The sequence below is a fragment of the Nipponia nippon genome, unplaced genomic scaffold (genome assembly GCF_047370975.1).
Source record: "Nipponia nippon isolate SJK-2023a ecotype South Korea unplaced genomic scaffold, ASM4737097v1 scaffold_5, whole genome shotgun sequence".
NCBI classification, from domain to species: domain Eukaryota; kingdom Metazoa; phylum Chordata; class Aves; order Pelecaniformes; family Threskiornithidae; genus Nipponia; species Nipponia nippon.
This window is the reverse complement of record NW_028262369.1, coordinates 11,589,673-11,733,851: the sequence shown is the minus strand read 5'-3', so window position 1 is coordinate 11,733,851 and position 144,179 is coordinate 11,589,673. Positions and strand designations below refer to the sequence as shown.

General features: G+C 42.3%; 2 protein-coding genes and 1 long non-coding RNA gene across 6 annotated transcripts in view; 1 reads left to right on the top strand and 2 right to left on the bottom strand.

Annotated features, from left to right (window-relative positions):
• FOXL3 (forkhead box L3) overlaps positions 1-665 on the bottom strand; it is a 4,387-nt gene extending 3,722 nt beyond the window's left edge. The window contains exons 1-2 of one of the 3 annotated variants that reach the window (XM_087732700.1): positions 530-665; positions 271-399 (exon numbers count right to left, since the gene is read on the bottom strand). In XM_087732700.1, coding sequence (XP_087588826.1) covers positions 271-377 — 107 coding nt within the window. In that variant the 5' untranslated portion in view covers positions 378-399; positions 530-665. Of the gene's footprint in view, positions 1-270; positions 449-529 lie in introns of those variants that run through there. The other 2 variants (XM_087732701.1, XM_009467909.2) reach the window with 2 other exon arrangements.
• Positions 666-31,852: 31,187 nt separating this feature from the next.
• On the bottom strand, positions 31,853-92,968 carry FAM20C (FAM20C golgi associated secretory pathway kinase). The gene is made up of 10 exons (XM_009467908.2): positions 91,310-92,968; positions 89,284-89,456; positions 80,113-80,191; positions 46,649-46,741; positions 44,738-44,853; positions 36,369-36,549; positions 35,632-35,741; positions 33,980-34,061; positions 33,830-33,889; positions 31,853-33,006 (listed from the first exon to the last, which is right to left on the bottom strand). Exons 1-10 carry the CDS (start codon positions 91,825-91,827, stop codon positions 32,754-32,756), a joined length of 1,665 nt encoding a protein of 554 aa, XP_009466183.2. The 5' UTR covers positions 91,828-92,968; the 3' UTR covers positions 31,853-32,753.
• Positions 92,969-94,613: 1,645 nt separating this feature from the next.
• LOC148052031 (uncharacterized) lies at positions 94,614-124,249 on the top strand. Of its 2 annotated transcripts, none has more exons than XR_015699211.1 (3): positions 94,614-94,911; positions 122,965-123,066; positions 123,680-124,249. It is a non-coding gene; the product is annotated as an uncharacterized LOC148052031 (long non-coding RNA). The 2 variants fall into 2 exon arrangements; XR_015699212.1 differs by having other exon boundaries at positions 94,614-94,922.
• Positions 124,250-144,179: the final 19,930 nt, after the last annotated feature.

Below are 144,179 nucleotides of genomic sequence, written 5' to 3'. Positions count from 1 at the left end.
GGCTCCTGGAGGTCAGAGGAGACCATCTGAGGTCTGGTGGCTCAACGGCATGCCAGAGTTGCTGTGACCCCACACAGGAGCAAACAAATCGTGAACACTTCAAACATGAAGACGGGGGGAAATCTGCCCGCTGCCGTGCCTGCGCCGGGGCCAGACCCACTATGCACACCTGGGGACAGGTCCCACGCTCCCCCGAGAGCTGTGATCCCACCATCCCAGAGCTCAGAAACCTTCCCAGAGATAGGGGGACTTGGAAAAACTTCAGCTTACCTGTATGCTGGTCTGGTGAATTTTTTCTCTTCGTCAGAACTACAGGTAGGATAATCGTCCCCATCATAATTAAAGCAGTTATAGGGGTACTGCGTGTTGTCAAACATCGTCCTGCTCCTTGCTCAGCTCCTGTGGAGTGAGAGAGATGGAGTGATGTTTCTCAGAGCTTGGACTCCCTCCTCCCTTCTTCCCTCCCCTCTGTCTGTCTCGTTCCCTCTCTCCCCCCTCCTCACGCTCCCTCTCCTCCGTGCACACATACTCTCCGTGATGGGGTGGGGATTGTTTTTGCAATTCTCGCGTCCCAGACAGCCCGTCTGTTAGGATATTATTTTTCTGGGGGGCTTGTTATTGTTGTTATTGCTGTTGCCTCCAATGGGGTGGCGGAGCCAGGCGGCTGGTGACTGATGGAGCTGGTGAATTGGGGGTGAACCTTTGAACCGGGGTGTGCACCGCCGGTAGCTCTGCGCAGCTCGCTGGGTGGTCTGGGCTGGAGAGAGGCCAGCACTCCCCCCGCCACATCCACAACGTGACAAAAGCAAACAGCATGATGTTAATAAATCATGCTTCAAGGTCTCTACTTGGAAATTAAACTTTGAGAACAGAGTGCAGCTCCCCCCAGCCCCCGAGTCCTCCCCCTTCGTATTTTTCTCTCCCCAGCAAAGCAGGGTGGCTTTCTTATTTATTTATTTTTAGAAACCCGACGTACAATAAACAGACGTTCCAGGCAGTAATGCACGCTTGTCCTGATCTGCAATCTATAATACAGTATAATAGACATACATTATATTTCCATGACTAAAGGAAAATGTCTGTGTTCAAAGAAAGTAGAACAGAGGGATATGAGGGACTACTGTCAAGCAGGAAAGTAAAAGGAAAATAGCTGTAGGCAGGAGAGCTGCCTGTGTGGGCTTTGATCTGAAGGATGAATTAGACTAATAGCCCTGTGTGTTGGCATCCAATACTGTAACAATTTAATAGTTTTTCAATGCTTTGGAGTGTTTTCCAACAAGTGATGTAAACCAAAGGCATCACGCACCATTTCAGGGGGGACTAAAAAGGTGTATGCCACATGACAATTAAATTATTTGAAGACAGCTCTGTCCCAGGAACTAGCCCCAGGAGGAAATGGGTATTGGAAAAGAGAAAGCAAATTGGTGTGCGGAGAGTTACCTGGATGGAAATATAAAAGCAGAACCACTAGCAATGCAACTTTTGTTTTCTATAGCATCTTTCATACAAAGTATGTCCCCAAACCCCTTTTGGAGTTAAAGGATACAATTAGGGGAAAATTCATCCAAGTGATAAAGAACCCTTTAAAGTGATGCTTAAATGGTTCTTAGAGTTTTGACAAGATGGACATAAGAAAGCTTTTTCTGTGGAATATAACAATACATTATAGCGGGGAGTAGGGGAAATACATGGCATGAAAAAGTAGATACAAGAGGTGTTTTCTTGGGAATATAAAGTCAGGGCAGATACCCAAAATAAAAAATTATCTCCACTCTGAAATACATCAATAGGCATATGCATGAGGCATCCACTGCAGAGGAGGTCTTAATACAAAGGGTCGGCTACTGCTGCCTAAGGCGTTAGCAGGGCTTTAATATTGAGTAAGATAGAGCAGATTCAGTGGTGGAGAATGAAATATATGATGTCTGTCTTCATTCATACTCTGTCCAGCTGGACTGAGAAGGTTTAAAGTAAAGAAGAAGCTGGGCCACAGACTTGGGAAGACTTTCCCTCACTAAAAACAGAGATCCTTGAGGCACAAGTAAATGTCCACTTTGATTTTTAGCAGTGGTTCTTCTCTTTGGAGGTGTTTTACCTCACTGAAATTCCAGTAATTCAGTCTTGCTTCTGATTTATAACAGTTTTTAAAAAGCAGAACTGGGTTAGTTGACTCTGATTTTACACAACCAGTTAGCTCCCTTTTTTCAGTTCTTCATACTCTGTTTATGAAAATTCCCTTGCTAAGAAAGTCAGACAATAGACTTTGACCAAAATCCTCACATATTTACTGACAGTATATAATAGGTAAAGTTTTCTGTAATGGGAATTAGAGCAAGTGATTGTCATGTCATACATTTAGTAATGTTATTTGCCTCAATTCCTGTATTTTCTTGCTGTGGTGAGTGTAATCAGCTCACCCATGTCCAGCACATCTATAACATGCATTTTGGCTGGTAGTTAGCTCTACTTTCTGTGCAAGAGCTCATGGCCACCATATTCCTCACCCATTTCAGTGGAAAATAACACTTAGATTAAATTTTCATCTCAGCAGCCGGTTTGTGAGTCTAAATTCAGCAAATGGAGGTGGGTCGTAACAACCAGCACTGGTGTCCTTCAGCAGCATCTCAGGAGTGAGTGGGACCATGGGTGGATGGTGCAGGGGCAGCTTGGCAAGATACATAGGAAACTCCTGCCATTGCCATTTGTGTAATACTTAATCTGTGGATAAATATTATTATTTCCTGATAGCCAGCAGTGGGCTGGAGGATTGAGTTTCTGGCTCTGTAAATATCACTAAATTCATCTGCTACAAATTCATATAGGCCATATGAAGAATGCGGACTGTTTCTGAGTCCTACAAGATCAGAAACAAATCATGTATTGTCTCTCATAAACCTCTCTCCGAAATCCAGATATGCAAAACCGGCTGAGTATTCCTCAAGGTATTTCTTAAAGCCTGCGTACCGATATTTTATCCCCAAGTGAATGTTTATGGTCCAATTATAATCCTTGAAAATAATATTCATAAGGAAATGCTAACATGCTCTTATATGTACCGTGGTGGAGCTAGCAGGTGCCATGCTTATGGTGGCAAAACATGTTGTACAATAGCTTTTCCCTAGCATCTGTGCAGCCATTATAGTTTAACTAGAGTAACTATAAATCATCCTTGTCATTATCATAAAAGCATAATTTTGCCAGGCTAGTGTTTTCTTATGTTGTATATTTTCAGAACACAAAGTTGTAAACCACTTCATTTGAGATTGTAAATAGGCAATAAAAATGCTGTGAAAGATTTGCCTATTTTTTTTAACATTGATATTAAAAAGTTATTTGCAATTTTTGTAATTATGATGCAGATTATGAAAATTGTACATGAAATTCAGACTGGTCATAAATCCAAACAGGGCTGAATTACTAATCATTATAGCTCCTCAGAATAACAGTGGGTACCTCAGTGTGTAGGACTGCATGCTGACATCCCAGTCCTCTTACTGGTGTAGACTGGCATTTCCCAGTAGCACGGCTTCTCCTGCTCTCTCACTGACTTGGAAGCCAGAGCTGGTTGCAGTTTAGGACTTTATCCCAAACTTTTAAAATTTATCATAGAATCATAGAATTAGTTAGGTTGGAGGGGATCTTTTAAAGATCATCTAGTCCAACCCCCCTGCCATGGGCAGGGACATCTTTCACTAGATAAGGTTGGTCAAAGCCCCATCCAACCTGGGCTTGAACATTTCCAGGAATGGGGCATCCACAACTTCTGGGCAACCTATTCCAGTGTCTCACCACCCTCACAGTAAAGAATTTCTTCCTTATATTCAATCTAAATCTACTCTCTTTCGGTTTAAATCAGTGGAAACAGGTGGTGGCCTTCAGCAGGCTTTGGATCACTCAAAGGTAGTGTATACCACCAGTAAACTGTTTTTTATTACAAAAGGTCTGTAGCTCTTGCAAACAAAGAAGAAGATGGAGAAATGAAGGTGGTAGTACTTACTCTCCCAGTTGCTCTGATATGGGATAAGGAGAAGGAGAGTTCCCCAGACTTGGCTGGGTATTTGGCTGCAATGGCACCCAATAACCCATATAAGGGATCTTCTGACATTCAACTCAGTGACCCTCATTTCTGGGAAAGTGATGAGTCTTGCCACACTGTCCACCTGCATTTCATCCTAAATTGCTCTCTGCTTTACCCACATCCATCGGTTGAATTGCTTTCCCTTCTGCTTCTCTTCCGTGTTCATACTTAGAACTTCATGGAAATACAATTTGCACCACAATTTGTGATTTTCTGCTGGAGCTCAGTGAGAATTGTTTATATTTCCTAGCTAGGGGATTATTTTGGAGAGGCATTCCTCATCTGCATGCCTTCTAGCTGCAGCAGTGTAAACCTCATGCATAAAACACAGCATGGGTTTCTACCGAAACAGGAACGTGGATAAGAAACCTTCAATAACAATTCATCACATTAGAGGTGGTAAATAAGAGAGCAACTATATAAACTAGTTCAGACATATTATTCCTGCCCTAGGTAGATATGAAGATTCACAAGGCATATGTGAAAATCCATTTCTGGAGATGCTCAGTGTGTTTTGGTAGTGAAAAATAGGGAAAGAAGGGTTTTCAGGGTGAGAAGCCATTTCTCCTACCTGCTCCTGGGTTGTGACTATTGGTCAAAAAATGTTTTTTTCAGAAATTCCAGCCAGCCAAGCTGAGGGCTTTCCACAGTCTGGTGAAGCCCTGTGACCACGTTGTCACCAGGATGGACTGTATTCCCCTTTGGGCCAGGGCGGAGTTTAGAGTACTTTCTTATCTGCTTCATGTGCAGACCTGGTACTCCACTCCATTACTCTCCAATGCAACAGACTGTTCTTTTTTCTAACATTATTTCCCTTTCCCAGAGCATTGCAAATCCTTTTCTAGTGAGAAGCTCTCAAACAGGTGAAGTGACAACCACCAACTGGGCAAGAAGCCAGGAGCTGTGGAGAAAGCCTGCAGGTCTTGAGACCAGCGCTTGGGAGTGCTGCGTTTCCTGGTGGAGCTGTTCACACTGACGTTTGAGGGTTGACTGCGAGTAATATCACATGAATTAGCCACCACAATATATTATTTCTCCTTTGTTCCCGCAGGGTCATGGCTTCAAAGACAGTGGAGCGAGAACATAGGGAGGTCACTAGCTTTTAGACATTTATTAAGTAAAATTCTTGACTTTTTTAAACACATTTTCTACTTAAAAACAAAAATGATGGAAAGAGAATTAAAAAGTTTTACAAAGAATTAAAAAAAAAAATCAGTTTAGGTTGGACAAAATGTTCTGGGTTCACCTAAAAGGATTTTCAAAATTTTACATTCTGTCCTTGGTTTGCCCAGCACCTTTCTGCAGGAGGCATGCTAGCAGTTAAAAGGCCACATCCCAGTTTCTCTATTTGATATGAATACATGAGGCAGAGGTTCAGAGCTTGCATGCTGGTGATTTGGTATTCTTCTCCTCCTCAGTGGCACAAAATTAAATTCTCCTCTTTGACTTCGCAGACAAATGGGATAAAACACAGTAGGGATGTGCAAGGTTGCACAGGAGACCTGGCCTTTATGTTGGGGGGATTATTCTTCCCCGGCTGTGAAAGTCTGGAATCACTGGTCTGTGAGGCTTTTGGAGACAAGTAGGAAGAGCTGGAGGGTTTGAAGAGGGGATATATTGAGAGGTGATGCCTATTCTTTGCTCTTACAGTGCACCTCTTGGACCGGCAGCAGTCATGCCTTGAATCTGTCTACACTTGTTTACCAAAAACGGACATTATCTTGGCGCAGCTGCCATACCTCATCCATCTTTGGTCATTTCTCATTCCAGCTATGTACAAAACCATTTGGCTATAGGCCTCACTTCGTACATTGTTTGAATTCTGCACCAGACACAGCTAACAGCTCGGGCCAGGAAACTTGTTCCAGATGTTAATTAACTCCCTCTGCATTAACTGGAATCACACAATTAAGGCCTGATTATTTATAAAACCATTTTGTTGAGAGAATTACGAGAATGAACACAAACATCCTGGCTCACACTTTCACACAAATGTCCATGTGCTGTTAAATTGTGGAAACTGGCACAAGTTGTCCCACACATTTATTTTCAGCCATCATAATTATTCCAGAGGAGAAAGGACAACAGTCAGCCAGGCATTGAGGGGCAACGCTGAAGCAAAGAAGCTAATTCCCAGCTGAGCTAAGGTCTACTGTTGTGGCACCAACAGGCCTCAGAGATGCCTATCAAATATCCCATAGGCAATGTAGCTCTCCTACTGCTGTAAATCTAAATGACAGAGCAGCCTCATTTTATCCAGTCACAAATTGCAATATTTAGGAGTTTGGTAGCTACTCAGGGGCTGGAGGGCCTGGCCAGTGTCTAGGGTACTTTGTCTGCTCTGTACCACATGTCCCTTGGTTTAAGAGATTTTTGGGAGGTCACACAAACACTTGACAGACTCATGACACAGTGAATTTGAACTAGTTCAAACCTGTCTCTCCCATCTGCCTTGCACACACCTCAGAGTCAGTGAATCAGGGACTTTTTATTATCTGATATTGCAAAATGGACAAGTAGAAGGCAAGCAAATACAAGGTGCAAGCAAGCTTTGCCCAAGCTGAGTGAATGCACGTCGTCCTGTAAGTGCAAAGGTAATCACCCCATGGTGATGCAGGTCACCAGCTTCTTGATGCAGGAGGTGGTGGGCTCTGAGCTGCTGGAGAACATGCACACCTTGTCCATGTCGTCTGTGACTCCAACCACCAGAGACAGTCACTGTGAGAAGCTGTGACCCTCCAGGGATTGTTTGAATCAAGTCTGAATCAAGGGGCCATTTGAATCAAGAGTCCCCCAACTCCTGATTCCTCCCTTGGACAAGCCTGTGAGGTTTAGTGGTGTGTGTCAAGCTAGGACCCACAGCTGTAGGACGCAGGCAGGCTGAGCAGCTGGTGTTCATTTACTGCCTCTTTCTGCACCCTGTTGGCACCTTTAGCATTACAAATCCTGCACCTTGTGGGAACAGAAGGGATAGGGAGAGGCAGCACTGTTATGTTTTGCTGATTTTATTTTCATTTGAAAGTAATAATTCATTCCAGTTCACTTACTCATAATTCTCACCCACGCAGTTTTCTGGGAGCTGCATGAACAATCCCAAAACAATGTAGATCAAACTGGCAGGACAAAAGCAACTGGAAACTGGGCCCTAAGTGAGTGCTGTTACTGAAGAAGGGGATGGTTCATTCGTAACTGAGCTGCAGGATTGCCTCTCAGCAGGTCCTCCATCTACCGGTTTCCCTTCAGGCATAATCCCTTCTAATTTCTCCATAAGGTGCAATTTGTGGCTGCATAAACCTCCTAGGATATTCCAGTTTTCCACAATACCCATCTTTAAAATGGGATCACGCTTTGTAAGATGTTTCCTACCTCTTAGTTACCGAGTGGTAATAATATTTCCCCATTACCAGTATGATTTCTTTTTCCCACAACCCACCCCTCCTAACTCATAGGTCTAATTTGATGTATTTCTCCACATAAGCAAGTTCAGTTGTCAAGGCTTCTCTTCATTCTGAAAAAAAATCATGTTTTGATAATACCAGTTAAACTACTAGACTTCATTCCAGGATAAACACTTGATGGTTAATGTGTCAGGGACATCGGATTACATTTTCCTCAATACCAGATATAAGCCTTCTTCTCTTCCTCTGAATTAGAATAATCATTCACAGTTCATCATTTATCATCCTTCAAGTATTTGGCTATCTATCACATGAAAGCAGCTCTCAGCAGAGAACCGTCAGCTAACATTGTATTTTGAGGTTTCTGCTGATAGCTCCTTAAAGAGGTGTAAGCTCCCTTCTTGCTTTTTCCGTCCTTTTCATCTTATGAGAGGTTTTCTGATGCACACAGCAGCATCTAAAGAGAAATAAGCTTTGATCTCTGCCACCTGAAGTATTCTCACCATTAGTAGTTTCAGGTGAAAATATTTGTAGTGTAATGCTAGTCCTCAATTCTGCTGTCTTTAGAAAGGTTGGGAGCTTTGCTGTGTGTCTATTTGTGAAGTCATATTTTATGTTTGAACTGGGTAAGTGTGATAAAAAGAATATATATATATAAATATAAACCAGCTTTGTTACTGCTCCTTTTCATTAAGTTTTGACCTTAGATTACTTTTCTTCATCAGCATTTCAGTTTGATCAGTTTGAAATGTCTTTGGGATTTAAAAGTGTTTGAAGCCAACTTGTAGTGCTAAAAGTTTCTCACTTTCCTTATGCTTAGTGTGTAGCTGCTTTCTTTTAGACAGCTGAATTTAGGAAAATGAAACCTTTAAGAAGCTGAGTATGGAACCTCAGCTTCTCCCTATTCGTTTGGTGTGTGGTGCTTTCAGATATATATAGGTAAGTTCTCAGTAAACCGCGTATCTTGATTAAGAGTTGAAGATTTCTTTATTTGAGAGTCAAATCCTGTGTATTTTCTGACTAACCTATTTTTGCAGTAGCATGTTAGACTAGGTGTGTAAGCAAAGGGGTGGTTATTTACAAGCATACCTCTGTTAATGAGTATTTGTGAGAGTGGTTTATTTTTCTTTAGTATCTTCCTTATTTTCCAAGTTGTTCATCAGTTCCTACAAATAATTCTCAGAACTTTAGGACCAATATTTATAAATTCTGATTCTTGAGCTCTGGATAAAACACTTCAGGGGAAATGATAGAACGTGACTTACACGTATTTAACTGCTGGTGTGAATTTCTAGGTAAACAGCAATTTATGAAACTTCAAGGATTCAATGACTTTGTATTTGGCTGTATGCTCAAAAGCTAATAAATAGGATCTCAGAAATCACAGGGGAGCAGAGTCAGCACTTTTACCATGCAGGTGATATTCCTAAATCCAACTGCTTATGTGCTCACCTGCTCTAATACTGGTGAATAGTTCCCAAAGTGAACAAAGCACAACACCTCTCCTTAGAGCTGCAACCCAGCCATAGGGTGAAAATGGTATTGTATGAAGTATTTTGCAGTGTGAAGCTTCCCAAGCAGCAGAGCTGGGTTTGTGCTCTGTTTGCTGCCCACGCAACAGTCTGTAGCCATAACTCCAAGGGCACCCAAATAGCCCAACACTGTACTTGTAAAATAGAGCCACAAGCAAAGGACTTGTATCAGTTGACACCACAGCAGCTGCTTGGGGTGAATGGGAGCAGAGAAGGAGTTATGTGGGTGATGACAAAGGCAGTGACATGACCCAGGAAACAACAAGAAATGTATCTATATTTAATAGCAGCTCCTGTTGTTAACAATAGTCTTAAGTAGGAACTTCAGTGTTACCATTTGCAGAGTGGTCCATAAGGGGGTGATCAGTGGGTAGAGGTGAGACACAGGGATGACTTCAACTGTTCTTTATAGCTGCCTGGGAGTCTTGACAAATTGCTTTTTTTTTTTTTTTTTTGCTTCGATACCAGTCATTTTGGAAAAAAGATAGGCGCAATCACAAAAAGGCATTTTAAATGCTCTGAGACTAATGAGGGCTGTGCTGACCCTCCAAAACATGTACTGCCACTGCCCAACACACAGCATTGATCTGAAAGGAAGCAACGATACAAGACAGTCCTGGATATTTTGTTTCATGTCTCTAGTGTTATCCCAACCAAACAACACTGGCACATGTGTGCTGGTTTTGGCTGGGGTAGAGTTAATTTTCTTCATAGTAGCTAGTATGGGGCTATGCTTTGGATTTGTACTGAAAACAGTGTTGATGACACAGGGATGTTTTAGTTACTGCTGAGCAGGGCTTACACAGAGTCAAGGCCTTTTCTGCTTCTCACCCCACCCCACCAGCGAGTGGGCTGGGGGTGTACAAGAAGCTGGGAGGGGACGCAGCTGGGACAGCTGACCCCAACTGACCAAAGGGATATTCCGTACCGTATGACATCATGCTCAGCATATGAAGCTGGGGGAAGAAGGAGGAAGGGGGGGATGTTCAGAGTGATGGCATTTCGTCTTCCCAAGTAACTGCTATGCGTGATGGAGCCCTGCTTTCCTGGAGATGGCTGAACACCTGCCTGCTGATGGGCAGTAGTGAATGAATTCCTTGCTTTGCTTTGCTTGTGTGCGCGGCTTTTGCTTTACTTATTAACCTGTCTTTATCTCAACCCATGAATTTTCTCACTTTTACCCTTCTGATTCTCTCCCCCATCCCACTGGAGGGGAGTGAGCGAGTGGCTGTGTGGTGCTTAGTTGCCGGCTGGGGTTAAACCATGACACTGTGCTAAAATGAGAAGCAGCCATCTGCACTAGAAGTAACCCTGCTACGCGAGCTGCCTTTTCCAATGCAATGTCCAACAGCAGGAGAATAAGTTCAGCTCTTTGCTGGCTTAGTTGGGCTTGGTGTTATTTATTCAGGATACTTGGGAAAGACTTGAAGCAGCTTCTTACTTGACATTGGGCTCTGGGCTGCTAAAGGCAATTCATACTGCAGAAGCAGCCTATAAACAGAAACAATCTTGAAAACTGCTCAGATGTGGAGAGACGCATCGGTACTGACGGAGGACGTTGGGGTAGAATTATTCTAGGAAGTGAGATGCAAAGCAGCCAAATTATCACTTAAAACAAGCAGAGAATCCTATTCTGGCACATACTGCAGAGATATCTGCTGGCAGTGCATCACTGTGTGCTGATAGTTGAGAAAACTGGAGCATGGGAGTTTTACAGGTCATACAATGTACTTTTGAGCTATTCTGCAATAACTAAGCTTGGGAGAGAACACTTCTTTTTGTTCATTTTATTTAATAAGTAAAAATCAGGCACTAGGATGAGAAGATCATGGAAGGGCTGTCTGAATCATGAATCATTTGCATTTTGAAATAGAACTCAATAGAAATCTTGGATCCCAATAACTCTAAATTTGGAGCATGCAGAATTCATCTCAGTCTTTTTGTGGTTAAGGGCTTATGTATCTCTTGCTAGCTTTTGTGGGGAAAACTTCTAAAAAAAGGCATCACAACTATTTATGTTTGTTTGTTTGGTACGGGGTTGAACAGCATCAAGCAGAGAGCCAGAGATGTATTTAGATTCATTCCCCTGGAATATGTGTGTGGATGGACATGTTCTTGATTAAAACTTGGAGTTTAGAAAATTGTTTCCCAAGGTTATTTTTGGTTGCTAGAGTCTGGATCTGAAGCTTGTCGCCTGGCTCCAACCCCAATGCATTCATATCTGATTTTGACAATTTAGAACTTAATTTTTACTTGGAAGCAAAGGAGAGCAACTGTTCACTTCACAGATTTCAAGGGATGTCCCCAGTTTTCCTTAGGACAGCATAGATTTGAGCAATCTGAGTCTTACAAATGTATCTGTCTAGCAGCTTGTCAATATATTTTGTTAAGAGATGAGGGGTAGATTGGGAAACTTCTGAGTTTCCTTGGGGTGTCTAGGGAAAGGACAACAGCTTCGTGTAAGAGTACCCATCTGAAAAGTTTTCACGTCCTGTTGCCCTGCTCTGGCATCAGCTTCCCCCATGCAGTGGTGCTCAACGGCATGAGCTGTGATATGACAGGAGGGGAAATGGTGACATGTTGGAACGGGAACAAGGGGTCGCAGGGATAGATCTGGCAGCTTCACATCAAGAAGCTCCTGTTCCCCTCCATCTGCAATGGGAAAGGCAATCCACAGGTCCTGCAGAAGGCAATGACATTTATGAGTGATTATCAATTCAGGGGTTATTTAACATGATTCAGAGGGGCTGAACTGCTGAAAATGCTCAATATTCAGAAGAAAAATGATTTGTCCGTTCTGAGGAAACTAATCCAGTGGAGCTAATGAAATAATCGTAAGACCTGCATTACATAAGGTTGTTGACAGCAATTTGGTTTCAAGTTGTGATGTCAAAGTGCATTTAGAAACTGGCAGTACTGCAATGTGGGAGCAGGTTGTCACCACAAAAATGTCCCAGAAAGGATTTGACTGTGACCTGGGGCCACAGCGTCAGGATGCTCCCAGTGGAGCACTGGGATCAGGCAGGATGCAGGCACGTGGCAAGGGAGTGCAGAGCCCACTGTACTGCTGCTCCCCTCTGCCTCATGCAGGGCAGGGTCCTCTGCCAGCTTTGCCCCCTCTGTGCTTATCTGGGTGACCTGAACAAGCTCTTGCAAGTTTGGCTAAGGGGAGAGCACAGGGTATATGCCAGGCTGAGCAAGAGCGGAGGCTCCCTTGTTGTATTCTCTTCAGGGTCAGCTTCTGTTCACTGCTTGGGATCAAATCCCGCTTAAGCCCTTGGAGGGAAAGACCCCAGATGCTGCCTGTTTGGTTTCATTACACAGGAGCAGAGCTGAAACCATTAGAGAGACCATTTCCAAACACAGCTGCCTAAAAATCTTCATGGTGCCTCTTCCCCTGCTAGCTGGATGGTGGAGCGGCAAGGACTCCTTGTGCAAAACCCATTTAAAGATTTAACTCAGCTTCTGTGCTGTGCTCCCTGAGGAGAGGAGGAGGGCCAAGGTCCTACAAAGATGAGGATGATGCTAGAAATCATTAAACTTTAAAATGAGGGTGACCATTACTGTCCCCGCTGTTTAGTTTGCACATTTTCTTCCTACTCACCCGACCTCTTGCTGTTAGGCTGGTTGCATTACAAATGAGAATTACAGGAAGACATTGTCTATGCGCAGATATTTGTGCATCAGCCAGTTTCTTGCCTCAATCTGTAGTCCTGTTTCAAACAATTTTTGTAGCAGTTCAGAATGTTATTTAATTTTATTAATGATTTATTTATTATCTGATGGGAAAGCTGAGCCTGGACTCATCTCCTGCTGGATATCTGAGGCATCACATGGTCCTGCACTTTGGAGGCAGAAACTGGTAGCTCTGCCAAGCTTTATGGCTCCCTAAATCATCCCCTGTCATTTGTAGCAGCATCCCAGTCCTCCCCCAGCTGTGTAGCACCTAATGGCCATCAACCGGTAATGCAACAAGTCAGTAAGAAGTCGGAAGATGTCAGTAAGAAGTCAGTCATTTTCCCACTGCACCACTAGATGCCAACCTTTCTAGCTAAGCAGTTCAGGGACTGGAAACAGGTTTTTCCTCTTTTGAAAAATAAATATTCTCCAGCTGTCACAGTATTTAACAGTGGGTTTTGCTTCACAGATGACCTCAGTTCTAGCTAAGATTTCATGGATCACTATGTACCCTGGCAAAAAAATTCACCCTCTTCTGAACAGTGCATTCATTAATACAGTAGTATGTGCTAATAACCTAATAATAATCTGATTAATGGTCTGATAAATCAGTTGTCACACAGCAAACCAGGAAATACTTGCCCTGCTGAATAAGAGGTCGCTATCAAGCTTAATGTGAATTTAACAAGAGCACACATGCAACCGCTGGCTCCAGATGATGGTCTGCTCAACTACAGGACTTGCTTGATCACAGTCAACTTTCATGCAGAGATGCTGAGGATCTGTATTTTAAAAAAGTGTAAGAAGAAGAAATGAGAGATGTCTGTATACCTAATATTGTATAAGGCTTCTTACTGATTAGAGGCTGATCATAATAACAAAGGGTCAAAGGAAGAGCCTAATGCTGACGAGAGCAGGGAAGAGTTAACGCTGTCAGGGTCACATCCCTGGGAGTACGCACAGCCCCTTGCCTTTGTGCACCTTGGCAGCAATCCGCACAGAGCCAGGAAAGTCTTTTCAAGAGCATACGTTCCTGCAGAGCCGTGCCGACTATAGAAAGGAGGCAGTGAGGATATAGAAATATTTTCTATACAGAGAGATAAAGAAATACCTTTGCAGCACCGGTACCCCTCCAGGAGGGGTTCGGAGCTGGAGCTGGGTGATGCTGCTGCTGCCCTCTAGATGGTGCAGTCTGATAAAAAATTTGAGGAAAGAGTGCAATTTGCTTTGCCTGGGCTCTCTCCCTCTTTTTCTGGGCAGAGATTTTTTAATTGCGTTTGCAGGAGGGCATATTGCCAATGGTTGGGAACTGGAACACCGCACTGCTGGTAATTCCCTTAAGTGTTGGGATGAGTGCCAGATCCATATGGTATATGCATGTTTCCTAAAACCTGGTGCACTGTACTGTATTGTACCTCGAGATATTTTGCACATTAAGTTTCTACCTAAACTATTCTATTTGATTTTTTTTTTTTTTTTTAAATCCAGGAGTCTGTGTCAGGAAATGCACAGCGTTTCGGAGGTCAGACAGGGAAATATCACAGAGTTGAGTAACAGACCTGGTTTAATGGTTTTGAGTATTTATAACTCGGAACCACAGGTTCCTGACCGCAAATTTTTAGTGAACAAAACCAGTAGTGTATATGCCGGGCTGCAAAGGAGATATTTCACAAAGCTGATCACTGTCTAGTGGAACTGATTGGGGGGGGGAAGGAAAGAAAATGGGAATAAAAATATGCCAACTCTTAAAATGCAAAAACTCCACTTGAGACAGAGGACAGCAATTTGAGGTGAAAGCTCACTTTCAATTCACTGATGAAATAAATGCAGCAGCCAGAGTGAAAAAAGCAACAAGCAACATACACCACATGAGAAAGAGTGTGTGTACGAATGGGCAGCAGCCAACACAAACTGGAGATCATTTGGTGCAGAAAATCAATGTGAGGGGGAGACGTGTATCTGAAAATCCAGAGCAGGAAGGTTAAGGAAAATAAAAAGGAGATTCTTCTTAAGCAAAAACATATCCTAGCAACATCAGAGGCCTAATATTAGGTGGAGATACTGAAGCTGACACAGCCATGGGAAAGGTATATCAATAGATACCAAATACAGAATGTATTTGGAAAGCAGCTCTCTTCTCACATGAGCTTGGCTGGTACCTCCTGGTTGATCCAGCTAGGAAAATGTTAGGCATCATCTGCTAGTGAAAAAAAATCAGATTTAATTATTCTCGCCACTAAGCATCCCAGAAGAATTGGCCAAGGAAGTCTCTGGCCCATGAGAATTCATTTTTGGGTAGCTTGAATGCTGTAAAGTCCAGAACTAGAAGGATGCTACTGCTACGTCGGTACTTGAATTGCGCCAGCCATTCCCGCTAGTGGGACATCTTGTCATCCAAGAGGTGGATAGTGAATCCTATGAAGATAAAATGCATGGACAGGACTATAATTAATGCTAAACAAATAGAAAACAGATTTTCTAGATAAGGCCCAAGTTTACAAAGTTGATAATTGCCTAAATGTCATCTGATTGCTGTACTGGAGAGTAGGTAGATAGGAGAAGGACATTTTGCTTCTGATCAACCACCTGTGATGCCAGTGACATGACTTCACGTGTTGAAGGTTTTGGCAGTGTTGATGGGAGCTCAGAAGAGACTGGCAATGCCAAACTGAAAGAGCTTAGCTGACTGCACGATAGATATAACGTGGTGAAAAAAGACATAGCAAAAAAGGGACACATTCAGACTGGAGAGAAGGCACCCATTTTAAATGGAGGGTGTCAGGATAAGCTGCTAAGGGAAACAGGTCGCTTTGCTATTTCCTCGTGGCTTGAAATCAACTGTAGTTGCCTTTCAGGTAACTGCTTTGGTCAGATAGTTATTGGGCTCAGTTCAGAGATACCTGGTGAAACGCTGGCATAAGGAAGATCAGGTTTAGATCAGGTCTAAGGTCCCCTCCTGGCCTTTAACTCCAAAGTAATGAAAATTGTCTTTGAAGAAAGATTGATAGAGACAGTGTGTGAGAGGAAAGGATAAGCTGGGGATTTTCTTCTCCCACCTTGTTCATGTAACTTGAATTTAGTTGCTTCTTATCTCAAGCTTGGTAGGTCTCTTACTCTGCAGAAGAAAATAACAATGTTTGCAAATGAGAGCCTTGAGATGTTTTTAAGGATGTTCAGCACCTGTGAGTATTTGAGGACATCCAGCACTGTCTCTGACCCAGCTGCCATCCAGGTGCGATACAGCTGTGTTGGTATAATGTTACACCTGAGCTCAGAAGCAGCACTGAAAGGCTCGTTCCCACACATTTCAGCAACTCACTGTGTCCTCCAAGGTAACACGTCCCCTCCAACACCTGGCAGGTCAATGTGCCACTGCTGGGAATGGAGACATCAAATCTGAGTCTGTGCCCAGGTCTGGGGAGCTGGTCAAGCCACTTGCCCATGGATGTCCCTTAGTGGGGTTGGGCACGTCCACACCAACAACCATCCTGCCCAGCAAAGCATCAAAATAAGAGCTCTGGTGCTGGAAATTTGTCTGAATGAATTTTTGTGGGCTTCTATTTTTTTAATTTTTTAATCTTTACATTTTCTTCTTGGTATATAATTGCTATTTACAATTCATTCTTCCTCTCCTGCCCTTTGAAGTGACCTTTGCTCAGACCTGCTGGCCTCTTCTCCAGGTTGCAAGGGAGACAGCATGACTGGAGCAGCTGGGACTTCTTCAGATCGGGGAACATGGTGGCAAAGAATATGGCTGTTTTTTTTGCAATAGACTGTAAGCTCTAGTCCAGTGGGTTTTTAAAAGTATTATCAGAAGTGAAAGGCTACACTTAAAAATGTATAAGCAGGGACTTTCAGCACTACATGCCTTCATTCATAATTCACCAGTGCTCATTTCTAAAGAAGATTTGATATTTTTACAAGTAAATGTACTTTAAAACCTTTCTTTACTTTGCAGTGAATGTGCAATTAAGTGAACTTATTGAAAAGGAAGAGAGGGAAGCAAGGTTTAGAATAGGGTTGCCCAGATAGCCATGAATTGACTGTAATTTTCATGTATTTCAGCTGTGATTGGGAAATGCTGCTGCATTCCTCTTCATAGTATAGCCATGGGTTTGGTGCTGGTAAAGTGACTTTTCTGAAAAGATCTCCATATTCTTGGCTGGTGACTATTATTATCTGCACCTTTCTGCCCAAAGCAAAGAAGCTGCTTGGTGGAAAGAGCAACATCATTCTCATCTCTCCCTGACGTGCCAGAGCCCCACATTGCTGAAACCAGTTCACCAGACTGGTCTGGCCTGAAAGTTGCACCAGCATGTCCTAATACCTAAACCAACCCCAAAGACCTGTTGATATGTAGGTACAAGACAGCGCTCTGTAGATGCTAAACTAGACTTGGCACTAGGGCAAATTATCCGCTGAGTATAAGACCATTTTCTCAGCAGACCAAACAAAAAGGTGACTCTAAGTCCTTGCCTCCTGCCCACAAGCACGAGGTCTCACTTTGCTCAGCTTTGGTGGTGTGCTGAGCCTGGGCTTGCCTATTCCTGCAGGTTAAGAGAGATTCACTTGTGGTACTCGCTTTCCTCCCGTGGAGCAAGGATGTAGGCTGAAGTTGTCTAAGTTTTCAATGATCTTCCAATGCATTCCCTTGGAAGTAGAGACAAGGTTTTCCTATAACTCACTGGGAAAGAGTTATAGCACATTGCAGGTCACTGTAAGTCAGAAGCTGAGTGGACAAGCCCTTGAGAAGTTGGGGCAGACATTGAGTTGCAGCAGTTTAGGTCCAGTTGTGCAATATGGCTGTTCACACTTCAGCTAAGCTACCTCAAGACACAAGTATGTGCATAACTGATTTAGCTCTGTTGCAAAGACACAATAAATTAATTTGTCCAAAGTCATTCTCTATGGTAGAATAGGGAATGGGACTACAGTTCAGGCACAAGCTGGGTCTGAAGTGTGATGTTGTAGGTGCTAATGCATTACACCAACATGTAGCAGCTTTCTGGCTCTGGGAAGGCTTGTGCTTGGCACGACAAATGGGTGCTGTTGTACCTTGAGGATCAGCTCCAAAAAAGCTGGACTCTGGTCCATGAAGACAGAGAGACTCTGGTGCAGGGCATGAAGTCCCCTGAAGTGAGGATGCTTAGTGCTGAACGGAAGCACATAACTTTTCCCAAGTCTATCATACTGAGGCTCCTGCTGGCACTAGCCAGCTGGTACCTGCTATGCTCCCACCTGTATGTGGTCTGCTCGCCCAGGTCCCGCATTGGCACTTGCACAGATCTGAGCTGGGGGAAGAAGAGAGAAGATGTTTACTCTAACAAGAGATACCCACCGTTTCAGTCTCCACAGTAATTAGGAGCAAAGCACTTTTAAAGCACCTTCCCTCCACCTATTATATAGGCACAGTGTGAGGTGCAGCCATTAATCAGACAAACTGCTGGAGATAACTGCTAATTGAGAGCAGTCTGACTCCCTGAAGTTTCCCTCCCTCTTTCTACCCATGCTGAAATATATAATTTGTTCTGTACACTGGTGTTTGAGAGCAGGTTGTGGCAGGCTGTGGTTTTACACTTCTACTGTGCAGGGGATTGGAGGAGGGGATAAGCAGTGTTTATACAATAATAAAGCATGTGTGTGTGTATTACATGGCCCTGTCCACATCTGTGCAATGGTGTGGATGCTGTGTGTTCATATTCTGGTTCTGCAGGAAGAGGTAAGAGTGGGTGGCTGATAGGAAGCAATTGGAGAATTTCCATAGACATCTGACTTTGAATGTCCAAATCAGTGGCCACCAGCTCACCAAAGCAGCACCGGTATAAAGAGTGTTTCCAGCTGGTGCTGGAAAACTCAGCATGCTCAACTTGTTCACTTAAGGCAAGATTGTGTTGCAATATCTAGTACGTCAACATAAGGAAGACTTTCTTTGCACTAATAGTCCTCTTAAAGTCGGAGAGCCACTTGCGGATGAAAGTGCTGCTCACTAGCAAAGCTCTAGAGCACGACTAGCTGAGACTACATAGAGAAATTAAGAAAAAATTGTAATCTTGTGTATGGCTGGATAAATCAGGTGGAAAATTCATGAAAAGCACTGGAGTTGCAGCACAGTGAATCCAGAGTAAGAGGAATCAGTCAGGCCCCATGTCCCAAATGTGCTACACCACACTCAGCAACCTCCAGACAAGGTCGCTACTACCTCAAACGCTGTGAATCAGCACCTGCTGCTTTATTCTCTAGCCAAAAATCTGCATTTTCATCCTCATTTTCATTTTCTGCAGATGGATGCATTCTCCCCCCCCCCGCCATCACGATCAAAGGGTGCTATCAACAACTGCACTAACTCAGAATAAACTGTGAAAGACACTTGACATGGCATACCCCTCTTAGGCACTCTTATTCCTTCTCTTTGCTGCTGGCTCAGGTGGGTGAAGAGAGGCATTAGCAACTTGGGCTCCTTTGTGCAAAAGGGATGAGATAGTGACAGTCCCCCGTGTTGCATCTGGAAGGGGGTGAGGAACCATCGCTGGTTGAACCCAAGACAACTCTCTGTGTGGGGTGTTCCTGCTTGGTTTTGCCCCCAGCATGGTTTTACTATCCAAAGGGAAGTCTTTCTGGGGGAACTGTAAGGAAAAAAGCCTCCCTTCCTAACAAGGCTGTTTGGGGACAGTATCTGCCTAAGCTCGTTCCCGTGTAATTGTCAACTCGATCTGGCTTTTTTTTCCTTCTCTATTCGGTTCTTCATCCTTTAGGAGTTGCCTAGGACGTAGTGATGAAAGCTTGCCTCCTTCCCTCAAAGGATCAAATTCATTTGGCCTGTTTTCCAGCCTGATTGATGTTAATATCTATTAATTGTTTTCCCTCTCATTTTCTGATTACCTACTGATATCACAGAAAGCCCTGAAGAAAACAATCTTTGATGGAGAATAACGTGTTTCAGAAGACAACTTCCCACCTGCAATGTTTGTGGATAATTAGAAGATTGAGTAGAAATGGTTTGCAAAGCTGGTTATTAATGTATTTTTCCTTCCATTACCTAAAATAGTTCATTTTTCCGGGTATTTTAGACATCCCAGGCTCTTTTCCATGAAAAAGACAGAGAGGACCCCTCTACTCCTGTTGTCCATGTCCTGCCAACTCTGATTTTAAACAATATCAGATTTTTAGCATGTACTGCGACATGACTCCTGGAGATTACATACTGCTTTATCTTCCACATGCATTAGCAAGTGAGAACAGATTAACCCACGCGCTTCCCAAGGCAGACAGGTCCTGTGAGTTTCCATAGATTCATGGACAAATTGAGGCGAAAAAATGCAGTGATGTCGTAAGATCACAGGAGGAATTGAGATGAATTCTGGAACTGAAGATTCTCCTACCCAGTAACTTTTGGCTCCAGATGAAGGTACACATTAATCATGGGATGTGACCTTATCTGAGTCAGGTTAAGTTTTTTGGCTTTTAACAAAGCCAGAGCCGGGAATTCAGTGGAAAAAAGCCTTTTGAGTCACAATATATGGCAAACTTCTATTCAGGACAGATGGTATTTTCTAAAAGTAGCTGTTTACTCCTAGAATTACTCTTCTTCCTTCCTGTGGCATTTCTTCCTCATTCTGTGGTGCTTCTGCCCACAAACTTGGCTTTTTCAGCATATTTCTGGTGGCAATTTTAACAATCCTAAAAAAATCCCCAGCTATAAAAAAACGTCTCTCCCTGTCTTTGTCTTCTTACCTTCATGTTCCTCTCTGGCAATATCCTGTCCTAATTATGGATAAATGTACAATATTTAGTTATTTTGGAAAATGTCTTTTGTCTTCATATAGGGGGTATAATTAGCAGCTTAGTTCCTCTTGCTTTTTGTTCAGCTAAATGTCACACTCTCTATTTGTGTTGTTGCCTTTGTTTCTGTCTAAGTAAGGAAATCAAGAATAGATTGCAAAAAGAAATATATCTTTTTCATTTTCTTTCAGAAAACTAGCTTTTGGCTGCGCTCTCCTCTCCTTTCACTTTTTGTGAAGGACGGCAGTCTGTCTCAGATGCCTGCCACCATGACCTCTCCCTTCTGACAAATCCTATCTGTTTTTATGCCAGTGTGCAAATCAAGAGAGATCAGGATTTGGCCCAGCAGACCCTACAGAAACTGTACTCAGGGCTTGACCCAAGTTGTTAGACACCTTATAGAGCAGAACTAGACCCAATTAAATACCTTGAAGTGCTGTTTGGTGTCAACCTCGTCGTCCTGTGACAAGACTCAGCTTTTGTATTCCTCAGTCACAATCTTGAACATTAGATTTTCTGTTATTTAAGCCATATTCTCTTTCAGTGTGGACAACGACGACTTTCCACTGGCACCATATTCATTAAACTGCCTCTAAGTCCATAGCAGTATTCAAAAGTGTTGCTCGTTAAATCTTGGAAGGCAGACAACCTTTCCTCTTGCATGTTGGAGAGGATGAAAGCACTTGCAAAATTCTTCCTTATAGAAATAAAAATAGTCCCAGAAGCACAGCATTTTTTTTTTCTTCCTGTTCCACACAGGTTGCTCTGCTAATGATTGCAACTAATATTCTCTTATGTTATTTCTGGATATATTTACAATAGCCCCAGAATAATTTAACAGGGATTCTTCTCTTCATGTAATTAACCAGCATTCTTGCTCTAGTGTCTTATTGGTATCCATCACCCTGGTTTCAACAGTCATTTCAGAACTAAAATTAGAGTCACAGATGCTGAATTTTGCACTCTTCACAATGCTGAATTTTGTTGTGTCTGCTTTTACCTTTTAACTGTACACTTGTTATAAAATTAAAGATATCCCAACTCTCAAATTATGGAGTTGCACTTATTTTAGGGATAATGGAATTGCAAATGTAGTTATTAACTTGTTTGCTTGAGAGAGATGAAAAAAGTAAGAGAATTATTGTTGGTACTGCAAAAGAAATATGGAAAAAGTGCTGGCTTCAGATTACACATAGTATGTGTCTGAAAAAATGGAGCCAAGTGGGAAACTGCAGTGCCAAACTGTTTGCAATTAATCCTGGCTCACCAAAGCTTGAAAAGCAGATTTTCAGCTGATATATATTACATAGCACCCTGGAATAGGCAGGCAGCAGCTCCATTCCTCTGGCAAAATAGTTGTCTGTAAAAGAAGAGTTCATCTGTGCAGGAGACAGAGCTTTCTCTGAGGTTACACACTGTGCTCCTGCAGAAGAAAGGGGCTGTGGGAAACCCTGCTGCTTTCTGCTTTGATCCTGACATGGAAGTGCTACTTCTTAGGCTTTGCCTTCTCAAGTGGAATCAGGGTAACAGGATCAGTTAAAGGGGGAAAAAAAATCCACCGACAAAATACATACTTTGCTATGTGCATACTGCATTGGCTGAGTAAAACCACCTGTGACAGACGTCAGTCATGCAGAGCAGTACTGGAAAGTGCCCAAACACTCTAATGGTGACAGCAGTATCATTACTACAGCCTCACAGCCAAGCAGGAGTAAGCAAGAACAGAAGAATAACAGTTTTCAGTTAAAATGTTGTAAGGCTACTTTTTAGGAAATAGTTATGTCTGTGGACATTTTCAGCATTTTCTTCTTGTCCTTGTTAATTTTTCCCCTGTGAAGGAAAAAATCTTTTTCTTACTATTCATTTAACTTTAGATCTTTGGAGTGCTATTTTTCATAACCATTTTGTTTAATTTTTCAAAAAATGATTACACTTTCCCAGATGGTGCAGGGATTGGGATTTCAGGAGAATACAAATCTCACTTTTACTGTTAATTAAAAAGAATTTTGAATATATTGTAAGACACTCCTGCTGCTGAATTTCCAGTGGAAGACTTTGTCCATCTTCCCTGTCTGGGTGGGACGATTCTCTAGGTCTCTTCCCAATGTCCCTGTTCTTGTTTGGGTTTAGTCTTTTATCTCCACCTCTATTTTATCTGTTGCTGAAGGGAAAGCAAAAAAATTCTCCATTGAAGTAGTTGTCTTAGACCCAGTCAGGTTTTCACCATCGCAGTCTTTTAATAAACCTGGGCATGTAGAACTTCAACAGTCTTTAATGCTACTTTAAGGGTAGGAAAGAGCAGCTTCTCTCAGTCACAAACACCAAGCATATTACTGCAATCCGGCACAGACCAATGGTCTCATGAGCAACACTTATTTCTGCTATTCATGCTCATGCCAAAGATTAATCTCTTTGCCCACAGCAGACCACTTGTCTGATTTATTTCTGTGTATGAAAGGGACCCTACCCAGGGCTCTGGCTCTGTGCAGTCGTTGCAAGGACATCCAATTATCAGTTCATCATTTTAGTTTGATTAAATGATGGTTATGATGAACAGCCCTATTTGTGTTGTGTCCTCTGCTCTTTTGTGTTGCTGTTAACACAATACTTAGCACTGGCTGCACAAGAGACCAGCCCTTGCCTGAATGCAAAGCCAGCTGAACTCAAAAAGGGCCTTTTTAGTGACTTCAGGGGACCTTGGATCCAGCCTCTGATATGAAGTATCATAGGCTGGTAGTTGTAATAATTTGCTTTTTGAGTCACAGGAAACTCCATGCTTCTAGATACAGCCAGCTCAAACAAATACATATTCAAATGAGAGCACACCATAGGTGGGCAGATAAGTATAATTGCACCCAATTTTGCACTTGCACTTGTCCTCTAGGAGCTAAAATGAGATTTTTTTAATATACTTATTATGAATATGTGCATCTGCTCTGCCATTTTTGCATAATGAGCACATTCCTGATACTTAAAGAATTAGCTTCCTCTCTCTCTAAGAGACAGGCAAAATGAGGCATGCTGTTATTAATGTATTTATTTATTCATTCATTATTTTTTGCCTGAAGCATACTGGGCAATCCATCTTGTTCCCAGGAAAACCCCAGGGGATATGGAGAAGGCTCAGCATTCAGATCTGAACTCAATTATCACAAATCTCATCCTATAAATTAGAACATGTTGCAGAGAAAGAAGAAAATGCAGCTCCCCATAGTACATTCCCTGAAAGAGAGAGAGAAAAAAATGCTTTTGGACAGTTGCCTTGAGAACTGCAGAGGGGGGACGTTATCCAGTCTCCTCCAGATCCATGGTGCAGGAAGACAAGGGGCTGCTAGCTGTACTTCCAAATACGTTTTGCCACATCATGGTTTCATACACTGAGCAAAGTCCAAAGCAGCAGTGATAAACACGGACAACATACATCAGCCTCGACTCAAGTATCTGGAACTCCCTGAAAGGAAAAAACTTTTCTTGCTCAAGCGAACCAAATCATGAGCTTTTACTTCCCCCTTCAATGACTCTGAGGGTAGTTCTAAAAATATATTATTTTCCAAAGTAATTCAGATGCTAGAAAGCCATCAGGAGAGCACCTATAGGGTGTATCCCTGCGGAATGACTTACGTCCATTGTAAGTGACACATATCCCTTCCACAGTCTGCCAAAACCTGCTCCACAACTGCGCGATGTGCACCAACACCTCTGAATGCTGCAGTGAGGCCAGTTTTCCAGGAAAATATCACCAGCTCATAGGTTTTGAAATGTTTGGTAGCACCAAACTCCCCACTTGCTAACAGATTGATAGAGCCAATATTTTCCTTCAAGTGATGTTCACAAGCAGATGTGGTTTGTAACCAGGGTGATTGTTGCAGTCCTCTTAATGATTTCATTTACAGCAAAAGCTAGACACCCACTTGTGCCTGGTAATAGGGGAACAGGGTGTGCAGATTGTGCCAATGCAGCACGAAAGCTGTGGTACTAGGACCTGCTCTTTAAAACTAGCTGATATTGGTGCATTGCTGACCTTTTAATTCCTTTGCTTTATTTAAATAGTGGTCCAATTTAAACATGCTTCTTTGTTTTATATCACTTTGCAAACTTATTTGAGTTCTGACTTAATCTGGACTATTGCAATGGTCCTTGCTGCAGTAAGAGACACTATTCCTGGTATCTCTGCAGCTTTGCACTGAAGGCTGAAAACTGATGGGCCCAAATAGCACGGGTAACCTACCCCTCTGTGTTCGGTGAATCGCTGCAAAGGGGTTTGAAGGCTGATGAATGAACAAGAAGCTTGTTGCCTGGCTGAAGTGGTGCCTAACCAGTCAGTGCACCAAAACTTCTAGCAACACAGGGGAATGCGTAAGGAATGGGCTCTCAGGCTGCTGTGGGATGCTGTTAGACAGGCAACATACCTGTGAGTCGCCAGCACTCAATGTCTGAATCATTCAGACTGGGGTGCAAAGTCTGGAGACCTGGTAAGTAAGTGTCTGAACCTGTTAAAATGCTAAGGAAGCATGACAGGCGTGAGGTAGGATGCTCTAGTAAGAGTGAGGATGTGTGAGATGCTCTCATAAACATGAAGCAGTCTGCCAGCTGGTTTGTATCTTCTTTGCAGACTACACAGGACTGTATAGTCCATATATTTTTCTTCTGATTTTTTAGCCTCTGTCCTTGGTAGGTAACATTTATTTTCACCTGTTGCAAAACTGAGCCCCATGTAAATAGGTAAGGGGTTACTCTTTAACCAGGAACCATGTATACCACCACCAGGTCAAATACAACGCTGGTACAACCATTAAGGTCTTTTAATTTTTAACATCCTTATTTCCAGGGTGTTTCTCAGAAGCTCAGGCAAGCAGCTCTGTACCACTGGCCCTCTGCAGCTGCTCTGGGCTGGATCCAAAGAAACTTGAAACCACTGGGAAGGTTTCCATTAACATCACTAGATTAGGTCCTGTAACAGGAAAATACTGATCATTTCTGGTAAGTGTGGAGGCTTCGTGGGATGGCTCTGCCATTACCTATTTAAGAGGTGAAAAAATCCACTGTGGGGACCACACAGCCTGAACACTACAAAAACTGTTTTTCCACTAGAGCTATCATTAAACACCCGAGTCATGACAGGTTTTCTAACTTTATTTTGGCTTCTTCAGAGAGAAGAGTTTCCTTCCACTTCTTGCATCAAACCTGAATATAGCCAACAGGCTCCTCTTGCTTACCCTGCTCTTAACAGCTGTTAAGAGCCTTTAGGACAGCAAGGAATCAGGGGGACTCAGACAGCTGAATTTCTAGTTACTTTTTTTACTTCATCTGTTGCCAACACATGGAGGAAAAAAGGCATAGCAGCTACCATGGCAGAACCATCCCCTCCAAACACTTTGGTGTTAGAGCAATGCTGAAGGACCAGAACACCAGTTTCAGCGCAACTTTCAGGATAACAGCTGAAGCCAGGAGGATCTGTAGGTACTGAATCAATAAGAATTGTTTTTTTCTTACACCAGACAAATGGGTTGCTTGTGCCAACACCACTTGCAGTTCCTCCTCATGAAGAAAAGGAGGGGTTTGCTATACTGAATTTAAGGAACAAAGTTCAGCAAGGCCTTTCTACACATACAGAGGCAGGGTCTTCATCTGTGTAGGTACAGATAGCATAGATGTCCTCAGATATAACTCTCAGATGAACAATGAGGGTAAAGCACTTGGTCAGGCTCTTATGAATGGGCTCTGGAGGAATAAGTGATTTCACAGGAATTATCACACAAGCTCCTATAGAAGTCTACTAGATGTGTCACAAAGTGTGGGCTCTGTAGGCATTACCAACGTCAGGGAACTTGCTGCAAACAGTTGAGTCTAAAGGCCACTGCCAGCATTTAAATGAAGCTCCAAATACAATGCAAAGACTTGGCTATAGATGCCTCAATTTATAAATAATGAATTTTGGAGTTTATTCAGGCTAGAAAAGCATTCATTAAAAATGGAAATCCAGTGCAAATCAGTGAAGCAAACATCTAGAAATATAGAGAAAAGATAAACAATAATAATAAATTATTTAAGCTTGTAGCTAAGAAAGCCACGAGGAAGTCAGAGAGACTATTCATCTGTAAATGGGGCAGTGAAAGAAAATAATGGACCTAAATTCTGCTCCTGTAAAACTCTCACTGACTTCACTGATTAGGAAGGAGTTGCTTAAAAATCAGCAGAAAGGGTTCTGATTTGGTCTAGAAAACGATCTGAACTTCACTCAGCGGACTAACCAGAAAAGCCTTTTATTGTCACTATTTATAAAGTGCTGCCTGTGGCAAAGATTCATGGTGCTACTCTAAGAGGTTACAAAAATTGTTATGGTGAAGGGCTAAGGAGGATACACTAGAAGAAAAGCTGCTTGCAATTTTGGATAGCCTGATTTGCTTAGTTTACAAATCAGAAGAAGATTTGTCCTCCATTTCCAAAGCTCAGCCTGAGATCAGAGCAATAAGTGCTGCTCCTGGCTTATGTGTCAGTGTCTGCAAGAAAGGATTTGACCATCAATTTGCCTTTGTCATTTTGGTTTTGGTTTTTTCCCCCAACTTGGGCTTCCTCAGCTGCATTGCTTACATTTTGCTGACAACTTTAACTTTCATTTGTCATTTAGCTGTGCATGAGGATTCAGAAGATGCACGCAGATTGTAGTCCTCACTTGATTTATGGCACCTTCTGCAGGTATCCAGGTGCTTCAGCAAGCAACTGACGTACAGAGATCACTGTATTTCAGCAGACTCCAGCAACCACCTCTGGAGTGACACATGGCTGGCGTTAGTACAGCACCAGCGGTTGGAGGGATGAGATTTTAAATTGTCTGTCTTTTGGGTAGGATCTATCTTAAGCCACCCTGGGATGTGTTTTGAAGTTATGTCAGGGTCAACTAAAGCACGTAGGTGGTTTTGTACATATGTCTATCAATCAGGTAGCACCTTTCTAGAAGAAGCAGCAGAGGAATTTAAGTAGGGATCCTAATGTCATTCATTACTGTGGCCAGGGCACAACGTGACCCAGATTCCCACATTCATAGAAGTGGAGAGTGCTCTGATCTGACACCTCCAATTTCGAGATACTCTGCTTTAGCTCAAGCTGCCAATTCCATCTGCAAGCTGCTGGGTTTGGGCCCATATCTGAGCAAGATTCAAGGCATAACACATGCTACTTCTGACAGGGAACAGGAGCTGACTGTGTATGAAGGTCATTCGAAAGAGAGGAGCTAATTTCCCAGCACATAACTCTTCATATAGTGGATTGGATACAAATGCGAGCACTCCCCTCATCCTGCTCAAAATCCCCTTACTTCATGTTAACTACATCAAAGTTGCGTGAATGGAAAACCTTGGAAAGTATTTAATATCTCTAAAAAGATAGAGCAGCAGATAGCATGTATTCCAGCAGCTCTTGAAGACAATCTCCAGACACAAACTTTTGCTCTGACCTTGCATTAGAGGAAGAGGTGCTGGTACTGCCAAATCAATAGCGTCCTTTTTGCTTATGCTTCATTTTCACCCATGACCAGAACTGGTCCAACCTCAGTTCTCAGGTCTTTTGACCCACCAAATTGAATTGCTTTTAATTTTTTTCTAGACAGCCCCCAAAAGCATTGGATTGGTACTTTACCGATGCAAATGTAGAAGCATGCAGATAATTCAGTTTGATCTGGTCACAGACTGAGTTATGGCTGGAGGCTGCCTATGAATCACTTTTAGCATAAAAAAGTATTCTCAAGAAATCCAGCAGCTTCTAACTGGTAATAACTTGAAATTCCATGTGAAAACTTGTCACAGGCAACTCAACATTTCCCTCAAACACTCATTTTACAGTTTAAAAGGAATCTTCCTTGTGCACGTTCATTTCTGCTTGTTGAGCCTCAAATATTTTAGTAAACAACCACTGGCAAGAAAGTCCACAGAAACAACCGATACCTGGAATAATTTCTGGAAAATTAATTTTGTGGTCATACATTCAGTACTAGAAGAAAGTTTGCTCCATCAGGATGCAAATTATCAAGGCTCTAGTATACATCCAGCTCCCAGCTGGAAACTCAATATGCTTAGGCTGGGGCCACAAAAAAATTGACGCAGGGACAGTCTTCAAGCGGAGTTTGGATGCGTTAAGGGGATGATGCAGTTGCTGCAATAGAAGAGAGCAGGATATCCCTCTTGGCCCTATAGGTACCAGGTACAGAACCACTAGCAGGAATCAGAACACCCTTTGGACACTTCTCCCTTTAATACCCACATAAGACAAGTTCATTTTCAGTTCAGCGCTTGAAGGCAACAGTCAGGCTGAAATCCCAGGTTCCCTCCTCCTACGCAATGCTTCTTGCTGTTGCTTACATTGCAATCTCCTTCAGGCTTACAGCTTGTATATACACCACAGGCTCTCTCCGGTACTGCTGATCACAACAGTGATTCGAACAATGAGGGTTTTTTTGTTTTTTTTTTTTAATTTCTGTGAATTTTCTTTGATGCTTAAATAACAGAAAAACAGCAAAACAAAATGAGGCACTCATTTGAATTACTCAGGAGAATACAGTAAGCTGTTCTAGGCTGTCAGATACAGTTGTAATTAGGTGCTTTTAGAAGTATAATATCTATTTTTATCTGGTATTTATTGCACATACTATATTTATTGTGCTGAGCACGTTATGCCCCTGATAGACTATTGCAGATTTCTTGGTACGTTATTGCCTAGGTGCTGTTGCTACACCCATTTTTGAGATTTGGAGACAAATCAATTGGATTCTGACATTTATTTATCTTCTTAGAGCAAATCTTTTTGTCTGGTAATGTAGGACTCCTAAAGAGATGTTACACCATGTCATGCTAATCCTCCTTAGTTCATGGATTACTGACCTAACGTACGACGACAGCCCTTTCAGAGCCACCATCTCGCACTGTGGTAATCTGCTGTCACACACACGTGCTGAAGCATGCGACCTCTGCACATCAAACCCATGGTGTCCTCCCTACAAGAACTCCCAAGAACAAGCCAGCTCCGCGCAAAGGCACCCTCAAATTGTACCTGCTGCTGAGATAGCTCAGAAAGCCCTCATTGCCTGTAGAAGGATGCATTTCACCCCAGAAGAGCAACACCCTGTCCCTAGAGGCTCTCAAAAACCCATGAGGTTTTCAGAAGAAATTCAAGCCAGCTGCTAGCTCTGTCTTGGGGCAATGCAGATGTACCCCAAAAGCAGAGGTTTGCCCCTCCCCAGGCTGTACAGAGCTATTCTCAAGGCTGCGTTAGCCCTAAGAGCTGAAAGGCAGAGCCACAAGTTCACTTCCCCGCTCCAGTTTCCTGTCTATCATGCCCACTCACCCCTGCCCACGTAGAAAAGAAATATCAGAACAAAGCAATAATTCTTTTCCCTTCCCAAACACCTAGAAAATTTGCATGACTCAAAGCTCTAGCTACCTGGCAGCATGAATGCAAACACACCAGAGCTTCCTGGTAGATACCAAGAAGCCACTCCACAGCTTGTTTAATTGATCAGCCCTTCCACTTCTTGAAATAACCCCCAGATCAATCCCGTGTCCTCAGCTCCCCCAGCCACAGAAAGGGCCTGAACTTAGCTGTTGCCATTTATTGCCTGAGCACCCTGTGGTGTATTTAGGCTTGCACTGCTCAGGTGTCATTAATTCACCCCGACTTCTCAGAGAGCACAAAAGAAAGGAAACCTCTCCCAGCCTCTTAGCTAATATCTCCCTTCTTCCAAATGCTCACATGTCTCATCCCAAAGAAAAGCCTCCCCTTCAGCTTTTCTGTATGTCTAATTTAGGACTGGAAACAAGAATAATTTTGATAGGTCTAGAAAGCTGTAGCACAGAGCTTTCAAGGGGAAGCATCAAAGTTCAGGAAAGGAAAGACACTGGAGACCCTACAGAGCTGGTTACAATATGGCAAGGATGAGTGACCTTTAGTTAATTATTCTGTAGAAACACTACTAATTCTGCTTATAGAAATACAGCATCGGGTTCATAACAGTAAGTTGATATCCCTGACAGCACCAGGCAGCCTTCTGCAGAGACCTTCAGCTTGAACCACCCTGCCAGAAGCTCCTGACCTACAACCCAGCTTCTAAAGAACAAAGACCTTTGCTATATCTGCTCCTCTATGAGCCAAGAGGCTGCCAAGTGCTGCTTTCCAAAAGAAAACCAGGTTTGCAGACCCAGAGCCTCTGGCTGACCTGACCCCAGAAACAGAAAGCAGAGCTGTGCCAGGGAGGGTTTTTTATAGCTCCTGTCTGCTGTCCTGGCACAATCTCATAGTGAGAAAAAGCTGCACCTGCAGGGAAACCACAGCCAGGCACTGAGGATAAAGCAAGGGTAATATCACTCATTTCACCTTTTTACAATCCCATGCTTTGGGTTTTTTGGCTAATGGGGAGAGAGAACTGCAGTGCAAGCACTGTGTTAGAGAACATCCTTGCTACCACAGGTCGGTCTTGGAAAGTGAAAAAAAGCCATGGGGTAACACAGAAATTTTACAAGTTCATGAACAGTTGTATAATCTGAGATGTTCTGTTGTCTTTGTATGCCATGTATGTGAGAGTCATGGGAATTTGAAATGGGCAGTAAAATAGTAAAAGACGTATTTTTTTAGTGATAATATATCAACCTGAGAAGTGAATGAGACTATATAGCAGCTCTTTATCTCATTCATAATCTTAATATGTTGAAATGCCTACATTTTAGTCTATCTGGCTACAAGCTTTTAAAGTATATGTTTATAAATCCCCGAGAAGAAAGACATAAAATGAAACAAATGACAGCTTTGAATTATAGTTGTGATGAATATTGTCATAATAAATTCACTCCTCACCCAAACGAGCGATGAGGGATTCCTTTTGTACCACACCATGTTTTCACAAGTCACATACAGTGACTCGTTCAATTTATAGCTTGCTTTTGGGCTGAAAGTCTACACACATATTACATGAACTCAGCTGTACATGATTCAAAATTATTTGGTTAGGAATATCATGTTTCTAGATAATTTAGGCTGAGATTTTCTGGGTTGTGCAAGGGCTTTTGTTACCCAAGTCAGAGGAACTGATGTATCTAAATCCTCTGGGCAGTGTGTCAAGCCATGATCTTTTAGAGGTGTTCAGCTATAATTGCAAGAGGAAGGGATGCTGAAATGACAGTCAAAACAATGCTTTCATATGGAAGATTAGCCACTTTCAACACCATGGTCCTTATCGGAGTTGTAACGTATATTAATCACCAGTTCCCTACTTTAACTTGACTTGCTGTTGCTACAAAAGGGGATGGCAATTCAAACAACTACTTCTGGAACACTTGGCTATTGTGCACAGCTTTGCTCTGAAAGAGATTTCCAGTGAAAAATGAATCCATTTAGACATGATGGCTACACATTTTGCCATATCTTTATTGCACTTTTACCACGTTGCAAACAATTCCACAAAAATGCTGCAAAAGTAAGCCTAGAGCTGCTGAAAGCAGCTTTTTACCCATATATGTATATATTTACACAAAACTATCAAAAGCAAAGTTGAAAAGTAGCAGCTCAGCTATGATAGTCTAGAAAGATAAGAGCTGCCAGCTCCTTATGGACAAATAGTACAACTTGTCATTTTACATCACTTTGTAAAACCAACATTCAAGTATTCCTGTCAATGCACAATTAGTGAAATTCCCTTCCGGTAACCATTGTATTTATTATTATTATAATAATTATTATTTTTTGCATTTTAAAGTTCATAATGCCTTAACCCTTTAAATGCTGAGTAGCTGGGAAGAAAAAGCATTCAATTTAAATAAGATACAGTGGATTAGAGCACTTAAAGGGTTAACACAAAATACTACGTGGACTGTCACCACAAATAAAGTGTGAGTCACAAAATTATGCCGTCCCTCTTAGTTAAATTTGGTAGGTAGGTCTGGGTTTTCATAGATATACCATATATAAATACAAAATATTAAGTAAAGGCCTCCTTTCTATACAAAAAGGACAGGAGGTGTTTTGCTACCAGACTGTTGTGTGTTAATGATCTCAGTATTTTCTGAGTCTTTTCATAATCTCTCTTTAGGACCTAATGAAAAGCATCACATTAGACTTATTTTCCTTAGTGAACTGAGCCTTTTCAGAGTCTACACTTTACCTACTTTGGGAACAATTATATCTCATTTCTGAATTCACTGAATTCACAAAGTGGCATATACAGTCTTTTGCAAGACTTTTTGTTTTTCCCCCCCCCTCTTTGAATCTTCTTTACTTGGCTGGTAAAAACGTAGTCTTGTGATTTCACTACCTCTCGGTCGTAACAGTGTTAACATCAGTGTTAAAGTCATTTTCAACCACATTGTCATAACCATCCTTTTCTACACAGTCACTAACAGCCTTGAGGACAATCCGCAGCCGCCTGTCCATCGCCTCCAAGTGAGGCTGGTAGAGAATGGGAGCTATTTTATCCTTTAGTAAAGATTCCTTCATCAAGAGACTGAGTTTGTATTCCTCCTTGGCTAACAACTGTAATCGCAGATAGGTAGACTTCCTTATTCTAAGAGAAAAAGGAGAAAAAAAATGCAAATCAGTATTTTCATCACTATTGATCTTGACAGGGCTAAAAGGCTTATAGTCAGCATAGCGGTAACAGCATAAAAACCTTATTATGTGATCTGAAATGAAGAGAAGCAGGCACTGTCACAGTCCTAATGAGCAGCTGGCATTGTCACCTGCCCAGTGATCTTTGGGAGCCCTTAAAGGTGGAGAGGTTTTGGAGCACAGCTCTACAGTCAAGTGCAGAGAGCCTTCATGTTCCTCGGCTGGGCAAGGCACCGACTGGATGTCGTGCAGCATTCATGGGGTCACATCCATCTCGGCACCAACATTCATGATGCATGTGGTATTGAGCTGCAGTGCGGGTGGTGGCAGCAGGGGCTCCCACTAGCTCACGCTGCAGGTATGCCCAGAACCTCCGCAGATGCAGAGCTCACCTTGTGTCCCAGTCGCAAAAAGCTGAAACTCTAAATATCACCTGTCCTCTCTGAAAATCATGGCCGTGGGCACTGTGGAAAGCCATTGTAAAGCACTTGAACAAGCTGGGGAAAGTTTTGCCACTTGACTTCAATGGGACATGTATTTTGTCTTAATAAAGCCTCTCTCAACAGCTCACAGCCACGCTCCTGCAAGGTCCTGATCTCAGCCAAGCGCTTAACGTGTTAGTGCCAACGCTCAGGGCTAGCTTGGGTCAGACTCACTGGGAAGGATCATAACATCTCCTCCTCTCCATGGTATGGAATAAAAGATTCACTTGAACATTTCAGTCTTATTAGCGGCAACAACTGTGTAAAATGGGAAACAACTCCGGAGATGAAATGTACCTGCAGCACTGGTTTAAAGGCACCAATATGGAAAGTTCGTCATGGGAATATTTTCCAAACCTGTTTAAAGATAAGAGCAAGAACATGATAAAGGCTGTTTTAAAGACTTTTTTCTTTTTCTTCCCCAGAAAGATTATTAAAGGTATTTACCCTCTTCCATTATCTAAGTGGATAATGAATGTTTCGTTTCCAAACTTTTCAAAGGTTTCGTAGTGATGTCGATCCATGTTACCTACGGAATAAAGAGAAAAAAAGACCGTTATCTCTCTGGCTTGCTGCTGAGCCTGCAGGTCAGGGCAATACAAAAGCTATGGTTCGGTGAGAAGCCAGCGCTCCCCAAACTTGATGGCTGTGTAGGGCAGAGAAAGCAACAGGTCGACTGAGCTCATTTGCTTCTACTGTGGGAAGCCCAGAGTGTGTGGTACTGGAAGATGGGCAGTTATGCCTCTGCGAGCTTTTCAAGCTCTCTGTAGCTTTTATACTTAAGCTCTAGAGGACCATCAGGAGACAAAACCAAACTTCCCACACTCCAGCAACCCCTCCTGGCGTGTGCCAAGGAAATCTCTCTCAGGTACAATGGCATCTCAACTGCTTGGGGAGCCTGGTCATCTGTGAGGTAGCTATGTCCTAAGCCAGCAGAGCTTCACTGGCGAAAACAAGCCCTGCTGCTCCAGCCCTGGGTCAGTACGGCCTGCAAAGCAGCCATGGTATGCGTGCCAGGTGTGAGGCTTAGCTTAGGGAGGGGAAAATGCATCCTTCAAGCATGGATGTTAATCCATATGACTTTGCTAATACTGTGTTAAACTTTTTGAACCATGACCAAACATCCTGTTTTTCCTCTAATAAGAACTTTGTCCAAATTTCTGGCTGCCTGGAAAGCCAAAACGATATTATGACTCTAAACATATGGATCAGGATGCTACTGCAGTGGTACAGCTGAACAGCTCTTTTTGGGCACCCATGGCAGGCAGACGCATGATCTGATTTTTAAGGTCAATGTGCAGAGTACTGGTGCCAAGTTATGAATTTTGTCTTCATGGTGGGGGTCTTGAACCACTTATAGATGCCACATATGGCTCCTGAGCTGTGATTTGGCCTCTCCTGCTGCACCCTATTGCAGAAATCTCAGTAGTGGCAATGGCAGAGGATATGTCCATGCTGGCATCTGTCCAAGGATCAAGTATGTATGTTGGCAGCTTGCAGGTATATTAGCTGCAGTAGAACAGGTTTCACATGAGAATGTCTCAGTGTTAACCACTAAGTAGGCTTGGAATAGGTCACTATTACCTGCTTGTTAATAATTATTTTATTCCAATCAGGTTACATAAACAGAAAAAAACTTCCTGATACATATCACAGTTGCCTTTGTGACACAGCAACACCTCTTTTTTTCCCCCCCTCTGACAGTTTATAGAGCAAGCAGCAGTGAATACTACCGCAGGTTGAAAACGTGACAATAATGAACAGTCCTTGCATGTGCATCCAGGAGCCATACATTACAATGGTAAAGCACTCACTAAAGCAAACTGTGAAGCCCTTAACTGTTGTGAAGGAGACTAGCTTGACCTGCGTTCATCATCACTCTGCATTTCTGAACATCTTTGTTCCTTTAATCTGCACTGATGGGAATACATAACCATGTAAATCTGCATTTTCTCATAATCATCTAGAACGACACATACGGTAAATGCAGCTTCAACCATGCTTTAGCAAACTGCTGAGCTATGCAGAGTGGTGTAGAAAGAAATGGTTCTTATTCTAATTAAATGTTGCATTTAATTTTTGAAAGAGATGAAACATACCCATTAGGAAATCAAAAACTGTCATATCCATTATATCCAGAATTCTGGTCCCACTGTCATACGGGGGTGTTTGTTTAACCTCTTCACAATAATCTGGATCAACTTCCCATCTGGAAAAGCCAATATTTTGATATTTTATGTGACATACGAAGCTTACTGAGTATTACAAAAAAAAAATTATTTTGCAAAGATCTAGTTGTATCATGTTCGATTGAGGGCAGGGTCAGGTAGAGGCAGCAAATTCTTCAGGCTGCTTCCAGTAATGCAGGGAACCGATAAAGATTGTGACTGATGAAAAAGGAAGAAAATCCCAAGATTGAATACTATCTGGCTAATAGCTTCAAGATTTAGGAGACCAGCTGCACCATCAGTCATATGATGAAAATATCTGAGACTTGTTTAGGGCTGCTGATAGCAGTGAATCTTTCTGCCTCTGATAGGACTTAGACAGATCCCACTGCATCCTGTCAAAGCCACTGGAGGTATCTGTCCCACAAGGGAATTATGCCATTGAAGGTCCTTTCAGGTTCAGGACCATAAGCTGGAGCTCCTTGCAAGTACTCTGTCCCTTCCCAGGACCTGTACCCACTGAAGAAAAGCAGATGCTCTCCTAAGCCTCAATGCTTTAGATCAGTCAAGGGCAGTAACTGCACCACTGTTTTATTTTCCCTTTATTTTTCCCTTTGCAGCTGGTGAACCCTTTGCAGCTGGCGAACCCTTTGCTCACCACTACTCACTCTGCTTTCTTGCGCTTGTGGTAGGAACGTCTCCAAGGGTTTCTCCAGGTTTTCCTTTTAGCTAAAGACAAATCAGGTAGGAAAGCAGCCAGAGACCCTTCGATCTGATCTGGTTTTCCACACAGGGCGTGCTCAGTTGAGCAGTAGTAGGAGCATTCCCCATAGAAGCAGATGTTGTTGGCTGGCAAATAAAGGAAAAGAGGTTTAAAACCTACCCTTAAATTAGTGTTCAAGAATTCATAAAAACACTGATGTATGTCAAGGAACATGAGCAGAAATAAATCTCAGACCCAAAACCCCATTACTGCACATAGTTTTCTTCCACTGAAACCACTAGAAAGACATTTATTTCCGTGGCTGGGATCACACCCTATGCTGAGCTCTCTGTGACTATTTCCAGTCTATTTATATTCCAAAACCACCTTTTTTTTTAATCTTTTCCATTCTCCTTTCCTTTTCCCAGACTGATACATCCTTTGGGATATATTTGTTACCTCAGGCTGGAACCCCAAATCCCCCAGCTGAACAAGTGGCATGTGCCCCAAATTAAGTCACCTTTCAAAATCTTGGCTCATTTCTTTAAGAAAAGACAACAACATTTCATTCATTTACTTGCTGGTATGAGAAGAACTGGCAGTTTTACTAAGGAGAATTATTTACCATGAAGACTCATGTGGGGGTGTATGTGGAAGGTGGAGCTAGCACAGATGTAACTCTGTCAGCACACATCCCAAACACAAATTTCTTCCTCCACACACCACGTTACTCCAACAACCACAGAAAAAGAACCTGCAGCAGGTTTTGGAGCGTGTGTTGCCTTAAAATCTCCCCAAAGCTGCCCCCACATACTTCTGTACCAACAGGAACATCCACCTCTTTACAAGAACCCCCTTCCCACATGAATTCACTGGAGGTGGGAGAGAGCAGCTCATCCCCAAACCCCACCAACGTTGGGCTATGAACAAGAACAGGAGCACAATGCTGATCTTCTTGTCGGTGTGCTACAACACTTTTGACATTGCTTTATGCACATAAAATGTCATTAGAGGAAGACTGTGCCCTTTCCTTATGGTAACACATGAAGCTGAGAAGTCGCATTGCTTCCTAATTCCCCACAAGGCCTCTAAATTTAAATATTGCTTCTGAGCTACTCTCCCTTTGGGCAGGATCAGTATAAATAAGGCAGGAAGAGCTGGTGAATAGCGGGAGGTGATTTTCTGTCTGCCACAGATGACCCCATGGCTTGGATAGGTAAGCTGGTGGGTTTTCATTGCAGTGATGCCCTGCAGCATGCCACCCTGCACATTGGTATGACATCGCTCTGGTCCAGATTCAACCTACGGCTGGCAAAGCGCCTGGCGGAGATGGTACACTGATGGTGGGTGATGCAAGGGCGACGATGAGTCAAGAGGGCAGGCAGCAATACCAGCCTCAGTGCGACAGAGATAACAGCAGGGAGGGAGAAACAGGGCAAGGAGCTGTGATTGCAGAAGGAGGAGAAGGAGAATGTGGAAGAGCAAAAAGGCCTCGTGATGTTTTTGATTGTATTAATTAACCGTATTATCTAGGACCGACTGCTAACCATGAAATTACACCAAATAATTGTACTACAAGGCTGATGTGTACTACTTGACAGTTTGTCTCAGCTCTTCACTTCCAAGCCTCTATTGATGGTCATCAGATTTGTCCATTAAGTTGTGATTACTTTACTCTGGACACAGCCTTTTTGAATCCCTCTGCTGTGACTGACTCACAAGGACCACCCATCCACCTATGCTCAGGAACAACTCCAACACGAACTGTATATTTACATTCACAGGGTTGACTCATACCAGTTAAATATATCCTGACTCAGTCCAGAAATATTTACCCTGTGGTCAAAAACCTTGTTGACAGTTACTGAAAGAAAAGTACTTCAGGGAAGAGAAAATGAAGAACAGAAATTATAAAAGGAAGGAAGGGAGCACTCAGCATGTCTACACTTTTAATTTTGTAATTTAAAGTGTTTTACCATGCAGAATATCCTTTCTTAAAAATTATTTTTAAAGCTTTTTCTTACTTATAAAGCATACTTAGTCCCTTAACATTTTAATTAAAGGAACAGTAGTTTGAGACTTCCCATGAGCTAAGAAGTGACCATGTCCTTGACCAATAAGCCACTCGGCTTGGCTATTTCCTATGAACTCCAGCACAAGTCTTGGCACTGCTCATCACACGATATGCCTATTAACTTCTAAACAGAAACCCCACTCATTTTTCCGTTTAAGCAACTCAGTAATATAACTCAAATCTCTGAGAGTGAAGTTTTGAAAACCTTTTTACAAATTGCATGAGCAAAGAGCAATCACAGTTAGGGAAACTGGGGTTGGAAGGGACTCTGGAGGCCTCTGGTCTAAGCTACAGCTTCAGGCCAGCTTCTCCAGGTTAAAAAAATTTGAAGCCCTCAGCTTCTCCTTCTATACCAGATGCACCAGCTCCTGGACCATCTCAGTGGCCCTCCTTCGGACTCACTCATCTTGTTAGTCAAAAATCAAGTGTAAAGTCAACATCTAGACAAACCCACCCTAACGCAAGCCCTGGGCGTGCTGCCCTGCAGTCTATAACCTCTCATGGTTTTTTTTCAAAAATGCTATCACAGCATGGACTTGGCATAGCTTTTGCAGGGCTAACACAGGTGCCTCAACTTTGCCTTTGATCATCCTGGCAAAACCAGAAGGGCTTCATGCCTCCCTGTGAACCTCTTCCATAATTCAGGATGAAAGTAAAGAGTTGTCCAAGCACCTGTGGGCAGCACTGCCAGCTGCAGATGGCCTGCAAATGGGAAGATCATACTGGGCCATTAGGAAGGTTGGAATATTCTCAGCCAATAAAACCTGGGGGAAAACATCTGTGATTTATACCCTTAAAAGACATTTTTGCAGACAAAATATTTCAAGGGGTTCCAGGCTGCCACAAGGGATGATTTACAAAAAATCACATACAGATGCTGCTTTGCTGCTTGCTGCAGGCTAGTACAGAAGAGTTAGGAGATATAAAGAGATCTCATATTTTCCGGGTGCCTGCTGCCTCGGTGGGAAGGTAGGGTTCTCCCCTGCACTGCAGCGAGGGTTTATGTTTCCACCGATTTGAAGCTGCAGTGGGGCTTGTGCTTCAATTCAGCTGTGTCAGCATCACCCGCTCATCTGTGGAGGGAGGGAACCCACGCAGATTTATCTTGATCGCCTGAGACAATTTATCTTCCAGGGTTTCTATGACCTGACTTCCACCTGGCAGCAGGAAGCCGATGCTTGCTTATCTGCTGCCGTAACCGTTTTGTAAAGAGCAAAAGGCCCAGCAATGCCCCTCCTGCGCTATCACAGCCTCTGCTGCTCACTATGTAAATCTGACCTTTCAAAAACAGAATTATATTAAACACAGCATTTTGCACAGTGGGAAGATAAATACTGTGTTTAATAGTTTGCTTCTGAATTTAACTTTGGGAACAATGAAACCCTGCTCCATATTGTCAACGAAAGCAACTGGGACTAATCATTTGACAGTAATCACACATTCGTATCCAGATAAATCTTCAGGAAAGCTCGGGGGCTATGGCAGCGATGGCATTCACTGCTGCAGAGTGACACAGCTAGCACGTGTGCTGCCTGCACCACGCCAGGCCGTTCATCCCCGCTCCTGCTGGGCTCTTCCAGGTACTGATTTTCCCACAGAACCCCCATCACCTGCAACGGGAGTCCAGTCCTCCCAGCAATGGTAGGATGCATCCTGCCATTAAGACAGCAAACTTGCAGTAAAACCACAAGTGTATTTCTTGGTGAGAAGTTACTTTCAATGGCAAAGCTTTTTCTGCCAGCTGTTATTCTCCCTGTAGGCTCAGACCTGGTGATGCTTACTCTCCATGGCTCCTGTCCGATTTCTGGGGGTAGTGGAGGTTAAGGGATGCTGTATCTCAAGTTAGTATTAAAGAAATTAACTGCTTTGATTGATACAGAATAGACATCTTGGTATGTCTACCCTAGTTCTTACATACAGGCAGTGAGATGAAGCAGCCTGAATTATCTGGGGAAACATTCATTTTTAAGGTTTCTTAAAAATGTAGAAAAAAAAGAGGTACCAAATATAGAAAGCCACAGTTCTCATTTAAGACTTCAAGGTGGAGTAGCAAGCCTCTTTGAAACCTAAGTAGGTGACCCACATTCTGCACAGCAGGCTGAGGGTGAAATTCCAGCTAGAGACACAAGCCCAGCGCTTTGCTGGCAATCCTATACCAAGAGCAGGGTTTGGCTTTTCGAAGGCAAAAGGCAGAGGGAAAGGGGAGATGAGGTCTAACTGGAGTGTGGTCCTTCTCCTCCCATTAAAACTGCCCAGCCCCTCTCTCATACAACACACATGCTTCTGTACAGACCCCCGTCCCTAAGTACATCTGCAAAAGAAGCGACCACCAGGAATTTGTGCTCCTGCAGAGTGGGTAGAAATGGAAACAGCAGCAGTGCTGGCAAACCAGAAAGGGAGGGATGTTTACACATGCTGAAATGTTCAAATGCTGGGAATTTGCAACATGCAAACTTCTTCTCCATTAAAAAACAAAATTGTTTCCCCAAAGCACTAGAGAGGCAAGAAAATCCCGAGTAGTGCTGCAAATGTCTGATTTTCATTATCTGAGGTTGAATGGATACAATTCGTAATGAAATCCACGCAAAAATCATGGTGTGGTGATCAAAACTCCCAATTAATTACAACAATTAAGAACCAGAGTGTCTGTGTACTCATCTGCATGTTTTCTGTGCATCATCCTGATAGCTGAACAATAATTCTGCCCAGGAAGAAAAGGAACAAGTGGAGATACCTTAAAGCAAATTGCTTGGCAGAGCAATTCTTTTATTGAGATTTGCATGACTGTTAATAGAGGACATTTAGCAAGCCTGCGGAACTGGAGTACTGGAAAGAACCCTGAATATTTACTAAAGCAATGCATGAAAAGATCTTTCTTTTACCTGCTCAAAATAATAGCTAATTCAGAATTACTATTGTTTGCTGACAAGGGAAAAAAAAATCCATAATCCCTTGGAATTGGTTAATATGAACAAAAACATAGCGCTTACTAGCTGTGTAACATTGATTTCTTTAAGCTGCTGCCTCAATTACTTCCAAAATGAAGGCTGACATCATTAATGTCTCTTTTTTCCTAGCAAATTACCATTCATTTGTAAGAGTAGCAGGGCTACTGCAGTTTGCCCTACTGCTAAGGATGTAAAATTAATTTAAATAATTACTGACCTAATTCCATTTCTCATGTTTAGTCCAAACTGCCTGAAAGTGCACTTTTCTGCAATCTGCTTTCTCTCTGAATGCAGCCTAATGCATTGACTGACCTGTCTGCTTGCAGCCATTTCCACTTTCCAGTGGAAGAAGGGATGCCGCTCTGCAGCGTGCTCTGAAGCTGCAACTGCCTGCAGCTTCCTGGCGGCAGGAGACCCTGATTTCCATGCCTGATGGGACAAGTGAGATGGCCCAGGTGTGGAAATGCAGTGAGTTTTCATTCAACACATCCCCACACCGTTCCAGGGAACAATACGGTGTATTAATGAGCATCATCAGTATTTACCCTCTGAGGGTTTCCACTGCAAACAGTGGTCTCCCAGCCCAAGGGGAAGAGGTTCATATAAAATCATTTACATTTAGTGCTCATTTAATTTTAAGAGATGGATATGGGTGCATGGAGAGAGATACATTGCCAGCAGACACAATGTGTCCCCATGACCATTAATTGTTGCTGAGCACTGCTGGGGATGGAGATGCAGAGACACAGCCACCTGAAAGGGAGTCCTAGAGGGGCCTCAATAGCTTAATGTGGGTGCACAGACTGATTCTTGCAAGTACCTACATGTCACACCACAATTTCTCAGCTTTGTAATCAGTTCTCCCTCAAAACTAGCTGAATTTGCTGCCCCTCATCTGCCAGAGGGGACAAGTCAGCCTCTTCCAGTCTTCCCTGGGGTTCCGGTCCCTCTCCTTCCTCACCTCTCCAGGCCATGGGGCTCATCCCAGAACCCTCCTCTTTTCCCTTTTCTGCCCTCAATCGGCTGCTTGAGCTGCCTGCTATGTTTGTGAATTTGTTTCTAAATGCTTAATTTAGGACTTTTATTACTTTTTCATTAAGCATTAATTAATGCCTGCCTTTTAAGGTCAGTTTGAAATACAAGATGGAGGTTGGGCATATGTTAATGAGAATCCGACTAATTAAACTGGGGACTTGTAGGGAAGAACTCTGACAAGTAACCAACATGATTTAAGCAAAGTATATTGATTTAGGAAATGTAAAATTGAAAGAAAAATTAATTGCTTAAGCATTTTATTCTCCAGAAAAGCCTGATTCATAGTTAATCAAATATTTTAATTGAATTTATCTGAGGCCTCTAAAAAAATTTGAATAAAGGATTATGCTTGGATCATCCCTTGGATGTCTGGAATTTCATAATGACAAGATCAAAATCTTCATCCAAACTGGCAGCCTTAACTCTGCATTGCCATGCTCTGGCTGCTGTTAAGCTGCTCAGTACCTGAGTACAGTTTTGTAATTCTCAGAAATCACTCAAGTTCACCCCTAAGCCTTGATATACAACCTGGAAAGACTAAAAAGCAAGCAAACCTACTAATCCATGTCTTACTTGCTAACACGGGAATAAAATGGCTTATATTTCAAATGAGCCAAAGTACCTTGTGCACATAAACAATCACAAGATTTTTTGCCATCTTTTGTGTGTGATTGCCTACAAAAAAAAGAAAAAATCAAGCAAAAAAAAATGTAGAGAGACAGAGAGGGAGAGACAGAGAGGGAGAGACAGAGAGAGAAAGAAATAGAGAGTCGTATTGGTTCCTGGGGTCAGCCCTCAAAGATACACAAGTGCCTAGCACACAAAAATGTCTGCACATCAGGTTTGGCGAACACTGTCACCATGTACTCTTGCCATGTACTGTCACCACTGTCATGACGACTGTACATGTAAAATTGGAGCACTTATAACACAGGGTAAGATGAAACCTTTTGTAATTATGTAATGTATTTTACAAGTGAAGCTACTAGAATAAACAACTGTCTGCTCAACTGTGTGTCTTGCAGAGCTGAACGTAAATATTAAGCTAAAAATAACGGCCATAATAATGACTTTATTGGTGATCATAAAAGTGTGATGAACATTTTAAGAGAGAAAGCTCTGCAATGACAGGGCTCTGGTTTTCAGCTAACAGCAATAAATTACAGTTACATCAGAAAAAAATGTAATTAAGTCTTTGGATCTTGACTTTAGGGATCTAGGATAAACAGCTTCTGGCCAATCACACTCAGAGCAAGGGAGAGATCTCCAGAGATTTCTGCTCCAGATTGCCTGTTACACAAGTCACAGCCTGAGTTCAGCAAAGTACATTTGCACACAGCTGAAATAATATGAGTTAAGCTTACTGGAACATAGCTACGTGCTTTAAATTGAGTACTTCCCTATATATTATTTCTCTAAGAACATACTTAAGCATGTATTTTTGTGCCTTAACTCAGAGCCTTAACTTCTCCATGACAGCATCCCAGATGCTAAACAGAGATGATACCACTTTCTCCCACCCTTTGCCCATCCTTACGCATTCTATATGTATATTTTGGTGAGCAGGGCATGGTTTTACCCTGTGTTTGTAAAATTCCCACCTTTGGAGCTCCATCCTTGGCTGGGGCCACCAGATGTTGTGAAAGAGTGAAGAGTAATAGAAATAGAGAGTCGTATTGGTTCCTGGGGTCAGCCCTCAAAGCAAGAACGAGGACTGGGAACAATTCAGATCACTTCTACTCTGGCATCTACCAGTGGAGAATTTGAGCTGGAAGCAGGATATGTTACACATCTACTTTCTTGATTTTTTTTGAACTCCTGCTGTAACAAAAACTGAGGTTCATGACTCTGAGAAAATTAGGTTTTGGTCCTCCAGTCAAAACTGAGAAATAAATGCATCTGAGCAACAGAAGTGACGGATCACATTGCAGTAGGAAAAAAAGTCTAAATAACTAATGGGCTAAGTAATAACACTTTGAGTAAACTGAGAGCAACAGAAGAAATTGCTTTAGAATTTACTCTACATAAAACATTTGTTGAATACATTGCATTTGTGAACATAAAAGCCTGTCTCTGTGGATAATTTGTCAAGAGGAAAAGGCTCAATTCAAAACAATAAAGTCTTCTTTGTAGGCTATGCCTCCACATTTATTTTTATTCAAAGGTCTAGAAGACAGTTCTATTAGAAATAGCTTAGCAATTAAGCAATCTACACATCGTTCCCTTAAGTACGTGTTCGGTGGGATAGAAAGAATATAGTGTTATTTCCAAGACTACCTGGTGAGATGAAAAACGTTCTCCACAGTTTCTTGTCACGAGTAACATCTCGTATTTCTCTTGTCATGTTAACCAGTCTACCTGCAACTGGTGGCACGCGACGGAAATCCAGGATCCTGGAAGAGAAAGAAAAGAGATAGTTTATGTAAAGGATTAAAATATAATGATAGTGATAGGTTTTAGGAAGGTTCATTACACTCTGAAGGCACATTTATCTGTGGTCTTTAAGGAGTAAAAAGCCCATCAACTTTAAACTGGATAATCCTTTGTATAATATATTACAAAATACGTCCTGAATATGATCAGCTCTGACTTGCCTACATAGTATGGAGCAGATGCAAAATACAGAAGACTATGGGGACACATTGTTCCATGACAAAAATCAAGAATTCCAGAAATAAGAGACAGCAGAAACTTATTTTTGACTTTGTGCTACTTCAGGATTGTTATAACATGCATTTTGCTCACCAATTTTTTAAGTGACTTGAGGAATGGGATTTCAGCCTCTTTCTTACATAAACACCATCTAATAGATCTAAAACGAGTATTTTTTTTTTCCTGACAGTCTTAGTATTGTTTGATTTATTTGCTTCTGCTCCTCTCTGTTTTAATACCCTTACACCAACCTAAACAATCTCCCTGAGACTAAAAATTTTCCCATGGGCAAAGACTGGCTGAAGAGCCTTTTTCTACCCCAAGCTCCCCCACCTTGGTAGATCATTAAAAACTCTTTACGAAGCATTGCTATTAGATACAGTAAAAGAGCAAAGTCCCCATACAAAGCCTCCCCATAAGTGGGATTTTTATGTCCACTCTCTGCTGGTAAGGTTTTCTACATTGGCTAGTGTCTGCTTTTTCTGCTTAGTGTGTGGATATTTAACATACCTCCTTGCAGGAACTCCATTAATGTTTTTTCCTACAGCACCATCTGCTTAAAACGGCAATATAAAATATAAAGCAGAAGGGATCAACACCAAGGTTAACAACAATAAAATATAGAAGATCCTTGAAGGATCTGACCAGGATGGCTCTTAATGGCAAATCTACCCTGTACCACCCACTGATAGGTTCCCTCATCCTAACCATCAACCCAGAAGGCAGCCATATTACACATACCCCCAAATAATTTGTGGCCACAAAGCTTCAAGCTTTTGAAGGATGTTTCTTGGCACTTCAGGGTGTGAAAGATGTTTCAGTTCTAACTCAGCCTGTGAAATGCCATGGTTTCTAGCCAGATTGTTAATAACTCCTCACTAATTATTAACTCCTGCTCCTAATCTGGGCAGGCTGAAGGGCTGCAGTCCATTCCAAGCCTTGGAGTATCCACCACACCCTGTACTAACTCTGCCTGTGGGAATATTTTCAGCTAACAGGAGCATGGGATGATCATCAGCATCCTCTCCTTCCTACTAACTTGTGGCCTAAATATGCTCCTGATATGGGACGGTCCCAGCTTTTTGCTGTGAAACCAGAACTCCCTTCCCATCTCAATTATTCCTCCCTGAATACTTGCACAATTCCTCATGTCTTGCTCGGATTTGCATGCCCTGGAGCTAATTGGGGTGAGCCAGACTCCCATCACACTTATGCTACATATTCCCCGGGAGATGGGTCTTCTCCATATGCACTTCAAGATCACAGGGGAAATTCATTTCTCGGCTTCTCTTCAGTATCATTTCTCTTTCTTTTTGAGAATTACTTATTGCCAGGTTTCTTATCCCCAGAGCAAGTCGCATTTCCTAATTATTAATCTACCCTTTCATCATCTGCCATTTCATTTATTCATGGTGCTTGCCCACCTTTGTTCCATTTTCCCTTTTTTTAAAAGTAATTCAGTTATAGGGCTGGCCAAGTGCAGAAACTTATCACAATATTTCTACTTTTCTTTTAATGCAAATCTGTTTTACTTGCCTGTCCAAATGAAATGCTGCTATTTCTGCATTATGTCTTTCATAGTCTGAGAAATAAAAAAAGTCAGGTGGGGTTTCTTGTTCTCTGGTTTGTCTGCAAAGAAAAACAAGGAAAGTGTTTTAATGAAGGGTTAGCATTTCTAAGGAGCAGTACTCAGTCATCAGCATGTTATTCAGGAGTTCAGTATTGTTTGCTTAATGGAAGGCCTTTAAGTACTTCATGTGTGCATTATTTGCCAGGTAGCCTTCATTTTGTCTTCTTTTTTAAATTACTCTAACAAAAAATAGGAATTCAAGAGTTGTGCATACAGGCTGCTGTCACAAAGCTATTCCACTCAAGACTCTTGCTCTATTTAACCAGATCTGTTTTATCACTCTCAAACATTTCATTAGTGATAGTGGTGAAGACAATGTTATTTCATTAAATTATCATTAACTGTAATTATGAAATTTCCAAAAGTAATAACATTTTTCTTTCATCTTTGGCAGTCATGCAGTTGCTATCTAAAACACGACTCTCCCTTTGTATTACTTAGAGCCAAAAGTGACATGTTTTTCTCATTTCAGAAGAAATGGGATCATTGCAGTTTGACGGCCACGACACATGTCACATTTCAAAGAACATTAACAAGACTGTGCTCCAGAGAGGATGCAGAATTTGTTGTTTCTTCAGCTTGAGAACCAATAAAAAATGTCATTCTGATGGAAATAGAAAGGCTAAAGCTTCAACATCGAGCTCCATGGAAAATAGAAAGCTCTATATAACAGCGGAGCAAATCTCTCTCTCGCTTTAGGCAATTTCCAGTCCTGATGGCTTTTGGATGGAGCACAACTCAGGCAGTTGACCTGTACAATGTCTGGGCCCCACCTCAAACTGCATCATGCCCTATTTTGAAGACTTAAATGGGCAATAAGCACTGCAAAGCTGTTCTGCAGAGCATCTGCAAGGGAGGACGGTTCCCCAGAACAGAAAAACAAAGCTCTTTCTCATTCCCTGCTGTCACAGGTGGCCAGCTGACAGCTCATGCGTCACCCATGCTACACATTGGCAATTAAAATACAGCTTCTATGCCGGGACCTTGTCACGTGAAAGGCTTTGGGGTGGTGCAGGTGCAGAGCTCAAACCTCCAGAGAATTGGCAGCAAGTCCTAATTATGGGACTTGTTGGGAATCCAAAGCTGTGTCCACCCATACTCATTCCCACAAAGACCACCATGACTATCGGGACTGGTATATGCCTATGAGCCCTCCCATATCTGTCGCTGAAGAAACCAGATGAGTCTCGTGGTTTTCAGCTATATGAAGATTTTGCTGTGCAACCAGCAGGGTCTGAAAGGCTGATATCCTTTCTCAGACATTCTTCTTTATATTAACATCTTGGCAAGGAACTCTTATCTTGCCCTAAATGATGAACAATTGCCATCATAGAGGCAACATCAAGATATTTGACTTGTGTCCAGTATAACTCAAGGTCGGAGGGTCCTCCAACACCCCAGTGATGCTCTGGCCAAAACAGCATTGATCACTGTAATAGTAGTGGTCATGGAGGTGGCCAACACTTGGCATAAGTCCTGCTAGGGTGCTGCTGTGGCTGCCAAGGTTTCACAAGGAGACAAGCTAAAAGTGAGCCTGGCATAAAATAAAAAATAATATTTTGCTTTGTCTCCACAATAAATGCAAAAGGAGCAGAAGCACATCCACAAAGAGGAATATGGGAGAGCCAGAAACCTGTGGTATGTTACACACTACACCATGCAATCAAGACAAGAGCTAGGAGAGCTGCAACCTCATTGTGCATATTCCCCTCAAAAACAAAGAAATGAGCTCTGACTATGAACTCAAAGGAAAAGATTAACCTATTTCTGTTGGGCAGAAAATTACACATTTGTATATAACTTTCCCTCCCCTCCAGATTTTAAAATACTCAATTTCTTCAACAAATCAAAGAGAGAAAGATTCATCCCAAGCTTTTGCAAACTCTACACATATCAGCACAGCTGATAAGTTGTAGAAAATATTACTAATTAGCTAATCAATGCCATCTGCTTTTTATCTCCTGAAGACTTTAAACAAATCATGGCTGTTCCTTTACAAGAAAATCTTGCTCCAGAAAATCAGACTTAAATAAATAAAGGGTAGATCTCAATCTTGCAAACACAGCTAGACCCACAGCCTGGCTCCTTTGCGCTGCCTGCTCGACACGCTGGGCAGTCAGTACATCACCGCCAGGATAGTCCGGTCTCTCTAATTTCACTTTTCTATTTGCTCCCTGCCACCCCTGGCAATGGCTGGCGATATTATTCATTTGGGAGTAAGTATAGCTGTCCTGCAGGCTTAGACTTGTTTGTACATATTTCTCTCCTGTCATAATGTATTATTAAGTGGTAGTGCACCCTCTTCAAAAATCATGAACTTGGTTATCCTAAAACTTTCAAAAATGGACACCAAATCCACAGCGCAATCTAGACAATGGAAATATTGCTATTTTTTAAACCTGACTATACATCATGAAATAAACTCCCAAGTTTCTTTGGTGCTTCAGGTGCTTCCCTCTACTTATCTACAAAAAAACCACCCTCCAGCCACAGTCCCCATGGTCCATGCCCATGTAAAACAGTTATGGCTCCCACTTTCCTGTCTCTTGGAAATACTGGGTTATTCTGAACATAGACTGGAAGGAGTATTTATCAAATCCTCAATCTGCTTTACATGCCTTATGTTCTTTTGCAAAGCTCTGCAGAACTAAGATGTAGCAAATCCAACATGAAACTCTCTCCTGAAGTAACCTGGAAAAATCCTTTCTGCTGACTTATTCCAGTATCCCATAGAGAGAACTGGAACCTTGTTCTTTGTATCTGACTTCAGCTGGCAAGAGTTTTATTTAAACATACATTTATTGTTAATTTGATGTCTGAAGCAGCACCTCAAGAGATTCGTTGATAGTTCCTTAGCCACAGTAAGCTGCCATACCACCAGCAAAAGCTAACACGTCTGACGATCATAGCCTAAGGTACACAACTGAATTTAAAAAGTGACATGACCCTCAAAAGGCTTTGAATCAATGGAATCAATGGATTATTATGAGAATGGCTTTAACAGTGTTAAAAGGGCACCTACACAGTAATCGGTATCTTTTGCTTTATCCAAATGTATTTATACATGATTTTATTTTATCCACATTAGAAAACTTGCTATTTTTTAGTGTGCACAATCTAATCAATGCATTGCCTGGTTTGGTGCTAATTCTTTCAATGATGTATTCTGACATATATGTATAGAGATGCAGAAGATCAAACTCTGCTCTCAGCAACACAGGCATACAGTCAGCAAGTCCTACTAGTTACTCCAGCTTTAGATCATGGTAACTGGCCCTCAGTCTCTAAGTGACAGGCTGGGAAAGGGGCATGCACTCTGAGACCCTTCCACGTCAAGTAAAGTACCTTATAAAACAACACTGGAACCGATCCATCCCACAGAATGTTTTAAATCAGAATTGTGTTTTAAAGGGGAAAAAAACCCCAACCCTCAAGTTATTTTGGTTTTATTACCTTATGGCTATTGAAGGTTATTTTCTAATAAAATGATACACATAATGAGATATTTGAGCAAACAGACCAATATGCTGAACCCTCTGCAGAAGTGTATGCTTCTGAGGGACAATAAATTAAAGCAATGGTCAGAGCTCCTCAGTGCCAGCAGTAACACCTCACAACATGCAGGACACAGGTTCTGCACAGGTTGCAGACGGTGGAAGAGGATTTCTGGCAGCAGCTCTTATTTTGCAAACAGTTGGAATCTGGTGATCCTCTCTTTGGAGAAGGATTTGGCAGATATTTATAACAGCAGGCTGGGAAGCTCTGGAGGAGAGACAGATGGAGGTCTGTTGATACTGCACACAGTTAAAAATTACACAGTGGCACCAGACCAATTACAGCATGAGGAAAAGACAAATCAGCACGGTAGTACTAGTAAAGGAGAAATAAGAACTAAGGGGAAATCAAAGCCCATGAAAATTTCCCCACCATGGCACAACTCAGAGAAAACACAGGAAGTAAAGAATGATTTTAAACAGGACAGGGACATGTTTGCATTGACACAAGATGAGATGCAACTGTGATCTGATCTTGTGGCTAGAAGAGCAAGTCATGCTTACAAATAGACGAAATAAAGCTACTCTGATAAATGAACAGTCATGAATAAATCTGGTAAGTTAGCTCCATTCTAGCTATGGCTGGCACCTGTTTTGGTGTTCAGTAGTATTTGGATAAACCAATATAGTGATTTGCATGCAGAAATAATTGCAAAGCCTCAAGATTTTCTTAAATGTTTCAGTAAACATTTTTTGGCCAATTACTTGGTCCCCAAAACCCAACATTAATAATTTCTTGGTTGGTTGGTTGTTTTTTTTTCTGCCATTGATGAACCTCATCACCACAGTGAGACTGCAGGCTCTGCAGACTCTCTGGCATTTCAGAAAATGCCGTTATAGAAACTAAACCTTTAACATGGAAATCTATATTTAGTTTCCAGTATCACTCGTATACACCTGCCTAAATTACCAGGATTAATACCCACCAGGGCCATGTATTACTCGAAAGAATCCTGCCTCGATGCCAGACTTCCTCTACTCTGGAGGGGTCCTATTGTACGTACAGCAGCCAAAAAGCTAGAAAATAGGGCAAACAGCCCATTCTGAGTCAAGTGTTATCCTGACAGACGCATGCTGTCTTCCTATGCTGCAGTCCAGAGACATTTCAGAGACACCTTTTGTGTCAAACCCGCGTACCTTAACTAATGAAAGGACATGCCGCTGATTTGAAAACAGCTCCTTTTAAATAGGTTGCACTCCTGTTCTGACACATAATCAGGGGAATCAACCACAGGGATTAGGGATGATTATGGATCACAACAATGAGCTTTGCTGCAGCGGGGAGCGGGTTTGCTTGGGTTAGACCATTTTGCAGATGGAGAACCTGACCCTCTCTGGCCAGGGAAATTCAGCAACAGCAAAATCACTAAGAGACGTAACAACCCAACGAGGTGTGGTAATTGCATGGGCAGGGACACGACTAACATTGATAAGAGAGTAATTTGGCTATCGGAACAGATAACTGGAGATTATCTGCGTCTACCCACAGCTATAGGTCGATATTCTTCTTTGGAAAGCAGCTTTCCTCTCTTCCTGTGGAGTATTTAAGGTGTTTAAATACTTGTCCTGGAGCCAAGTTGCAGGCTCAACAGTCAATACACAGTGTTACCTAAATGATAAAATATAGTTAATACAAGACTAAAAGGCTGCCACTCAGCAGTTTGCTGCTGTTTCAATTACTTTGTGGCCTGGGAGGGACTTGGGGACTTCTTGCATTTGGAAGCACCACAGCAGGGCTTTGTAGGCAGACCTTTGCTCTGGCAAGCAACCGAAGCACAGATGCTCCATCAAGCCCGGAGAGCCTTTCCTCCGACACAGACAGGCGTGAAATCTCCCCAGCCCTCACCTATGAACTTCTTTGTACTAGTGAAAAACTCAGACTGAAAGTCCAGTGCCTGCTTGCAAGATTTTCTCCCCCCAGTCCGCCTGCAACCCTTATGTCAAATTGGATTGTGCAGCAGTGGGATCTAGAGTGCCCTGAGATAATCTAAAGCTTATTATTCTAAGTGAAGGAGGCAGCCTGTGGAAAAGAAAAGATGTCTCTGAGGCAGCTGCAGTCCTTAGGAGGGTACTTAGATTTTGCATGCAGAGTCATATCATCCGGGAGGGGTTTCTATGTCTTTGGCACCAGTTAGAACAGGTGGAAAAAATGCCACTTAATTTTATAATACATTTCAGTGGCTTAGTAAGTCCTTAGGAAGAAAAATGATATTGTTAATGCAGCTATATCTACAGTAGCAAAGATATCTCGTGCCTGTTTCTGAGTCCTTATGGAGTCTTGGCAGCTGAAGGCTTTGGCTATCAAAGCGTTCTGCTACAAAGAGGACTCCCAGGAATGATACGAGCTGTTTACAAGAGCAGAATATGGTCCAGAAAATGAGTGGCTAATCCAGGAATGCAAAGACATGCAATTTAAGTGGTACAGAAAGGATGTTTGGCCCGTTTCATTGCTATCGTCCAAATGACAGTATGGGCCTCTGCAGGATATTCAGGCTTCTCCCGTTTAACTAGCAGTTCTGCAGCTAGAAAAAATGAGAGAATATTTACTGTGGCAGAAAGACAGAAATTCACACAGGGATGTGATAGCAATAGGAATAATTAGCAAACCGCCGAAAGGATAAATACCGAGATCATGCTATTGCATGCCAGCCCCGGAGTGCTTTTCTCCCGAGCAGACGACGAGAGCTTGACAACAGCACATGCTCAAGGACCAGTTAGCTTAATACAAATCATAAACTTCTGATGCAGAGAATGACAATAAGCTTCTGAAAGAGCATTTGTATATATAAATATCTTGTTACCTGGCACAGGAGGATAGTGGGGGGAAGAGGGAGAGAAAATCCTCAGGGAAACAGTATACTAAGGTGGGTTTTCTTTCCATTTCCAGTTGCAGAGTCAAAGAAAAAAAGGCTCAGGAGGTCACCGTCCCCTGGCCCCAAGGCAAGATCAGCTAGACCCAAACCACTCTTGACAGACGTTGCTGTAACATGATCTTCAAAATGTCCTTTCACAATCCCATGGCTACAGCTCTCTCCTCCTTGTCACCATGTGCTGGCCTTACTCTTCTGAGTCTTTTATGTTTTAGGTTGGACATTAGGAAAACATTCTTCACCCAAAGGGTAGTGGAGCATTGGAACAAGGTCCCCCAGGAGGTAGTCATGGCATCAAGCCTGACAACATTCAAGAAGCAACTGGACAACGCCCTCAGGCACATGGTATGATTTTTGGGGTTGCCCTATGCAGGGACAGGAGTTGGACTCGATGATCCTTGTGGGTCCCTTCCAAATCAGGATATTCTATGACTCTATGATTCTGCTAATTTCCAGTCTCCCTTTTCCTCCTCACTCCAGTCTGAAAGACATGCTGGAACAACTGGCTCCCATTCCTGAAAAGAGCATCCCCAAGCCAAGACCTGGGAATTAAGCCTTAATGCCTTTAGACTGCAGATTCCTCAGCTCAGAGGCCCTGTCTTTACTGAGCACAATTGATTTATTTTTAATTCATTAAAAACCCAACCAACCCAAAGCCTTGAAAGCCTGTTTCAGGTTTTCCCCTTAAAACCAGCACTGTTTCTAGAACACAATGAAGCAACCTCTGATTCCTCTACATAGATCGGGGTGTTTGTGAAAAGGTTGTGCAAAACCAATCCCTTGCTCAGAGCAGCACCAGTGAAAGGTTCCTGCCATCCCATGCACAAGATGGGGGGGAAAGAGAGAGAGAAAGAGATACATATATATATATAAAGCAGATTTTCACCTGAGCAAAACATGAGTTACCACTCTTGACTACACAAGCAGCTACGATATGAAGGCATGAATAATCAGGGTAACTAATATGATCCAAGAATATGAAAAATTCATTTTATTCTACACTAAAATATAAAAATAATAATAAAACCAGACGTTTTCCTCTTCTTTGAGGCTTTTCTGTCTGTTCCTTCTAGTGATCTGGATTTTGTATTAATATCTCAAAATGTACTCTCTCTATACTGCTGCCTTCACTGACATTGTGCTGACAGTAAAGTCAAGGCATAATCTCACCAATCATCATTTCATTGTCTACCAGCACAGAAGAATAGCTCTTTTTTCATTCATTCTTTTGCGCTTTCAGATATGTAAGACATGAAGAGAATCTTTGATCAGCACAAAACACATAAGAGTTTGATCAGCTGGGAAAATTCCCTTCAGCAATTCAGAATATTACTTCCAGCTCTGCCTAGTAAGTAGCTGCCTGTCACCATGGGAAAAGCAAATGGAAAAAAAAATATTAGTGTAAGAGCATTTGTCACGATGTCTTCCCCACCCGCGTTTTTCGGCGCAACACCCAGCGGTCCCCTTCCTGCTCCCAGGGAACGTGGCTAAAGAGAGAGGGTCCCCTGTGCTGGGGGCTGCACTTTCAGCCTGATCAAATATCAGATTCACAGGTTGTTTATTATTATTATTATTATTATTATTATTATTATTATTATTATTATTATTATTACTACTATTTAGAAGATGGCTGAAAAGAAAGCAAAATAAAATGCTGTTACAAAGCAGGTAAGCCATACAAAACCAGAGAGATGAGCTCCAGTGCTACCAAACTCTAGATGGATGTACATAGGTGCACTTAATGTGCAATCCAACACATACAACAATATTTAATACCGCCTGCTGTGGTACTGAACACAATACAACCAGACAAGTAGGATTATTCTTTATAATATTTGCCTGTATTTCCCCTGCACCCCCCAAACATCTCAAATTCAAGAGGCAGGTAGAGTGTTAGAAAGCATGCAAGTTTAAAATACTTCAGGTAAGATGAGTTTTTCCAACATTATGGGATAGAGGCTGATCTCGGTTATTACTGAAAAGCAGCACTACTGAATGATGGGGTAAGTGAAATAAAGATGCTTTTCACGATCGCTCTTGTAAGCTATGTGCAGGGCTGCTTCTGTTGTAAGTAATGACACGCATGGCTGCTTTTTGGTCGGTAGTGGGGATTGAAGCATGTATTTCCAAAATTAGAAGCTCAGGTCTTCATACCTTGATTTAAAGAAGCCTACCCTCTGCGCAGGGAGCTCAGCAGGAGGTATATAATCCATACAGGTATACTGATTGTGCAGGAGGTAGCACACACATGCAGAAATTGCAGGTGTGCAACGGCGTGGGACATGCTGCAAATTCATCTCATCTCCCTCTTTTGGGATGCTGGTGGGACGGAGAATGGATGAACATTGATGCCATGGTAGCTAAGAGGCAGTGCCTGGCTAGAAATTTTTTTCTATCATTCAGAAAAAGCAGGGGTTGTACAGAAAAACAAATGAGTCACAGTATAAAGAGAAAGGCAAGCTCTGAGAAGGTCCTGTCACTAATTTACTTTGCAGATAAAAAAGTTCTTAACCCAGAAATAAGGTTTGCTTCATCTTTGCGATAGAAACCTGACTTGACATACAAGAGTTGAAAGATTAAGAGGTACTTGACAGCACAACAAGAGAGTTCCCAGTGCCAACATTAATATGGTCAACGCTGTTGCCACAGCAGGGAGAAAAAAATCCTCATAGCAATTAAATAAGCAGGAGACATCATTAATGAGGTGCTACAATGATATTTTGTTCCTTTCTTTAAGGTATCTTCACTAAGAAACTATACCACTATCAATATTTTCTGCCCCTGTATGGCTTGGATTCCTTTGTGCTCTTAAACAAGTGGTGTGAGCATTTTTGCCACGACAAGCCCATGATATCTGTCATCTTTCCCGATTATCCCTTTGAGGCTTTGTTGTACATTGTCCGCTAGCCATAAATTGCAAACTTGAAAAATGATACAGCTGCAAAAACTATTTTTGAAAAATAGGCAGTGCAAACAGAGCTCCGTGTGAGCCCAGGTACCTTCAGCCCTTCTTCAGGAAAAAGAGTGCAAAATATTTTCTACAGAGGTTTTTCAATATATAACTTTTGTAGAGCTCTGAGAGCGCAGGAGGGAAAATATGTGTAAAATTAGAAGTCTGAAGTGTTTCTTCAGCCCTGAGAATGTTATTTAATATGTCTGGGGTCATTAAGGGTAGGGATTTAACGGAACAATAACATTAAACATATTAGAAGCATAGCAGAGCTCAAATTTCTTTCAGCTTGTTGGATTTTTTCTCTTCACTGTATGTGATGTATGTGCCATTGAAGTTCCAGGGTTCACAATAGGTTCCAGTTCAAAATAGGTTGGAAAAAGTAATTACTGTGAATCTGATGTATTGATACATAACTTATTCCTTTTTATTCATGAGTTTCCTTGCCATCATTACGAAAACCACGAATGCTAGTAAGCTTGTCCTCAAAATCTCCCAAGAAGCAGGAAAATATTAGCCCTGTTTTTAAGCAAAAGCTGCAAAACATGGAGCTATTAAGGATTCAGCTTTGCCCTAAGCGAAGCACTCTAGCCTCATTAAGCACATGCTTAACTTTGGGCACACATATAGCCAGGGAACTATGTGTGTCCTTGACAGTCAAGCATAGACTTAATACTTCCTTGGAGCTCTTTTGTGCTCAGCACTTTGCAAGAACAAGCCAGTGATAAGCACCAGATCCCCGCAGCAGCTCTGGCCGCCCACCCCAACTGCTTCCAGACTGACAGTTGTTTTTTCTTCTTCTTCTTCCACCCATGACAACAACTACTTTGGGGAAAAATGTGTCATTCTGCCAAAAGTACAAGTCTGGCCATGGGCTTTGGTAGAGCCCAGACATTACCTTTCAGGTTGACACTGAGGTCTGCAGGTCCTGTGCTCAAGACTCCTTGTACCCAAATAACTGCAACTCCTCTAAACAAAAAAATAATTACTTTTCTTGCCTTTATTGCCAGACTAACAAGAAATAAGGCTAAAATCCTGCTTTCAATGTGTCTCCTGCTCCACACAGGGAAATACAAATGGATCTAGTAAAGCTCGGCCAACTTTTATGAGCTCTTGTGTTCTAGAAACACCATTTGAGCTGTGCAAGGTACAGGAATGGGCTGAAGGGCCAAGGCAGTATGCATGAGCAATACAGACCCAACATTTTCCTCTCCAGCCCAAGTGGAAGAAGTTGTTTGGACTGAATATTGACACAACTAGAAGCACCACAGTGTCTGCACTCTGTATTCAGCCCATTTGGTACAAGCTCCCTCTTCCAGTTTGTAGTTCAGAGTTTGAATTTCTCCTCTCTCAAGTGAAATGTTTGCAGTTCTTAAGATCGTGTAATATGGATCAAGCCTAATACAATCACACCTCTCTATTAGCCATACAATGGGGCTGTCATTTTATCGTGGCTTGGAAAAATAAATAAAAGCATGCTCAGCCTCCAGCTATGGAAGTGAAAAATCTTTTGAAATATCACTGGTTTGTGTCATGGGAGACCTACATATCTGCATTTGTATAGGGGAGTTCCACTTTCCCAAGGACCCCGAAGGAGTAACCATGCTAACTTATGGCACGCTCCTGCCTCCCTTCCCACCTACCCATGCAGAAGTCAAACTTTTGGCTTTTTATTTACAGTTTACCATTCAAGAGCTACTGGATACTGAATTGCACGGAGTTAAGTGCCCAAGATTTTGCAGATAAATAATTACTGTCAAAATCATTAATAGGACAGAGCCTACATGCTGTGCATGTGTAGACCAATACATAAAAAAAAGCATGAAATTCTCATTTGTACAGCAAGCTGCTTTTACCAGCTATGGATCTCATAGCCTGGATCCTGTTCTCACATCTAGTACAAAATGAGAAACAGGATCAGAACCGTGAAGCATCTTGTGCAATTTCCTCCTGCAAACCCCCGATCTTCTGAGTGCCAATGGATGGCTCAGCTCAAGCCACTACACATCAGTTCCCCCAGGAGTGCCCTGCACAGGGGTCCAGAGGATGTGCTGGTGCCAGTCCTTGTGCAGGTCAGAGGGGGATATTCCCCACGAGAACTGTAAGTTTTGCTTTTCAAGCTTGTTTCAATCCCAAATCCTGAGAATCTTCCATAATTATGCCACTGAGGACAGCAGGCATGTGGTTACTGCGAGATAATCGCTCCCCAGAGCTGAGTGTTTCTAATTCCTCGGACGTGTGATTTCCCAATAAAGCACACGCACCCCTGAACTCACCTTACCGCTGCTATTAACATTCCTTAATGTGTGGCAAAGGGTGATGTGCCTCTCTGAGCTGGAAAGAAGATGTAATTTTCAGACTACTTTGTGGTTACAAAAGAAATGGGAATTGCTTTGATATGGTGTGGTATTTCATTGCTCTAATAAAGCAAACTATGCAACCTCTCTCTTTTTTAATGTATTTTATTTTTACTCCAGTCTCATTACTGCTCCTCCTGTCAGCAAACATGATCCCCGTGAAGGGTGTCTAACTTATTCTTTGCCCTAAGCTGTTTCTGCAGTTCATGGGTAAACTTCCCAACCAGAATTTTGCCTAAGCAAGGAATACAGAACAGCACTTTGTTGCTCGCCATTCTCCGGCTGTGCATGGGCACTGGCCCCATCTCACTGCAAAAACTAGTGGCTGATCAACACATCTCTGAGGCTGATTTCCCCTGACAGACACGTGTCCCACCTGGATTATTCCCATCTGCCAAGTGTTACATGTTTGGGAATGTGCTGACATCACCACTTTGCCATTTTGAGCATTTCTCAGGTAGTTACTTTCTGACTGGCGGCTGCCGAGTTGATTTACAAGCGCAAACACTCCAGGGTGTTCCTAAACCTCTTGAGTACGTGGGAACAGCTCTCAGCCTCAGTCAGAGGATGCTCTAACTTTCTCAAGAAGAAAGAATCCATGGACCATCTTAGTATTAACCCAAATGTTTCACTCCCCAGCTAAATTTGAATTAACTAACTGTATCTTTCTCAACCTTGGTTGTTCATTTATTGCACGAGTAAGAGTGTATTGGGTTGGGAGCCCTTTTTTTGCAGCCATTTCACAGATTAATTGTGCTCTTTACAAAACTATAAAAAACTTTACTTTCTCTCTCAAATTCTCCTCTTCCATGCTGGAAACCCCCACTGCTAATCCGCACTTTGTATTAAGGGCACCACATGAGTCACAAATTACATTGGAAATTACACATCAGGGTCCTTTTAGGTTGCAACCATCTGGATAAAGGGTGGGTTAATGCTCTGCAGCCCACGGGGAGTCACTGTGTTACTCCCAGGGGAAAATCAAGCTTTATTAGCATCTCTTCCCTCTTCTGCATCTCCACTGAGAAGGAGGATTTTAACCTCCCGGCCTCCACATGGGCCCTGCTGCTGGGGGCTGCAAGTGCAGTCCCCACTCTCCACAGAGTATTATCCCTCTCCTCCTTTAATTCTAGTTATAGACACAGCATTTTAGGACAAAAATGGAGGTAGAGGTTTTGAGGAGCATCACTTAAAAGGACAGGAGATGCAGGATTTCAAAAGGGCTCAGTATTGTCCTAACCTGCTCCTCTCAAGTAAAAAAAGACCTATTAAAATATCTGAAAAATATCCCATATGAAAAAATAAAGAGCAGAAGGATGTTAGGGGAACTGCCCCGCAGCACTACAAGGGAAGAAAGACTCTCGCTGGCTTGGGGGCTCAGGGCAATTGCTGTTTTATATAAACATCTCCCATCAAGTGCAATGCCTTCAGTGAACTCCCATGCTCAAGGTGCAGAGAAATATTCACGCTTGGTGGATCACAAAAACGCATCCACTCAAACCTGGAGATAAAGAAGGGTATATGTGTGTGTGTGTATCTGCGTGTGTGTGTACAGGCACACAGAGAACACTTCTCAACAAGAGTCGGCTGAGTTAGTGTTCAATGTGAAACAGATGTGCTCCCATTCACAAGACTTAGAAATGAGTTTTGGCTAATTTAAACTTAAAAGCCTACCTATGTTGAGGTTGCTTGGTAAGATAAGGGGAGATTACAATAAAGTATGCGAGGGTTGATAATAAAAGCAGAGCTTAAAAACACAGTCCAAGAAAAAAGAGACAAGAGTAGAGGACAAGAGAAGGGAGGAAAAATCTGCAAAGGATGTGCCGTAAAACCTGTAGTGAAATGACACTGTTGCCAAAATTTTTTTTATGGAGCTGATTTATGACATGCAGCTGCTTTTCTGTAACGGTGCATGTCTGGGTACTTCTCCTTGAATTTTTAACTGCATTTAAATGCCTACAAAATATGCAGCATATCTATTGTACACTGTGATAGATATGTGTGTGCATAGCCCACAGGAGTTTTGTGGGAGTCTGGTTTCAAAGAGAGGACTATGTTTTTCCTAAAGCCAAGGACGCTTGTATTTCAATTTTCTTACATTTTACTATGAACTGTGAGGATAAGTATATGGTGGAGCAAAGCGATTGCATAATTCAACCTTTGAACTTCATTGTCTCATTCCTTCAGGACTTACTGTTTTTCTCTGGGTCTGATCCAACCTTCCTTCTACTCAGTGAAAGGTCTCCCACTGAGTTCAAGGTGAACTGTATCAGGAAGGACAGAGCCAGTTCATAAACTGGGACGCGACCTGCCCATACTCAAATCTAAAGGCCAGCAAAGTCATGGGAAAAGCCTCCCGTTGACTTCAGTGGAGTGTGGAGCAGATGCAGATTAAAGTGAATAACTAAATGAACCATCTGTGACAGCAAACACTCCATTCTTGTCCATGCCTGGATGTGGGGGACAGAAGACATAACCTCTGTTTATAGTGTTTAGTTTAAATACGTCCATGATATCTTCCACAGCTCTTGCTAATATTAAGGCGGATATTGCAGGATTAAGCAAGAGTAGGAGTAGAAGGGTCTCAAATTAATATTGGAATTTCAACTCTGTCCAAAGCACACTGTGTGTCTGACACTTTCGGGACTGAGATCTTGGATAAAAAAGAATACACAAGCCATCGCCTTGTGTTTTATTACAGGTCCCTCAAGTTTCCTCCTTAGCAACCTCCAGTAGGCTGTTATTACCAAATGCCTGAGTAAATTCCAGTAAAGCTGAGTGAAGATCTTCATTTTATCACAAATATTGGTAAAAATGAAACCTGTTTGTTTTTTCCTGGGCACTGTTTTCCATGCAGCTCACAGGCAATGATTGTATTGACAGAGATGCTCAACAGCAATATGAATGTCAAGAAAGTATCACAGGATTAGTTACAGACAGTCAGACTACTTTCTGACTCAATTGGCTTATTGGTTCAAAAAGGTAGACAGGGAAAAGAAAAGAAACAAAATAAAGTAGGTTCATTGCTCACCTACAGGAATACCTGCAAAATGACCCAAAGGTACAAAGCAGGATTAAATTTGCCATTCCATTTTCTACACATATATAGATCTTTTTAGTCACATCTTTAAAAATATTAGCTTCACCCACTGATTTCCAGCATCGCATTCACTGGTGCCATACCATCCCACTAATCACAGTCTTTAAATTAGGGATTTCACCCACATAACTACTGTGCAGTCTACAGCTGTGCCATGAAGTGTTCTGGGAATCTCCGGGCATCACCACCTCCTGCTCCCACCACCCAGCTCTGGTCCACCTCCACTAACAGGGAGCAAAGGATAGAGCAGTGCGAACATTGAAAACCAAAAAAAAACCCTTCAGTAAAGTCCTATAAAAATTAAACACTCAATTGTTCTTAATCTTTTACACCTCGAGGAGAGAATAAGAAGAAAAGAGAACAAACCATACCTGGCAGATATTAGTCTCTCACCTCAGTGCTATCGGAAGGCACTGGAGAAACCTGTACAGACTAGACTAGACTAGACTAAAGCAGTCTCAGGCAGGATTGGAAAACACACTTTCCAAAAGCTCTGCACTAGTACAGATTGCTTCATAGCTTGCTGGAAAGGATGGGGGAGCAATGGAGCGAGTCAGTCTCTAAGAAAGTGCATTCAGTACAACGTTCATCCCCACTAAAAACCCAGTTCATCCCCACTAATGACTCTTTGTTGGATACCACCTGTGAAGTCAAGTCTTTTAGGACATATTTCCACATACACCTTTTCCTCCCCCAACATACAGTAAGTCTTTAAACTACATCCTAAATCCAACTGCCTTTGTAGCAGGCCAGTAAGCACTGTGGCCAAATAGCAGATCTATTTTTGATGTGACCTTAATAGTTAAATCCTGCCATTAGGTACACACACAGTGCTCCCGGGGACATAGCAAGACTTGCCTTGCATCTTGCAGTGCTGGTTTTGCTAATGATTAATATTCAGCTTTGTAAGTTTAATGAAGACATTGTTTCCACTTATCTACAGGTCAGATGGCAATTGCAAAACAACTTACTTGTTAGATGGCTGCAGATTCCCTGCTGATACGTCCGATTATTTATGCACAATGTGCATTTCCAAATAGATGACCATATTAAATTATATGCTTCTGCCTTATTATTTCATGAGTTTTAATGGTTTTCCATTTCTTTTTTATTAGAAAGAAGAAACAGTAACTCATGCTAATGATGTGTTGTAGCTATTTTACGTCTGCATCTCTGAAGTTATTGGAACTTCTTTCTAACGGCGTATCAAAGAGCAACTGCCTGAAATTGTTGATTATTATAATGAAAATAAAGACGAGAAAGCAGATTGAGACTTTTTTCAAAGACAGTGAGATTTTTTGACTTTTTGAACTATTCTCAGAGATCCAGCAAAAACTTTTCACACATGAGCCTCGTGCTCAGCTGAATTCACTCCTGCACAAAGTCCCTTTCTACCAGTTACTCCTAACTCCAACTCTGAAAACTAATCTGTTCCAAAACCACCAGGCAAACACATGCACTCCACATGGGTACCACCTTTGAGGGATGGGAAAACCTAACCTGGGTTGCCAGAGAGCAGACACGGTCCATTTCCAAACCAGAATGGGTGGCCCCAAGTTGGCAAAACCGGTTCAAGTGCTCTACACACAGCTGGTAGGGAAGAAGGAAAGGCACAAAGACACACAAAGCTGCTTTGTGGGAGTTTAAAGTCTGTCTCTGAGCTGCAACTCATTGATCCACAATTAAATGGGCAGCCCCATGGCATTAGGGATTCAGCTTCTCCTCCAGGGACACTGAGCGTGGGGCCATTAAGGTCTGAAATGAGACCCAGCAAGAAAGGTCTCTGAATTGCCAGAGAATTTTCTTGCTTCTTTATAAATGCAACTACTACTGTAATGTTATTTAACTAAAAATAACCTAGTCAGTTCTAGCTCAAAATGTGATCAGCCCATAAATAGTTAGATAAATTCCTTCCAGGCACATAATGTACTTGATTTCCATTTGCAACACATACTAAAGCTCTGCTTATGCATAAGTATGCCTACAAATGGTAGATGGTAAATTTTCCTTCTTAAACACACAAAACGCTCCTACCTCACTGAGCAAAGGGACACGACTCTGCTTTTATACACCGGCTGACCTTTGCTGTCTGAACACTGCAAGAGCCACCGCTATTTTTGCAGAGGAGATATTTTAACATCTGAATTGCAGATTTCAAGTAGCAACATGTGCTCTCAAACAAAAACAAGTCTGTGAGGAATTTATGGGGACCTTTTATTTCTAAAACTGCTCCAATGAAGTTTTATTTTCATTATGGTTATTGACTGCCCATGTTTGGAGTGGCAGGGGAGGCTCCACAGCTCTTCATTTCACTTCACCTTATTTTACACCTCTGAGTCCTAACCCTGGGTTACAAATTCAGAGCCCGCTTTGATAGATCACAGTTTGACTGCCATGGTGTTAAGTTAAACAACAGTCTCATTCCATGCTATAATTACTGCAAACAATTTTGTCTGAGGTGTGCTTTGCAGGGTTAGGTATTAGCTGATGCTGCTTCTGTCACTGTTCATCACATGAATATTCTCTTTACCTGCTCTGTCTGTGTGTGCCTGAAAGAACTGTGGCATTTTTAATGGCATAATTTCCTGGGATGAACTCAAAAGCAGCACAGTATGGTCTGCATTATTTATATGCTGAGTCCTACAAATGGCAAGGAAAATACTGTAGATTTCCTGGAAATAAAGATATTCATTATACTGAAGCCTTGTGCATAGCAGACTGTATGTCACTGAAAGAATTTAATTACTACCTCAAAAGCATCTTCATTTTGCTAGATTTGTAACAAAAAAGAGCGTCTAGACACATTTTAATTCAAAGACAAAAGGCTACTTACCCACCCAAAAATATCCCATCTTGAGAAATCTAGAAACATGCCCTGCTGTTGCTGCTAATCAGTAGAAAATTCTTAGCTTTTTTACAGCATGAAATAAATTGTAGATCGAGCCAATTGGGAATACTAATGACAGAAGCCATAAAATATTTTGTAACATCAATTACGACTAAAGGAAAAGGACTTGCACCATAGATCAGCAGAATATTTTGCAACCGTGCTTCATTTAAGACTATGATTCCTGAACATGATTTGGAAGTTGATTTGCCAAGAAGGATGTTCAGGAATATGTAATTGGCAGCTATGCAATTGTGGTGCTCCTGCAATTCAGCTGTAGCTGCAGAATGAGCTTAGATGGGAAGATGCAGGTCTGTTGAACCTACCTGACAAATCTCCAGACTCTAGCTGAGTTTTCCAAATCATACTGGAATCAATAATAAATAACCTGATTTTGGTTAAAGCCTTAAAATGGTATGTTAGGTTCAGTCCAGACCTAAAAAGCGCCCTGAAAACTAACAAAATCATCTTCCTAAAGCTCAGATTTGTTTTTACACGGTCCTTATTGTTATGCACAGACTACCTCCCTGACCATGCTCAATAGTCAGATTCCAGGGAAATGACCATTTCTGCCTTCTGACATGCAGGATTTATCAGAGGAGGCCACTATTTTCTGCTTTACACAGTATCATATGCAGTAAAATTAATTTAAAGTCATCATGGTAATTTCACCAGCTTGTTTTTAAAAACCTGCTTATAAGGGTCCTTCCATCCTGATGGAATTGTCATTTTAAAAATAGAGACAATAACCAGAGGAATAAATTGAAATGGGGACTGTGACAAGGAGAAAAGTTACAGGGGAAAAAGCAAAAGCCAGGCTTATATTGCCCTCCCTTCCCTCTTCCCCATCATACGAAAATTATCTCCTTGCCCCAAAATAAACAAATCAGTAGATTCTGAAGCAACATATTTGAAAGAGCCTGTTTTCATCCTGATGCAGAATACATTTTCAATAGCTACACACCACAGGAAAATAATTTCCCCCCCCAGATACAGCTCGTATTCCTCACACTAGACTTGCTGCAGCTCCACACTCAAGACAGGCGATATTTGATCACAAGGTGGTTAAATTAAATCTCTCCTCAACACAGAGGAGTTATCCATGTTCAGCCTACAATGTTCCAGCCAAATAATGCTTCGCTAATGATGTCTGCAGTTAGATGACAAATCAGGCTGTTTAAATTGCTTCAGCACATACATCCTTTACAGGCAGGGTATCCAGGTAACCGTTCTAGCATGGCTTCGAGGTGGGAGGGAGAAAGCAATAGCTAATTTCTTCAGCTAGGTGGAAAATTAATCCTGAAGAGATTTGTCTGGTTTGTTATGGTCAATTTGAAGAAAAACAATTTAAAAATAATTATTTTTAAATGTATTTTAAAATGTGTAGTTATGCAAGAAAGGACAAAATAATTGTCCTTCAAAAATACAATAATGGCTAGGTTTATTTCTGAAAATAATTAAAAATATTTTAAAGCCCTCAATAGGAAGGTTTTCTGTACTTTAATACATGTTAGTATCAACATGCTTCAAATGATAGGAAAAATATCAGTGCAGAATTTCAGATGCTGCAACCAATCGCCTCTTTGTAAGTTTAGTGCTAACTAAAATATAAAATACTAGATTATCTTTTTTTTTCCCCTCCCTAAAACAAGCTCAGTAATAATTTTAATACCTGGTTAAGGAAATGTTATTGCTGACCGGTATTAGATGCTATTATGGCTCCACTTGACAGATGCCTGCTAATCTCCTTGAGAGCCTTTGGAAAGGTTTAGCTACATTGGTGATGCTGGTTTCGGTGGAGATGGGGAATACGGTGCCTTTTTCATGCCCTGGCCTGGGCTGAGGCTTGTTCAGGGTTGCAGAAAGGGTTTCTCTGGTGAGGAGCCATGTAGAGAGGCAAGAGATGGGACAGGCCCCCCATCTCCACTGTGGTCTCCAGTTTGGTGGCCCTGAATATCTCCTTTTCTGTAATTCCGCCCTCGGGCATCCTGAATATTTTAGATCAAGGGAAGGTGATTCCTCCAGCTGATTCACAAACAGAAACACTGAGATAAGATGAGAGGCCACATCTGGTTCCCTCTGAAACCCAGGAGAGTCCTTCCACTGCGCCCGCAGAGACCCAATAGCCCCAGACCCCCGAAGACTGGTGTGACCCCTCTTACAGTCCACCCAGGGGGTGAAGGAGGGGGAGAAAGCCTTTTGCTCTGCCTGCAAACCTGCCCAGGGTAGGAGACACACTGCTCTCCTCCACCCTTCACACAAGGAGGATGACTGGCTCTGTCCCCACACCAGTCCAAGGGACAGCCACAGTATTTGACCCCACACATGACAGAGGGGTGGCACAGGGAAGGGACCATGACAACCTGCACTGTCCCTGGGGTGGGCTCAGCGACGCACGCTCCCTTGATATGTGCCAGCTCTAAAAGCATTTGCCATTTGCCAAGGCAATGGAAATATTCACACTCTGGTGGTGTTTCTCTTGCGATGCAGACCATTTTCAAGTATTCACCAGATCTATTAAACAGGAAAATACAAACAATTTCTGATATTCCTTTCCTTGAAAACTGTTTTGGAAAATATGACCCACTTACTTCTCTTCTAAACAGGAGAAGTAATATTTTCCAGCATTCCCTGAGGATGCATTTAACCAGAAGCTAAGCCAGATGTAGAAACGTCTGCAGAGGTTTTCGTTCCTTTCATAAAAATAGAGCAGGGAAAAAAAAAAGAAAAGAAAACTGTAAAGCAAGAGTCAAGGTATTATTGGGTTTTAAAGTACTGTTGGCCTTTTGATTACCCTTAAAATCGGATCGGATCACAGAGAAAACACAGCATATGACCAGCTAGAGAAGGTCACATTGCAAAAGAATGCAGGTGGTCTCATTTTTTAACAGCTAACGTAATAGAAGCACAAATCTTCCAGCCACCAAGGAGCCTCTCCTGGTTTGGCAATTGCCACGTATAATATCTGATGAACTCCGATGTCTCACTGTTCAAGGATAAAATCCCAGCAGGCAGGGGCTGAAGGAACAGCTACACAGTCAGAGGGAAAAAATCTTGTATTATTACAGCAGCCACTTATTTTATTCGCCAGAATTAAAACCACTTCACAGATAAAAGTGGGGATTTTTTTTCATCCCACAAAGCAATTTTAGATTTCTATAGAATCATTCAAAAGCAATTAAAATCCTGCTCCTGTTGATGGATTTGTATTCCTTGCTCGCAGTGATGTCAGGCTTTGAAATTCAGGGCTGTTGAGTGTAATTCTTTGGGGCTTTGGAGTCATTGCTGAGTGCCAGAAAATACCTTCTGTAAGTTCACAGATATTAAATGTCTCTGGTAACACCAAAATAGTTTCAAGGCCTGTAGCTATTAAAATCTAGAAGATATTGCAATAAAGAATCAGTGCAATATCATGCAATTCAATATACTGCAATTTCACCCTTTTAGTGAGTGAATTTTTAGGGGAAGGGAGAAAAGAGAGAATCCAATAATCTAATAACAGTACAGTAGATAAGAGGGACCAGGGAGATTTTCCGAACTGTCCTACTGCATCAAAAGTGATAGACTTACATTGCCAGGGAAAAAAAAAAAGAACAAAATCCTTCACAAACAAGCAAGTAAACAACCCACAACCAGTATCTACACAACAATGATTCATAGCCCTCATCCACCAAGGTCTGTGTTATTTAAACCAGAAAGTGAGCCTCCAATACCAGTGTTTGTTTTGGCTTTGTTTTATATAACAAAGGAAATTGTTGTTAAAAATGTAATTCAGATGTCAGCAACGTGAGGCCGTTCCCAATTGCAGAGACGCAAAATGGCAGAATTAATACTGCTGTGCCTGAAATTGCATGGGAGGGACGGACCCTGATATACGACCCTGAATAAAAGGAACAAGCCATGCCAAACATAATGGGTTTTAGGCACCTCCTGCAATATAGGTACCATTCTCATCCCTGAGAAGGTCTTTCTCCTGCCAAAGGATGCAGCACATAATAGGAAAAGCGTAGGGTCAACAATATTGGACACAAAACCTTGCCAGAACATCAGCAAAACACTGCTCAGTGATTATGACTATTGGCTTATCAGCACCACTGATGTCTTATCAAGATTGGCATCACCCCAAGAATCTGGCGTTTGTGGATAAACAAGACAATTTCTTTTCTTAGGCCACATTTAGTCTACAGAATTGCTGCATTGTTGCTCCTTGAAAGGCAAATGCAGACAAAGTAAGTTAAATAAAGCTATAATCATGCTGCTGCCTGACATACGTGATTGTTAGAGGCCACCAGGCAGAACTGGCAGAAGATATAGGCTGGCTCAAAATGATTAGAGCAAAATAAAGTCTTCAAGGACACCAGCAAAGCCCAGCTGAAGTCAGCACAGCAAGAATTTGTCCCTTCTGCTGCTGTTCTGGGTGCAGCTCGGCACTTCAGCACAGCCTGGGCTGTGGAGTGCAGCAGGGAGGTCATCACGCTGGAGCTAAACTGGAGAAGTAAGAAGGGTTTTCTGTCCTAACTTTGCGCTGAAACCTTTTGCAGCACAGCTAGCTTAAAAGGAGGTATGCGTCCATCCACATGCAGAGCCGGTGTTATATTACAGACAGATCCCGTATCCTTCACAGCATCATATCCTACACAGCAGGGAACAAGGGGAGGCTGAAAGGCAACATCCAATTTATTTTTTTTTCACATTTCTCCTCCTCTAAACTCAGAGTAATAGATACAAATAGTCCCACTCCTGCAAATCATGTTTGAACTGCGGCTGTCAGGAAATGAAGGCGGTTGAAGGGGGGGGGCTGTAAAAGGTTGTTCATTAGTCCTGCCTTCTTTATGAGCTTCTTCGGTCCCAAAGACAGATGGGTTGGGGAGTGCAGCAGAACAGGGGACTCGTGTGTTCAAAGAAATGACAGGATCCAGGCCTGCAAGGAATTCTGCCCCCCATCCCTTCAGATTAGGGGGTTAATTAATAACAGTTAATTAATGATGTGTCAATCATCATGAAGTGCATGCCTGTGTGAGAAATGCTGCCCCTCGGGGTGATAAGCATTAAGGCCTTCCCTGGAGTTATGTTTTAAAGAAAGCCCTTGTAACAATTTCTGTGAAGCCTCGAAGAGGATGTTTTAATCCTTTTATCTTAGGATTCACTTCTGGCAAGAGCCAGCCTCTCACAGCAAACCATCTAGCAGAGGCAGGTAAAAAAAAATTGCTGTGCTGTTGCCTTCAAGGTGAGTCTCTGGAGGACATAGGACAGTGCTGAGTGCCGGCTGTCCCCAACAAAATGGGGAGCTTGGACTGAAAGCATCTCAGAAACTACCTTGTCCTCGGTGACGGAGTAGCAGGAACCAGGGGAAGAATTTGGGGGGTATCACCTCTGCTGTGAAACACCCCGTGCCCAAACCAGACACCCCCTCACCATGCCCGCTCTTCCCATGGTAACTTCAGGAGGGACAGGCATTTGGACATGAGCACCGAGGAGCTCTGCTCTCACTCCCCTCTGCCAGATGAACATCCCAGGCTCTTGGCTGCTGCAACATTCATGCCCATCTGCTTGCATGGCACGGTGCCTGCTCACAAGTTGTCAGACAATTTCACGGGTGCCAAAAGAGCCTGGATTTGAATAGGTGGCCTGGATATGCTGCAAAACCTATCTCTTCTGCATGGCCTTGTTGACTGCTAACAGAGCAGGACCAGGCTGTGCTCACAGCGCCTGGAGCTGTGGAGTCGCTCTGGATTGGCACTGCCCCACGGTACCACGGCACGAAAGCAGAGGCTTCGTCACTGCTTCAGGCAAAGCATTATTGCCGAGTGCTACAGAAGCACATAAAAAGCAGCTTCTGCACCAAAATACCCAGTGCATACCAAGACAACTTCAAGGCACCGTGATACAATCAGCAGCACAAAAGCCTGACTCTCCGAAGCAAAGGCAGGGAGGAGCAGAAACCCCTGTGGCTTCCCACAGGCAGCGACAAGTAGGTCAGGCAGAGCAAAGAAGGGCATGTTTTGGGCTAAATTCCCAGTTACCCAGCTCTTGTACCTGGGGTTAGGAGGCTGCAAAAAAAGATGGTTTCAACTTGGAGCTGGTTCTGGGAATAGGAAAATTAGGCAGGCAATGAGGAAAGCAGGCTCTGCACTCTGTTTTGCTGATGTCAGAGCCCGGAGATGTCAGGCTGGCCGCTGCTGTGGATGGGGGGAGACACAGAGGCTCGTGGTGGCACTGGGTCCATGCTGAAGGGGACAGCTGCTGTCCCCACCTTGCCCAGGGCTGGCATGAGCCCTCCTCATTCCACCCCATCCTTCTCAGTCTTACAGAGAAAAACAGGATTTTGCTTTAAGCTGCCTCTGCCATCATCAGCCCCAGGAGGCAGAGCTGGCGCTCACACCACAGCATCGTTCTCCCCTCCTCCCGGCTGAGGCTCACTCAGGGCCCTGACACAAAACCTGGGCTTGCAACATGAAAGGCTGAAACACCTCTGGGTTTTATGCCCCAGGAACCAGATTTTCTGCTTAATAAACCCCTAAAGAATCAGATGCAAAAGAGGTTTGTCTGAAAATTTTGGCCGGATTATCATACAGCGGCGATTCAAACAGGCACAAACTAGAGGGAAACATAAATATGCTAGGTCAAAGTACTCTTCTTGTGTATCATGAGATAAAATCAAACAAAGTACAAGTCAGTCATACTGAAAACTAAAGAAAATAGTAATAATCATTGCTAAAATTCCCCATAATTCTACAGATTAATATAACATCTTAATTTCTTTTGCTGCTTCATGCCAGCTTATCAAATCAGTTCAAAATCCATACATGGACTGCATGTATCTGCAGTCTGTCTGCAATATTTCTGCTCATTATTAGAGGTCTCCGTGCATGGGCATGGCATTATTTGTCCTCTGGCCAGGTGACTACCCCTGCATGAAGAGTTTGGACCACTGATTAGCAAGGTTTACAAAAGGGGCTTGAAGTGCTAACAGGATCAGCTGAATGCTGCTGCTGAGAACAGTGTCTGGCTTTCATGCTGGCTTGGGGTATTTTATTATCCGTAGCGCATAATCCAGCACTTTAAACTGCTTCTATTTACAACAGTTTTGCTGTCCCCCCCCCCCACTCTCCAGCTCCCACACATTTGCAGATGCTATTTACTCTGGGTTTCTGCTACTTCTTCACATGCAAATGAGTCTTGCTTTCTCACTTTTATTTACCCACATGCAGAATGTTACAGCAGGGTGGAAAATTGTAAGTTAACAAGAAGAGTACTAACAGTATTGAACCAGACACTGAAAATGAAAAAAAAAAAGAAGTCAGAAATGTCCAGCGTGTCCTAAAGCTGTGTTATTAACAGCTATTATGGCTATTTTAAACACACTTTTTTGTTTGTTTACAGCAGTGAGTCACCAAGAGCACCGCGCCAAGGGCATAATTTGGACGTGTGCTGTGCGCTCTCCCCTAAGCCTTTCAGCTTTACCAAAACCTTCCTGTCTTGACCTGCACGACAATGTTACTTCAGTTACGGGTCCCTCCCAAATGCCACCCAGCTTTCACATCGTCACTGACCACGGGACTGTGTCACCTGAACCGGTGACCTCCGGCAAAGTTGGACATGGGTCCTCAGCCACTAGACACGCTGTTTCATCAGACCCATTTCACTGCTGCTTACCTCCTGCCCCTTCTGATAGCCAGCAGCCCTAACTCACGAATCCTGTAGAAATGTTGAGGGCTTTAACGAGCTGGATGTTAGAAGAGCAAACAAACTTCAAACAAATGTCGTCACGAGTGGCCAAATCCCCATCTTCATCCTCCAAAGCGATAGGGATGCCCACAGCTATCCCTGTGTTCATTAAGGACCGGGGCAGAGGGGGAGCAATTTAGCTCCATAAAACACCCAAAAAACTCCTCCCAAGGGGGGAAGATGAGCATGGTGCAACTCATCTCCAGGATAAAGCTGTGCATACTGCTCCAGAGAGAAAACAGCTTCAGCCTCTGGTTTACGCCACAAGTCTTGCACAAATAATTTTCCTTCCCTGAATTTCAGTCTCTTGAGCCTAGTTTAAGGATTATAAATTGCAGAGAAATGGAGGCAAATTCCCATGAAATATTTCAGGGTAGCAATATCTGCATATCCCACTGAAAACATTTTGGACACATTTTTTTGCTTAGATTTACTAAGGACATCTTACCTCACTGCTATACCAACGAGTCCCCCATGTGCCAAGCCCTGTTACTTAGCAGTAAATTACAGGTTATGCATTTCATGCCAGCTCTTCCCTCAATAACGTTTGCTGCTTTTCTGCACTGCCGATATAGGGTAAGAAATAAGAAATTGAGGAAATGAAAGTGGTCTCTGATTAAAAGACAAAGCCACAGGACTGCATTTCTTGGTATGTAGAAAATTAAAATGAAGAAGTAGCTTGATTAAAATCAGACACTGAAGATTCTTCTTTTCTGATACACTATGGTAACATGTAAAAAAAAAGAATGTTAGCTTCTGCAAAAACTGCCTTTAAAGAAAAAATAAACACCAGCATGTCTTTGTTCCCAAAGACTAATTAGCAAGATTGTATAAGCACCTAGATCGAAGGCGGCTAATCAAGCAGAGACACTTCATGACTGTAAAATATGACTGCCCACTCAGCTCCCCCTTAAAACGGTGATAGGGGCAGGTACAGTCAGTATCTGTGGTCATTTGTGTCCGTGTAACACAAGAACAAAACCAGAAATTGAGCACCGTGTTATCATCTGCCAGAGAAACCCCAACAAATGAGCTGAAGAAAAATGCAAGGCTTGAATTACTCGTGCAAAAAGCCCCAGGCACAGAGACGGTGGGGCTGATGTTTCTGTGAGCTGCGGGGTGAAATCTTCTCCTGCCAGGAGCTGGAGATGCCATGGGAAGTTGGGGAGAGGGATTTTGGGGAGAATTCACCGGTGGCAGTGGATGGCATCTTCCAGTGCTGGGAAGCGGGGTGGGATGGGGCTGAACCCCACGGACACGATGATATCCAGCAAAACAGCCCTGGTTTGCTGGAGGAAGGTCTGCTCCCTCCCACCACTGGGACTCATATTGTCCCATCCTGGCTCAGAGCAGCTCCCTCCCGGCTCCAGGAGGGGATAACCCAGGGCAGCTCGCCTTGGGACAGCGCAACAGAGCTGGTGCAGAAAGAGAGGGAAAGAGGTTTGTTTTCCCCTTCGTGGCTGCCAGCATGGTGAAACGCTGCTGTCACAGATCCCTGCAGATCCTAATCTAAATGGACAACCTTTGAGCTACCTGGACTTTGCAGACTTTGACTCTGGGGTCATTTCATAAACATGCTTGCAGAATTTGAGAACAAATTTCTCCTGGACTGGATAGGATTGATCAATATTTCAGCCAGCAGTTACTGCGCTGTGGCAAGGGGAAATGCAGTGCACAGTGACAGACAGAAGACTGGATTTCATTGCTGTCCAGGGCCATCAGTCAGCCTCAATCCTGATCCAGCTCCCCTTGAAGTCACTGCAAATTTTCCAATCTGCATAAATGAGATTTGGACCAGAGGCACTGCTGAGTCCTAAAACACAATTTGCATTGAAATACTGAAGAAGTCTGATCTGATGAACAGGATTAGTTATAAAAGAGAAAAACAGTTCATGCATAATATACCAAAAGTTAAAAAGCTAAAATACTACACGGCAACCTTTACTGTCCTTATTTAGGATCACATTCAGGTCTCATGTACTCTAAATATCAAGTGATATAAGATATAATTCATCCAGTTTACTCCAGATTTATTCCTGATGTAAGTACAATCAAATTTGCCTGTCAGTCTCACTCAGGTAAACATTTCAGCAAGGATTTGGTAGGTAAGGATTTGAATGCCCTTAAAAAGCCTAAAATCTCATGGATGAGGTCCACAGAATATCTGATGACTGATTATTACTTCCAGCATCAAAGGAAGTATTTCTTCTCCATGATGTACTGAGACAGCACTCCTTGCAATTTTAAAATACACTTTTATAAACTGAATACCGGGATTACTAGCTTCAACCTTTCTGACCAGTTTATTCAACCTTAGGTCTCCAGTAACACACCTTGTGCAGAACTAGCATTCTCCAGTGACCGGTACAGTAACACGGCTTAAGCTGAGTGACAAAACATAGCGGCTGGGTTTGTACTTTGACCAGTGACAGCTCAGCTGGGTTTCGCTCAGCACGTTCCAGTGTGCCGAAGTGTTAATCCTGGAAGGCTTCTAGCATAGCAGCTACTGTATGCATATCTCACTTCTCTAGCTGCTCAGAGAAAACACTGCAATTTGATTTAATTGCTATGTTGACTTATAACAGTATGTTTATACTGGATGCCTGCCAGCTGAAATGCAACAGGTTTGCAAAATGTATTTCCTCAAAACAGCATGATATGCAATATAATAAGGAAAGCAATCTTCCAATGGCCCCGATTCTGAAGTTCATTTCAACTCCTCTGATTTGGAAGCAATGCTACAAATTCAGAAGAATTACACCAGCCTAATTGATATGATAATCAGGCCTGGAGGCTGCATTTTGCAGGTACAACAGTCTCACTGCAGCTTCGAAAGGGAATATTACTGTAGGAAATGAAAGCGATTAACAGTTTTTTATATTATGGGGATTGTTTGGCCTATTTAATAACTCTGTCAAAAGATGCATTATTTGCTGAGCAATCCTAAAAGGAAATCAAAGAGAAACTTAAAGAATGTTGCTAATCCTTTGTCGCTATAAGTATGACATTTAAAAGCCAGTAAAAAGCTGTGCTTTGGCAATCGAAACAAAATTATCTTCCTTGTGACCTTGGCTGCTAGATTTCAGACCAGCTAACAGCGCCTATGTCTTTGAGCCAAAAGATATGCTATAGGAACGTTACAGAAGCTGAAAGGTGAGTGGGCTTGTTTTATTTCTGTAGAGCGCTAGTTTTGCACTAGACCATGACTACCAGCTTATTTCGTGGCTGGCACTGGGATGGGTTGTGTCTCTGAGGGCTGCAGGAACGAGGAGATGCTCCCAGTGGGTAGCATTATTTCTACAGCAGCGAGTTTCAGGAAGGATAAGGGGCAAAAGTTAAAAACAACATGGTCAGGAGTGTTTGACCAGTTAATAAGCAGGATTTCATGAGACAATTGCCTGCGATTCAAGGAGACTGGGTTTCGTGACCCCAAAAGTCTCTTCTGGCCAGGTATCACCCTGATGCTAATTGGTTCTACTTAATTAAAGACTTTAACCATGAACTTCAGCTACTGAAAGAAACAGCCATGTGGCTCTTACCAATCCTGTACTGTGACTTGTCAAAACAGAAGAAAAGAAAAAAGATGTTAAAAATACCAAGCAAAATCTAAAGTTGGAACAGAACTGGCTTTTATCTGTTCCAGTCAAAAGTGAGTTCACTAGATACAGTAGTATTTCTTTGAATGGAACAAATAAACCTCAAAGATTTTATAATGAATACCCTTTCTACACATTTCTACAAAGCAGTCTATAAAACTGGGAATGAGAGATGTCATTCTTAAACATATACCACAAGACACTTTTTGCACAACTCCAATAACAAGCTATCATTTTCTATTCGATCCTATTTGGCTTTTCCATAAGGAACTGTAAAAATCTCTCTCAAAACCCTGGCACCAGCGTATGCAATAGGAATCCTAACACTGACTCTGCTGGAGCAGAATCTCCCCCCTTAAGAATAAAGCCTTGGGAAGAAAAAAAATAGTGTGTTGGTTTTGTTGCTGAGCCAGCTATTTAATTCCACCAGCTAGCAGAAACAAAGGGAAACCAAATAAAACTATAAAGCACATGTTCCTTTTGGACAAATAAGCCAAAACCCTTTGAAATATATGGCTCTACACCATCCCTACCTGATAAGTCACATAGAAAGCTGCAGCTGCAGATATCAGCAATCACGTAAATAAATTTTATTATGCTGTACAATACTAGTACAGTTAGACACACTAATCATGGGAGAAGGGGAGGTTGCTATTTTTTTCTGTCCCATATGGTAATAATTTTGTATGATTGAACTGTTACGAGCTAAATAAAACTACACATTAACTGTAAGATACATTGCAAATACATTAAATCTTCCCTGGAGTTTTAGCAAATACTCAATTTTTCTATGATGCATTTGGAATTAGCAAAGGAGTCTACACTGGGCCATAGGATTTATAAATAGATTTGGCTTCCTCTGCAATACTTTATGGGCAATTATTTCAGAAATGAAGATGCAGAGCCACAAATAAATAAAATAATTGCAGCTGATCAGGCTTTATTTACCACTATCACATTTCCCTGACTGTTAAGCTTCCCTCCTCTCATTTGCTCCACTAGCCTGAATCAATGACCAGATGAAGACTTGTCAGTTAATGTCAAACACTGAGCACAATGGTGCCAAAGGCAGATTCTGGTTTCCCCATTTTCAAATCCTGCCTGAGGCTTTCTAGAGCTGGCTTGCTCCCTGGATAAATTCAACGTGGAATTGGGAGGCCGGGAAAGAGCAGAGCAAGTCAGATGAGTTCTGCAGGGTTTCAAGCAAATTGCCAGGGAGAACATTTTGCTGTGACTCCCCTGCAGAAGTCACATCCAAAGGTCTGGAGACCTCCCCTTCTGCTAGCAGATGCCCGGCTGTGTCAGGGAAGGGTTCGCATGGTCTCCCCTATCTGCAGCAGTCCTGCTCAAACAGGTATTAATCCAGTTTGGAAGATACTGAGTACAGCTATGTATGGCAAAAACAGCTTTCCAGGTAGTTCAAATGAATCAAACCCAGGCAGAGACTGGCCTCACGCCTGCGTGTTACCCTGTATGTACCTCACACCATTCAGCTGTCAGTACTTCAGATCTCAGACAGGGTGGGAAACAGGATTATCAATTTTCCTTGGGATCAGGCCTGAAATCCCACTGACACCAACTCTATTCTCTAAAAAACAGTGGCTCAGTTCCGTTTATCATAGAGATGGAACTCATATTGCCCCCTCCAGCACTGAAGAGATGAATTGAGGCCCCAGTTTTCATTTGCAGCTGGGCACTCAGTGCTGTTTCATGGTTGTGTTACCTGGGATTCATGAAGAAGGTTGCTTGTATGAAGAGGCTTATCAACTCAGGAGAGAGAAAAGCATAATTTCTCCTGCTTTGAAAAGCCATGGATAACCCAGTAACAACTGAAACACATAGGATGTACCACATGGGGATGTCCTGACTACCCTCCAAGGGCTTCCTTCAACAAGCTGATCTCAGACATAGCCACCAGGATGATGTTTCATCAAAAAAATTAAGCTATTTAGAAAAAAATGTCCTTTCCACCACCAGTCCTGATGACCAGAGATGTCTGACCCTGATCTTTGAGCTCCCTATAGCCTCCTGTCCTGGGAAGGCACACCCAGCTTTCTGAAGCCTGGATCAGAAAGGTACCCTGAAAAAAAGAGGAGCACCAGAAACAGCCTGGAAGGTGTCTAGGGCCTGAATAGGGTCCTACAAGAAGAAGTCTCATAGCTTGAAAGCCGATTTTTTTTTTTTTTTTGTAGTTCTAGGCTGCTTATTTCTGTATAAAGAAATGATGCTGCAGACCTCTCCAAGAACTTAATCAACAGTCCATAAGCTGGTGAAAGAGGCCAATGGGACCAGATGCCAAAGGAGCTAGGAAGAGTTACACTAGCTGAGCACCTGGCTCCCTGTTCACTGTTATCAGAATGAAGACAAATGCTTGCAAACATCCTTATTCAAAATCACTAATGTGTTCAGGGACGCTCAGCACAAATGCAGCAGCGTTGCTACTGTAAGGTGTGGTGCCTGGGAACACAGCTGCTGAATGCTCTAATGCTGCTTTTTCCAGCGGTGTATGCAATGCAAAGAGCAGTGAGAAAATAAGGTGTTGCTGCCCTTCAAATCAAGCAAAGGGAATGATTAAGACATCATCATTTTCTGTTATTGTTCTAGTGGATGGTCATAATTGCTTCTACACAGGAACGTGGCTATACCTCTATTGTCATCCATCATCTTGCCAAGGCTGTGCAAAGAACAGTAGAAACAGTAAACTTTTGATTTGACCTCATTAGCATTCCCAGAATTACAATGTCATACCAATGATAAAGATTGAGATTATCTGCGTATCAGCAAATGGAGAAGAAACAAATCACACTATGTAAAAAGCCAACAGCACAACCACGATTCTGCCAAACACTTAAAGGTTGATCGAACCCGTCTGGTTCTTGATTTCGCATGTGGGACAGGACACAATTAAGAATTGTGCCTATATGCATCAAACTTGCAGATGTAGGGGGATGGACCCAGATTGATGATCTGAGGATCTGAGGATCTGGAGAGAGGGCAGAGAGAGGAAGCGAAGATGTTGGAGTAGATGCTCTCTGATACAACTTTCCCTCTGACTTGTCAGTATTATTTGTGCTTCCTCTGACCTCTCCCAGGCAACCAGTGATCCACCAGAAACATGGAGAAATTTGTGTGCAATTTGGGAAATAACACAGAGGCATTTGGCCTTTGCACAAATGCCATGCGCTGCCTGGAACTTCATACGATTTCGTTGTGATTCCCAGCATAAATGCACATAAGGAGGGTTCCTGCTCAAATGTGAGTTGAAGGAAAGTTGGACGAATTATTTGGCCCTTCTGGCAGTCAAATAAGATCATGTCAAATCTGTACTGGTCTGAGGTCAGTCTATAGCAAAATCTATAGTGAAACAGGGGATTTCTCAGTCTCCAGCCAGCAGCTTACCCCCTGAGCTGTGCTCCCCACTATAGCCGTAACACAACACCAAGACATATTCCAAACCACTCGTTCTCAGTTACTTTAGTCTTTTATGGACCATCCTAGAGGAAATTAACCGAACTTCCCTACATGGGAACAAAAGAAGGAAATGAATTTATTATTCCAGTGATACTCTTGACACAGAGTATTGAGTAGCTTCATTAAACATTTTGCAGCCCCGAGTGTCTTTACTAAGCCCTCTACAATAAGCACAGAGTCATTTTCCTTATATACAACACAAACATACAGGTCAGGATTCAGAATTCATTTACATGTGCTTTGTATGTGAATAACTCCCCTTATCTCAATGGGATCTGGGCAGGTGCAAATCAAGGCTGCATCACCCTAGTCCTTCCCTTTCTCTCTAGATTCATTACCTTGCAGTACCACTCTCAGATAAACTCATTTACACAGAGTCAGCATAGCTACAGCCAAATGACTAATACAACCCTTTAATACAAACACCAATAAATCAACGGATTAAATTATAATTTCTCAGACAAATACTATTTAGCTCTTCCCAAAGCTGTTCTGAACCATGTCTCTTGTCTGGCCATATTCCAGACGAGCACTGACACTAGATAAAGCTCAGACCTGCAGAGTAAGTTTACATAAGAAAGAAATGCTGAAAATATCCTGTATTTATGATGGGAGATTTCACAGAGATCAGAGTGAATAACATTCCTGAGAAGACGGTAATGTATCTGAAGCCTCCTCAGTACCTTTTCCAAAGACTAGTCTAGCAGGGCAAGGTTTTAACAGCCCCTGAAGCTCTACATTCAGCACCAGACACATTAACTTTGAGAGATACTACAGCAAACTTTTAATGGCTTAGAAAATGGCAACAGGCTATTCCACCACAATTCCACTTCACAACACAGACTTTTTTTACTTACTTCATTGGTTTGAACAATGCTTGTCCATAGTTCTGGAACGTCATGATCAGCTTCAGCTGGGTGCCTCCTGATTTCATCGCTGTGGGAAAAAAACAAAACCGCTTTAAAATGCCACATGTGGATATACTTACATTCAGCTTCCTTGGAACAAAATAACATATCTTTTGCTCTGTATTAGATTCAGCACTGCGGTATCTAAGCACCAAGCAGGGTAATCCTAACTGGACAACAGATTATTCAGCAGGTGCAGAGTACAGGGGAGGGCTTTGAGCTGCCGACCAGGACTGAAAATGGGTTATATTCCCTGGCATGTCTTCGTCTTCTTCAATTGGCCACTGTGAGCTCGATAAGCACCCTAATTGAACAGCACGTATAGGAACAAACCATTGGAGTCTTGTTTTCTCCATCTTCAATTGCTTTTGGAGTTCCTTTTAACAAGGGACGTGCATTGGGAAAAGAGATGGGGTGCTTTTGAAGACAACTGCAGCTGGGATGTACAGTCCAATGTGCAGCAGACATCTCCTTAATTAAAAGTATGAGCAGATACTATAGCAATCTCTGATTGCTGCAATTTTAATAATTGTTGCTGAGCAGTAGAGATATATAAATTCATCTCCTCTGTGCACAATGGATACGTATCCAAGCCCATCAGTTAACTTCAAGGGATCCCAAAGTGGCTCGTACACAAGAGCAGAGCTGTGCAGAGCGGGTCGCTGGCTCTGCTGGGAGGGTAGGAGAGGGCACATGGAGGTGGCAGGGACTGCAGTCCACGCTGCACACCGAGGACCATCTTTGCTCAAACATTAAATGCACTCACTTCCCAGTTGAGAGCCATTGGGAATTTAAGACTGACATTTATTCACACCAGTCTGAACAATTTGGACAATATCATGTTAACAGCCATATTACAGTGTTTCTAAAGTCAGAGCAAATTTTTTTATATATAAGAATTCATAAAAATGCATTTTACTTGATGATAAGGTTACTTAAGAAAGATAAATATATACTTTGGCAAACCAGTTGCTTTTTTACAATCTCAATCAAAACTGCTCTGAATAAATGAAATGACCTATACCCTGACTCCTTAATTCACTTCTGTGTTCGAAGAGGCAGGCCATGGCAGTCGTGTCTGTGTGGATGAGTCAGTCCTTTAAAAATGCTGCCTATGAATGATCAGATAATCAATCCCTTTCTTTACAGTTCTGACAAAACCTGTGTCAACTGGAGAACTACATAAACGCCGAGTTACCTTGCTCTGTAAATTTTGGCTTAGAGCTGCCCTTGTCCCACCTATATAGCTTGTACATTTTTTTTCTCTAATCAATGCCATTAGCTGCACATCCTTTTAATTACTCATCTCTGTGCCTTATTACTGATAGGTCATCAGCTCTCTTTCAGCACTTGTAATCTATATTTTTGCAACAAAATGCTATGTAAATCTGGTCAGTGTAATTATACTTCCCCTAGAATAAAATCCCTCCTGCCTTGCTGTTTTGCTGACCCCAGCCTTCTCTTGCATTTCCAGTTTATCCCAAAGGAACAAATAAATAATGAGAAATTAAAGGGTGTTAAATAACTTGCACTGAACAGGTAAAGCAGAAGCACATGGTTTTCACATAGTAAACTCCCTCTCTTGTGCAGAACAGGTCAGTTGATCTGCACCTGAGGGAAGAAGGAGTAGAACTTTTTATACCTAACCCAAAGCCTGAAGGCAATGAGAAGCAGCAATCCTCGAGCCAGCAATGTACACGTGCTGCCCTAGGACCACCACAGCCCAGCTATGCACTCTGGAAACACTCCTGGTTAGCCTGGACAGCAAACAGGCAGCTGGAGCTGCCCTTGCCTTCTGCCTGCAGGGACCCACGGCCATGCCCAGGACAAGCCCCCACCACCTTCCCTGCCCAGCTACTGCCGAAGGCGTGGGGTTTGCCCAGCTCTTTAAGATATAACCTGTATTTGCACCCCTGTTCACATGGGTATCTCCATTTAGGTCAGTAATATCAGCCTCAGTACCAAAGGGCAGAATTGACTCCTTTGTGTCAGATATAACTCTCCCCACCTCCACTGACCTCAACTTGGCTGCTTGCAGACTGCTCGCAGCAACTGAAGACCAAATGTTTTTTCTCTAAAATTGATGTAATTTATGCTTCTTCATTCCATTCTGAGGAGCTCAAGGGTTAGAGATTGGCTCCCTCTCCTCCATGAGACATCTATGTCCAAAATATAGCAAAGATCCTGTAAGCCCATCAGAGAAAAGGGAAAGATAGAGCCTATTTTGAGTTACAGCTGGGAAGCCAAGCATTTGGGAAATCACAGCAATGCAAAGAAGAAAAAAGGATGTTGCAGCATGTCCTTTTCCAAGCACAAAGTTTCAGATACACCAAGAAGACTGGTTTCTCAGCAAATTGAAGACACTCAATAGATAATGATTTTGTTAGCAGCTGAACTCAGCAATGAGCGTGTCATCACCAAGCAGGGAAATGTATGAAGAAGATTAACAATTCAGAATAATTCTTCCATGAGACACAAAGGCCTGGTTTCCTGTCAGAAGGAATTGAGCTGAAGTAAGACAAAAGCATCTCCCTCGTCTTTTTAGATCCATCTTCTTGTATTGCCTTAATTGGTTGCAATAGTAGCCTCAACCGAACACAAGTTTTGCTGGCATGCCGTTCCCCCACTGCTGCTAGGAGTAAAGTTTGGACCTCCTCAAAACAGAGGATAACATTAGTGGGAACAGTGTCCCATCGTGCCTTATGGCAGGGCATGCTGGAAACCACATGCATCATGGACAACAACCTGTGCCAGTGCTCCGTGTTGGCTTCCCCCCACATCACCTGGACTGACGTGCAGATATTCCCACTTTGGCTGCTTGTTCAGTGCCGCAGATGTGCTGGCCAGGCTGGAGGTGCTTCAAAGCCACCCTCCATGTCCAGACTAGTTAGAGTCTAACATTGTAACCCCTGCAGAGAGGGAAACACCTGAGCTTAGACTGTCCTTTTGAACTCAACAAACCCCTTCATGCACCCCTAAACTAAGCAGACTTGGAACAGTCCAGGGTGCCAAATCTTGGGGGTAGCAATGCCAGAAAAGAGCAGATCTCATTGGAGATGATTCACTCAGGCCTTTAGGTCAGATTACTTCCCTTGTCCTAACTTAGCATTACATCTGCGTACTGGCTTCCCTCTCATTTTCTGAGATGTACTCCTTCAGGAACTCCTGCTCAGACCTCAGTTAAACATGTCCCTCTGGCCATTATGGCCAAAGAGCAGGAGCCCCACCATCTTCCAGGAGCTTATCCTGAACAAACATTGTTTGCTTATCTGGAGATGCCCTTGTCCCTTCACCTACTGCCCACAGGAACATTTCTGAAGAATTTATAATACCCAGAAGCAGCATATACAATTTACCAAGAAATTGGAGGATGCTACACCATTGCAATCTGTCACATCTACCATCAGCAGGCTTAAGTATTTTTAAGAAGGCCTTGCAACATAAGGCTGTACTGACTCCAAGGGAATCCCTAGTCACTCTGAATTCACCTTTTTTTTTTAAGGTTTCTGAATACACTGTAACATCACAGGTCATGAACAGCTCTGCAGCAGGTTTATAAACCTGCTAGCTCCCAGCAGGTACCTCAAATCAAGTCTCATACAGCTCCTGGACATACTGGCACAGTGTTAAAAACAAATCACAATACGATCATTACTTTTTATCTTCAGGGAACTAAAAGCCCCTCTTCTCCCCCCAAAGCAGAAGAAAACGGAAAGCAGCATTAACCTTTCCTGTTAACCCAGTGCAAGGGCTTTCGGGTGTGATCAGAAATCTTCCTAACTTCAGGGGGCTTTGCAAAAAATTCCCTGAGGTATCTTTTTACTTGAGCGTCTGTGGGATTAGTCTTGTCCAAAGACTAGTGAAATTGGTGGGATTCCTTCCATTTTCTCTGATGGACTTTGGATCAAGCCTCCAAAAATCCCCATTCCATTTACATATATGCACCTGTTGTCATGGCCACATGCCATGTCTGCTACTTCACCACCTTGTCCCCTCACCAATACAAGAACTGTATTCCCCTCCTGATCCACAGACAGCATCCAATATAAAAGAGGTACTACCTATCATCTCTCAATTATCTTTTTATAACTGTATGCTGCAGGGTTTCTGACTCTCTCTTCTAAAGCATCTGGTACTAACCCCTAGTAGAGACCCAATGTTGCCCAAGAGGATTTGACCCAAAAGGATTTGGAATTTGAATTGATCTGGCTTTCCAGCTCCTGCATGATATTCCTCATCCTACTGGCCTGTCTAGACTGCCTGGTCTTCTGATGGAGAGCAAGAGTCCCAACAGGACCTCTGAACCTGGCTTTTGGTCAAAATCCAACAAACATTTTAAAATGTATTTAATTATGCAATGCTAATGCCTGAGAAGTGAGATCCAGTCAAAGCCTGAGATGCAGTAACATCTGAAACAGAGGACATTCAGATCCATTTTGGATTCCTATTTATAGATCGAGCTTAAATCTAACATAACATGTTGATTGGCTTTAACAAATAATACACTGCCCCAGGCTAGAGACACGGCCCTGGACAAGCTGTAAAGAACATATTTCAAAACAAATTCAAGCCCTCATCATCTCTTAATTTGTTCTTGTTCAGCCAATTCTGCTAACTTGTTTTTAAAGGCCTTTCTTGGTTTAGTGAAGAGAGTAAAAGACTTCTGGAGGGGAAGAGATCTGTGAAATCATTCAGAGGCTTTGTTGTGCATTTTAAGTCCCCTCCTTTCATCTGGAATTGTACATTAAATCAATCTGTTCACTCTTGGCAGATTCATTGTTTTCTTATACAGTAAATCAATGGTGCTACATTTCATTATGTTTTTTACACATTCTCAACAGCACTTTTTCCCTTCCTTTGGATGAGATTTTTATAACTTCCTTTAGCACCAGAATTTAGGTTCAATATTTAGCATCTTGTCTTTTTCTTTTTCCTGACTTGAAGCAGAGTCCACCTTAGTTAATTGCAGCATTTATTCACTGCGTGAGTAATCTTGCATGCTTGCTTTCTAATTACTGCCTGTACAAACTGAAGGCATCGCAGGTTCAGAAATGAACTCAGTCAGGTAATGTTTCCAAACCTTTCCAACCAGAGAATTGAAAGAATCAAAAAATAAACCCTAACTAAACACAGGAATTACAAAAGCCTGTTCTGTTCACAGGCAATCCCACAGCACAGCTCCTCCGGACCGCACTACAAGCAAGATCAAGACCACACTGCCTCTACAATGCACCATGCCATATTTGTTGTTAAACTGCTGACAGTGCTGCCACAATTATGCACAGACGTCTTGTGAATATGCAAGAAAATAGCTAACTACGATTATTTATGCATGCAATAAACACTTATGAAAGGCAAAGGAAACGTGCAATTGCCTGTGCATGTGCTTCTTCTGAAAACTGGGTTTCAGTGATCAGTGGAAAAACAATTCTCTCTAGGCTCCTATTTATGGCAGGAGGAAATTTTCAGTAAATTAAATCAAATTAAGAGCTATCCCTTTATGCTGAACAAAATGAATAGGAAATATATATACTGATGCAGGGCACAGAATACATCCTCAGCTTGAAAGCTCTGGGTAACCCTGTCCTTTTCAAGGCCAGCTCTAGGTGTCACTGTGGGAGCTGAATGTGATGCTCTTTCCCATCCATGGATTTGTTCCATTTAAACTTTAACATCAAGAAAATGTCACCTTGGTGCTCCCTGCTCTTGGGAATTGCTTCTGTTACCGTTTTCATTTTAAAATAACACTGCACATTACAGAGTCGTGTGAGCAGTTCTGATAGGTGGCAGGGGGATCAATCTGGTCACTGCTCTCCTCCATAAATAATGCAAGCTCAGCATAGAAATTACAATGTGGCTAAGAAAGTTGTTTAGCTGCAGTTTGGATCTAATTACTGTAGGTACCAAGAACCTGCACAGCAAATCACCTAATTCTGCTAGAGCCAAAGGAAATCTGAACACTGGAAAGAAACTGGATAAAGCAGTATCCCATTTCATCTAATGCATATAAGCTTGAATATTTCATTATTCTGCTTGCAAAATAAGCCTGAAGATTGGGCATTATGAAGATTTCCATTTATTTTATACTTCTAACCTGGCATCTTTGCAGCTGCCTTGAAAAAAAGAAAACAAAAAGCAAAACAACAAAAATTGACCATAAGCAAAAAAAACAGACAAATTAGAAAATATGTAGGAATATGCAAAAGAAAGCAACAGCCCTATAAATGTCCTTTGGTCAAATATATTACTCTTTATTAATCAGCTTACATGCTTTTGAACTCCTGCTGCCACTCCACAGTAAAGCTGAAAACTGGCAGGTATTATTTTAAAACATATAAACACCCAAAGAATTTGCAATATAAAATAAGAGATGCTGCACCATGTAAATAAAATAATTATATTAACAATATGCTCTTTCTTCCTTTGTAATCTGACTGAAAGCTCCTGAAACCCCACAGAGGCAAGTACTGGATGCTACCAGCAAAATTCAGATCCTGGCATCTTTATATTGGCAAAAGTTCCCTTCCATTTCCATAGGCTTGATTTTAGACTGGGATTTATGTGTAGAAATCATTCTCTGTCAGTTCCCACAGCGACCGATACCAATACCAAATGTACCTCATGTTTTAGTTTATGGAAATTGTACTAAATCATTGATAGAAACCATGCCTCTATGTTTTTGTTAGGGGCACAAGAAGCCCTACCGTGCTCTGAAGAGCCTTGTTCAAACATTAACAGAGAGACAATCCCATAGGAAATTGCTAATAACAATCATAAATCTTCCTCTGTGGGCCCGTGGCCCTTTTCCCCTGTTGATCTGAAAGCTCTATCAAAACCATAATTAATGGAAACCTCATGACACATCTATATGACACATTAGGTGAAATCATGGCCCCAGGGAAGTAAATGGCAAAACTTCCACTTACATCACCGGGGTCAGGATTTCATTCCTATTTTTTATGATAACCATTTTGCTGCTAGGTTAACTGAAGCATAGAGAGGTTAAGCAACATGCCCAGAAGCACCAGTGAAGATCAAGCTCAGCAGATCAAGTGAACAGTGAGTACTAAACTATTATTTCTCATTCCTACCTCCCTTTTTCTCCCACCAGCTTCTATGTCCCTACATCAACCTTAACCATCCCACTGCTCTGCAGAAGTGACAGACTTCATGGCTCGAATGCTGCCGAGTTTGCTGCAAACACTGCTCTCCTGCAGAGACAACACAGCTGAGCTCTAAAGTGTTGAAGAGGTAAATAGAGATTGATACACTTAGCAGCTATGCAGTACAAAACACCACTATGGCCAATGCATTTTGTGTAAATCTCAATAGATAAGTCAGGAGATGCTTTGGTTGAGCATCACCTCTGCACAGAGCTGGGGACAGCCTGGTCACTGCCTAGGGCACTGCTGCTCTCTGCGGGGGACAGGGAAGGGCACAGCCTGCATCTTTTCTTCCTCGATGGATAGCTCAAAGAGCAACGTTAACACATGTGTTATAAAGTGCTGGCTCAATCCCCATTCACCCGTGTCACTAATATTCCAGAAATCGGTTGGTATTGAGGGGAGAGGTCAGGAAAGGTGAGGGCTATGTCAAGGAGAAAATCACCCTGGCCAGGCCCGTACAGTGCCCTCGTGACCCTCCAGTGCAGACCAGAGGAGCACGGGCAGAGTCTGCTGCTACCTGCTGTGTCACATCTGAGCTAAACAAGGGAAAATACATGGCTTAATTTTCAACCTGAGCTCCTTAATGAATCACTCTGATCCAGAGTTTTGGGGACAGAAAACCCATCACAGATTAATAAACGAGCCTGTGTTTGCCATCTTTCATGAGCGGGGTGTCCACTGGCCCCTTGAATCCAACCTGTGGGATGGCACCTAGGTACTGCAAACTGCTTTATCCAAAATCCTGCCCCAGCAGAGCTCAGAGCAGAGCTGTGTGCTGAGTACAGCCACCAGGCAGCTCAGTTCGTGGAGGCGAAGCTTTCCTGTGGCATCCTGCGTTTTACACCTACTCTATCCGGATCAGCTAATTCAGCCCACCCTTGATGACCAAGGATCTCCCTTATTCCTGCTCAGCAGCTGCTGTGATTCACACGATGGAAAATGTAAAACTTGGGGCTGCTCATGCTATTCTTGCACAGGCCATTTCCTGCTGAAGCCAGGGGAATTTTTGCCTTGCAGGGTTAAAGACCTGCTGACCTCATCCCGCGGTGCCAGCACACCATCAGCACTTTTACAGGGCTCCCGCTATTTCATCCCTCTGAAACGGACTTAGCAACTTTGTGGTCAGCACAAGTAACTTCATTTTCTGCACGGCTGACAGAAACCACTGGCTGTGCTGCACCTCTCTACCTCTGGAAACCACGGGGTGTGCATTTGTTTAGTATCCCAGGGCTTTCATTTGGGGTTGTGTATTTTTTTTTTCCCTGCGCAGCTACGCAGCTAAATTCAAGGAGACACACGTTGTCATTAAACAGCCCTGGAGAAAAGCCCCAAACTGTGTCACCTTGTTTAACCAAAGCCAAAGGTTGACATGGGCACATCCCCGTTGCTGATTTACAAGCAGAATAAACAGAGCTGAACTCTGCTCAGCGGGAGGCCGGCTCGCCTGGAGCTCCCTGTGCGATGCCCGGGGAAGCTGCAGCTCCGCCAGCCGCAGAGGCCTGCGGCGCCGGATGCTCCTGCAGCCATCGCTGCAGGTCAGCCGCCTCTCTCCTTCCTCGGGAAGACGAGTGCTGCCAGACACAGGCTTTTAAACAATAATCAGCTAATAATACAAATCTAGCTCGTGCAAGATGCTATCTGCTTTTTACCATCCTTTTTTAAATTATCATATTTATTTTAAATAACTGAATAGGGCACTTTCAGCCTGATTGTGATTAAAGATCTCTGAAATGAATGGGGTTTGCCTTGCTGGTAGACTTTTCAATTATTCAGGTAATACAGAACTGGCGATATCTCTTTATGTTTAACAGGGAAAATGAGCGCGGAAGTCGGGAAGCAATGTTGCAGGCATGCCGGAGAGAAGCCATGCAAAATATTAATTAATATTCAAACAGCAATGAGATCCTGAACAATGAGCAAATAATCATAAAAAATGATACATATCCAAACATACCAACACTGGTTATCTTTTGGGAGACCAGGTCTTGTAGTAAAGCCTCAATTGCAGGATTATGTCTGGAATACAACTCGTACCGATTAATGCCAATGTGGAATTTTAACCAGTTTGGGTAGGAGTCTATGGAGGTTTCTCCAGTTGGCAAAAATTCTTCATTATCTTCGTTTTGCCTACCACCAAAAAAAAAGAACAACACAACAAAAACCCAAAAATGAGGAGAAAGAAATAAATGTTACAGTTTGTAACAGGCATCAAGAAACAGGGCTTCAAAATGTGACAACTTGGAAAGGCAAAGCACTACAGAGGTGGGAGAAGTCCCCGGTTTGTCCCTGCGCCGGCTGCACGCCAGGAGCCTGCTCCCACCTGGGGCCAAGGGGGAGATGGATTTTCACCACCACTCTTCATGCCTGATTTAAAGCCCATGGAAGTCACAAGCAAAACTCAAGGTGACATCACTGAGCATTAGCAAAGGCCTTTATATAGCACAAATAGAGACCTGCAAGTTTTATATTGTGTTTAGGTTGTTATTATGTTGCACACATCTTTTACAAGCTTGACCCAAACAACAGCATCATCCTGAACCTTTATTTAACAGGGCCCTGGGTCTGGAAACTGAGAGGGCAGCAGTAACCTGACCTGCTGTGCCAAATGCTCCCACTCTCTCTTCTTCTCTTTTTTAAATACAGAGAATGAGAAGAAACTGGATCACTCCGAAGTGGTTGCTAAAGAATAACCCTGGATGGCTTTGCCCTTCCCTAGCAGTAGAAAAGAATTGTTAAATGACTTTTAACTCCTAAATTTCATGTTAGTTCTGTGAACTTTGGCTGCAGCCACTAAGGAGAATACGTACAACAGGCAGCTGCATTGTGGATATCAGTGATAACTTTCCTCTTCACCTACTGGATACACTATCACGTATCTTCGATCCAGAAGTCCTCTGTGTTTTTAGCCATCTCCAGATGTTCATACATTTGTGACTCTGTTTTTTTCTTTTTTCTCTCAGAGAAACCAGAACTTTTTCAGGTTATTTCACTTCACAGCCAGTTTTGATTATGAGATGGAAGGGGCCTGGACAATTCACATGCTTGTGGGGCGGAAATCAGAAATATTTATCCTCTCTTTCTCAAGGTTTAGATCATGCTGGCTGCTCTGCGGCTTGACAGAGCTTTTGCACGGTACAATGCAGCTGTTTAAACATTACAATGTCAGTGTGTTTGGAAGAGGGTGCTGTTGTATTAGACAAGCCTTTTGATTTTTCAGTCATTGAAATTTCTCAGCATTTCTTACAAGCCAACAGGGCATACGATTCACGGAGGCAACTAACTGCTTTGAAGGCTGGAGAGCAGCAGAGGTGCTAGGATACTGGGAATTAATTGAGGATGAAGAATGTAGCACAGTTCAGATCCTGAAGGCAGAAATAACCTGCTAGGATGAATGCCTTTGTGATATTAGACCTTGCTTTTGAGAAAACTGAATACATTACTGCCTGGTCTCACTGCTTAGCCCCTACACCTCTGAGCAGGAGACGAGGAAGGTACTGGAGAGGGAGGCTCACTGTGCGCTTGCCCTTTCCTTACACTGTTTTTCCGGTAGCGTCTGCCTCTGGCTACAGCTGGAAGATGGGATATTGGGGCGCACGGAGCCTTTGGCCTCAGTACTCCAGCCTTTTCATGCTCCTGTGTTTATTCTGTGTTTCATGGTATTTTTTTTTTGAAGGAACACAACCGGTCAAGCCTGTGTACGATTTCCCTTTCTCCTGGTGACACCGAATCGCTCTGTTTAACCCTCTGCCTACTCCAAACCAGCCATTACACCAATTCTCGTGAACGCCCGGGTAAAAACCTACCCTATAAAGCGGAAGGCAGCGACCCGGGGAACCGCCGTGCCACGTTTCCACACCGACCGCCCAGCACCCCGCCGGGCCTCCCCCCACCCCGGGGCACCCCTACCCGGGGCAAACCGCACGCTTGGTGCCGGGCCGGGCCGGGCCGGGCCGGGCCCCCGTCCCCCCCCCGGTACTCACCACTCGGGCTGCTCGGCCGCCCGGGGGTTGAACCTGATGTCGCTGTTGACATTGAAGAGGAGGTCGCCGTCGGCAAGCGGGGGCAGGGCGGCGCGGTAGAGCGGGTGCTGGAAGAGGGCGGCCAGCGGGGCGGCGGCGGCGGGAGGCGGCGGGCGCGGCGCCCCGGGGGCGATCAGCCGCCGCGTCCGCGCCGCCGCCCCCCCCCCGCCGCCCGCGCCGCCGCCGCCGCCGCCGCCGCCGCCCGCCGCCCGCTCCGCCGCTTCCCGCGACTGCGAGGAGAGGTTGGAGCCCGGCTCGGCGCTGAAGTCCTGCAGGATCCGCAGCGTGTGCTTGCTGGGCCAGCGCGGGGCGGCGCGGGGCGGCGCGGCGGCGGGCGGCGGGCAGGAGCAGCCGGGGCGGCCCTCGGTCCCCCGGCGCTCCAGCCGCGGCAGCAGGTCGATCATGATGTGCATGGTGCAGGCGACGAGGAACACCATGAGGATCAGCACCCGGAACTTGCGGACCAGGAGCATTTTCATGGCCGGGGCCGCTAATAAATTACCGGGGGAGGGGGAGGGCGCGGAGGCGGCGGGGTCGGACGGGAGCGCTTTCGCGGAAAAAGCCCGGGCGGGCGTGGGTCTTCCAGCCCCCCCCCGGAGCTTTGGCTTTCTCCTTTCGGATCGGGAAGCGAGCGATCAAGTCAATAAAGTTATCTCCATAGGCGCCGAGAAATAAGCAGGCTAAAAACAATAGGTCCTCATTTCTCAGTATCATCAAGAACTTAGGAGGGGGAGGGAAAAAAAAAATAAAATAAAAGGAAAAAAATTTTAAAAAGGAGCACCGGCCCGAGTCTTTAAAACCAATAGGGAAACAATGCCAGCGGCATTGCAACGTATAAAGCCATCTGTTCACGATTTCTCTCTCTTTTTATTACAGGGATCACAACAAATAGGGAAAACTGGTTCTTGAAGAGAAACCGGCATCAGACACTAGCTCTGATTAAATGAAATTAAAAAAAAAAAAAAAAAGGAAAAGACAGGGAGGAGGAGGGGGGAAGAATAATATTAAGAAAACCTGTGTGGAAAGGCGACAGAAGAAAAAAAATCATCCATAATATTTGGCTGTGCTGGAAACGCTGACTCCCTTCCTTTGAATTTGACCAGTGATGCAGCAGAAGCGCTCTCCCGCTCGCTCTTGCTCCCTCTCTTCTCTGAGACTGTTTAAGAACATTGGCTGGAAAATAATTTTCTTAGAGCGGTTCCAGTTTCTTCATCCATTGCGTCCAGTGCTTGGGAGAGATTAATATGTTCAACTGAGATCAAGTCTGGGTGGCTGCTGTATCCGAGCTGAGCTTTTTCTTTGGCTTGGGTTGGTTTTTTTTGGCTGCAAAACTGTCTGATGGCACAACTGCAACATAAAGGTTAAATATGGCACAGGAAAAAAAAGGGGGGGAGGAGGAAGGATTAGAGGAAAGAAACTAATATAAATCAGTAGAGGTTCTTTTAGCAAAGAGGTCCCGTCTTTGATCTCTGCTGGGTCTTACAGATCTGCCTTTTAGAGAGAGAGAAAAAGGAAGAGAGAAGGGGGGAGAGAAGGGAAGAGGGGGGAGAGATCTTTGGCAGGTGCAGAGTGAAAACCTCTTTCAGCTACACTGAATTCTGGAGACTGGTTGGACTAGTAGCTCTGCAGCTCCAGCTTTCAGTGGGTGTGTTAAATATTATGAGCGAGCCATGATTCCTGCCTTCCTCACGTCATAGTTAGGAGATTGGCTAAATAAACGTTACAGTGATAGTAACAGGAAAACCTCAACCAAAAGCGGGTTTTTTTTCCCGTCCTCTCCTCCCTCCTTCCCACCCCCCTTTTCATTCTACTGCAGCTCCAACTGGGGCAAGGAGAGGGCGTCTGTTCCACAAAGGTTTGCAAAATAAAAAAATAAAAAAAAGTGGTAGTGGAGAGAGGAATCTGTGCTAATAGCATTGCAAAGTATAAGTGCGGTCTGTGTGCTCAGGCTGCGAGCAGCAATTCTGCTCTGTCATTGTCTGGGCTGGAGAGCGGCCGGCCACCCGCTCCCCCTCGCGCACAGCCCCTCGCTGGACCAAGGTCAACACGGAAAGCTGTGTGCTCCGCTTCCTCTGGAGGAACAGTCTTTATTTTTAATCTGAGATCCTGTAGGCTGTGATAATCCGTGAGTGTGCTGCGGGGTAATCTGCGCTCTCTCCTGCTGCTGTTAGCTGCTCAGTTGGCTCTGTGGCCGGGTGGCCTAATGGCTAATGGAGCTGGTGGTCCCAGGGCCAGGGCAGCCTTCAGAGTTCAGCAAGTGCCATTGATGGTTGTCTAAAGTTGAGGGCAGTCTGGAGGAAGGGACAAGCCACTTCAACAGTCTTCAGGTGATCAGGCAGGGATGCTCTGGGCTGCTGATTTTGTCTTTGGGTGGGGGGGTCCCCTGGATTTTATGGTCCTTAGCAGGGCTCACACAGTCATTGAGTGGGGCTGCAGTAGGAATGAGGAGGGTAGTGTGCTGCTGCCTACCCACCACCACCTTTCCACAGCATCATCTCAACGCTGATTGTTCTGGCCCATTTTTCCCTGGATTAAGCAACATTAAAGTATTTCTTTCCCCCAAAAAGTATTTCCACAAACCCAAACCCCCACCCCAGCTCCATCCAGCACGGTTCCTTCACTGAGGGCTTCTACAGAGCCTTGTACTCTGCACTCCTCTGAAGCACATCCATGCACTGTTACAGTGTCACCATGTTTTGCACAAGAGAAGTCACTGCTTTTCCAATGGGAAGAAAAGATTGATGAAAAAAAAGAGCTGACAGGGCCATGATCCTATGGACTGCTCTGTACCTTTATGGAGAAACAAGACTTGCTGTCCTAGGGGGACCTCTTAGTACCAGGGTTCAAAAGTACAGTTCACTGTAGATGGAGCACTGTGATTCCCATGGAAGCCATTATGTCATCCTGGATCCTTCAAGTACAGGTGTACTTAATCATAGCAAAACATTCTGCTGTGGAGCCAGAAGCAAGGAAGTAAGGCTTTCCATCTTTTTCCACTTTTTCACCAAGATTAGCCCAGTCAAAAAGCGTCTAGTCAGTTGACTATGAGGACAAAAACACTGGTTCCTTGTATGCCATTGCCTCCCACCGCTGCTCAATAGCAAGTCTGTACGGTTCTGCTTAGGAAATTGAGTTCGGTTTATAAGTTAACTACCTCTTTATGCAGCGTGCTAAAGTTCAGGTTATTTTAACCTAGTTTAGCAAGTTGGCATTGTATGTTCATCAGGAAGAGGCTTACAGTTTTGGTTCAGCTGGGGAACCCATCGCTGCTGGAAGGGGATATGATACGTGATGGGAGTGCAGCACAAATAGCATGTGGAAGGCTGCCTGTTTGGTTTTGTGGTTTGGTTTTTTTTTTGGTTTGTTTGTTTTTTGTTTTTTCCCTGCCTGTGGCTGCAGCCTTTCTCCTGCTGAGCTTCTGGTGCTGTCTCTTAGGGAAGGCAGCTGATCTGGATTATCAATCAAGCCCAAGGAGACAAAAGGAGGCAGGTGGAAGCTGGAGCCTGTGCCTCAGGGAGTGGAGTGATGGAGGAGAGCAGCTAAAGCCAGTGCTCCAGGAGGGGGTGAGTGCAGGGTATGCAGTTCCCTGTGTATCACTTACATTCCCTTTTTTCTTAAGGGGTTCTGGGTGAGCTGCTTGTAGCACTTCATGTAAGGATAGATAATATGGCACATTATCTGCTTTAGCATGGTACAATAGGGTTTGTAGGTTACAGGTTGTAGCTACATGGGCTTTTTTCTTAGTGTTTGACTTACTAAAGCTGAAGGCTATGGTATTAGATGGGGGTGAGCCTGAACAGGTATGATCAAGAGAAAGTTGCAAATTACTTAAATGAGTTCTTTAAGTTAAATTTGTTTGAATACATCTATTACTTGCAGTAACAGAACATTGTGTCAAACATGTTGTAACTCCATATGCAAGAGTTATATAATGAAAGTGAGATTAGCTTTGAAATATAATACAAGCAACTAAATGTAATTAATTACATGTTTTTTCAAAAGGTGAAATAGCACTATTGTGAACCAGTAACTGATTCCTTGAAATGACATTTTTTTATTCTCAGCAGTATGGTATTTAGTGCATATTGGCTATCCAGTTAAGTAGGGTTTCATCTAAATTATGTCTGCCTGTGAACTGAATCTCCCTAACTCTCTTCCATGAGCTTTTTGTGCCTTGAGCCTTTCAAACATTTGAGTTTTATCTAAAGATGGGAGACTGGTAGGTGTACCCTATTGCCCTCTGTAACTGACCTTTGTGGACAAGTTTTGTCAGGACCAATGTTCCCTAGAGATGTGAATAAAGGAGAGCTGTCTTATCTCTCTGTATTTCTTCCTTCACCTTCCTTCTTTTTTGTGAGATTCAGAAGAACTGAGTCTCACTTTTGCAAAATTATACTTACTACTTTTGGGGGGAGCTTTTCTATAGTGTAAATAGCACCCATATGCCAGTGAGGTCAAAATGTTGAAACAGCAAGAGTCACCAGCTGGAGAATCTCCTGTGATGATCTGTAATGGAGTTATGGCTCTATTGGCCTGCAGCTAACAGCTTTGAGGAGCCCATCAAGGGCAAGGGCCACCTCACCCCAGTTTGCTAAATAAGCAGTAACACCTGCTTCTAGCAAGTCTGATTAAAAAAAAAGCCTATAGGGTCTTTCAGTGTGCTGCTCTCAAGTACCCCTCATTCTCTGGTGATTTAGGATGAAGAGTGCTGGTAACCCAGGTGTGGGCAGCAAAGGAGGGCAATTCCTGCTGGGATCCTCCCCTGTACCTCCTCTGGGTCCCTTGGGCTGGTGCCATACTTCCATGTATAAGAGGATGTCTCAGTTCTGGTCCTAGCCTTCCCAGCCTCTTTAAAGCCTTGGGAAATGTCTTACAAACTGGTTAACTTGGGCTGCCTTCGGTGTGAAGTTCTCTGTTCCTGTTGACAGTCTGCAGGTATATTTTTCCTTAAATTGCCTGATACCTTTCAGGCTTCAGTCTTTCCCAGCAGGGATGAGCAGATGCTGTTACCTGAATCAGATTTTTCTTTTGTCTTCTTATTCAGTGCAATAAAGCAAGCTTTAAAGGAAAATAACATCAGATAATTCTTTGTTTCTCAACTTCAGTATCTACAAATGCCTCTACCCATTGATGAGGTCATCTGTGAAATAAGATGCTCTGGCTAGTTGACAAACACTAGCAGAGAGCGAGCTTGTGGCTTTGCTTTGGACTAAGGGGCAATGTGTAATTTTGTTTCCTGAGTCTTTATTCCTCTGCCCTGGAGCCTGTCTGTTAATGATCAGCACCAGTAGTGTATTACAGCCCCTCTGTGGTGATTGGTAAAGCAAGGGAATGAAGCCAAGACACATCTAGCTTTTCCTTCTCCTGTGTGGGCTCCATCTCTAGTGCATCTCAACACAAGGAGAATACCAGCCTCCGTGCTTTCCCACTGACCTTTCCCATGAATAAGTGCAAGAATACAACCCTGCTCTTGTTCTGGACCCACTGTTCCTTGGGTGTGAGTGAAGGGGCTCCTCCCACCTCTCTAATCATGTGTTTGGGAACACAGAGTAAGTGACAATCTCATGTTTGCATTCCTGCTGGTGGCCCTGTGGGGCTGGCAGGGAGCCTGGTGTTTGGGCCGGGCTGGAGATGGGAACCTGAATATCTGCTGGGTTGGGAGGGCTGAGGTGGCTTGTGGTCAGGAAGCCACAGATCGTAGATATGTGAAGCCATTGAGATAAACTAGGAGCTGGCCTGAAGGTCAGAATAGTCTGGAAATTGGGCAGCAGGTACAAGATGAGGAGCAGGCAGGTTCAGGGCCCAAGTCTCAGGGCTTCCAAGGCTGGTGGAGCTTCCCAGGACAATCTCACTGCTGACTCTGGGCAAGTGTAAGCTTGGTGCAGGAGAGCTTTTGTGCTTGTGCTGGGATCTGAGGGGTGTGTGTGACCCACCCCCAGTAAGGAATGGTTCCCTTTTCCTGCTGCAAGGGAAGAAAATGGGGATTTGTGTCCAGACTGCTGGATTTCAGCTCTGCCTCCCTGTCTGTGTACCTTGATGCCCTGGCCCCTTCACTTTCAGTGCAAGTGCAGTGTTCGCATGGAAGTTACCTCCCCCTAATTTCATACATTTGCCTTCAAGACTTGCAGTTGATGGGAAAACAAAAATTTTTTGGTAACTGCTGATGGTTGCTCAATCTCTTCTTCAAACAAGCTTTTAACCACAGAACTTGTGTGCATGGAGCCATAGGGTCTTTGTAATAATGTAATAATTTGTAATAATTTGGGTAGTTTCAGAATTTAGTTGTTTATTACTTTACCTTCCAAGGTCTTGGGCTCAGTAAGAAAAAATGTAAATATTTCTCCTTATCTAAACTCTATGCCTTCATATGGAATTCCAGTATGTGGCAAAGAGCTTTTCATTTCTGCTGTGCTGCTTGTTAGACCAGCATTACCCCTATGATTACTAGCCTTATGTAAACAAGGAAATAATCACTTCTTAATGGAATATTATGACATTAATAGGTTATTGCATACAGCTTATTTCAGTAATTTCAATGAAATCAAGTCCCTTACATCAACTCTTTTTCTTTTTTTGGCCATTGAATTAAAATCTTCCCTCTGTTTTCTTGGAAGTGTTTGAATGTTATTGGAAATTTCACATTCAATTACTATAATCACAAGCCAAGATTGCTTTGGATCTAACAGGCTTTTAAATTTGATATTACAAATTAACACTAAGCACTTCTTTTTTGCATGTTCTACCTCTGCTTTTATTTAATAATACAATTAAGAATTCAGGAGTGGTTATTGTCGTATATCCTGGCATTTCTTCATTGTTTTGTTCATGAATTAATAGCTTATCTGCTGGTGAAATCTGTGTAGATGTTTATTTTCCCCATTTTTGTTTGCTTGCCTCACTGAGCAGCAACAATGGTCAGTGTATGTGATAATGTATTCAGGTAAATAAATGAAGAATGGTTTTGGGTGAGTAAACATACCCAGCTATTATTTTCTGTTACAACAGTTTACAGCCTTCTGATGTAAAGCCTAAATGCAGCAGGGCAAACTGTAAGTCAGGCCTGATCACACATTTTCAATCAGCATAATATTTTTATTATTACTTCCAATGGAAAACTGAGTTTTCCTTTCTGAAAACCTCTATCTATGATGCTAGAAGTCCTGGGGGCACCACATGCCTTGCTTGGCCCTTGCAGTGATGCTGCCTAGGGTGTTCTTTTGGCTCTCCCTCTGAAGATTCATGTGCTGACCCAATTTATTGGTGCTTTGCCTTATAAATGCAGATCACGCTGGCAATCTAATGGGTACTGCATATTAACCTCCCGCACTGTGAAAATCAACTTTATTGCTAAGGGATATGCTTGATACTGAACAGAAGGCAATTCCATAAGCTTGATTTCGTAGTCAACTTCTTGTTGGTGTATGAAGGATCAGTGATACCTGTTTGAAGTGTTGTGCTAATATTTTTTTTTTTAATAAAGCAAACTAGTGCTGCCTTGGTTGCCTTCCCACCCAGGATTTTGTTAGCTATGTGATATTTTTTGAACAAATCTTGACTGAATTTCTTCCCCCAAATCAAACAGGCAGCATGGCCAGCCATTCCTTCCTGTAATGGTTTTGCTAAGGTTGACTGGAGGGGCATTGAGCTGTAAGCTTGAACTAAATAGTGATGAAAGGAGGGATGTGTGATTGGCTTCCCCTGTTACCAGCAGAGCTGGCTGGTACTGTCAAATCATCGGAGCTGGGCAAAGGGTAGCTCATCCTGGAAATGCATCACCAGCCTCAACTGATATTAGAAAGCCAAAGCTTCCAGCTTCAGCCTTTTGCTTTGAGTGTTCCCATTCTTTAATTTGGGATACAATATTCTGGATGATCCAAAAATGCAGGAATTGCTTGATAAACCTGTTGAAAGCAGAGAACTCATTATTATATTAAGGCAATGAAACAGAAGGCTTTTCCCTGCCTGTTTATTACTCCTCAGCTGTTGCTGCTGCAGATCAAGGGTTAGCTCCTCAGCTGGTATCAGCTGGCCTTGATTTCAATGAAATGCCATCTAATTATATCAGCTGAGGATCTGGTCCACAATGCTTAATTATTCCACTGGCTGGAACAAAGAGCTGCCTGGCAATGCAAGAACAAAACCTGTTATTGTAGTTGCTAGAGCAATGTGATTGGCCTGTGGAGGGATCACGTTTGCTCTAGTCATTCAAATGGAGTAGTAATCTTGCATATAGCTACATTATGGAGAGGTTGAAAAATTATCTTCTTAAGTGGTAGGATGTCATAAAGAAAATTAGCTGTTAGGAGGTTGTGTTCTTATCTAAAAATGATTATTTAAGCTAAGTCAAAACAAATTATCTTGATGTGCATGACATATGAGCATGCACTACTTGAGTTGTCATAATTTCATATTCCTATAACAACTGATTCCTTTAAAAAGAATTGTGATCAAATAACCTGTATTCCTCGTGGACTTTCTGAGTTCAGGTAATAGTGCATGAATCTTTTACAGTGTATAAAACATGGCTTGCTAAATTACACATAAAATCATTTTGCAGATTCATTGAAATTGATGGAGCTACATGATTTATGCCTGGAGAAAATGTGTCCTGATGCTAAAACAAGATGTAGTTACACATGCACACAGGAAGCTTCTGCATGCTGCAGTGTGCAGTCACACACACTCATTTGAGTGCATATGAAGACGTGAATGCATGCATACATGAACAGTTTAATTGTATACTGAAGAAGCTCTTCTGGGAATTCTTTTTTTTTTTTGCTGCTGTCTAATTTTGATTTGTATGGATGTTTTGACTTCTGAAGTTGAGCTTTTTTCCTCTTGGCTGGCTAAATTTTCAATCGGATAATTTTAAAAAACCTGAGGAAGTAAGAGAGCAAACCACAAAGACATTTTAAGCATGCCACAGCCTGAAATAGAAACTGAAATACTAATAAAAAACCCTCATGGGAGAGTCTTACAACTAGGCAGTGTAAACTAACAGGCTGTGAATTACTCTCTCCTGAGGAGATACCAGGACTCTCCCCAACTTGGATGCTCCCTGGCTATGTGATGCTGGAAAGTTACTTCAGTTCTTCCTCATCTGATAGAAAGGATACCCTAGAGAATTTTGAGATCTGTTAATAAAAACCACTACAGGACAGAGACAATGATATTTTAGGTTTCACTTCTTTGGAGGATAATTCATGCTCCTGACTTTAACACCACAAGAAACTCAAACTCTTAAGAATATTCTGTATAGGAAGGTCTGAAACACTGGGACTTTGGGTGAGTCCTTGAGTCATGAAACCCCTTAAACTTAGTAGTGTCCTTATGTATATAAGCAATCATGTATCCCTAAGGACAGCGTGATGTGCCTGGAAGTGCAAAGCACAGTGAGTTTCTAAAGAGAGACAGGTTTGTGAGACCCCCCCTTGCACCTCCTGTTTTCCCCAGTCCCCTCTGTTTTCCTGCTCTCCTGTGTTTTTCTTGCATCCTGCTCTTAAAGTGTTTTCCTGAACACTGTTCAGACACAATCAAAGATCCACTTCTGGTGATTTGATATTAAAGACACTGAAAACTTTGACCATGGAGGATTCCTGTGCAATAGTGGTCACTCAACAACAAAAAAATCCCTCCTTTCCCAACAGCTGATGATATTTTTGTTGTTTAATCAAGCCTTGCCATAAAACTCACTGCAAGCTTAGAGAAAGGCATGTGAAAGGCAGGTGCTTGCAAAGGGTGCTTGAGTTTCCAGCAGCGCTTTTTCTTTCCCACCTCATGCATTTTTGCTTAGTAGGTCATAGTGAAAACATAATTTAAAAAAAAAATTAAATTTAAAAATGTACCCTCTCTGTGTTCCTAGTCCCTAACAAATATGTGTGGTTTTTTTTAATTTATTAGCTTGATTTGAGATTCCTTTCTAATGAATTGCCACTTGCCCTGTGGTTTGGGCCTCTGCTTGCCCAATTCTGCCAGGGTGTCCTGGTGCTGCTGTAATCCTGCCGAGGCAGCAGCCCTAATTCCAGCCTGCACGGTTCCTGCTACACACCCTTGAGATCTGAATTAAACCATTCTAGCCTGAGTTAAGGTGGGCCCAGGGATGGCTTGGCCTTTCCCTTGCTGATGATGTGAGGAGTCTGCTCTTGGCTTGCCAAGGGAGGTGGTGAGGGTCTCTGGTGTCAGTCTCCCTCTCTTCCCATCAGCAGGATGGGGTTTCCTGTTGTCAGTGATTTCCACTCTTTTGGTCCTAAATTTGTCTTTGTTTCCCTAAGGTTTTTTTCACACTGCCTCACTTTCTTGGGTTGTTCTATTGATATGTTGCAACAGTAAACTCTAGTGATTAAATACGGCTATTTTGCATTTGCTGTTGAAGGTGGGAGGATGTGTGTAGCCCTCATAGTAAAGCAGCCGTGCTGTTACAAGGGAGGGATGATCTATGAGTATGGGAGTGTGTCAGAGTGCTGGGGGCAGGTTTGTTTGCTGGCTCTTATTTCTTGTCAGGTCTTGGGCTTTTCCAGGGCTGGGCTCAAATACTTGAGACAGCTTAGGTGCCTGAGCTGGAAGCATAATTGCCATAGACTCCTTTGTAAGTCAGACCTAATTGCCTTTGGGGTTGTCATTTAGTGGAGACAGACTAGCACAGATTTCCATATATAGGTTGGAGTAATAAGACTTGATTTATCTGCTCTGTCTCTTCAGAGGGGGAATGCTTTGAGGCAGGGCCTATCTTTTATTCTGTGTTTGTACAGTGCCTACAGCAAGAGAGCAGTGTCCTCGGGTGGAATACAGGTTAGAAGGATGGGGATAATATATATGCACAGTGTCTGTAATCCAGTGGTGAAAACAGCTGCTCACTTACCTTCTCTGCTAGAAGATAAAAACTTTGGCCAGTTGCCAAGAAATGTGTCAAGGTTTTAACTCTCGGGTGGGCTGCAAACATGAATATCAGACATGAAAAGTGAAAGTGGTTTCAAGTGCAGGCTTTTTCCTTCTCTGGTTCTTTGAAGACTGAGAACTTAAAAAGGAAAAAAAAAAAGGTTTCCATGGAAATTTTTGAAACCAAAGGAGTGAATATTAGTGCGTGCTTTGTTCTGTGTTCTTCACAGCTGATAGAAGTCACAGTGTAAATGGACCTAACTGCTGAGTGACCTTTGACAAAACCAGATAGGAAGTCTTTGTTGTTGTTGTCAGTGATGGTGATTTCTTTCTTTTTTTTTTCCAAGGTAAGAAGTCTTTTTCAGTGAAATGATTCAGTAGTTTTAACTGAAACTTTGAGACAGGGACATGGTGACAAGATAGAGATTGCAGTGAGTAACAAGGCTCAGTCAATTATTGACTAGCCCGTCTCAGCTCCTTTGTTTTCTTTGCTGACAAAATATCATGACCTTTGTATACAGAGCTGAGCCTGCAGGAACCACACATTGACTGTTCTGGATGTCATTGTGAGAAATGAACACTTTCTTGCTGTAAAGTGAATTGAATACTCTCCTTGCAAAGCTTTTCCTATTATCTTTTAGATTAGTGTTCTGTACATGGCTGTCTGCTCCGATTTCTGTCCTTTCTCATAGGAAAACATGCAGAGTAGGTACAAGCTAGTGCAGTAGCTGTTGTCTTGTAAAATATTTCAGAAACTCAAGTAAAGCTAGCTAGAGCAGGGCTAGTGTGGCACAGATCTCAGCTGAGAGCCTTTAGACATGACTGCCATACATACAAATGCTAATATGGTGACTCACATAAATATGAATCCTTCTTCAAATGGCATATCTGCTATTTCTACTGGAGCTAATAGTTTCCAGAGCACAAGGGGTTTGTAGTAACAGTGGCTGCAAAGCTCTGCTATGCTCCCATTTTGCTGCATGAAGGTATGCATCTCCCTCTCTCCTTTCCAGCTGTTTACAAATATAGATTGTGCCCTTCTGGCAGGTTAGTCAGGGCATGGGGACTGGACTTCTCTGTGCTGTTTGCACAGGTGTTACTTCTTTCAGCACTGTAGCCAGAAAACTCTGAAAAAGGGCTAAGGCTTGAGATCACCAGAGAGGTAGTGCCACACCTCTGGAGCTCCTTGCCTTAATGTGATAAGGAAGAGGCTGTTGCAGTTGTATCAGTTCCCCTCAGCTTGAGGTGGCAGCAAAACCTGGCTGGCCTCCTTGATTGCTCACTGAAGTCCTGCTCAGTTCATGGTAGAGACCTTGTGCGTAACACCATCAATGTGAGTAGAGGTCCTGCTCAACTCGCTAATGGTGAACGCTTTGCTGGAATAAGTACTGCAAGACCCCCATTCATACTATCTGAGACCTTCATATAATGTAAGTCCACAAAGATTTTTTTTTTTTTCATGTCATCCATAAGGTCCACTTTAGAATTCCAGTCTACAAATGGAAATGAGATAGGCAAGTCAAGTGCTGGGGTAATAGAGTGAAAATTAAACTTAATATTTGTATTTAGTTAAGATGTGGAGTGATGCAATAAGGTTCCTGGTATATGATTGCTTCTGTGCCACAGATAAATAAGCCAGCAAGAAAAATAAAAATTGCATGAAGAGCAAAGTAGCAGCAAATCCAAAAATGCTTCAAAGACAGCACATTGAAACTGGTTGGGTTTAAAAAAAAAAAAACTTTTGGAAAGAAACATTAGAAGTATAAACATCAAAGGAAGAACAAAAGGAAATGGGGACAAATAAATTAAAGAACAAAATTATGAAGCAAAAGAACAAAATGTCTTATACAGAAGGACTGAAAGTGAAGGACAAAGAAATAATGAAACAAGGGAATAACAAAGAGTATGAGATGTAGCTTTGAGTATCATTTGCATAGGTGTTCACAGTCCAATACAAACACTTGCTTTATACTTCCTGTTTTTTCTTTCAGTTATTTTATTGTTCCTTAACCCACAGAAGATAATTATAGATTCCTTCTAATAATAATTACAGGTAGTCTGTGCCTTCTACTTCTAGTCTCTAGGGATAACACAGAAATAGCACTGTGGGTAGTCAAGAACTGCTTGGATGCTTTGCTTTGTACCACTGGCAGTGGCAGAAGTGGGCAGGGGGGTTGCAGGTGGCAAAGGGCAGAGCATTAGTATGCATTTGATTTTGGGTAGGACTTGGGGGTGTCCGTAACGGTAGGGTGAAGGCTTGGGGAGGAGGCTGCTTTCCCTAGGGAGTCTTTGATGGAGGTCTGACAATGTGTAACTTGTCCTGTCTGCCACCTACAGAGAGGTACAGAAGAATATATGAAGTACCACTGCCAATAAAGTCCATAGGGTTACTTTATGCACTAAGGAAGATGCTATTTCCCGGACTCTTGGTGTGTAGCTGTTACTTGAAAACTTGATGTGGAGATCAGCATATAAATTAGGGCCAAAAGGTCCTGCTGTGCAGCTGCTCCAAATGTGCTTCCCCTGCCCTGATGCTCAGAGCACAGTGACAGCAGCACTGGGGTAAGGGATGAGGCTTGCTATGGGTGTATGGTGTGTAACAGATGCCCAAGCACACTCCAGGGTGAACCCATTACAGAGACAGCACAAAAGTCACAGCTTAATTACTCTATTTTCCACCTGTTTTTGTGTTATAAACCTGTGGCAAAACGGGAGTGAAATGGCCAATGGATCTTGTGAGTCCAGCTAGACCCAAACTGCTTTCCTTGTAAAGGACTCCAAAGAAACCAGTTGAACCTCCCCTTCCATACTTGGTCTGGCATTTTGGTTTATTCTCAGAAAGGAGACATCAGCATTGCTGCAAAACACTTCAGGAGGGGTAAGGATTCTGGAAGGAGCTGAAATACAAATAGCCTTGCTCCAGAGGGAAATATTGGCAGTTTGTATGCCCCTGTAGCCTCTTTTCCACCGTTAAATTTATAGAGGCTGTGTTCTGATGCAGCAGCCCTTTCTCATCTGCTCATTCATTGCAGTGGCAGCCAGAAATGGGTGAAGACTGCAAACATGCTCCTGTTTGTACCCCACAGTAAGTGCCATCTAAAGTAAATTAGTTCTTCACTTACTGGCACCTGACAGCCAGAAGGGCTGAGAAACAAACAGCAGAAAAGGAGACCAAGGAGAGAAAAAAGGACTGAGGCTTAGAGAGGTGAGAGACATAGCAGTGGAAATCGCTTCTGAAGTTGTAATAGAAAGGTTTGTGGAAAAATATTTTCTCCTTTTCTTTGCTCTCCAGACTCCAGTGTTCAAAGGGCAGGTGGTGATTCTGATTCCTGCCAGCCAGATCCTCCAGAACTGCTGCTATTTTGACTTGGGCAGGCTAACACCAGTAGTGGGAAAACTTGCCCTGGGTGCTGAATATGCATATTTGCATTCTTGAAACCCAAGCTGAACTTCTATTTAGTCTTTCCGAGTCATGATTCAAAAAAAAAAAAGCAGGAATCACAGTTGTGGAGAAAAGCAACAGAAACAGCTTTCTGGCACAAACGTATGCAAGCCATATTTCTCAAACAATTTCCCGTGGAAGTTTAACCTCTGAAGGACACTAAAGTTAAATTGAACTGTAGGTTTTGTAACATAAGATGGTATTGTCAGTCTGGCAAGTCTGACCACCATAGAGCGGTAACACAATATGAAAGAAATGGTACACCCATATTTAGAGAAAAAAAACAAGGAGCTCTTCCCAGAGTCGGCATTAGTGCTGCCATCCCTGTGTGACTATGGCCATGTCATTTAATTTCATTGCATCATCTGAAAATGAGTGTGAAATTAGTACCATATGCAGTGAGCATATAAAGGCCAGGGGAATAAATCATAATGAGAGAAGATCACATTGTCCTTAAAGAGGAAAAAATTGAGACTGTGCACATTTGAAACAACTGTGCTTTCTCATCTGTCCAGTGGGTGAGCAGGCACATGGTGAGTGCTTGCCCTGCTTGGGGTGAGGGACTGCAATGGCATCCCTGCATTATGATCTACCACAGAAGGTAGATGAGCCTCGTAACTCACCCTGTTGAGGACTGTCCCCTAATGGCAATGGGCTGGGACCTACATGTGCTAGGGGCTGGCTGTGGCTGGGATGGCCTGGCCAGCCAGATGTGCCTTTGCTAATAATAACAGGAACTGCCTTAAGAGCAAAGCTCCATCTGGGTCTCTTGCATAAGCCATGGGGTATTGGCTCATCTTCTGGACAGGTTATGTAATTGCGTCAGAAATCAAATATACAATTTGGATTTCACCTTTTTCTGAACATCTGGCTGTTAGCATTTTAGGCCTACTGATTTTATAAGGATCCTGGTTAGAAATAGGTCTCTGCGCATGCAGGCATGGAAAACAAATGCTGAAAGGTTGCTGAGACAATGACCTTGGAATTAATTTTCAAATTCAAGTGAATATATTTTCTCAGCTCAAAGCTTCAGTTAGAGCAGTGTTGTGGTGTATGTGAAAGAGTCCTTTTCTCTAATGCCTCATTGTTGCCTTTGAAACCAGCAGAGAGGAGGGCACTGGAGCCCTGCAATGAGCCAGGATGTCACCTGAGGCTGGTGGCATCTACGATAACAGTCCAGTTGACTTCAGCAGGCTTTGGAGTAGGCTCATAAAAGGCTGCTGGCAAGGCACCCTGTGGTGCCCTCGCAGTGTTTTAATTTCCTCCCTTTGCTGGACTCAGATAGTCTGAACCTACTGACCTTTGGTGCATGCTGATCATCTCCTGTTTTTCACCAGGGAAGCAAAACTCAGGACAAGTTTTGCTGGAGAATTGTCAGAGAAGTGATTGCAGCTTTTAATTTGCTTGACTTACTGGCTGATGTCCATGTTGGCAGATATTTTGGTAGCTCATTATTGTTGGAGGCTTTTCTCAATGTGTGCTCTTTAAAGCTATGTTCGATGTACCTGGTACACCCTGACTGTGTCCCTTTTACAGCCAGGTTCAGGATCTCCTCAAGTAAGTGAACTCAATGGGATTGTATGTCACAGCAGCAGCATGTAAACATAAAAGGTTTCACGGCCTTGTTCTTGATGTTTTTAAGCCTAGGGACTTTGAGGAAATGAGAAGATAAGTATGGTAGTCTGTTCCTTCAAAGCCCCCCCCCAGCATTTTTAACTACATTTCTAATTATTGTAGCAGATAATAAATACAATATATGCACCCATGCACATAAAACAGCATTATTTTGTGCTTAGTCCATGTGTTTCATGTAGAAATCTGGATGACAGCCAGATCAGTAAATGACTGATTTTTAATGGAAATAAAAAACACAACAGATGTACTGTATACTGAAAAGAGTTAAAAATAACTGTTTGCAATCTCTATGCTTGCCTTTAAACAAAATACATAATATACAGAGCAGTGGTTGTTTAGCATATGGAGACTTTAACATTAATAATTGCCTCCACTATTTGTGAGAGTTTGCCAGGTTTATGCAGGGGGGCCTTGAAGTTAATGACAAGTTTCATAGACAGGATTTCTGCTAACATTTTGAATACTCTCTCCATGTTCAAACCCTCTGACTACTATGAGCTGTGAAAATCTTTATGACCACTTGCGCGTTACAGTAACTCTTGTGAAAAGATGTGCAAATGCCCAATAGAAGTTGATTCTTGTCCCTGCTCTACTGGGGAGCTGGGTATCTTTATTTGGTTTGTATCTGGGTAAACTGAGAAGTTAATTCTGGGTCACACAGCAAACTTTTTTAATGCTGGTGCCTCTTTTGTATGACTGGTACCAATTCTTTGTTATTATAAATCAGAATAACTAGTTCAGCATTACATTGAGGATTGGCTGCATCTGGCAAAACTGGATTAATTCCAATGTGCTGCATAACTCCAGACTGACTTGTAGTCCTTGTGAGAAAGGATTTGTCTTTAAGAGTTAATTTAAGTGCTATCCCAATGTGTACGTCTTCCAGTGTGCTTGGCCTCATTGCAGCTGTCAGATGACTAGGGAGTCTTTATGTAAATAATTTTGATAATACACATTTGTAAGCTGGTGTAAAATGTTTTATTCCTTTATGAATGTTATAGTGGAAGAGCTTCATCTCCACATCACACTTGTGCTTTAATGCACAACACTTTTAAATAGTCTCCATGTAGACTCAGAAATAAGTTTTAGGGAACAGTTAACCAAGCTGCAAGGCTGATTTTTTTAAGAGGAATTTTACCTATTTCTGTCAACTTCCATACAGCACATTTTTTGATTCAATATGTTGCTCTTTTTTAAAAAAAACTTGTTTTCTTAGAGTGCTAAAAAAAGACCTTTGAAACGCCATGAGACTATAGTGATGAGTTATGCTGGAGAAACCAATATTATATCTTTCATCATTTGTCTGGTGTCCTTGCCAAACTTCTAATTTAGCAGCGCACAGTAGTGCACCAAAATGAGTCATGAATTCTTCAGTATAATTACCATGCAGTGCAAAACCGAGGCTACAGAAGTCTGAACCTTTTCCTGTCTGTCGTTTTTCCCTTCTACTTGCTTTTCAAATACCATATGCTTTGCAGGAAAGCTGTGTATTGCATCACAGCTTCAACCCTGTTCTGAGTAGATATGATTAAAAGCTAAATTTTGAGTTAATAACTAAAAGCCCTTTTCTGTGGGACAGGCACAAAAGAGAAAAAAGTGTTTGGATTATTTTTGCAGCTAGAATGTGTTTTTTAGGGGAAACACGTGGTAGACACAGCCACTGTAGAGTTGTAGGACTTGATGTGAGACCTGAGTAAATGCTGAGAGAGAGTCTTGTTGACATTTTAAAATTAGTTTTTCCTTGAATTGGTTTTTATATCCTCATATTTGTCTTGCCCATGTATTTTAGAAAGTGATCCTTACACATGAGGTAGTTACAAAGGGCAATTGGAAAGCTCATGCATTCATTCAAGGTCTGACCTCACGAATAACTCAATCGCAGAAGGGTCCCAATGACTGTGTATTATCAGTGAGATGTGAAGGTGCGCCTGAAATCTGGAGTTTCAAAATTGCTACTGTATCCAAATTCCTGTGCATTTAAGTCGTGTTCATCAAGGATCACTAATTTTTACCTGTTTCATAAGTGCATGCAAGGGCTCAAATTCTAAAAGGTCATTGCAAAAGACAAAATTCTTTACAAAGTTGCTAACACATGAAGTCTTTCTTCAGAAAGAGCTGTTTCAATTTTGCTTTTGAAATTTCACATCTTCCAAGTTGCTGTACATGACTATTACTTTCAACAGAAGTCTGGAGTGGATAAGAACTTAGAAATTCAGCACAACTTCTCCAATACAGTGGACACCTATGTTTCTTCAGACTGTGCAAGAAGATGAATCCTGTTTGCAAACATGCTAACTTAAATGTGTTGATATGTTAAATATTACTTCTGTATTTGAATTATTCCTACCTCCCTGTCTGTGTTACAGGATGATTGCAGCACAGGTACTACCAGAGCATAAACAGATGCTACAGATCGAGGGGATTTCACTTCCTTCAGCTGCTGCAAGGATGGTCAATGTTCGGTGGGATACCGTTTCTAGGGGTTGCGAAAAAACTGCTTCCTGAGCTCTTAACTGCATAAATCTGTTTCCTGCAGAAGGTACAGGAAAATGTGGTTGCATTTCTGAAGGCATAGTTAGATTTCAGAGAGTTACTACAGAAATACTGCCATTGCAAGGTCCAACTACATGACCCTTCCCACCTCCTTCTTAATATTTCCCTATTTGCTAGGGAAATGTGCCTTTCAGACGTAGGTCTCTTCAGCAGCTATAGATGGAAGGTGATTATTTTTTGAACTGTGACCATGGAAAAATACAATGACAAAAGATGTTACAAACTCCCCTTGCATTTCTGGAAACTTCTTCCCCTTTTCACAATTGCTGTTTTGGTTGCCATATCTTGATTCTGGCTTGTGACTCAGCCCTGCACTTGTTTCATGCTTGGATAAAGGCAATTAAAGCAAAGGGCTTGCTCGTGTGAGTGGGGTCATACAGATGCAGGAACAGTCACACTTTGCTGTCACTGTGCTCTACCCACACTACTAACAAAGTTCTCAACCACCCTTTCTCAGTAATTTCATTAACTAAACTCAATAGTCTGACAACTTCCCAGAAGTGTCATTTCTTTCCCTTTTATAACTGTTTATAGGAATACACTGTGATGAGAAGTTAATTCTACATCTGTGCTGAATTAGATGTCTTGGGTTTTTTTGCTGAAATGGAGTGTTTCAGAACTGCAATGTTCCTGTTGTAGGAGCTTATATAGAGGTGAGACTACATAAGCTAATGGGTCATTTTGTACCCACTATTCCTTTGCTTGGAAGTTAAATAATAAGTTAGATATATATAAGGAGTATTGTTCTTCAGGTTATGGAGATGTTAGGCTTGTCCATTATATGATCTGCTCTCTTCAGTTGCTGCAGCATCAATAGTGTTTCTCCCAATTAATGTTTTTGTAGTTCCACAGATGCATGAAGAGTTTCAAAGCACAAGTAAAAACACTTTCTAAAAGAGTCAGCCTAAGCATGAGTGTACATTGAGAGGAGATAACAGCAAATGATAGAACATACTTGGTATGAAAGACAACATAATTATATGAGAAGCTAGTGTAATTGTCTGGGGCGGGTGAACAAGTCAATTGTTTTGATGAGAGCATGTTGGATGGAAAACTTAGAGAAGAGTTGCTGAGAAAGAGCTTATACCAGAGATGAGGCATGTTGGATCAAATCCAACAGGACACTTCAGGCACTGGGACAGCACAAACAAACCTGTCCTACTCACTGTGACTTTAATAGCTGCCTTAGAAATGGGTTTGGTCTGAATGCTGCATTACTTTGATTTTTTTGTCAGTTAAAGTCTGATGCAATTAGATGAAGCCCTTGCTCTGTGTACTTGACACTGCAAGATTCTGAGGAGACTGGCCCTGATCCAACAAAGCACTTAAGTGATTCCATTAGCTTAAATGGCACTACCTGTGTGCTTAAAATTAAGCATGCACTTAAGTGCTTTGCTGGGTTGATGCCAGTGTGTACAATGGGTGGCAAGATTAGATTCGTAGTGATCACCAGAGTCTTGGTTTGGTTTTTGCATGCAGGAGGTCTGTATCGTTTTGTTTATTGCCTCTTTAGGCCCACTCTTTAAGTTGTGATTTTAATAACAATAAGTGGCAACACTAAATAAACCACCCCCAAAAAGTGCTTCTCACAGAATTTTGACAATGCACACTCTCAGAAACTGTTCACCCAGAGTAATGCCAAACTGGGCCATTCCAGTTAACAACACTGAAGTGTGTGAGGCAGTTAAATACAGAGACTGATGTCTTGTAACCTGTGAATATTGTTTGGGAGCAGTTGAAGAATATTATTTGAAATGGCTGATGTTCTTGCCTGAATGAAGGCTGCATAGCCAGATGCCTAATGACATTCTTGGATTAAATGGAGCTATATAGTCTGGGTATAATTGTGGTAAAACTATATCATAAAATACTATAATTATTATTACTTGGTTTATATACTGTTCTTAAAAAAACCCAAAGGCATGGTTAATTCAGAAGTAAGCACATCCGCTAAGTCTGGAAAGTTAGAGGTCATCCAGGTGCAAGAGTCTATGGAGAAATTTGAGATGATTTACCCTAAATTAAAGAAAATGGGCTTGGAAGGGACCTCAGGAGGTCACTTAGTTCATCTGTCTCTTTAAACCACCAGCACCATATATTCCCCAGTCTCCCTAAGCTATCTGTTCCAGGGCATAATAGTCTTTACCATTAGAAAGTATTTCCTGATGCCCAAATTGAATTTCCCTAGATGTAATTTTATCTCATTATTTTGTGTCTAACCTACCATGCACATGAAGAATAGATTATTCCCTTCCCATCTGCAGCATCCTCTTACAGCAGTTTCAGGGCAGTGCTGAGCTACTGTTCCTCCATGTGAGTCTCCCCTACTGCATATTTTTTTCAAATTTTCACACTTCCCTCATTTCCATCCCTCTAGGATCTTGTTCTGGACAACCACCTATGAGGGACTAAGAAGGGAGCTGAGAATATGCTCCTAGGGTTTTAGGCAACAAGAAAGCCTGGTGGGTAGAAGAAATTCTGTGTGTCTGTCTTGCCATGTCTCATCAGAGGGTATAAGAATGCCAAGTCCCAGTATAAAAGACTGTGCATGTGACTTTATTGACATGGCTTTTTTATTAAAGAAACATTTAATTCTCAAACTTCTAATTTCTTTTACCTAGCAATAAGTGATAGAGGAGACAAAGCTGTGGTCAGATGCAGCTGTTGCTGAAAGGTCTGTGTTTTCCCTGGGAAATTGGGTGGTAGATTTGCATTTTTGCTCTTTTTGTGTGACTGCTGACTCACTCCTCACAAAGGAGGCTCAGTTCTGATGCTGAATTTTGGTTCTGTTGGGCAGCAGACAAAAGGCGAAGACAGAGTTTACAAGCAGTGCTGCAATTTCTGCAAGCCTTGACTGGTCACCCCTTCAGGAGAGACCTGGAAGCTTGTGAGGTATAAAATGGAAAAAGAGGAGAAGGGAAGCAGCTTCTGAAAGTTCTCTGCACTGCTTTAGCTCAAATCCAAGAAAGCCTATTTTAGCCTTGGGATGTTTCAGTTACATTCCAGTGATTGAATTTTATTTTTCTATTAAAGATCAGTTTTTTTCAACAGCTTGGCACACTTGATAGCCTTATCTCAGCATTTGGGCACACTTTAAGTGCAGAGTTTTCCTCAACTGGCTCTACCAGTACTAAAAAGAACTTTTTTTGCAGGAATATCCCTGAGGACAGCCTGGGAACATCAGGAATTCAGAGGGCAGCTCTTGCATTGCACACTCTTACTGAGCAACCCTTTCCTACATATGCATGTGCACTGCTCTTTTTATTATTCCTGAAGCACCTCAGGAAACTTCTGCAATGCACAGCCCTGCCTTCCTTGCAGCTTTGATAACGCTCTCGTGTTGACAGATGATACTCACGTGGGTGCAAAGCCAGTTATATTTACACTCTCCCAGAAGGCTCGGTGCAGTTGTCACAACTTGTCAGTGGTCAGGACCGAACAGTTTGTGGCTGGTGTAAAGACATTTTTCTGTTATAGAATTTGGCATGTTTAAAAAGGAGCTGGGTGACTGTGATTATTAAGATGTAATCAAATGCATTAAGGCAACTATTTCCTTCACCATTAATAATGAGAAACCTGGCAATATAATCTTCCCTTCATTCTCTTGTTTCACTTTTGTGGTGAGAAATGAAATGAAAGTAATCAGGAGCTCCAGGAGCCTTTTTGCACTGTGTATTTTTGTTGTCATAAAAATCATAAAATAAGTATTTCTGTCATGTAATTTTAGTTAAAAATTTTCCTGGAGAAAATCTTTCCTTTATCATAGCTCCTAAGTGTTCCCATAGATGAGAATTAGGCTCTTAATTCATTGAGGTACTTTAGAAAACTCCCTTAAACCTCACTTGCAATATGTACATTTCCTTCTCAGGTAGTCTGCTTCATTTTTAGTTTCCTATATTGATATTTATTTGTTTACTAAAGCTCATATAATTTATTTTAAATCCTCTGTAAGAGTTAAGGGATTAGGAAATGATGGGCTATAGCAATAATCTTAGATCATGTTTAATATCTTAAATACTTTTCCACTACAGCAGATTAAATAGTCACCAGCTTTTACCTTATAAAGCCTCATTTAAACCTAATGCTCAAAGATAAATGTTGTAGAAATTAACATTTAACACTTTTGTTTGACATGGGCTTACAATGTTTTCTCAACTGAGGAAAATGAGGAAAACTGAGTTGAAATGGTTGAATCCCATTATCTTTGATTCTGCTCCTTTTTAAAAGTGATGATCTTTTCACAGTTTGTCTAATGACTCCCTTGAGTTTGTTAACCTTTGTAATTATACCATTTAATTTTTCATCTATCTCTTAAATCAATTTATATAGTAGATTCAAGACAATTTCTTCATATTCTGGATTAAGCACTCTGTTCCCACTAGAACCTGGAGTTCTAATTAGACCTCCAAGGTTGAGGTCTTCTGATGTGCTTTGCCAATGCTGGTTTTAGACTGATCTAACTGTAATAACACAGACTGTCAATTTCCACTGGGACACCTCAAAGGTAAACTGGGAGATCTCAAAGGTAATTCAGTCAAGTAGAGGAATACTTTTATTCTGACTTTCCAAAGTGATAGTGAACAAAAGGGAGGTGAAATGACTTGTGCAAGACAACAGAGGTAATTAAGAAGTCCTCATTGTGAATGGCAAGACCCCACTCATTTCAGTGGTTTTGGAGCTAGTGTTCTGAATCAGGGCAAATGAGACTCAGTGGATATATCTTCAGAGCCAGTGGAGGATGTGTACAAACCTTTTTCTCTAGTTTAATTTGACTGCTCTTCACACTGCTTATGTGCATGCAGGTGCTCAGCCAGGCAAGGTTAGCTTGCTCAAAGGGGAGACCCACCTTCTGTGTTCGGGACGAATGAGATATGAGTCTTGCCTTTACTTCTTCCTTACTTTTCTAGCTGGTTAGAAACAGAAGAATGAAAAGAAACCTGGAGCTTTGAGGTATTTGGGGGTTTGACCTCTGAAACAACTAATTCAATGAATCAGATGAAAATGCAGGAATAAGAGTTTTATGATTGAGAAAAATGGGAGAAAAATTCAGGTCATCAAGTGAATGACAGTTTCTTCAAATCAGACTTTTCACTGACTTCAGTGAAATCCTGGATTGGGGCTGCAGAATGATGTATTTTCAAAAACATATAAAAATGGTTTGTCAAGAATCAGACGTGCACATGACTGCAACCTCTCTCTCCATTTCATGTCACAAGGCAACTGTGAAATCCAGTTCTACAAACAAGAAGTCTAAAATGAGAGACTTTCATTGTTACATGGAGCCCTGCAATCCACAAAACAAAGATTAAGAATATCCTGTGCTACCCCACTAGGGGCATGGATGATTTTGCTAACAGATTAAGTCACTTCATGCCATTTACTATCACAGTTGCATCTGCACTGTTATTAAGGTATCTTCACTTCCAGCCTGGAATTGTCTTCAGAACCATGAATGGGACCCAAAAGTTGTCTTATGGAAATAAAATTTCAGTTCACTAAGTGGTAGAGATGTTAAATCTCCTAGCTTTTGAATCCTGTTTTTCTGAGAGCTCACATGCCCTGGCAGAGCAATGTAGCACTGAGGTGCCCTAATGGGTTAGCCCTGAATCTTCCCACTGGTGTCAGAGTAATTGCCCTCAGCACCTTTTCTACTTTGTCTCTCACAGCAGAAGTCTTTCCTCCTGGCTGCTTGGGTGATGAGGCTTGCAAGCACAGGGCAAAAGAAGTTTTATGGCACCTGCTTTTTTGACTGTTATTTCTCAATTGTCTTTGCGTAAATGTTGTAGAGACAGTGGAAAGAGCTGGAAAAATATGGATTACGGAAACTTGTTCTTTTAGAGACTGCTGAAGTGATTTTTGGTTAAGGCTGCTGAACTAGACTTCAGGGCAAATACACGAAGCAAGTCTGAGCTAGCATAGCTGTGAGATGTTTGCCTTAATGCCATTAGGAAAACTGCTGCTTTTAGGCTGAATGAGGAAAGTATTTGAGATACAACCAGGCGTCTCTACTTCTGTGCTGCTTTAACTTGCTCTGTGCCCATCCATGGCAAGTATTTATCATGGCACCTCTGCCAAAGTGGAGGCTTGTAACCCTTAGGAACGTGCTCTGTATTTCAGTGCTTTTATGGCTCTCAGTTTCTTCTCACTGGTTTCTCTTCTCATTCTGGAGAGATGAGAGCATGGGTTTTAGTCCTCCAACAGGAGCATCCCACCTGTGTGCACAGCATGCAATATGCTAAAGCCCTTTATTCAAGGACAAGCAAGTGTTTTTCCTGTGGCTCTTTGCTTTGGACCTGTGTGCTGAGGGTCCCCAAAGCTGCCAGCATCTCTTTTATGAAATGCCGAGCTCCTGTTAGCTTGGGGAAGAGCCCTGACTTCTCACACTAATCCCTCCTGAGGTCATGCCATGCTCAAAAAGAAACACATGAAAATAGTCCTGTTCCCAGCAGCTCTCTTGCTGCTGCTTTTCCACCAGTGCCAAGTTCACAGTGGCAGGGAGACCTTGCTCATCTCCCTGCATGCCACTGTGATCTCCTGTTTCCGTGAAGCTGTCAGGATGGCTCCTCCAAGCAAATCATCTGTGTTTCCAGTGATAAATCCTGCAATCCAGCTTCACCTTCCAGCAACTGGCAGGTCTTGGAAACAAGTTTGCTGGTCCTCGAGATGGCAAAGTCCCTCTCAGCATAATGCCCTGTGCCAGAGCCTCCTACACAGGGGCCGGGGATGCATTTGCCTCCAGCTGCCTGCTCCCCAGCTCACATGGGTCATGTCACTGCAGAGCTGTGGCTCCTGATGTGGTTTTCTGCCCCTCCTGAGTTGAGAAGCTCCCCCCTATGTTTCCTCTCCAGTCCTTTCCAAGTTAGTGTTGTTGCATCTTCCCTGCCAGACCAGTATCACTCTCAGCTCTCCTCCTGTTTTGCTCCTAGCCTCTGCTATGACTGACTCTGCTTTCCCATCCACAGGCCCTTGGAGCTGCTCTGGAGGTTGGATGGGAATTGCAAAGGCATTTTTCTTGGAAGAGGGCATCCTAACTGTGCCCTAAAAGAGAAGAAAAAAGTAATGTAGACTCTAAGTCCATATCACTTCATCCCTGCATTTGGTTCCCAGTGTATGGAAGAGCATCAGGGAAAGTTCAGATTGGACATTAGGAAAATGTTCTTCACTGAGACACTGGAACAGGCTCCCTATGGAAGTGGTCATGGCACCAAGCCTGTCAGAGTTCAAGAAGTGTCTGGATGATGCTTATGGTCGTATGGTTCAGTGTTAGGAAGTCCTGTGAGAAGAAGGGAGTTGGACTTGATCCTTTTGGGTCCTTTCCAACTAGAGATATTCTATGATTCTAAGACCATCCTGTGCTCTATCAGCCCTTCCCTAGAGGGTTGTACAGAAGTCATGTCCTTCTTTATACAGAAGTAATGACTAGGGGGATGGGCTTTGCTCAGACTTTTTATCCTTTACTCTTTTTCCTCTCCCCAAAAAACCAAACTGCCAGTTCTGCCTCTGATAGAGGAGTAAAAGAAAAGTGCTTTTTATTAATTGTTGCATAGAAAATCAGCAACAGCAGTGCAAGGATGAATTTATCTTCCAGCTCTTCAGCTTGTACTTTAGTCATACTTTGTCAACCAGACAATGCTCATCACTTATATAAAAAAACCCTTCCAGAGAAGATACAAGTAAGGAGAATACATGTATAATGAAATAACAAGTCTTGGCATTTCCTACAGAAGCAGCTAAACATTCAGCTGTGATCAGTTTTATTAAGAGGAGAAACTGCTAGAAACAATAGTGGCCCAAATAATTGATGAGAGAAGAATTTGGTCTCTGGCTGGTGGCTGTAATAAACTTCTCTTGTTGGCTTAGTTCATTTACTGCAGGTAGGAGCCCTGTGTAGTGATTAAAGAAGCAAAATATTTTAGGCACAACAGAATGTAACAATTCTCCCAGTGAACTAGACAGAAATGGCTGCGCAGGTAGATAAATGGAAGAGGAGATGCTTTTATTTGAAGTCCATATTAAATTAGGGAGCAGTTATTTTTGTTCTTTGCCCTTTGCAGGTAACAGTGAAGCAAAATGATATTTCTGGGACTACTGCCTTGTACAGGCTGTGTCCAGCCTTTTGATTAGCACCTTGGGAGCTGAAGCAGGGGAAAGGAGATGCCTTTCCTTAGTGTGATTGCCAGGCAGGAAGATTTGGGGGGATGCTTGGGCCGGAGGAGAGGGTATGTCAGGCATGGCTGCAAAGGAAGGGGAGGGAAAGCTCATGAACACTTATATTTGGGTTTGCTTTAACTATGGGTGGTGTTCAGGACCTGGATCTCCTCCCTCCCAGCATGTAGGGCTGGTTAGCCACTGAAGGGCAGAGACAGGGAGGAGATAGGGCATGGGAAAGACCCTGCCCAGAGAGGGGCAACACCTGCTGGGTGCCCACACAGCCCTGTCCCTTGTGTTCACTCCTGTCATATACATAAAAGCATATCAGTGCCCTGCTGTAAAGGTGAAGTTGCTTTTTGTGAGGACATTTGGGTAGCCCGAGTTGCAGTCACATATTTTAGAGATATTAGACCCAGGCAGAGAAAGCCCCATTGCCTTTCATGAAGGCAATATAAGACTAGAAAGCACCACTGGGGCCAAGGACGGCAGTAGTTATGAATAACTCATTTAATCTGTGCAAGAAAATGAGTAAATAACAACATTGTCCTAAGAAAGAGTTATGTTTTAATGTTTCATTAATGTTTTGTGAATGATGATAATTCTTTTATATAATTTAGCATGCTGGGCTCTTCCATCCCTGGAGTTCTTTCCAGATGGGATAGTGAATGCAAGAGAAAGAAAGCTGTCATGGCCATCAGCGTATTGTTAGAGTTAACACAGGAGTTGTCAAATGGTGCCTGTTTGCTGCCGAAAAGCTCTGTATTAGCACGAGGCTGCCAAACTGTAACATTTATCACCAGTAACTATTATTTGAAAAGATCATTTAGTATCTGTCAAGGCTGCTGTAATATTTTTTTGGCCAAAGAATTTAAGTGGGAAGATGTGTGTGTGCCCCTGCACTTCTGATTAATTGTAATCTCACATAATGCACTCCTCAGCTTGACATTTTTAAAGTAAGGGTAGGTTGGTTGATTCCTGAAATTAATTATAATTCAGATTTTGGAGTGTGAAAAACGGATAGAGAGCTTTGTATAAACCCTTTAGACACAGCTAGAATTTGGACTGATTTATTATGCACTTCTATTATGCTCTGCTGCTCATGTCATGAAATCTTTAGGAATTTATTGCAAGAAAATAGCTCCTTTTCACAAATTTGATGCAAGGAGAAGATGGAATTGGTATTTTAATTGCATTTTGATAAAGGAAAACAAAGCCAGTGAGTGCTGTGGCCCTTAGTACACCTGATGAATTGATTCTCTGGTGTCCCTAATTCAGAAAGAGTAAGGAAAACTTGTATCTGCATGAATCCCTGTGTGAAACTTTTGAAAACATAAACGCTAACATATGCTGGGATAGCTTATTTGCCTTCCCTTGCAGGAATAAATTAGCAAAGTCAAAATACTTCCTAGCACTTCAGCAGGAGTAGTCCTTTGGTGGTTGTCCTTTAAGTGTTAAACTTATTAATGCATTTCTTTAGAAAGATTAAATTGTCTTCAAGTTCTCCTGAAACTGTGGCAGCAGAGATATTAACTTCTGAATTCAACAAATGCTCCAAATAAAGGTCTCCTCTGGAGAAGATATTTTGGAATTACAGCTGTCTGCACAAGGAGTTATTGAGAAACAGCCATGACAGGATGAAGACTGCTGTCTTAATCTGAATCACCTTTCATGTGTAAACATGGTTAACTTTATTACACTTAACAATCTTTAATGAAGAAACTTTCCAGCTAAGGATTACAATATATTAATACCTGCATGCTCAGAAGTCCAGAAGATGGAGGAAAAATATAGTGAAATACTGTCTGGGTTTTTGTAGAATAACTCGTATGTGTGATTTGGATCTAAAGAAATGTTTATATCTCCATTGGGTGTCAGAGCCTCGCTGGGAGCTGCAAGCAGATTGTTACAGGAACAATAGGATTTTTTTCATTAAGCTCTTCCCTGTTGGCTAAGATAAGAAAGCCTCCTCCCCTACTTGACTCATGCAGTAGATCAGATAAAATCTATATATAAGATAAAACTTAAGTGCAGCAGGAACTTGGAAGAGCCATTTTCTAGGAAACAAACCTTAGCAGGCATCAGTTTGAAAAAGAAAATAGACATTGATTTATACTGTGTTATAGAGGAATTTTTGTTTCTGGTAGTAAAAGCAAATCCCAGTTGTTGGCTCCAGATGTACTTTCTGTTGGAGACTGTGGATTGTAACAAAGGCATCATCTGCAGGTTGTAATTCTCCCTTGCAGAGCCTTTGGAGGATGGGGAAGTTTAGTTGCTTGCTCTGAGATAGCCTTCATGCCATGTTAGCATACACGGCAATCACTTGCAAAAATTGCTGACCTTAGCAGGCTGCAAGGTTTGTCTTATGTGGATGAGTATTTCTTGAATTTTGGTTCTGTGGTGAGGACAAAAAGACCTTTTGCAGGTTTATTGTTCTTCAGCCTTACCTAATCACTGTAATGACAGCATCACCAGTTGTTAGGATAACTCAAAATCAAGCAGGAGGGTTTTCTTTTCTTGGAACACTCCCTCTTCAAAACAGTGGCAGAGCAAAAGAGATTGTCCATTTTTTTTCCCTTGCATAACTTATTTTCCTTTTCCTCTAAATTATCTGCACTGCTGGTCTCTGCATATTATCTACCTCAGTTGCTCTCATGAATATAGATTCTAGGGATTGTGCTAACACATTTTTCCTTGCATTTGGAAATCCAGTTGGTGCTATGTGCAATACTCTAATAGCATATATGGGTCAGGTTGTATTCTGAGTTTGCATGATGAGCTCTGACTGAAGTCCCTAGGGACAAATAACCCAAATAGAGGCCTGTATTCCTCTAGTAACTTGGCTGTAATACAGTGCTCATTACGTGAGTGCTTGAGTACCTATACTTTCATGATTAATGTTATGCAAGATATAATTTAGGTGTTCCACTGTCTGGTATCTCAGGGAATATTTCCCTTCTAGGTGGATAAATTCTTTTGTCTCTAACTTGAATAACGCAGTTACAATTTTCACATTATCCAAATTCTTGGGGGTTTCTCCACCACCCTCCGCTTCATATAGGCATTCTGCAGATTCTCTAGAGAAAGAATTGCACCCTGAAATTTCAGAGGGAAAACATCTTAATATTAACTAGATTTAAACAGAATATTGAAACACATACAACTCTCTATTAAGCAGCTATATATCAAGACCTTGTTAAAAAATGCTTGAAGATCCTTTAATGGAAAGGAATACATGAACCAAAGGGGTCTTCTACACAGTGCAACACTTGACCAAAGCAGAGACTCATGTAGAAAAGGTATTTGCTCTTGGTCAGGTTGGATGTGCCGTCTTTTAGATGTGTCTGTGTACTGGAGTCCCTTGCTGTAAGAAAGCTGGGTTGTCAGCAGCTGGCTGGCAGCCAAGGGGGGCTATTTTTTCATGATAAGTGGGACACATGTGGTCCAGGTTTGCTGAAACCAGATAATTAATCAGAGGATGAAAGTGAGAATGAAATGGAAGGGTATTCAGGTATGATCATGGGGTATCTTCCAAAATGGATTGTGATATACAGAGTATGCTGGCAATAAAATCCAAAGATGAAATGCATTCATTTAATCAATTAAGATCAATTAGTGGAATCAAAGGCACTGTATTGATTGCAGCTAATGCAGAGTTTAAAGCATTTTATCACTAGTAATTAAAAAATTGGCTTGATTTCCTATTTCAAATCTGTCCTGTGTTTGTAGTAAGCATTATAAATAATAGTATTATTAGTTATTTAATATTTGTCACCCATCTTTTGTAGTTGCTTGAGTAAAATTGTACTGTACTTAAACGTGAGTTTTTCTCTCTAATTCTAAATAGCCAATTTCTACCACCTTTTTGTGACCTCTCTTCAAAACTGTTTCATAACAGTATCCACCCACAATTTCTTTCGATGAAGTGAAAAATGATCAGGATTATATATATTTCCTTCTAAAAAGAAAAATGTTTTCTCAAATGCTAACCCTCACTTTTTGACAGAAGTATGATTTTTCTTCAGTTTTTTAATTTTGGAGAAAAGCCTTAATGGAGACATATTTATACAGCAACAACATCCTTTTGCTTTACTAGCTTGTTTGCTCAGAGAACTAAGTGAAGCTATCCTGACAAATGAATTCTTTTATGGGCGTGAGCTGTATTTCCCTTAGGGGTGTGTGTGGTCAAGTTGTACCAGCACATCCTTGCTAATGCAAGCCAGCCCTAGGCTTGGAGGAGTAAGCTGCACTGGGACAGGCACTCTTCTGCTGGTGTAAGGGCACCCACGCCCGGCAGCGAGTGTTGTGAGCAGTGTGTAGCTGTTGTGTGAATGCAGGCTCAAAGGATGCTTCACACTGAGCATCTCCATATTCTCTCTAAGGCTCCATTAAAGCATTTCTCATCTTTCTGGCCATATCAAATAAGAAAAGTTTGGCTCACAGAGAAAGATGTTTTCAAATGACTCTTGGCTTTCAAACCTGGTCTCCACCCTGTTCCAAGGGTGCTGATTTAAATGCAAATATAAAATTGTACTGAATGCAGCTGAAAAAAAATATTGGTGGCTTCTTAGCTAGAGCAAGGCTCTTTCACCTGCACAAACAATGTTTCATGCAGACCTCTTCCCCTTGCTAGCTCCAAGAGGCAAATGTTTCTGGTCCTGAGTGTTGTTTGTTCCCAGTCCCCCAAGTGTGGAAAAAACAGCTGTTTTTTCCTGTGTGTTGGCTAGGAACGGACTGTTCAACACATGGATCTCTGAAGAATCACTCTGAGACGGGTTGGTACAACTTATCACCTGATGTGCCACATGCTGAGGTGGAGCTGTGGCCTCTGCTAAAACAAATTGGACCAGGAAAAGAGATAATCATTATATAACCTTTACATTACTCAAGGAGAAGGAAACAGTGCTGCACACTACTGTATTTTCTAAGCTCTTTGTGTACAATTTTTATTTTTTTTATGTAGGTGTTGTCTTTTTCCATTGTTGTTTCCTTGGATCCTGATACTCTGAGGGTAGAAAGCTGCCTCCCATCTTTGACTCCTGAGGAGGAGCTTTACCCTGACCCAGTAAGTACAGCAAAAACAACTGTGGAAAACAAGCTGTCAGCCACAGATTACTGCATGACAAGAACTGCAGCGCTGGCTTTTTTCTCTGGTGTTCAGACTTGAGCACTCAGTATCACAGTCTGCTCAGAGGAAAGTTTGTTTCAGTTCAGGACCCAAACCAGAGGAACCTATATTCTGTCTTCCATAAAGCAGGGTAGTCCCTGACAAGTGTCAAACCATTACTGTGAGATTTTGAGGAGCTGTTCTCCCCTTTTCTGCAAAAAAACCCCATAAAACTGAGGTTCCTCCACCCAACCAAACTGATAAAAAACAAACCGCAAAAACTTCTAAATAAAACATGAGGCGGAGGAATTTTCACTGGCGTTGGAGGAAGGAAGAGACAATAGCAAAGTATGTGGCAGCCTACAGCAAAACACCACATGGACAGTAATGCATACTTGATGCACAGTAAAAAAAAAATTCCCCCAAGCCCCCAAGGTAGCTCGTGAGTACTGTGAAACCCCCTTGCATAACTGATGTGACAATTTTGATGGGCCTTTCTTCCTAAGGAGCAGATGAGATTCCTGCTCATCTCCAAAAAGTCAATTTAAACTATGTCTGCTTCATGTTACAGCAAATACCTTGTGTTTGAAGTCCTCGTTCACAATCTGAGAACCCCAGCACTTCTAGGATCCTGCTGAACTGTAGCTTGACTGACTCAAGCCTTATATCCCACTCTGCTGCAGAAAAGTTGTGTTAATGGAGCAAAGGAAGGCAGGGGTGAAGATGTCAGGGAGAGGCAGTGGTATTACAGCAGCCCTGTGCACATCTGCAGACAAAAAGGCAGAGGAAAACTTGCTTGTTCAGCTGCAGATGTTCTGTTGCTTGGTACCTCTGACAATAAGACAGAGCTGTTCATAGGGATGCTCATTGAGTGTCTTTCTATTGGGGACTGAATTCCACCAGAATCAAAACTGTTCATGAAATCATGCTGTTTAGTCAATTTTTTTTTTGGTGTAGAGCGGGAAGGGAAAAAAAAAAGACAAGATTATTACAGCAGCATTATAGTGGTCTGTGTCTTCAGTACTAGAACAAGAAACTTCAATTACCCCCTGGGGAATTTCAAATTATATTTTTCCTACTGTCATAGAAACTGTCAAAAATAAAAATAAGTAATTCATGCAGAAACCAAATGTTTTGACAAATCCAAAGCAACTCTTTTCTCCAAAATTTCTATTGCAAGGAGTTTTGAAATGTTGGTGTGTTGTTCTGATGTGAAAGAGAAATTAATCTGAACATATCCTATATGAAACAAGATGTCCAGTTGTGACCCAGGGCTGCAATAAAATGCTCTTACAGATAAAATTCCAGTGGTCTGAGTACCATCAAGTGTTTGGTAGATATGGCTTTAAGTCATTTCATTAACACAGACTTTCTTATACTCAAATTGTTCAGTCTTTTTCCACCTCATTTATCTATATGGAAATGATCAGGACTATGTGGATCATACAGCTCTACATGAAAATAATGAGAGGATCTGAAGATTTCATGTAGAGCTGAATTACCAGAGAGACATAATTCTATAAAAAGTAGGGTCAATTCTCAGTTCTGGGAAACAAGGATGGACATAGGGTTTTGGGTTTTTGTGTTTTTTTTTTTTTTTTGTTTGGTTGGTTTTTTTGTTTGTTTGGTTGGTTTTTTTTTTCTCTGGGGAGTGGGCATGGTTCAGAACAGATAGAAAAAGACTCAATAGTTGGCTGGACATCTTTATCTTAACTGCAAAAAGTGGGGAGAGGGAAAATCCAAGGCGTTAAAGGCCCATCTGTCTAAAACGCACACTGGATAAAATCCTAATCTGTCTCATTGATTGGTATGAACGTGTTTTCTCATTTTCCTCTTTCATCTGTATTAAAAAAGATGTAAGTATAGATTTGTCTTTCTACCTTGAAAGAAGCATATACAGTAATCAGGATTATGTTGGTTTCATACAAACATGGAAATTAAATGAAATATTGCTCCTCTTTGTTCTGTTTCTGCAAGAAAGACAGCAGGTTGTGCTGCAGTGTCCTCCTTGTAATACCTGCTATGTGCAAATGCTACTGGAGTGTGTATGAATGGGTCTGCATAACTTCCACCTTCTAGAAGACAAAGATAATTTTTGGTATGTTCTCTGATTTACAACTGTGCATTACTGGACCTTCTTGGGGTCTCCAGGCCTACAACTAGACTCTGAATCTTCATCCCGCCAAAGTCAATGGGAACGTAGACAGCTGGCTTCCTGGAAATTACCTTTATTTCTGAGGCTGGTATTTCTGAGCATCTCTGTGCTCTTCTTGAGCAGCACCTTGGAAGGGGGAAGCTGCGTGCAGGAGTTGGCTATTGTTGGGGTGTCCACAGGTACATCCCTCCAGCTGAGTAGCACTGGTGGATGCCCCAGAGGATCCTAGCAGTGACTCAATGCCTTTCTTTCTCTTAAGTATCTTCATGAAAAGGGGGGTGTGTGTGTTAAATTTGGGATCTCTTAACCTTAAATCTTGTACTTAAACCTTAAATTTCTCTCATCTTGAGTACTGTGTGCAGTTTTGGGTGCCACGGTACCAAAAGGATACGAAGCTACTAGACAGTGTCCAGAGGAGAGCCACAAAGATGCTGAAGGGTTTAGAGGGGAAGCCATACGAGGAGCGGCTGAAGTCACTTGGTCTCTTCAGAGGAGACTGAGGGGAGACCTCATTGCAGTCTACAGCTTCCTCACAAGGGGAAGAGGAGGGGCAGGCACTGATCTCTTCTCCCTGACGACCAATGATAGAACCCGAGGGAATGGCAGGAAGATATGGCAGGGGAGGTTTAGGTTGGACATTAGGAAAAGGTTCTTCACCCAAAGGGTCACGGAGCACTGGAACAAGCTCCCCTGAGAGGCAGTCATGATGCCAAGCCTGACAACATTTAAGAAGCAACTGGACAACACCCTCAGACATATGGTGTGAATTTTGGGGTTGTCTTATGCAGGGACAGTAGTTGGACTCTATGATCCTTGTGGGTCCCTTCCAACTCAGGACATTCTATGATTCTATAAATTGTCCCCTCCAATGGTGTTTCTCCGCAGCAAATAGCTGGACCCAGTAAAATGGAGAAAATATTTAACCCCATTGTTCCAGATTTGATTATGACATGATCTATTCTGGGAATGATGACCATAATTTTGGTACATGTTTATGAGGATGGCGAGGGGCCCAACAGGAAGCATGACGTGCATCTCCAAAGCAGGGCAGCCCTCCAAGTTAATTTATAATAACTCATGTATAGCATGGGAGAGGAATGGGGAGGTAGGAGCAGCAGCCGGTAGGAATGAGTGGATACATGTGGGAAAAAGGTATTTTTCCACTCCTGCTGCTGAGTCCGGTCTGGCTCGAGGCTAGAGCTCAGCAGCCCTGTTTGTCTGGACACGTCCTTGGTTGGGTGTTTGAGGATGAGCAGCAGCGCAGCGAGACCATTAGCGCTGGCAGGGCTGCCTGCCCGGAAAGCTTGCCTGTGCCAGCAGCGCGTGCACCGACCCGCTGCTCAGGGGACGCGCTGTCTGAGTCACCGCACGGGGGATTTGTCTGATGCAGATTTGTTGGGCAGACTGTGGGTGTGCTCAGCAGCCTGACCTGTTCATATGCTGTACCCAAACAGTTTGAGTTTGGTTTAATTTTTTTTTTTTCGCTTAAAAATGCTAGATGGAAATATAGCCATTTTGGTTACAAAACTTGTCATGCTCTCAAGTCTTCTGTACGATGCCTTTGCTGTAGGGCAGTAAGCTCAGCTGCAGGGCTGAGACATAAGGCCACTGCAAGGTTCAGCCCTTGCTGTAGTCACACTGCCCTGGGTGCTGCACACTGTGCACTGCCTGGGCGATATAATGAATATCTTGATGTGAATCTGGCTGTTCAGGAGCAGTCTGTGTTTATAAGTAGACTTTTTGTCCTGTCGTACCCTTCAAATTGCCAAGAGTCGTGATCACTGCTGCACGTGCAGGTAGGAGCAGGCAAATGCTCAATTGCTTCATCTCCTCAGCAATTGTAAAGGGGCCATGGTCCCAAAGAACACATAAATACCTGCAGTGAGTGCGCTGATCTGCGTAATGCCTGAAACCAGGCTCTGGACCTTGTTTAGAGAGGTTCTTTATGAGGACTGTGTTTTCTAAACACAATGTTTAGAAAATCTGTAGCAAATTTAGGAGGAACGTGAAGATGTTTGCCAGTATTTGTGAAATGTCACAGAGAGTTTTGGGGCAGTTTTATGGCTCCTTTCAATGTTTTTATTGTGTTTTATAGTAAAAGCAGGATTACAGTTTTACCTTATAAAATAAGTAGATGCATCGGTAAACATCAAACAAAAAAGGACTGCTTTTACTGGTGCAGATAAGTCTAAAATCTCAAATAGGAAACAACATTTATTCTCAGAGTGATAACCAAGCAAGCAATAAAATGGGTGCAAAGTTGCACCTAGCTTTACCAAGTACCTACCTATTCCTTTAAAGGCAAAAGCAAACACTACCTGGGAATTCCCATGTGCCTGAATTAAGAAGGAATGGTGTTAAGTGTGGTGAAGATGTGGGAAATACCCTAAGGCCCAACTGAGAAGAAGAAACCACACGCTATGGTTATTGTCTGTCCTGGGATGTTCTGCTCTTTTCTTTACTACAATACCTGAATTAAAACCTTTCCTTATAACCTGCAGCACTGTGCATCTGATTCTGCTTTTGCTGATGTCTGTGGCAAGAGTGCATTAATAAAATTTGGCTCCTCTCCATTGATATGATCCTCCAAGCATTCACTTCTTTGTGAAAAGCAGGGAAAAGCAGAGTAGCCTCATAGGCTCCAATGATCCTTCTCCAGCAGAAAGCCTAATGCAATTAGTCTCTGCTGGTTTCTATTATAGTGAAATTTTCCTGCCAGTATAGTGCTATGAATGTATTATGGGCAGCGGGGATGCCTGGCTTGCCCTGATATCTTGGAGAGGAAAAAGGGTGTTTAGGATATGTCAGTACTGTGAGATGCAGCTTGCCATGTAGCCAGGGCAAACAGAAGTGGCTTTAAGGTAATGAAATGAGCTTCAATAATCACAGGGATAGCTCAAAGTAGCTTTCAAGGACTTTTGGCAAACAGCACATCCAGCACGGACTCACCTATTGCTTGAGTCTGACAGCCCTGCCTTGCACAACGGCGAGGTGGAATCCAGCCTGGGGCACTGCATGGTGCTGGGCACCCTCCTCTGCTGTTACCAGAGGTCCTCAGGGAAGCGCCCAGACTACACAGGGAGGCTGGAAGGGACAATGGTCTGTGTCAGCCATGCATATGTTTCCCCATGGCTCTGGGATGTTTTTCTGATCCTCCCCAGATCTTCGTTTGTGCTCCCAAATCCCACCAGAGCCACTGGAGGAAGACAAGTCTCCGGGAAAGGCCTCCAACAGCGGCACAAATTATGTGAGGATTCAGGCAAGTCCTAACCTGACATTTTTCAAAGTGAAATGCAAGACCCGCTGCTTGCTGATTGCTTTTGCCCTGTAACACCAGCTGAAGTGCAAACAACATCATTTGCCATGGATGGCGACAAGGAGAGAAAAGAGAGGGATGGAGAAGGAGTGAGAAAAAAGAAGTATTGAATAAAATTATGGAGGAAAAGCTTCTCCATAGACAATTTTGATGAAACTATTAATTTTGTGTGTAGTGCTTAGAAATTATCATGATATATCCACTGTCCGTGCCAGAGCTAGAGAGCTAATTATATCAGATACAGAGGAAGATGTAATTATTTCCCCTTCCTCAGCAGGGCTTGTGGCTGCCACCAGAGCCGGAGAACATGAGGGCTTCCTGCAGCCCATGGCAATGGAGGAGGCCGAAAGAAGCCCCCCACCCTGGGATGCTCTAGGCTGGGATGCTTGGGGCTGCCTCCCACAGAGGGATTTGGGCAAACGGGTCCTTTTTATGCAGCCCGTCATGGACATTTCCCCTCTTTCCCCCAACTGAGCCAACCAACCAGCCAATGAACTTCGTAAGGTTATTCCTCATGAGATTGAACCTATAATTAGGTGAGGGTTTCACACAGAGGTGACGCACCTCCAAGCATTACCCAAACCTTGCAAAATTAACTTCTGCAGAAAACCTATAAAAGTAGGGAGAGGGGAAAAAAAAAAAAAAAGATTGCATTCCAATGGAGCCAAAGACCATGGCCTCTTTAAATGTTATTAAGTCAATAATTAAGTGAATTTGGAGTGTGAACTGTGTATCCACTTTAAATAGATTAATGATACAAGAATTCATACAAAATTGCTGTGTTGATTTTATGTTAATGGCTGTTTGAATATAAGCTGAACTATTAACCAAGGATAAGTGGAACTAATGTGCCAGCTTTACTATAGAAATATAATTGAAAGGATGGTCTGCAATTTGCAAAGGCCCTCGTTTCTCTGGAGTGGGTCGGGGGAACAAAGGCTCCCTTGGACAGATTGGAAGGATGTCAGTTAGGGCGGGAGGGCTGTAAATGGGGGGTTGCTTAAAAGATGCCTGAATGGCTTAAATAAAAGCTCAAGGGAGGGGTATAATTCAGCTGTCAATAGTGACATTGGAGACACCCAGCAGGGCAAGGTATCTAGTTTGCTAAGATCACCAGTTTGTGCCTTAAACCTCTCAGGACATTCCCAAGGCTGCTGTGCTTTATGCCAGCAGCCAAGGAGCAAATATTCCCAAGATCTTAGAGATAAATTTGTGCTTAAAGCTGCATTTCACGAGTCAACCTTTCCTCTCACTCCATCCTGTCCCGAGTGCAGCACAGCAGGGACAGGGACGCTGCTCCAAAAGCAGAGGAAAAGTTGTGTTAGTTGGTAGAAGGAGGCACGGCGAATAGGAATGGCATGAAAATAAGCAGAAGGAAATGTAAGTGTGTTTTTCTAAACAGCAAAGTCTGGTCGATCGTGGAATCCCCATTACTTGAATCATTTAAATATAAGCTGGATAAAAGCCCTCAAGAAAATACTACAGAGCGTATTCCTGCTTTGGCAGGCAGTTGACTAGGATGACCTAGTAAGTCTTTCCAGCTATTAGTTCTTGGGGGCTATGGTTAAAATAAAGATAGAATTGAAACAGCTGCTAAATGACCTTCTTTGTTCTCAGCCTTTGATTCCGCGCCCCCCCCAGGTGCTGAGTGGACAGCCTGTGTGCAGCCCACGAAGGCAGAAGCAATTTGGGGTACCCAGGGATCTTGAAGGCCTTGAGTCTCCCCTCACTTATGGCTCTTTTATATGCTAGCGTTGTTCCTCTTGATTTGTGTGAGGGGGGGTAAAATCAGGCTCAAGGCCTTTGATACTGATAATTTTACATAATGTTGTGATAATATCATGGCAGTTCTCTGCAATAAGTTGACTTTGGAGGTGTAAAAGTGTGGGTTTAAAGTAACTGCTGCAAACTTGCTAACCAGGTGGAAAAAGAGGATAGTTTTCTGCCGGATTAGTGGGTTGAAGTGGCTCAGTGGGCTGTCTCACGAGGGACAGGCTGGGCAAGGAGGAGGCTGGAGCTGCGCAGGCAGGAGCAGGGGGTGAGGGGATGGAAGGAGCAGTGATGGCAATGGGAGCAGGATTCTCACATTTAGCAATGGTAAACTGTTGGATCTGCTCAGGTGTACTCTGGAACTTCATGTTTAGTTTGCCGATCTGAAATGTAGGGATAAAGGTGCTTCCTCTGTATGCTGATTTCAGAGCTACTGCTAAAAAGCCACCCACAAGAGTAGGTCTGCTCTTTGTAAAAGCGAGTGCATTCACCTCTGCCTCTCCAAGGACTGGCTTTAAAACTATAGATTTAACATTACTTTAGATTTTGAGATGAAGCTGCAAGTTCTCTGTTGCTCTTGTGTGACTGCAAATGATTGAAAGATAGGACCTGGTTGAATATCCAGATGTCTATAAGAGCCATTGGTGCTTGACTCTAATGAGGGTTAGATCAGGCTCCATAGGTTTGAACATAAAACCAGCAATGCTTTGTCAAAAAATAAATCAGTGCTCAGAATTTATGGGCAACATTATAAACACAGAATTCAGTAGGTGATTAAAAGCGTCATTCATAATATAATGCTGCTGATATTTAAAGAAAATGTAAATAAATCCTTAATCATGTTTTTCATCCTTTTGAGGCTTGTCTGCCAGAACTACAAGCAAACAAACAAACAATAGCAGCATATAGATGTTTTGAAAACAAGCTGCATGATTAGCTAATCTCATCTAACTGAGGCATAATGATAAACTGGATCATACATATTTTGTAGTTTATTACTATTAGTATGACTGTGTTTCAAGGTCAGAATTTTTATTCCTCTAACTTCATAAAAATGCATGCTTGGAAGAAATTAAAGTTGTTTTGTATTATAGATTGCAGGAAATAGCAATATTCATTGCTTAGAGGCATGAAAAATACAACACATCTTGCAGTTTTGGGTGAAATTCTTCCATTATTGGTTTGGGTCTGGCTATTAATACACCAAATCTTGATTATTTTTTTTTCACTCGGAAAGAGCCAAATCTCCACATTCCCAGAATATTCAGTACACTTAGAAATCTACATCTTTGTATGCAAATTTACATTTGCAAATTTACAAATGCAAGTTTAGATATTTATGTGTTCAATTTGTCAAAACCATTCTCCCAATAATATTATATATATATATATTACCAAGCTATAAGGCATAGCTCTCTGGGTCTCTCTCTTCCTCTCTGGGGCAAAGCTCAGTACAGCTGAGCATAATTCTCCATTTGTATTGGGGTGAATGCTTCCTTAGTGCTGCATTTTGATACATTTACTCATCTTCCTTGAATATCACTTTATTTCACTAGTAGTCCAATCTAGTAATGGACAAACCAGTAATCTATTTTGCACTTACAGAGTAATATACCACTTGACGGATGGAAAGATATGTGAGTAGTTATTCATAAAGGAGAGGAGGAATGACTGCAAGTCAATCCAGTAGCAGAAGTGGGAGTCTCCACCTGGATGAGGAGCTTGGCAGGGTGGGATTGCCAGTGGAAAAGGTTGGGAACAACTTAACGTTCCAAGACTTTATTTTTTTTCACAGTACCACAGCTATGTATCCTTTCACTGCCAGACACATGGGCAGGCCCCTAATGAGGCTTACATTATTGCTACTTAATATGCAAGTTGTTTTAAAGCAAGTGAAACTGGCAATGGTAATGAACGCTTAAGCAAAACACATTTTTCTTTACTGGCCCATTACTATCCAGAGATAGCTAATATCTGCTAAATGATTTTTCTCTCAAAGATAATGCCCAGATAAGCCGTTAATGCCTCCTCCCATGCAAAAATAACGTCAGGTCCTCTAAAAGCAGGAGGTTGACTTTACAACCACAGTATCTGAAAGCAAAATACAAAGTCTGGCAACCTTTCGACTTGCCTTTGGTGCCTACAGACAATGCCCGGGTTATGTTTTTGAGGTTTTCTCCAAAGTCATCAGAGCTAAACAGTTGCTTTTTGTTTTGTTTTGTTTGTTCTGAAGGTTAAATTTATCAGTTAATTAAATGCTTTCAGTAGGTAACACTTTCAGAAAGATGCCAAATATAACAGGACTCATGTTGTGGCTACCAGCTAGTGACTGTGCTGCAGCTCAGCAAGGGAACATACACCCACTGAATATTCTGCCACGATGTTTTTGGGCAGAGGCACTTCCTTTATGAGCAACAGTCCTTGTTGCCTACCTGGTGTCAAAGCGGCTCTTCTTAGAGAGGAAAAGCCAACTTGTGCGCAACCTTCTCCCCACCCCTGAAAACCCCAGTTTTGTTTTTTATGTTTTGAAGAGCAGTGACGCTGTGGATGCACCCACTGTGCACAGCCCCTGGCACCTGGAAAGGCAAAGGAGAAACCCAGCTTGGAAGCTGGGTAACTGCAAGAATATGTATAATTTGCCCCTCTGGGTTCAAAGCTGGTTAAATACAGACTCCTCTTTGCCCCAGGAACCATATTTCCTTGACTCTGAGCTGGCTCTAGTTGCAGTCCTGTGAAAACCAGAGGAAAAGCAGACTCAGCCATGTGCATGGGTACCTGGTTTGCAGAAGGTGCCTTTGCTTCTTGCCAGCCCATCTCATTTTATCCTGGAGGAAGCAGGTGAAGAGGCTGTCCTGCCTCCAGGAAGCTCTATGGAGGGGCATTTCCTTAAGGGAGGGCAAACTCATCTTCTCTTTCTCTTCTCTGCCTTTCCAGTTAGGACCTAGCTCCTTCCCTTCTCCTCCCTACCATCCTGATGGCCCTGTTCCTCATCTAGTACTGACAAGTCCTTTGCAAGCACATGAAAAAAATGACTCAGGTTGCTGTTCTGCCTCCAGATACAGAGAGTTTGTATTCCCCGTTTCTTTAATAACTTAATTAAATGAGAATAATATTAAGGGGCAGTTTAGTGAGGATGAAAAGCAAACAGTGCTGCCAACTTCAATAGAAAAATATCTTGAGTCAGGTTTTCGTGAATTACACAGTAATCATAAAAATCACAGTTAAAATGACTAAATTGGCCCCTTTTTCCTTTACGTTCTGATTTCTGGGTCTTTAGGGTACAATCATAAAGTCTAGAAAATTACTATTAATAAAAACTAAGAGAGGAGCTAGCTGAGTTTCTCATGTCATTGCATGCTTCTGGCAGCAAAAGCTGAAGAACGCTCACAAGTCATAACACTCGAGATAAAAATCATGTGAGTTGGCAACACTGTTCCAAGACTCCCCGAGAGATCCTGTACCTCCTTCAGAGAGCGTAACTGTGCTTTTAAAATTACACCATTGCAAAATTAATCAGGGGAGAGGATCAGATGGAATAAATGGAAGGGAGTTTTGCAATGACTTAGATTTATGGCTGGAGGAGGCTGACTCATGCCTCACTCCTGCTTTGGTGCACGTCCTGTCATGCTGCTTCGTCCAGGGCTCTGGACACATCTGAGATGAAGGCATGTTGCATGTCTTGACTTCCTTTGGAGAATCAGCAGAATCGGTGTTCCCTGGGTCAGGGAAATTAAACAGTTTCTTATCAGGAAAGCAGCGTGGCAGCAGGGAGGTGAAATCTCTACATGACCACAGTGCAGGAAATCGTTGTTTTCTTCCCTCAATAAAGGAAAAGGCCAATTTTCATCTTCATTCAGCCTAGGTAATATTTCTGAAGTTAGTTAAACTCATGTTTGTGACTGCAGAGTTATACTTAGTCTGTCAGGCCCTATTGATTTCCAAGTATCAACATTTTGTTGCAGTATTGTTAAGTATGTTATAGCTGTTCAAATAGTACTTTGCAAGGTTCTGTTCTCTGGTTGATCTGTGAATGATTTACAAACTGCTTCTGGTTTCTAAGCTTACCATTAGGTCCTGGGCTATGTAGTTATTTGGAAATGTGTATGATTCAAGCAAATCATTGACAGCACATGAAGTGTTCATGTTCAAAAGCACAAAGGATACGTGAGTGACAAACAAGCATTGAAAGACTGGAAAAGCACAGCTTCCGTGTCCTATGTCTACCATCTTCTAGGTGATTTGGTTATTTATTATTTACGGAGTATAATCAGCCACATTGTTTTTTACTTTGTAATTTGATGGTTGCAACCATCCCCCAAAAGGAAAATGATGCGAAGGGAAGAACAGATGGTGAGTCAGACCACTACCAGCCACGCAAAGCCTGTGGCTTTCTTCTTAGGGTCCCAGATTGATTTTTCCCCTAATTACAACTGATACTTTGACCAGGAATGTGGAATGAGTTTTGACTGTCATCAGCAAAACCAAGGGCTGTGAGGTCCCTGTGGGTGGAGAAGATGTTCCCAAGCATTACAAGCGCTTCTTCACGTGTCTGTAGTAAAGGAGTTGAAATGAAGACTTGGCTATTTGACAAATTACCTTCTCAAAGTTCGTAGATGGGGAAAATCTAGTGAAGGTGGCCACGGTTGCTCCAAACTGACACCTCAGATGTAATTTGTCCCCCTGAGTCCTTCACTTCATTTGGAGGAAGGTTGGTATGAAGTGTGCAGCTCTGACTGCAACTCTGCTGTGTACTTGTTTCAAATATACCTTAAGCAAATGTATGGAGCAGGATTTTTAAATTTTTTTTTTTTTTTTTACTTTGTGAGTATAGTGCTAGAAAGATAAAGAGAGTAGCTGTAAATGCCTGGTGTGGGTGGGAGATGGATGGAGGACAACATGTTGGTACTTGTTATGGAAGAGTTTTATAAACAGAGTGCACCTAATTCTCCTTTCATTCATATTGAGCAATTCAGGAATAACTCCATTACAATCAGCAGAGCACTGAGAGGAAAAGCTAGTGAAAAATCTCTTAAAAAAAAGGCATTTCTTGGCAGACGCATACCAGCTGTGGCCTGTAGGTCGCAGCAGAGTGTATGCTTTTCATTAGGAAATACCACTTCATTCTTTGTTTTCCCAAAGTGGAATTCCCCAGTGAGATAAACCAACTCGTATTTGACTGTATCACTAAAAAAAACAGCCTTGACCTTGCTGGCAAGACAAAAGGATGTTGTTTCTTTAGGATTTTGCTACGTGCGTGTGAGCTATGTTGAGTGGTTCAGAGCACATGAATCAGCGACATGTGGTCCAGCAGCAAAGTACCTTCTCATCATGAAGGGAAAATGATGGGAAGGACTAAGATGTACCATTAGCAATGCTGGGAAAAACTGGTCCTGGAGGTCTGATCCCATTAGGTCAATTAAATTTCTCCGTTTTCTTTCATGCGCTTTGGATCCAAAATGTGCACAAATCCACATAGTTGTCTGTTAAGCTAATGTATCATATAGCAATGGAGGTATGCAAAAAATGTGACACCACATACAGTGCTGCAGTGAGAAACTGCTCCATGTTAATATGATCCCATCATGTGCTACAGAAATGAAAAACTTTAGCAGATGACACTGATGTAACTCCTTCTGGCTGCAAAGATAGGAATAAACAATGATTTCATACGTCAAGTTCATTCACTTCATTGATTACTTACAAAATATTAAATACAGGTAAGAAAAAAATAAAAACAAGATTGTATGGATGTTTCAATGACAAAGTGTTCTGTTTTTCACCAGGAGATGCTGAGAGGAATCCAGTGCTTTGTAAAGCCAGTCATAAACATATAAAAATATATGAATGTCAATGGAAATTATTGACTGAACAATCTCCTTTTTGGTGGGAAATATGTTTTATCAATATTTATACTGATCTGCTTGAAATACTCAAGGTAGAATGGGAAAACCAGTCAAAACTCTGAAAAATTTAAAGCATGTTTTCTGGCTGAAAACCAGAAGTTATCATGTGATTTTTTTTAAAGAAAAAGCAGTCTCTATTTCTTCAGAGATTCATTTGGTTTAAGACCAGAAAGGACCATTAGATCATTTACTTTTACTTTTGTTTAATGAAAGCCAGACACCCCTATATTTAGCCTGAAAGCTTATATTTGGTTAAATTTTTTTCCAGAAAATCAACTAGCATCTAGTTTTGATTTGTATATGCTGAGAACTGCAGAATCCAACATTTCCTCAGTATTTCCTACAAGAGATTTATAACTTTCCCTATTAAGATGTGTTCTTAATTGCTCATTTTAAAATTGTATGGCTTCATATTTCAGACCTTGCTTCTTGTTATGCTTTGCTCCTTTAGATGAAAGGGTCCTTTGATACCCAATGTTTTCTTCTTTTGCAATCAAGTCACCTTTCCATTGTCTTGCTGGTTAATTAAACCGATTGAATTCCATAAAAAATATGTAAAACGTTTTACTAAATTATTTTAGACTCCTCCTTTACTCCAATTTTCATCAGCCTTAAAAAATGCAAGTGCTAAAACAGGATAGTTTTGCTGGTGCTGTGTGCAGAAGTAAAAATCCACCCCCCAATTCTCTTCTTTTAGTGTATCCAAAGGTCAAATTTACTTATTTGCTTTTTTTTTTCTTTTCCTAGAATGAGGGCTCTTCAGTTGCTTAACTCTGTCCCAACTCACTACTTTCCATGTAGTCCTCCTTGCTGCAAGTATGGCCTATGTTCCTCATCGATAGCTGTGAAACTTTGCATTTGGCTGAATTAAAATTCATCTTGTTTTAAGTGCCCAAAATTGCTAAATAATGCACATTGCTCTCCGTGATTAACCTCTTATTTTCTGCTGTTGATTCCTGCATGTCAGATTGCTGAAGCTCTGCAACCATTGACTGTGGTTGGCCCACAACCATACAAGCAACCTCTCTTCTACAGATGTTTCATAATGTTTTTATAATCAGCATGTTGTGTTCTGCTGAGTTCTATGACTCACCAAACTCTAAGTGTGTTGCATCTATGCAGTTATCTTTATCAGCCAAACTTGTAATCTCATCAAAGAATGACATCAGATTTATATGATGAGGTCTGTTTTCCATAAAACCATAATTACTGGTGTTAATTATATTTCTATACTTTATTATTTTAATTAATTATCTTTATTAATTGAAATTTTTATCAGCTTTCCATTGCCTTGCCTGGCATTGATGCTGGCCAGCTGGCTCACACTTCAGCTCCACTTTTGACTCTTGGCACCACACTAGCTGTCATCCAGTGTTCAGGAATTTCCTTTGTGTTAGTATATTTATTTAAAAACTAATTTCAACAGGTTTGATCTTCATGGCCCAGACACTTTACATCATTGGTATTCTCTGTGCCCTTCCTCTTCAGTGGCAATAGCTTTCCTATTAAGCGTTGGGACAGGGAACTGCCATCACAGCACTATGTTACCCAGGAATTTCTCTACGTCATGGCAACTTTCACATTAAACTGGCAGATATTACCACCTTTGGGCTTTTCTGTCATGACTGAGCAATTGTTTTAGTTCTACTTCTTATTGTATGAATAAAATCAGATGGGAGAAACATTTCATCTAAAACTTCAGGACAGATATGTGTGATATATATGCGTTAGCAACACTAGTCTCCGAAAGTCATCTCTTGCGTATAGATTTCTGTAGCCCTGCTATAGTCAAAGAAAGAGGGGATTACTAGAATCTGTCCTATATGCAACTTGAGGCTATCGTTACTCCAGAGAGGTAAAGACCCAGGAATCTCCCAATTATCTGTGCAGACTGACATCCATTACTCCACCAGCACAGGCCATGAGACTGCATTCCTGGGGAGCAATATCAGTTTTGTGTGTGTTACAATAGAGACTTGCATGGTGTGATGTTTCCATGTAAGCAGTACTAAAAACAGCCTTAGGCACACTGTAAGTCTTTTCCAAACAGAGCTCGTATTTAATTTGGTGTGTTATGGAAAACTCTGGGCAAGTTTTCCACTCAGGTACATTATATTTTACAAGGGCACTCTGCGAAGTACAGCACTTTATATTTTTTTATCATTTATTTTTAGGAAAATAAATAGAAGTCCTTATAACAATTAAATACCTGTCTGTTATTCCCAAGGAGCTCGGGTTATATGCCAGAAAAGTAAACCAGTTTCTTTATCATTTGCTGGATATTTAGATTCAGTGGTCAAGCAGCCAGTTCAATGCAACACATATTCTAGTTTATATGACTAAAGGAGAAGGAAAAACATGATGAAAGAACACCATTTGGGTCTAACTCCCAGACATGATGGAAAATAAATTAAATGCGAAATTGTCCAGATTGCTCCATGGATCCATCCATCTACAGATTAATATATCTCTTTTTCCCTCCTGGAAGTGCAGATGACATTATGGTAGACTTACAAATGGATCTAGCACAGAGCATGTGATCAAATTCAGCTGTGTGAGCGAGAGTGAAGAATTTTCCCTAAGAGGCAGGTAATTTGGTAATTCCCTGCCTTGGGAATAAGTAGTAGTCTCATTAGCAATACCTCCACCCACTACATATATCTGTTGCCTGTTGTTCTGTGAAGACCTTAACAGAAGAAAATTATGTATAAGCAACGGATGCTCTGATTTGGACTGTATGCATAGAATAGTTTTAAATCTGGCTAGCAAATACCAAAATCTTGGCTGAAAAGTTGTGATGTAAGAAGCACTTATTAAAGATGCCTGCAAACATCTCTCTCATTGTCCACATTTGCATACTCAGAGGTTAGCTCAAATAATTGACAATAATGTCAAGTGTATTTTATTTATGCTATAATTATTTTACTCACATATGTCACTGAACAAAATTGTTTTCTCAGTGTTTTAAGATTCCTCCTACAGATAGGGAGCCACAGAAATGTCTTTCTAACATGAGCTCAGGAGTAGCTGGAAGAAGCTGCAGCTAAAGAGAGGCTGGGATATGCACAGCTGTTCTTAGTTCCAGATGTTTTTTGTATGTTTTCTGGGTGGAGCAGACATTGATAGCTGTTCCCTTATAAAATATGTAATAGTGTACTTTATGACCTAATATATTTTCCAGTCCTAGGGCCTGATCCAGAGTCCACTTAGCTCTCTGAACAAGCTTCCAATGGCACCAGTAGAGCTCTACCAAATTCTTAATGAACCAATTCAAGTGAGAGGTAATTTTGGGCCATTATCTTTGTAGGGTTGCATATGGTTCGGTGATGCTCTAACATTTGCCTTCAGAGTTCTCTCCCTGCTGCTTCACTTGCTCTCACTAGCTGTTTTTCACCAGCCTTCAGAGATTTACATATGACAGCTCTGGGTCTCTTACACTGTCTGAGGCTACTTGCCACCGAGTTGCAGTCGTCGTACTCTCTTGCCTCCTTGGCAGGCTTCCCCGGGAAAGCTCCAGGCCCAATGGTGGTTGATAATGTCTGATGACATTTTGTGGCACTCCTTCAGTCTTGTCAGTCTTGTCATGCTTTTCTGTGTTATGCGTCGTCAACCACAGCCTCCTAATTGTTACTTGATATTTAAGTTCATTGGCAAAAGTTGTTTACTTACGGGTTAGTATATCCACTTCAACAGCCTCAGAGAATAGAGTGACAGGGAGAGCACACTGGAGCTTTTTGTTACGGGAGAGTGCTGCAAATCCTTTCACAAGAGGCTAATTTCCACGTACAGGGTGCAGGCTGAATCTGGGACACGGGGAATGTAACCAAATGCAGGAGCCAGACTGTTGAAAACGTACCAAGACTAAAACTAGCCAGAGGGAAGGGGAAGATTCTGCGCTTGCTCCTGGGCTTGGGACTCAACATCCTGGTTGAGACCCTTCTCTGCCTTCTTACGTTTGCATCCTTAGGTTGCAAAAAATATGGCTTCAAAAATAGGATCCAGCCATTCTGCCAGCAAGTTTTGTGTGCATCACTCATTTATGTGCATGGGCCATTTGAACAAATATTGCTTTGCCTTTTCTGCAGGAGAGGAGATTGTATTGGCTTTTTCCTACTTTGGATATGATCCAAAAAGGCTAAAGCAATTTCAAAACTAGTATGGATGTGCCAAGTACATATATATCTCACTAGTTTGATGTGGTTATGCTGGGGACTCCAGATATTTCACACCTACTGGATGTTTCTGGGAAATGTTGTTTCCACTCCTGCAATTCCTTGGTTTTGCTCTTGTTTGTGCTTGTCCCATTAGATCAAATGAGGCTAATGACTGAGGGATAGCTGTGCTTCCCAGGGATTTGAGAACTTAAAATACTTGAAAGCTATTAGCAGACATGCTCTGCTGTTGAATACATTGAAGCCTTTTGCTGCAGGGGATCATCCTAAAGGCTGTAAGAAAACAACAGCTCAGTATTTTGACAGGATCAGCTCATAACTTTGTTTTAGCTAGAACAGTCTTTTTCTGATCCTAATGTAGGTCATGGCTGCAAGTTAATTTGTTCCATGTGCCATTATGATGTAGGATAAATCCAGAAAAACAGGGTTCTCCCAGGGTGAGAAAAAAAATATGTTTACTAAGCAGTAATAGCCTGTTTTATTTTTTTTTCCTTCCAAATTTCCCATGTGTGTTCCCATGCTTTGCTTTGCCCTCCTCCCTCCTCCTTGTTTTCCTGTATTAGCAGCCTGATTCCACATCACTGGCGTAACCAGTTTAACTCCCTGTGCTCTCCAGACCTCTGGGTGTGCAGGCAGAGAGAAGCCCCATCCCAGTCCCCATTAGGGCATGCGGCTCCTCTGCAGCTGCCTCTGACTGGACTTGAATTTGCAAGTTAGAGCAGGGACTGCACATTCACCCCCTGCCAGGCATTTTGAGACTGGTGGATCTCAGCCTATGTGGCATTTATAGCCTGCTCCTCTGGATTCCTTACAAACCTACCCCAGGTCCTCTTCAATGTCAGTGGGAGCAGGGAGAAGTGGATGTCTCCTATGGCTTCTGGCTTTGCCTGAACTTTACCCAAACACTGATAAGAAAAGTGCTTGTGTTTACTGTGTCTGGGCTTTGTACACACCAGATTTATCTCCTGTCTGTCTGTCTGTCTGCTCTGCAGTTGGAGGAGTGGCTGCAAGGTGGACTGGCATACGTGGGCATGGCTTTACCACAGGTGATTGGTAAAACTATATTCCTAAACCCAACTAGCAAACTGTACTGAGCAGAGGCCTTGGGCTTTAGACACTGCATAAACTGAGACAGTGCCTTATTTCAATAAACCATGTATTTGATTAGTAGTTTTTAAGGCTGTTTGGTTGGTGATGATAAACAGAGAGGCTTTGCATGTGGCCTCCCCAGTGCTATTGCAGTGAATTTGCTCTGATATCACATATGCATGCAGAAGAATGAAAAACCTAATTAGCGTCACCTGAGATGAAAGCTCTGTAATCATGACTGCAATCTCAGAACAATTAATCATCCACCTACAATAAGTCACCAGACTCATTTTTCTATTTTGCCTCTAACTTTTTCTGCAGATTTAAAAGAACTACTGGAGCAAACAAGATCATGTGGGGTTTGGGATCCCAGCTCAGTACAGCTGACCAGTTAATCACAGTGGGAGCACAAGCACAGAAAACAGCCAGGGTGGCTTAACAGCTTCTGTCCCAGTCCCCTGCTGCCATAGCTCAAAACTTCACCTACCATTTTATGAGCTCTCTGTGCATCTGAAAAGGCTCTTTCTGGCAGCTTGAACTAAACTAGTTCAGCCACTTTGAAGACTGCAGAGCCTGGAGAAAGAATAACTTTCCCATACACATATATATATATACACACATATATATATATCCACAGGTTGAACTTCTGTCTATATAGGTTTTTCAATTTTGTTTTAGAGTGGTTGTGCTAAAATGCCACAAGATGAAAGCATCGTAGTATGCGTCCTCACTGTGGAAAAAATTATTGAAAATGTAGAGAAACCGGTTGAGATATGACCAAGTTGCAAGTTTAAGCTGATTACTTGAAGTGTCTCTTTCAGCTTCTAAACCAGCCACATAAAGCTTGTGGGCTGCCATAATGCTAGGTGCCTTATGAATTGACTGTGTGGTAAAAAAAGACTGTGAAGGATCACATTTTCCCTATTTAGCCTGTAAATTCATTGTACTGCATTTCTGGGAAAACTTGATTTTCACAGCACATTAGAGACCAGGTCTTCAGTTGTTGCAGAGTGATGTAGCTCCACCTAAGTCAATAGAACTCCGAGGGTTTGTGGTAATTAAGGGTGGCACTGAGCCTCCGACACTCTGTTAGAGAAAGCAAAACCTTTAGTTTCTCTAAAGCAAAATAGCAATTTATTAACTGTTAAAATCTGAAAAAAAAAAAAAAGAAGTAAATTAATTCAATGTGCTCTTGACACCAGCAAAAGGGGAATTTTATCGCTTTCATCCTATGTGTGAAAACGTTGTGGTTTTACAAGCAATGAAAGTGTGTGACCAACAGTGAGACAGACAGTGTGACTTATACGAAAGAAACAGAACTATGAGAAAATGTAAATATTTATAAAAAGACAAAATAGAGTCTGTAAAATTATCTTACATTTGAGACATACGGATACTATCACCAAGGATAATCTAAAGAGAGAGAAAAAAAGAATTAAATTCCACTTATCGGGACTTTGGAATAATGTAATAAAATGTATGTGGTTGCACAGTACAATTTCGTTCTACGGTTTTAAATTCAGGAAGAATATGTCTCAGGATTTTATTAGTGACAACATTTCATACCTGTGCCCAGCAAGATACTGCTTTTTCCCCCTCAGATTTGTCTCTCATGTTGGACCCAAACTTTTATTGCTTATTAAGGCAAACTCCCATTGCACTCAGTGGGCTAAATTCTCTTCTCATTTACATGGAAATGGGAGGACTGAGGATATCCTACACAGGTTACAATGTCAGATTTCCAATCAGATCATCAAAATCAAAAAAGCAGTTTGATAAACGCAATTTGCCAGCTGAAAACAGAGTAGTTTTGATAGCTGTAATCTTTTAAGTGATTTCTGACCCACTTTTTGCGTATAAATCTCCTTGCAGCACAGGCATTTTTTCGTTCTTCCTCTTTTCAGTGCCTATTTGCAGTTTCTCTCCAAGACATAAAACATTATCATGTAAATGATAGTTTTCTTAGAAAGTAAATCCACTGGGATTTTTAATTAGAATATCTTTGTGAACATCTGAACCAAACTGTAGCACACTATGAAGTCTTGAAGTGATGCTGAACAGTACTGCTCACATTTTTATTTCATGTTTGCTGTTAGAACTATTTGGTGAAGATAATATTTCAAAATACACAGCTCAGTCACATAAAAGTTCTTGTAAATGTGAGAAAGTGAGGGAGCTTGAAATATATACCAAAACCTCCTTTGGAAGAAAGAGCAAGGCAAAACATGCAATGAGAAATTATATTATAAAAAATCTTTAATTTATTATGAGGGCAATTTTCAGATTGCAGTATCAAGGTCCTTCATGTTTATGAACATTTTCTGCGCTCACCTAATAACTGAGAGTCAAGGAGAATCTATCAAATTAATTTTAGTTTTGGCTGGAGAGTTAGACTTTTTAAAGAATGCTAATGGTTTTGTCCAGACATTAATAATCTGCAGTAAAACCCAGCATGCAAAAGACAAATGAAGGGACATTTTTGTCCTTCATTCCCTTTCTGTTCTTGGAAGGCTGGAAATGTTTGCCTGTGCTGCTGGTGCTAGGACAGATTTTTGAGTGCATGGTTACAAGATTCAAATGTGCAGTGCAGGTTAGAGGGGCAAATCAAAATGGAGAATTTTGTCCTTTGTTTGCAGGGAGATGCCATTGTCCCACAAACACAGAAT

Coding starts and splice junctions, on each gene's coding strand:
- FAM20C (XM_009467908.2), bottom strand. CDS start 91,827: ATGAAAATGCTCCTGGTCCGCAAGTTCCGGGTGCTGATCCTCATGGTG. Junction 44,854..46,648: donor GCAGCATTTCATTTGGACAG/GCAAGTAAAACA, acceptor TTTCTCTTCCAG/GATCCTGGATTTCCGTCGCG. Junction 33,007..33,829: donor CCTTTAAACCAGTGCTGCAG/GTACATTTCATC, acceptor TTTTTCTCTTAG/AATAAGGAAGTCTACCTATC.